Raw genomic sequence first — 144,179 nt, 5'->3', positions numbered from 1 at the left:
ACTTCACATTACTATCCCATAGCTATCCATGGAGACCACATTTTATTGAACGTTTCAGTTTTCCCTTTCTTCTTATAAATCCCTTTTTCTAGTGTCAGGCCCTGTTTTACGTACTGGAGGAATTCTCCTCTTGACGGCGGCTCTTCCCTAATCCAGTTTCTAGCTATCACCTTCCTAGCCATATACAACAATCTGGCTATAGCTATCTTTAGGTGTTTATCCACTCCAATCTCATCCACGCATCCCAACAAACAGACAACTGGGTCCCTTGGCACCGTGCATCCATACGCACCTTCCATACGACTCAAAACTACCACCCAGAAGGCAGCCAACCTCGGACATGTCCACATCATATGGAGAATGTCTGCATCCGTAGACTTAAGGTACCTTCACACATAACGATATTGTTAACGATATCGTTGCTATTTGTGACGTAGCAACGATATCGTTAATGAAATCGTTCTGTGTGACAGCGACCAACGATCAGGCCCCTGCTGGGAGATCGTTGGTCGCTGAACAAAGTCCAGAACTTTATTTCGTCGCTGGACTCCCTGCAGACATCGCTGGATCGGCGTGTGTGACACCGATCCAGCGATGTCTTCACTGGTAACCAGGGTAAACATCGGGTAACTAAGCGCAGGGCCGCGCTTAGTAACCCGATGTTTACCCTGGATACCATGCTAAAAGTTAAAAAAAACAAACACTACATACTTACCTACCGCTGTCTGTCCTCCAGCGCTGTGCTCTGCACTCCTCCTGTACTAGCTGTGAGCCGGAAAGCAGAGCGGTGACGTCACCGCTCTGCTTTCCGGCTCCCAGACAGTACAGGAGGAGAGCAGAGAAGCAGAGCACAGCACTGGAGGACAGACAGCGGTAGGTAAGTATCTAGTGTTTGTTTTTTTTAACTTTTAGCATGGTATCCAGGGTAAACATCGGGTTACTAAGCGCGGCCCTGCGCTTAGTTACCCGATGTTTACCCTGGTTACCGGCATCGTTGGTCGCTGGAGACCTGTCTGTGTGACAGCTCTCCAGCGACCAAACAGCGACGCTGCAGCGATCCGGATCGTTGTCGGTATCGCTGCAGCGTCGCTTAATGTGAAGGGGCCTTTACACCTCGGACATTCAGAGTCATTCCGCAATCCTGCCTTATATAGCACCATCGGAGACCTATAAACTCTGTGTATCACATAAAGCTGTGACAGTCTATACGGTTCACTCAGCGACAGTCTTGGGACCCATTCCAACACCGACTCCCAAGTCTCGTTATCCATTGGGCCCAAATCCCTTTCCCATTTAGCTCTCGCCATTATTGGAAACCCCAATAGGAAAGTGTGCAACAGATCCCTATACAGAATGGATATGACTCCTCCAGTCGTCCCATCATTACACACATACTCCAGTACTATATCCCTTTGAATCCTAATACCTCTGTTCCTACTCTGAGCTCCAAAGGCATGCCTCATCCGCAAATACTGATACTCCCCTGCAGTCCCAAGACCAAATTCCGCCTGCAATTGGGAAAATGATTTCAGTTCACCTTGTTCAATTATTTGATACACATACTGAATCCCTTTGCCCAACCACTCTATCAATACCCCTAATGCCTCAAATTCTTTCATATTGTTATTATGCCATAACGGCGAGTATCTAGTCAAGTCCGTGATCCCACGTACGTGCCTCAATCTACTCCACAGCTTGCGTATCAACAGCAAAGTCGGATATAGCTTCCCCAAACTCTCCAAGGATCCATCCTCCAAACATTGCACCACTGGCCTTCTTTTTGTCACCTCTTCCATCAACCGCTGTACCGCTCCAGATGACCCCTCATGCGCCCAGCCCCTTAGATGCTGACTCTGGGCTGCAAGGAAGTACAATTCAGGGTTAGGCAATGCCAGACCCCCATCATCCTTGGGTCGCTGAAGTGTCTCCAGTTTAATACGCGGATGTTGCCTCCCCCAAATCAAATTCCTAAACAGAGAGTTGATCTGTCTAAATTTCCCACGTGGTATCCAGACCGGTGCATTGTGGAGAATATACAGTATTTTCGGCATCAGAATCATTTTGATAAGATTCACCCTGCCTACCACAGACAAATGCAACTTAAGCCATGCATCCGCTTTTGCCTTGAGGGCACCCAAGATTGGAGTCAGATTCTCATGTATATAGTCAGTGACCGGCATAGATACCCATATTCCCAGGTACTTAAATTTACTCGTCACCCCCAGTCGCCCATCCTCCAATGGTTCCCCATCCACATCGTCCACCTTAAACAAGATAGACTTACTCCAGTTTATCCTAAGCCCCGACACTGATCCAAATCGTTCAATAATCCCAATGGCTCCCTCCAAAAATACAACTGGATCAGCCAGAAACAACAAAATATCGTCCGCATACAACGCCACCCTTTCTTCAATCACCCCATATTTAAATCCCGTCATCTCATCAGACCGTCGAAGCGTAGCAGCCAGCGGCTCCACTGCTAGAGCAAACAAAAGGGGGGAAAGCGGACACCCCTGCCTCGTCCCTCTAGCCAATTGTATGGTCCGTGACAACTCTCCATTTACCCTAACCCTAGCCATCGGCATCGAGTACATTAATTGAATCCAGGATATGAACTGTGGTCCAAACCCCATTCTTCGCAACACCTGCCAGAGATACCCCCACTCCACACTATCGAACGCCTTGTGAGCATCTAAAGATGCAATAACTCTCTGGCCACAGTTATCAGCTCTGAGTTGCAAGTTCACATACAGCCTTCGCAAGTTGATCGCAGTTGACCTATCAGGCATAAAGCCAGATTGATCTGAGTGTACCAGGCCAGAAATAACACTTGTCAACCTCATCGCCAACACCTTAGCCAGGAGTTTAACGTCGATAGTAAGTAAAGAAATTGGTCGGTATGAGTCCGGCTGTGTCAGGTCTTTCCCCTCCTTTGGAATCACCACTATTGTGGCCTCCCGCATAGATGCCGGCAGCCTTCCGCCAATCCTAGCCTCCTCCAAGACCACCTTCAATTTAGGGATCAACACTTCCCAAGTTTTTATAAATTTCAGCAGGAAATCCGTCTACGCCAGGCGCCTTCCCATTAGCCATCGACTGCAATGCCCGTCCCAGTTCCTCCTCCGTAATGGGAGCTTCCAAATCCTCCCTATCCCTGTCACTCAGCCTCGGGAGCTCCAACTCCTCAAGGAACGCCGCCGTGTCCTCCATTGACCTATCTACCCGAGAGGAGTATAAGTCTGCGTAAAAATCTGCAAAAGTCTCCAAAATCTCTGAAGTCTCCGAAACAGCAACACCGCTCCCAGTCACCAGAGAGTGAACAAATGAGGTATTTCTCTGGGCAGATGCCACCAGCGACAGCAAATTACCCACTGATTCACCCTCCTGATAATAGGCCAGATTCATGAATTCCCTCTTCCTTTCAGCCTTACTCAGCAAGACCGCCTCTAGCTGGTTTTGAGCTGCTTTCAACCTCCTCCCAGCCTCCAAAGTACCCATTATTACCATCTCATCCTCAGCCCATCTATCGCCAACCTCTCTACCTCTCTCGATTTCCGCTTACACCTGCTAATATCCCTAAACAACAGCCCTCTCAAGTACGCTTTCATGGCTTCCCACACAGTAAGCACATCTACACTTCCCTCATTTATCTAAAAAAATTCCACTAATTCCTTCTTAATCTTCTCCAAATCTATACTGTGTAGCCAATTAGGGTGAATTTTCCACTCCCTTCTGCTCCTGTTCCGTGTCCCCACTGGTCTAAATTCCACTTCAACTGGACTATGGTCTGAGAGAGCCCTAGGTAAATATCTCACATCCCTCACCATCGTATCTAATAATCGGTTACCCAGTGCCAGATCAATCCTAGACAGCGTACCATGAGCTGGTGAGTAGCATGAATACGCCCTTTCCCCGATATGCCTAACTCTCCATAAATCAACCATGCCCACTTCCCCGACATAAGTCCCAAATGTAGTGGTATGTCCCGCCGTCCTATTCTGGGGGTTTTTGTTCTTGTCCCAAAAGTCATCACATATATTATTAAGGTCGCCGATAATTAGTAATGGTAACGGTCCCCAGCGCTCTACCCTCTCCAGCACCTCTCTTATCTTCTTGCTTGAGTATGGGGGCGGAATATACATTGCCACTATACATATCAATACTCCATTCATTTTACATTTCACCACCACATACTGACCATCCAAATCTTCTTTTACCGCTACCTCCTCATATTGCACCCCAACAGGAATCAACACAGACACACCCCTAGAGTACGTCGAGAAAGTAGAATGATACGCTTTCGGTATCCAGCGCCTACTCAGTACGTTCACCCTCTCCCGCACTAAATGCGTCTCCAGCAGGCATATCATTGAGACCTTCTGTTCTTGAGCATACTGTAAACTTGCCGCTCGCCGTGTTTTATCCGCCAGACCTCTCACATTCCAACTCAATATTTTAATACATTCTCCCCCCCTGTGGCTCATCATTTCTCATAATATCCAATTTCCCAAGTATGAGCTGCCCCACCCCTCCCATCCCCCCTACCCCTTCCCGCCCCCCTACCTCCTCCCAACTTACCCCCCTAACCCCCCCAGTGTAACGCATTTTTCCTCTCAGCAAGAGTGGGGCTCCACTGCCCACTGCGAACACTCTCCCTCACTTAACCCTCTCCATTCGCGTCCCGCTGCCACACTAAACATAATTTCCCCTAACTTTAACTTTATTATAACTTATCATAGCACTTCTATGACATATAAGAAAAATAGCAAACCAATTTACAATATCCGTCATAGCCCTCCTCCCCCACATTTGGTAGACAGTACTGTCCCCTCCGGCCAGTCCTCAACATGGCCTAGCAGAACCCTCAGCAGTTGCTCAACTTTTTTAACCGACGCTAACAAGCGCAAAACTCTCCGCCAACAACAGAGAAACCAATTTCCAGCCAAATCTCGCCGGCATGTCAGTCGCTCACTCCTTTCAACTTTTTCTCATTGGTGTCAAGCCACTGGGTAGCGTCCTCCGGTGTCAAGAAAAAGTGGGTCTTATTAAAAGCCACCAGTCTCAGCTTGGCGGGAAACATCACTGAGTACTGCACTCCCAGCTCCCTCAGTCGCCGCTTGACTCCAGTAAACTTCATCCGCTGTTTCTGAACCGCAGCGGAATAATCCGGATAAATGGCGATTTTCTGACCTCCAGCCGTCAGATCCTCCATCTCTCTAGCCTTTCTGAGGATAATGTCTCTGTCTCTGTAATTGAGTATTTTAGCAAGCATGGTACGGGGATTTGCTCCTGGGGCAGGGGGCTGCAGCGGGACCCTATGAGCACGTTCAACAGCAAAGACTTTTGTCAACACTGTGTTCCCAATCTTCTGCAGCAGCCAGTTTTCAACAAATTCTGTGGGATTTCTCCCCTCAGTCTTTTCAGGCAGCCCCACTATACGTATGTTATTCCTTCTGGATCTATTTTCCAGATCCTCATTTTTGGCAGCGAGCTCGGCTATTGCTTGGGCAAACTTCTTTTCAGCTTTTTGTAGCTTAACTATGTGATCTTCTGCCGTGCTCACCCTCTCCTCCACCACTCCTATACGTTTGTCCATTTTCTGCAGAGCCGCATTAATCTGTGCCGTGTCCCCTTTAACTTCCTGCATCTGCTGGGCCAAGGAGTTCAGGGATTGCTGGCACGAGGAGATCAGGGTGATAACATCCCTAAGAGTCGGCTCCTCTCCCTGTGATATGGCTTCAGGTCCCCCACTAGCCCCAGCCATGCTGCCTCTCTCCTTCCCCCTCTGTACCTCATGCTGCTCGGCTGTGCTTGCTTCCTCCTCCTCCTCCTGGTCAGCTCCAGCTCCAGATCCTGGTTCTGCCTCCTCAGCAGCCTCCACTCTGGCATACTGCTGCAGCTTTGCGGCCACCTCCATGCGCCGCTGACATGCGGCGTTCTCCTTCTCGGCGTCCTCCCTAGCATCGGAGCCATCTTGGCCAGCTCCTGCATCGCTGGTGCCAGCATCTTTCTGCCGCCTCCTGGTCATCGCTGCCGACTCCGGACCCGCTGCTCCGCACCGCTGCACTCTCCGGACCTTCAGCCAGCCGGATTTAGGTGAGTTTACCCGAAAATCGGGGTTAAAGCAGGATTTTTGTCCTTCTGGCAGCAGGAGCACTCTTCCCTGCTTCCACTCACATGGCCAGCTAGGACACGCCCCCCTTGTCTGCTTCCTTAATCAGAAACATATTGTTCTGACGCAAACCTGTGAGCACCCTTTGTTCCTCCCTGTTCAAGTTGTTAGGTATCAAAGCTCGAGGCGACAAACCCAGAATGTCCTTTTTAACAAGTTCAAAGAACACCCGGATGGCAGGTACCAGAGAGAACGGGGGTGTAACAGTAGAACGGTTTCTATGAGGGAAGCGCCTCCTACCTGTATCAGACTCATTCTCCTGGAGCAATTGAATCAAATCCTGCAGAATTTGTTGGTCTGTTTGATCATGAGCATTAACCAAATGAGGCCGGTTATGTAAGACGCGGAGAACAAGATTCCTACAAAATAGATATAAGTCTTTGATTAGGGTAAATTTATCCACACATCGTACTGGTGAAAAAGTTAAACCCCTCTGTAGCACTGATAATTCAGTTGGTGACAAAACATAGTCAGACAAGTTAATGACTTGTAAGGGATTACCTGAAGCCGTATCTCCCATCAGGCCTGCCACAGACGACGTGGGAGCTAGTACTTGCGGAAATTCCGACGTTGTCTCTGCGTCGACAGCCGACGTCCCCCGAATCGGGTGGTCCGCATGGAAACCACAGCGGCGCCTGCGCCCTCTTCGGATCCGGCGTCTGGCTCGCTCTCTGCCGAAGATAAAAAATCGCTACCAGGTGTAATTCGTACCCTTCAGGCCATCCTGTGTCGTATCCCTGTTTTTTTTGTATGTTCCTTTGCAAGGGCATGGCCGATCTCTGGTTGCCTTGGTGTTTCCACTTAAAGGCATTGGAAGACTCAAAGTCGGTACGGTCCCGAAAGAATTTGGACTTTTTCTTATTCATAATGTCCCGGTCAAATTTATCAAGATTTTATTTTAGCCTAATCCTGAAGGGCTGTACCTCCTTATTCTCATCGAATTTTGACAGCTTGGCATCCAGGTCCTTAATTTTAGCCTTGGTTGCCAGCAACAGTTCTCTGTCATGCTCCAGCAGCATATTAATAATAATACTGGAGCATTTTAGTAGCCCCTGTTCCCAAGTAGTTTTGAAGGTCGGGGAAGGCTCCCAAGCCGGATAGATGGAGACCCTCAGCCCACGAGGTACGATCTTCGCTTTAATGTATTCCTCGAGACTGCGGATGTTCCACCACAGTCGTATACCAGTCCTATGGGCCGCTGTAAGCTCAGTTGACAATTTTACAAAATCCGAGTCCACAGTCAAATCCGTCTCAAGGGAGAAGATCCCGGCCGACTGTGCCTGCCATGCCGCCTCACGGGCCTCCCAATCCATACTACGTAGAAAACCCTTGGGAAGTACTAGAAAAAGAGAACCAAACCCAACAAGTAAATATACCAGAGCAAAGGCAAGATCGCCACAATAACCAAAGGTACCAATACAAGAAGTGTTCACTGCTCAGCTAGAAAAATAAACAAGATAGCTATACCTGACAAAATAAAAACCAAATATCAACCAAGTCCATAATAAGACAACTACTGATAACAAATAATCCACAATAGGACGTGTGCAGCTCAAAGGAAAACCCGATACATAGAAAGGGCAAAAACCAGAGCAGGCAGCAATGAAAAAAGAGCGCACTACCAATAAAAAATAAATAATAATGGAACTCGGGGTGCAAAAAAAGCGACCAAAACAATGGAGCTAAACTAGGAGAAAAGAGGCCACTTTATACAGATGCACACCACGTACAAATAAAGAAACAATAATCAAAAAGTAGAAAAACAGAAACTTTATTACCAGACAATAACTTCAAGAAAAAAGGCATAAAACATAATTAAAAACAATAATACATAGGAAGCCTGGTCCGTATACATGTAAAATGCACAGTATATACATACATATAAGTTAAACCTGCACACTCCTACTTATAGAAATGGACCAACCCTCTGGCTCATGGGACTATATATACCCCTGGAAAATGTAAGAACCTATCAGACACACCTGCCATATATTGGCCAAAAACATGTGCCAAAACACAAGATACTGCCGTGGTCAGAGAAAACAGGCCCCTATAGCCATGAAAAAAGACCACTAATCAAAACATTGAAAGGCAGAGTAATATCTGGAGAGGCAGCGCAGACAGGCTCTATAACCTGGTTAGAGCAAATACCAGACAGAAGGCCCATAGTACGGCCAAGATACCTAAAAAGCATATACCCACATGAGAGAGGAGAGGAGGAAGTACCGTCCCCGTGTGCAGCACTACGGACCAAGCAACGCAGCCCCACGCGTATCGCCCTCCACAGAGGGCTTCGTCAGGGAAAGGTAAAGTCTGGACACATACCTCTGTCACTATATAGCAGGTATAACTAACCTGATGCAGAGCAGGTGGACAGGAAGAAGGCGAAAGCAGAAGCGCAGCGCCAGAATCAATGCGCAGGCGCTCATAACAAATAAGGAGCGAACTCATCTCCTTGGAAACAAGAGCACCGCTGAATACCAGTGCGCAAGCGCAGACGAGCAGACCCAATGGCCAGGAAAGCATGCATTTGCCGAGTGCACATGCGTCTGCACTAAAACACAGCAGTGTATGTCCCAACAACGGGACCCATAAAAATGTGAGAACGGAGAGCAAATACCTCATCGGCCAAATGTCTGTAGGAACACAGCAACCGCGGCATATCCAATGCACACCACCCTACCACAATGGGCGTACAGCAGCAAAAGCAGGGAAAATGCGGGGGCGGTAAAAGAGGAGGGGGGGGGGGGGTTAACAGCGATAAGCCCTCAGCAGACCGCAGAGTGTATAAAGCGAAGCCCCCCTACCGCAATGGGCATACAGCACCAGAAGCAGGGACAATGCGGGGGCGGTGGAAAGGGGGGGGGGGGGAAGCAGCGATAAGCACTCAGCAGGCTGCAGAGTGCATAAAGCGAAACCCCCACTATATAGGTACTTAGGCAGGCGAATAGCAGGACACATGTAAAGGACAAGAATCACCAAACACCATACATATATGGACGCATACCACATTCAACCCCCGGGGGCACAGACCATACGACCACATCATCCAAGACGAGCCACATCAATCAAACTCAAAAATATATATGTATCATAAACCATAATCAATAAAAAAAATAGAGAAGAGGACAAACGATTAAACATCAATAATTTTATTAGATATCATATATATAAATAATCGTAATGACCCATATATTGGGCCCCTCCCTTATCATAATAATTGCACAACACCCATTATTTGGCCATTGATCAATCAATCGAAAAAAGAGCTCATAATCCATAGTCTTGGAGAGGGAAAAGCCAAATGGTATAATCCCCGTGGGTTTTAGTGCAGACGCATGTGCACTCGGCAAATGCATGCTTTCCTGGCCATTGGGTCTGCTCGTCTGCGCACTAGTATTCAGCGGTGCTCTTGTTTCCAAGGAGATGAGTTCGCTCCTTATTTGTTATGAGCGCCTGCACATTGATTCTGGCGCTGCGCTTCCGCTTTCGCCTTCTTCCTGTCCACCTGCTCTGCATCAGGTTAGTTATACCTGCTATATAGTGACAGAGGTATGTGTCCAGACTTTACCTTCCCCTGACGAAGCCCTCTGTGGAGGGCGATACGCGTGGGGCTGCGTTGCTTGGTCCGTAGTGCTGCACACGGGGACGGTACTTCCTCCTCTCCTCTCTCATGTGGGTATATGCTTTTTAGGTATCTTGGCCGTACTATGGGCCTTCTGTCTGGTATTTGCTCTAACCAGGTTATAGAGCCTGTCTGCGCTGCCTCTCCAGATATTACTCTGCCTTTCAATATTTTGATTAGTGGTCTTTTTTCATGGCTATAGGGGCCTGTTTTCTCTGACCACGGCAGTATCTTGTGTTTGGCACATGTTTTTGGCCAATATATGGCAGGTGTGTCTGATAGGTTCTTACATTTTCCAGGGGTATATATAGTCCCATGAGCCAGAGGGTTGGTCCATTTCTATAAGTAGGAGTGTGCAGGTTTAAGTTATATGTATGTATATACTGTGCATTTTACATGTATACGAACCAGGCTTCCTATGTATTATTGTTTTTAATTATGTTTTATGCCTTTTTTCTTGAAGTTATTGTCTGGTAATAAAGTTTCTGTTTTTCTACTTTTTGATTATTGTTTCTTTATTTGTACGTGGTGTGCATCTGTATAAAGTGGCCTCTTTTCTCCTAGTTTAGCTCCATTGTTTTGGTCGCTTTTTTTGCACCCCGAGTTCCATTATTATTTATTTTTTATTGGTAGTGCGCTCTTTTTTCATTGCTGCCTGGCAGTAGTATGGGCACTCAAAAAGTTGCAACCATATTGTATGGATGACAGTTTTCCCTCCTAACGGACCACAATCCCCTAGTCTGGCTTAATCGGGTCTCCGGAGACAACGCCAGATTGCTGCGGTGGAGTTTAGCTCTGCAACCTCTGGACTTCACCATCCACTACAGACCCGGCAAACAAAACGGTAACGCCGATGGACTAAGTCGATAAATGGAACTTGTACCAACCCCATAAACTTCGGTCATCCCCAAACCGATCCGTTAAGGATCAGACTGTATGCCGATCGCGTCGCTGAAAAGGGGAGCCGTGTTACGGAACCACTCAGCACCCAGAATATGTTGTGCAGTTATATGTATGTATAATGGGTTCCATCTGAGATGCATGTCCCTAATGCATCAGCCCACAGGCTGAGCCCCTGGGCAGAGGGGACATGATGTTCCCCTTTTGTCCGCCCCCCCACCTTTGTAATTCCCACAGTAAATATCGGCAGGCTCCGGCCACCTGCGGCTATTGTAATGCATGTCTGGCCTGCCGCTTTTCTATTGGCCTGCCCTCTGTATCTGTGTTATATATTCTGTGTCCTGTGAGTAAAGTGTTGTCAGACTGGAAATACGTGGAGAAGCAGTGATCTTTTATATGCGCCCATGTAACCAAGGAATTCCAGCCAGCGTCCTTCATTCAGACTCCAGCCAAAGCAGAGTGGACCTCCAGAAACACGGGGTGGTACTGAAAGAGGTACCCCAGCTTGGTAGACCCCGTTACAGCATCCATTGGCAGTCTCATTGCTGTCTACATTTGCAGACTTTCCCATATATCTTCCATAGTTTCTATTAAGGTTTGATATGCAATTTTTATTTTTGTTACTGTAATATTTATTAGCTCTCCTGTCTCTGTGCGCCCTTTGTGCAGTCAGTCATGCATTTGTGCAATGGATTTTGCCTTATGGCACACGTTTTCCCCACCTGTGTTGTGCACTTTTCCTAATAAAGTTTATATATTTTTCTAACAATCTGTGGCCTTAATGGTCGTTTTTTTTTTGTATTTATACCTCCCCTTTCCTCTTGGTCAGCGACTAGTCCATATTTATGTCAGCATATATTAAGTTTATATCTATATTGATAGACACTGGTATTTAATATGCTGATTCCTTTCATGAGCATCTTTTTTCATATTTTTTACAAGAAGAGAATGATTTTCCAAGCTTCCAAAGTCTGTTCTTAAAAATGTTTTCATTATGTGGCTGCATTTAGGTTATTTCACTTGACATCTGATTCCACATCCATGTTTTATAGATCTACATCCCCATCATACATGTACAAATAGACTACATGGGAGCAATATTTGTAAATATGTCACATTTTATTACAAAAAATTGTTATACTTGCCAGTACCAATAATTCTAGAAAAGTGAATATGTATTGAATCCCCTGTATAGAAATGGAAAGTTTACAAAGGCATTCAGAAGCAGTGGGACCCCTGTGATCATGATCATGGCTATGTACCCTAAAGGTATGGGGATGGTTGAGATGTCATTTCCTTTCTTGCTGGCCTCCATATCCACTTTTGACATAAATCCAGTAAGAAAATATAAACCCTGTTTTGCTGCATAAATGAATCCTATTGTGCATAACAGATTAACATAATCTATATACAGATATATATATATAATATGTACATTCAGGAGGTATTTACACATAACAGTAGAGTCGGACCTCCGAAAAAGTATAATTGAAAGATTGACACCTGCTCTGTGTTTTGTAGACACTCCTGGTTTCTGCATATAAGTACTGATGCAAAAATACTGATATGTGAATGAGGTTTAAGTGTGTTCTTGTCTTTTATTGGCTTTACAGGAGCGAGCTAGAAGACAAAAAGGTAGGAAACAGCACTGAACTGCTCGGTAATGACGGATGCACCGAGTGCTTGCTTTGAACGGTCTTTTTATGCTGACATATTCTAAGGACGTCTTCAGATGAGCGTATGAAAACTCGTCCACGTTTCATCCAGAAAACTCGTCCGCATTTTATTTGGAAAACTCGTCCGTGTTTTATTCAGAAAACTCGTCCGCGTTTAATCAGGAAAACTCGTCCGCGTTTCATCTGGAAACTCATCCGTGTTTCATCCAGAAAACTCGTCCGCACTTCATCCAGAAAACTCAGACAGTTTTTTCTAATTTTTATCCATGTGCCATCGGTTTTGATACAACTACATTAACAAATGTACATGATCACATTCAGTTTCCTATATTTCTATTATAAAGCTAGCTGTACAGATCGGATGCCGCTCTGATGGTCTTTGTGTGGTCCATTTTTTTTTTTTTTTGTCGCACCCATAGACTTGAATGTGTATGTCTCGTCTGAGATTCGGATGATAGTACTGCATGCTGCAATTTGAGTCTCACAGACACACGGTTGTAGGAAAAAAAAATTCATCTGAACAGCCCTATTGACTAACATGGATCAGCGATTAAAAATCTGATAGCTCAAGTTGGACTTATACGCTCGTCTGCATGAGCCCAAAGGCTCCGTACAAGCTTCAAGTTGTCCATAGCTGTAACATGTCACCCATAGACATCTGCAAGCACTCTGTATGCCTTCATCCAGACTCTGCTCATATACAGTATTTATGGTACAGTATTTATGGGACCTGATTTCTGTTGGACAAGCTTTTTTCTTTTATTTAACATTAATGGGGATTTCCTAACTTTCCAACGCCTGTAGAAGTTGGGAAGAAGGAAGCATTGGCCATGTTGGATTTCAAAATATCTTAAGTAAAAAAAAAAAAAAAAATTTGCTTTTTCCTATGAGAACAGTTGCACGCTCAGCCAATAATATTTTTAACTACTGAAAAAAAAAAAAAAAAAAAAATCACAACTCTTAAAAGATTTTTTTTTTTATACGATGCAATTTATGTAAAAACATCGAATGGAGCGGGTATATTTACAGAGGTCGTCCTCATTCAGAGGAAAAATATGTCACCCCATTTGACCAAATACAAAAGGGACACAATTATAGGGAATACAGATTGGGAGCCCCAATGGGGACAGTGATGATAATGGGCTGCAGAATATGATGGTGATATATAAATGAGAAAATAAGATGTAAAATTGATCCCTTATAGACCTAACGTTGGGGCTGAACACAATTATAAGAAAAAGGTGAAATTCATCAAATTTACTACAGTGCTAGAAGGCGTCGTAACCTTCCATACTAAAATGACATTTTCAGGTTGGTCTTTTTAAGGATATTGAGGATGGAATGTCTAAGGTGCATTTCGATGACCTGTTTTAATCTGTATTTCATCTTTCTGTCCAAAAATTGAAGCTGATTGAAGAAAAAGCATTTCCCAAACTCTATGGATCTACCATGACTGGAGACACTTGGGATTGCGCCCTTAGGCCGGTTTCACACGTCAGTGGCTCCGGTACATGTGGTGACAGTTTCCTCACGTACCGGAGACACTGACTCACGTAGACACATTAAAATAAATGTGTCTCTGCACATGTCAGCGTGTTTTCACGGACCATGTGTCCATTTGCAAAACACGGAGACATGTCAGTGTTCGTGGGAGCGCACGGATCACACGGACCCATTAAAGTCAATGGGTCCGTGTAAACACGTACCACACATGGATGCTGTCCGTGTGCCATCTGTGCGCTGTCCGTGTGCATTTTTCCTGTCATAGGGTTAAAATTGTAAAAATTGTTGCAATACACGGACACACGTACAGCACACAGATGGACCCTAAAAACGTACTCACGGACATCACACGGATCGCCTACGTGAGCACACGGACACGGATAACTCCGATACCGTTTTCTCCGGTACCGTAATTATCTGGACGTGTGAGACTGGCCTTAGGCTGCTGTCACACTAGCAGTATTCGGTCAGTATTTTACACCAGTATTTAGAAGCCAAAACCAAGAGTGGAACAAATAGAGGAAAAGTATAATAGAAACATATTCACCACTTCTGCATTTATCACCCAATCCTGGTTTTGGCTACAAATACTGATGTAAAATACTGACCAAATACTGCTAGTGTGACGGCAGCCTTAAGGCTAGGTTCACATTGCGTTAGTGGGTGTCCACTAACGGACTCCGTTACATGGCGCAATTGTCGCAAATAACGCTATGTAACGGATCCATTAGCGCACCCATTGACTGCAATGTGCTAACGGATCTCTAACGCATCGCTAACGTATGCCTTTTTCGGCATGCGTCTGCGATGTACCGTTTCGGACGGACCTCGAACGCTGCTTGCAGCATTCAGGGTCCGTTCCTCGTTAGCGCAGATCGGGCATCTGCGCTAGCAGGATTGCCGAACGCAATCACTTTTTGGACATTGCGTTAGCGCAATCCGTTAGCGTATCCGCTAAACGGATTGCACTAACGCAATGTGAACCTAGCCTTACTTTGTACATTGGGCACCATGCCGTTTGCAGTAGACTCCGGTGTGTATTGAGATCAGTCACAATGTTCTTCCCTGGTGATGCTGAACTCCGGCATACTTTTGCTTCTTGCTCGCCCAGCAGTTACCAGCTCGCTCTCCGTATCGGAGTTATGTGTGTCTTCCAGTTGGAAAGGATTGACACGTAGGCGAGGGGGCTTAAAGCTGAACGTGGCCAGGCTTTTGGCTCTTCGGCGCTTCTCCCATCGACTTTCCTGAGTTTTTCGTTGTTCCTCTTCTTGACTCAAAAAATCCTGAAGAACTGACCGAAAGAGCCTTGGGATCTCCGTACCCTCGGGCTCAAACTCCAACATCAGCCTACGAAACCTGGACAGGATGATAAAATGCCACTCACTATTACATTCGATCATTTCCATAACTTACACGATACCCGATCATGCGAAAATACAAGTAACGAACAATGCGGTTGAGCCCAAACTAAAGTTTCAAAAAGGATAAATTACAAGTATTTTTTTTTTTTTACCCGAGTCACTATTTAAAAATAACCTTTCAGTTCGGTCATATTATAGATTTGTACATTTTGTGTTCGTAAAAAGTTTTTTGTGTTCTCTAAAAGTTTTGGCATTGGTGAGCTACCTTATCCATGAACTTTACAAATCCACTTTTAGTAATATTGTAAAAGATCCTTTCTTTCTGGATACAATTGACCCTTCTTGAAAAAATCAAAATGATTTAACAAGAGGGTGTCCAGCCATTCCTCCCCAACTTCTACATTGTCAAAGTTGGATGCAGACGCTTAAAACTGGAATTTCTTTACCCTACGATATACATACGAATACATACGAATCCTTGATGGACCCCAGAGATAATTATGATGTTTATTCCCCCCCCTTGTAGGGTAAGGGGATGAAGCCTACTGCCGCAATATTAAAGAAATACTCTATGTTACATCTATCTAAAAATCCAGGTGGATCAATGACCAGATTTATGCTGTCCAATCGAAGGTCACAAGTCTTTGGAGTGTAGGAGGAAGCCGGAGAACCCACAGAAAACCCACCAAACACAGGGAGAACATACAAACTCCGTGCAGGCACCTTATTCTTTCCAGTAACCCAATATATACATTACCTGAGTATGACAGGACCACATTGAGAAGGACTTATTTTGGAACAGATGTCTCTGAGCTCCAGCTGGTCCCCTGGGCTGACTTCGAAGCCTTGGCGTGGTACAGATGCTAGCCACGTGTAGTCTACTCCATTCTTCACTCGTCGGTATTCGATGAGGCGCTCTCTCTGCTGCTTTTCAGCTCGTTTTAGGTGGGATCCCAGCTCTAACATTAGAGTCTCTGTAACCAGCTCTGCACTGCTCCTGGGAGCCAACTTCACCGTAGACCCATCTGGGTCATTCCAGCCAAAAAGCGATGCCAGGAACATTCTTGATACCTGGTAAAAACACATACAATAAAACTATGTAAGTGCTTTGATTTTCCCCAAAAAGAGACAACCTCCTATTTATTGTCCCCCAATGCCTGCAGTTGGTGGAAAGAAAGACCAGACAGAATATGAATCAATTTTCACCTGGCCAAACTGCAAAGTCGAAACTAAAAGACTCTCCAGCTAGAACAGATCTCATCACTTCTCGATGCCTTATATACAGAATTAAACTATGTTCACGTTTCCATTTTTCTTTTTTTTTTTTTTTTTTTTTACAATTTATGTTTGTTCTACAACTGATGAAACTATCAAAGTAAAACTCTGGATAGGGATTGATTTATAAAAAAGTACACACACAAAAAAAAAACCAAAACATAAATGTGAACCTGACTGCACTAGGTTTAATACTAGGTTTAGATACTGCACCACATATATACATATATACTAGATGGTGGCCCGATTCTAAGGCATCGGAATATATATATATATATATATATATATATATATATATATATATATATATATATATATATATATATACATACACACACACTTTTTGGAAAAAAGTCATAAACAGTCTTTTACAATGAACCTTCCTCAATTTAAGGCTGCCGTCTCACTAGCAGTATTTGGTCAGTATTTGACATCAGTATTTGTAGCCAAAACCAGAAGTGGGTGATAAATACAGAAGTGGTGCATATGTTTCTATTATACTTTTCCTCTATTTGTTCCACTCCTGGTTTTGGCTTGCACATACTGATGTAAAATACTGACCAAATACTGATAGTGTGACGGCAGACTAACTATTTGACAGTTTTGCATATTTTCATAATTGCAGGTTATTAATCTAAATTATCAAAATAGTGTACTCCGAGTGTCTTTTTTTTGCTAAATGCACGACAATGCTATGAATTAAGAAAACTCCAATGTCTTCCACCAATTCTCAGTTCTTTAAGATAACCTTCAAATTTAGATGGAAAAACATGACAGTGAGATGAGACATCAAGTCTTAGAAATGTCCTGTAGTTATATTTCACCCACTCAGTTCCTATGGGGGGCATGTTATAGAGCAGGAGAAACTCGCGAGATTGATATTTGGTGTGGTGGAAATATGGCTAGGATTTATAGTCGGGACATTTTTAAGACTTGATGTCTGACTTTTTTCCCTCCTTTCTCCTTAGCTTTCCTAGATACCTCTTATTTTCCACTTTCTTCTTCACTGCCCTTTCATATTTGAGACATATAGACATAATCTAGATTCTTCTCTGCTTTATGATGGTTAATAATGATGAGTGAGCTTGCTGGGATAAGGTGTTATCTGAGCATGCTCGGGTGCTAACCGAGTGACTTCGGCGTGCTCGAATACTATGTTCGAGTCCCCGCGGCTGCATGTCTCCCGACTCTTCGACAGCCTCAACACATGCAGGGATTCCCTGTTTGGTACTTGATAAACGAAAAATTCACATCTATTCTTCAAGACTGGCAAGAGAAATTCCATGATGTGTGGCCATGTTGGATCTCATATACGCAGTTGTTTTCTTGAGTTTTTTACCAGCTACAGTTGCCCATCTGGTGGATCTCAACTTCCCTTCTCTCCCTCTTTATTTTCGGTCTTTCTTTCCTTGTTTTATCTCATTACCTCAACTGGAGCTCAGCCGGCCGAACCAAGGTTTCATTTACTATTACAATTTATCCGGTCCCATGTCTCTCCATGTCCAACAATTTACTTTCATAATTTGTACAGCTATTGCAATTTTCTTATCCATGTGAAAAGTAATAAAAAAAATTCTCTTTAATAATCTCGCTTTATTTTTTTATATATATAGCGCCAACATATTCCGCAGCGCTTTACAGTTTGCACACATTATCATCGCTGTCCCCATTGGGGCTCACAATCTAAATTCCCTATCAGTATGCCTTTGGAATGTGGGAGGAAACCGGAGAACCCGGAGGAAACCCACACAAACACGGGGAGAACATACAGACTCCTTGCAGATGTTGTCCTTGGTGGGATTTGAACCCAGAGCCCCAGCGCTGCAATGCTAACCACTGAGCCACCGTGCTGCCCTCAAATTAAATAAATAAAATCTGGAGGAAGTCTTAAAAGTAAATGACCTACGTAAGGTTAGCATCACATGAATGATTTTCTCTCATCTGAGAAAATCAGGACCATTATGCTAATCACGTTCTCATCAGAGTTTGATCTGATTTTCTGGGATGTGGAGAATAAAAAAAAAATAAAAAAAAAAATTTTTTTTCCATTCTATCAGTTCATGAGGATTGAACCGCACTCAGATGTCATCCGAGCGCAGTCCAATTTTTTACTACGGAACCGTAGGCATAAATGGCCAATAATTAGATAAAACACTTACATACTGCGCTTTTATCCTCGCTCCGAGTAAAAAAAATGGACATGTGTACGGCTCATAGTATGAAATTGGGATGAGTGCTATTCATCAAAACGACAGATTGTGCTCTTCCGATTTTTACCCCTGTCTCCAAGAGCCCTTACATTGACACTATACAATGAAGACGTAGACAGGTCACTACCTGAAATGTGCCGCAGCCGAGTTCTCCTCCTCCTGGTGCCTTCTCTCTTCTTCGGGTGTTATGGCTCCTTATTTTTTAATCTTCAGGTTCTATTCCGGGTAGATCCAGGTGTTCTATTGTCCCACTTTTTTCTCTGTCTCCTGCTTACGGTCTTCTGTTCCCGGTAATCTCTGGTCCCCCTCCTCCTCTTCTGTCTCCCACACTAGTGTCTTTTCACCAGCTCTACTTTTAAAGCTTCATTTAATACTTTGTAATCTGAGGATTCCACCCAGTCAGCATAATCTGCCCCGCGAGACACTGAACCTGTTATATAACCAACACACACCGGCGCACGTATCCCAATAGTGGTCACCTCTCCACTGCTTCTACATTTGGGACATATTTGCACAATTTATGACATTATAACAAAAAAAAATTAGTGACTTTATGTTTCATTTATGATCGTTACATTTAAAGGGAAGCTGATAACAGGATTTACTCCCATATAGTGATATGGGCGCCGTATCCGCTTCCTAATGACGTTTGTAACTATGTGTTTATATAACTTAAAGTGATCCTGTTAAACTATTAATCTGTAGATATAGGGTTAATCTGCAGGTAAATATTGTTCCAATTCTGTCTGGGCGCCTTACTGAAAGAATAGCTATTTGGAGGAAATGATCTTTACTTCTCCTGTGAGCCGCCGGCTTTCAGTCATAGAGATGCAGCTACAGTCACCGCTCACAGCACGTGGTTGTAAGCACGTCCGGCACTTGCATTCTGCAGAGGTGTGTTGCCGAGCAAGCTGTCAATGAAACACCGGGGTGTGCTTACAGCCACTGCTCACTGTGTACTGATTGGTGACTGTGTGACTGAAAGCCGGCGGCTCGTGGGAGGAATAAAGATCATTTTCGTCCAGTAGCTGCACTTTCAGTAAGGTGATCAGGCAGCATTGTAACGCTATTATCCTGCAGTTTAATCCTATATCTGCAGGTTTTTTAGAACATAAATTCCCTTTAAATTTATTATTGGGGCTCCTGTATCCAACTAGTCTGGAAGTGCTGTCACTCATCTCTGCATTTCGCTGGCAGAGCGAGCAGGGAGAATTAGTGGATGGATGACTTGTTCTCATCCTCCCTGTTTTTTCTCCAGGATGGTACAAAAAATGAAGAGTATTACAGATCCGGCAAAGTGTGAGGGATTTATGTCTCATGCCCATTGTGCAATTTTTAGACCTGCTTCGTGTCAGTTTCTCTTATGGTAACAAATATGAGGTTTATTTACAGACTTTCCACATTGAAAGAGATGCAGAAAATCCACAGATAAAAAAAATGCATATACACGAAAAAATGCATGCAGAAAAAAAAGCAGCAAAAACACATTAATGAAAAATATAACTAAAACCACAATAAAAGATGCAACTAATCCCAAATAATTAGTGCAGGAAATCTACAGTATCAAAAACGCACCAAATACTCTTCATAGGAACTCAGCCTTGCACAGAACTGCCAAACAGTTTTAGAGACTAACGTTAAAAAAATGAATAAAAAGTGACCCCATTTTGTAAACTACATCCCCCCACAGCGATTTCCGACAAATTAATGCCCAGACATGGTGCACAGTGAAGATTACAATTTATTCACAGATATGCCATTTAAAACGCTCAGTATCTTGTGCCCACCTTCTGCCACTGGAGACCCACACCATAAACTGCACCCTAAAACACATTAAAAATTAAAATTATATATATATATATATATATATATATATATATATATATATATATATATATATATATATATATATATATATATATATATATATATATATATATATATATATTTGGGCGCTACTATATTCTTAAAGCCACAACTTTTTTTTTGCAAAAATATGTAACAGCTTGTTTGTTTGTTTTTGTAGGTTTTGCCTTTTTTTTTTTTTTTTGGGGGGGGGGGGGGGGGGGGGGAATTTGTTTCTTCCATTTTTGTGTCTGTTTGTCTATTTTTACCATCAAGTTGCCATCCATTTTTCTTGTAAGTAAAAAAAAAAGTTTTGGAGCTTTCTCCTATTATGCAGTTAAAAAAAAACAAAGGAAGCACTCGGATGACCCATGGATGACATCAGAGTGCAGCTAGTTTGTTTTTTTTACTTGAATGGGTGAGCTTAATCACTTTGATCTTCAGTGGCGAGAACAGACGTGTGAACTGTGCATAGATTGTAATGGGTATGTATGATGTCCATAAAAAGACGCAGAACACATACATGAATGGGTGGGATGAATAACATGATAACTTTTTTTTTTATAATGACATTTCCATTTTTTGAACCTTGAACATTTGATCTCCACCGGTATAATACAAAGTAAGACTTTTGTGCATATGTCCCACCTGACTAAGGATCTCCCAACCCGAATTTGCAGCACCATATGTGCTTATGACTCTAAGGCCGGGATCACACATACGCGAGATACGGCCGAGTCTCGCAGGTGAAAACCCAGCGCTGGCGCCGGCACTCCAGAGCGGAGCGTGCAGCCGCACAGCAATACATGGAGCCGCACGCTCCGCTCCAGAGTTCCGGCGCCAGAGCTGGGTTTTCACCTGCTGACTCGGCCGTATCTCGCGCATGTGTGATCCCGGCCTAAGTTTGGATCAGGAGACCCGCACTTATTCCAAGCACTGTGGTCTCTATATGGACGGTGAAATATGGCAGTCTGTATCCGGCCTTAAAGGGGTTGTCCAGCCTTAGGGTACAAGCCTGCATTTACTCTATGTGATTGCAGACTTGTGACTCCTCACCATGCACGCTGTCAGGATTCCCCGATGCTGGGAGCGGGCAGTCTCGTGACCACAAGTATACGATTTGCATTCTTCTGGATACACTCCGACTAGACGTGTCAGGTTTCGCTCAATTTACTTGTGTTGTACACGTCTAGTCGGCACGTGACCACATGATGCAAACCACATACTTGCAGTCACGCGTCCCCCAGCGGAGAATTCACAACCACATAGAGTGACTGCAGACTTCTAGCCAAAGGCCGGACAATTTCTTTAAACTGACAGACAGGAAATACAGGATACAAGGGACCGACAAAAAAAAAGACCAGGTAGTATCAAACTATAACTGGTACTACTGGGGGTTTAGATATGGCTCTAACACAACCAGTTAATAATTGAGCAACCAGATTGAAAATATCAGTGTGAAATCTAACAAATAATAGCGATATTGTGTTATTTCAAAGTCCACAGTGCTGACTGCTGAGCCAAGTGACTATTACATGACCCCAGTGATGCGATTTGCCAAGTGTCTATTGACTGACAGTCATATGGATCAGTCATGTAATCCCCAGTGTCATTGGTGCACAATCATGTCTGCAGCTGCCAAGAGCTCACACCGAACACCTGAGTGTAACATGTGTTACCTGCGCCACGGGTTATAAAACGCTCATGTGATGGTCACATAGTCAGTCTATGGTCACAATGATCAGCCGCACGCCCGTGTACTGCACAGCAACTGTCACTTAGATTGTAGGAAATTAATTTATAGGAATTATTAATTGTTACACAGTAATTTTAAATAATAAATTTTAAATAAAGGAATTAATTATTGTTAATTATTCCTAACTAAAGACCCAACGGAATGCCAGGACCAAAGCCAAATTTGTGATTGTTTAACAAACTTTGGGGAGCTGTTTCATGCAAAAAAACAATGCGACTGTAAGGGGTATACCGGAACCATGCAATACTCCACTCCCTTCTTTGGTGTTAATATTCCCATTGCCTATATTTGTATAATAGTTCTGACATAGGGAAAGTGCAGCACCCATGTAGTCCACAAGATGGAGTGCTGATAGACTCTAGCTAGTTCATACAATGCACATCGTTTAATATAGGAGGGGTCAGCTGCAGTAAAGGGAGGGAGGACTTCCTCTAGGAGTCAGTCGGCCAGGGTGCCCAAACTGTCTGGATGGGCTATAGAGCCTGGGATTGAAGCAGTGATCACGTAACGTTCTAAGTTGGAGCCCAGCCATCCAGTACCAATAGGACAGAAGAGCAGCAGTACAGCAGTAGTGAGAACTGGAGCTGAAAGGAACATCATGGCAGTACAGACGAGCAGGTCGCTCACCATGTGGCAACTTATAGCATGGGCAGATGCCCTCAGATCCGATGCGAAACGGCTGAGGGAACCAAAGCAAAGTAAGTCTGGACAGGGAGGACGCTGAGGAACCGTATGATATGGTCCGACCCGGGCACGTGCCGTATGACAGAGAAAGGAGTACAGGGAAAGAGAAAGAAGTGTGCTTAATGGAATCTGTTGATGATGCTGTAATGAATATGGATGTGTTGTGTAAGGAAGCCAGTAAAGTTGTTCATTTGAAAGTTGAAGTGGACTGTGTCTTGATTTCTGCAAACTCATCTAGAGGGAGTCTACAAAAAAGCAGAGGAGACCATGACTGTGCCAAATATGAAGCCACAGGTATGCAGAGCAATGAGTACTGTTTTCATGTGATGGATGACCCGGGCACAACTACATAGCTGGCCTCGGTCATGACTATGACCCTGTCTCTGCCTCTCACACGACCAAATGTAATGGCCGAGCAGTTTTGCTGGAAAAACAGTTGATCCCTGGAAAATCATGTAATTGTTTAATAAGCAACTTAATTGGATATGGTTTTTAGATGCACAGACGTGAATTACGGTCTAATCTGGGACCGCATTACACGGACTGGCCGTGGTTCTCCCGACTTGAGCCTGACTGATTCATAAAATTATATGGCACTGTGATGCTCCGGTGATCTGTCGTATTGATTGATATCACTCATCCCCATGTTATTCTATGGAGCTGTGCCCATGTCCAATTTTATTATTGTACTGAGTCGATTGGAGGAAAAAATGCAGCACCCATTCGTGTCTATGGGTTCGTGGAAAAAAAAAAAAAACTGCACTCGGATGACATCAGAATGTGTTCCGATTGTCATGGAATGACAGAATGGAGAAATTGTTTTTTTTTTTCTCCATATCTGAGAAAACTTGATCACACGCTGATCAGAATGTGGTTAGTGTAATCGGACCGATTTTCTCAAATAAGAAAAAAAAAAAAAAAATCGGTCATGTGACCTCCGCCTTATGTTCACTTTGTAGGTGCTGTTTTGGGTGCATTCTGCCTTAAAAAGACGCTGTGTGCACAAATATTTTTTAAATCCGTTTCAAAGAATATTCAAAGGGTAAGTTCACATCAATTTATTTTTATGCTGATTTTGAAGACGATTTGCTCCAAAATTCACAAAAACAAAACTCTGCGTGAACTTATTGGAACTTTTCTCAACTATTCGGACATCTGAAGGTGCTGATATAATCAATAATCGCTGTATTACTCAGGTATCATCACGGGCAAGTCAAAAGTTTGCAAAAACAAGAAATAAATGCAACCTAATAAAATGTATAAAGGATAGTAATGTTACATAAAAGAAGATCGCTCTATTAGGGAATACAATAATATAGTCACAGATACAACACATAGCAAATAAGGGGAACGGCAGGAGATCTCACTCTGGATTGTTACTTAGCATGACCTCAGGGACCTGTGGAGAACCGCATTAATCTGCTAATGAAGTGATAGAAGACAAGGATTTTCTATCATCATGGCGATTAAGGGGTATAATCCGTTCTGGTGAGCAGCTCCAGTGAGAAGGAGGGCAGCTCCTCATCCTATTATACAGGAAATTAAATGAACAGGTAGAAGCCAAGCGTCAGGGATATGCACTTAATTAGATCTGTCTCCCATAAATAACCTTCCTAACCTATGTGATTTGGAGTAAATGGAAATATTTTATGAAGGCGCTTAGTTAATGCGGTTGTCCAGCTCCTATTGAAGTTAATGGGAGCTGAGCTGCAGTACTTGAGAAGGCCACTACACAGTATATGGCGCTGTGGTGGGGCAGGCCCGTATATATGAACATCAGATGCCAACGAGGCCTGATACCTGCAGATTGGTGGACACACACTACTATATATATATATATATATATATATATATATATATACACACACATACACAGTGGGGCAAAAAAGTATTTAGTCAGTCAGCAATAGTGCAAGTTCCACCACTTAAAAAGATGAGAGGCGTCTGTAATTTACATCATAGGTAGACCTCAACTATGGGAGACAAACTGAGAAAAAAAAATCCAGAAAATCACATTGTCTGTTTTTTTAACAATTTATTTGCATATTATGGTGGAAAATAAGTATTTGGTCAGAAACAAAATTTCATCTCAATACTTTGTAATCTATCCTTTGTTGGCAATGACAGAGGTCAAACGTTTTCTGTAAGTCTTCACAAGGTTGCCACACACTGTTGTTGGTATGTTGGCCCATTCCTCCATGCAGATCTCCTCTAAAGCAGTGATGTTTTTGGCTTGTCGCTTGGCAACACGGACTTTCAACTCTCTCCAAAGGTTTTCTATAGGGTTGAGATCTGGAGACTGGCTAGGCCACTCCAGGACCTTGAAATGCTTCTTACGAAGCCACTCCTTCGTTGCCCTGGCGGTGTGCTTTGGATCATTGTCATGCTGAAAGACCCATCCACGTTTCATCTTCAATGCCCTTGCTAATGGAAGGAGGTTTGCACTCAAAATCTCACGATACATGGCCCCATTCATTCTTTCATGTACCCGGATCAGTCGTCCTGGCCCCTTTGTAGAGAAACAGCCCCAAAGCATGATGTTTCCACCACCATGCTTTACAGTAGGTATGGTGTTTGATGGATGCAACTCAGTATTCTTTTTCCTACAAACACGACAAGTTGTGTTTCTACCAAACAGTTCCAGTTTGGTTTCATCAGACCATAGGACATTCTCCCAAAACTCCTCTGGATCATCCAAATGCTCTCTAGCAAACTTCAGACGGGCCCGGACATGTACTGGCTTAAGCAGTGGGACACGTCTGGCACTGCAGGATCTGAGTCCATGGTGGCGTAGTGTGTTACTTATGGTAGGCCTTGTTACATTGGTCCCAGCTCTCTGCAGTTCATTCACTAGGTCCCCCTGCGTGGTTCTGGGATTTTTGATTTTGCTCACCGTTCTTGTGATCATTCTGACCCCACGGGGTGGGATTTTGCGTGGAGCCCCAGATCGAGGGAGATTATCAGTGGTCTTGTATGTCTTCCATTTTCTAATTATTGCTCCCACTGTTGATTTCTTCACTCCAAGCTGGTTGGCTATTGCAGATTCAGTCTTCCCAGCCTGGTGCAGGGCTACAATTTTGTTTCTGGTGTCCTTTGACAGCTCTTTGGTCTTCACCATAGTGGAGTTTGGAGTCAGACTGTTTGAGGGTGTGCACAGGTGTCTTTTTATACCAATAACAAGTTTAAACAGGTGCCATTACTACAGGTAATGAGTGGAGGAAAGAGGAGACTCTTAAAGAAGAAGTTACAGGCCTGTGAGAGCCAGAAATCTTGATTGTTTGTTTCTGACCAAATACTTATTTTCCACCATAATATGCAAATAAAATGTTACAAAAACAGACAATGTGATTTTCTGGATTTTTTTTTCTCAGTTTGTCTCCCATAGTTGAGGTCTACCTATGATGTAAATTACAGACGCCTCTCATCTTTTTAAGTGGTGGAACTTGCACTATTGCTGACTGACTAAATACTTTCTTGCCCCACTGTATGTATGTATGTATGTATGTATGTATGTATGTATGTATGTATGTATGTATATATATATATATATATATATATATATATACACACATATACACACACACGGATCTCCTCATACCTTTCCAACCCCTACTCTTCTCAATCTATACACTTGGCCCGAGACAATTCATAAAGTCCCACGGATTCCAGTACCACCTTTATGCTGATGACACTCAGATCTACCTCTCTGGCCCAGATGTCACCGCTCTGCTGTCCAGAATCCCGGAGTGTCTATCAGCCATATCCTCCTTCTTCTCTCGCTTCCTCAATGTGGACAAATCTGAGCTCATCATCTTTCCTCCATCTCATAGATCTTCCTTACCTGACCTATCTATCACAATCAATGACATCATGCTTTCCTCCTTACTGGAAGTCCGCTGCCTGGGAGTAACCCTGGACTCTGCCCTGTCCTTCAAACTGCACATCCAAGCTCTGTCCACCTGCTGTCGCCTCCAGCTCAAAAATATCTCCAGAATCCGTCCTTTCCTCAACCCTCAATCTACTAAAATGCTTGTGCATGCCCTCATCATCTCCCGCCTTGACTACTGCAACATCCTTTTCTGTGGCCTCCCTGCTAACACCCTTGCACCTATCTAGTCCATCCTTAACTCTGCTGCCCGACTAATTCATCTCTCTCCTCGCTACTCCTCCGCTTCCCCCCTCTGCAAATCTCTTCACTGGCTCCAACAACTAACGGACAAGTGTAAAAAATTTAGGTTAAAAACATAAAAAGGAGAAAATAATAAAAATGAGTGAATTTAGCAATGCCTGTGTTTCTTTCCTCCCAGCTCAGGTTATGAGTAATGCATTTGGATTTTAATGAATTTTATGATGCCTAAAGGGGAATTTCAGTTTCTGAAAGCCCCTGTCATCCGGCTGTAGTTTGTTTAAAAAAACAAAACAAAAACAAAAAAAACAGCAACAACTGTGCTTTACTCGCCCTCCTTGGGTAGTTTTATTGATACTGATACCATTGGGGTAAATGAGTTTTTTTTTAAATCATTTTTATTGTATTTTTTTGTGGAGGCACCAATATTAGCATTTTATATTTACTTTACAGGTTAAATAATGTTATATTTGAACGGATCAGACTTTATTTTAATTTCTTTATTTTTAAAAGGAGAAAAGGAGGGTTGATTCACTTTTTTTAAACATTTATTTTACTTTTCACATTAGTTTTTAGTCCCTACAGAGGTTTTGGATCTGCAAATGTTTGATTTCTTGTACTAGATATTGCAATGGTAAGTGAAAATCAGTTTCTCCTAAGGAGCCATGTGAGAAGGAAGGGTTAAAGGGGTTGCCCATGGTGTTATCATTGATGGATTATCATTAAGATAAGTCATCAATGTCTGATTAGCTGGACTGTGACACCCTGCACCCATGCAAATCAGCCATTCCCGGTGTCAGAGGCAGCCAAAACTGCTCAGCTACAGAACTACACAGCTCCATCGACTGAATAGTGGCCGCAGCCGGGTACTGCACATCTGCCACGCACTCAAATCAATAGGGGGCGGATGTGCAGTACCCAGCTGCGGCCACTATTCAGTCGATGGAGCTGTGCAGTTCTGTAACGGAGCTGTTTTGGCCGCCCCAGCACTAGAACAGCTGATTGGCATGGGGTGTTGGGTGTCAAATAATGCAGGTACTGAATATCAGGCCAAACTCATTTTTTTCGCAAATTAAACGGAGGTGAGAGAAACATTAATTTAATTTGAGTCTAATTTCCCAGCAAAGACACTTTTAAAGGGAACCTTTAATCCAGCAGGATTGTGCACAGTAACCTACAAACAGTGTCAGGTCAGCGCCATAATACTAATTAAAATGACGGGGAATGCATTATACTGTATAGAGGACTATGGGGAGGGCAGTATACTGTATGGAGGACTATGGGGAGTGCAGTATACTGTATAGAGGACTATGGGGGTGCAGTATACTGTATAGAGGACTATGGGGAGGGCAGTATACTGTATAGAGGACTATGGGGAGGGCAGTATACTGTATAGAGGACTATGGGGAGGGCAGTATACTGTATGGAGGACTATGGGGAGGGCAGTATACTGTATAGAGGACTATGGGGAGGGCAGTATACTGTATAGAGGACTATGGGGGTGCAGTATACTGTATGGAGGACTATGGGGGTGCAGTATACTGTATAGAGGACTATGGGGAGGGCAGTATACTGTATGGAGGACTATGGGGAGGGCAGTATACTGTATGGAGGACTATGGGGGTGCAGTTTACTGTATGGAGGACTATGGGGGTGCAGTATACTGTATGGAGGACTATGGGGAGTGCAGTATACTGTATGGAGGACTATGCGGAGAGCAGTATACTGTATGGAGGACTATGGGGAGTGTAGTATACTGTATGGAGGACTGTGGGGTGTGCATTATACTGTATGGAGGAACTATGGGGAGTGCAGTATATTATATGGAGGACTATGAGGACGGCAGTATACTTTATGGAGGACTATGGGAAGTGCATAATATTATATGGAAGATTATGGGTAGTGCAGTATACTGTATGGAGGACTATGAGGACGGCAGTATACTTTATGGAGGACTATGGGGAGTGCAGTATACTATATTCAGGACTATGGGAAGTGCATTTTACTGTTTGCAGAACTATACAGTGTGAAGGTTTGTGTGGGGTCCATCATACTGTGTGGAGGGCTGTGTGGAAGCCATTATACTGTTTGAAGGGCTAGAGGTGGCCGTTATACAGTGTGGTGAGGTGTGGGGCTATTATACTTTATGTAGTCCCATTATACTTCATGGAAAGGCTATGTGGATGTCACAGCTGGGGAATCAAACTGTTTTGGCGTCTGTAGCGGAAGACATTGTGGGGGTACCATACCTTGTTTGTGTGGCACTGTTGTTGGCATCATACTTAATGGCTGCAAAGAAAGGGTCATCTAGGGCTTCAGTAGGAGGAAAATTACACTGTAAGGCTATGTGCACACGTTGCGGAATTTCCGCAGTAATTCCGCAACTCCCTGCTGCGGGTAAAATGCATGCGGAATTGGGATGCGTATTCCCGCTAAACAGCGATCTGTAGCATTGCTTGGAAAACTGATTGACAGGTTGGTCACACTTGTCAAACATAGTAACATAGTTAGTAAGGCCGAAAAAAGACATTTGTCCATCCAGTTCAGCCTATATTCCATCATAATAAATCCCCAGATCTACGTCCTTCTACAGAACCTAATAATTGTATGATACAATATTGTTCTGCTCCAGGAAGACATCCAGGCCTCTCTTGAACCCCTCGACTGAGTTCGCCATCACCACCTCCTCAGGCAATCAATTCCAGATTCTCACTGCCCTAACAGTAAAGAATCCTCTTCTATGTTGGTGGAAAAACCTTCTGTCCTCCAGACGCAAAGAATGCCCCCTTGTGCCCGTCACCTTCCTTGGTATAAACAGATCCTCAGCGAGATATTTGTATTGTCCCCTTATATACTTATACATGGTTATTAGATCGCCCCTCAGTCGTCTTTTTTCTAGACTAAATAATCCTAATTTCGCTAATCTATCTGGGTATTGTAGTTCTCCCATCCCCTTTATTAATTTTGTTGCCCTCCTTTGTACTCTCTCTAGTTCCATTATATCCTTCCTGAGCACCGGTGCCCAAAACTGGACACAGTACTCCATGTGCGGCTAACTAGGGATTTGTACAGAGGCAGTATAATGCTCTCATCATGTGTATCCAGACCTCTTTTAATGCACCCCATGATCCTGTTTGCCTTGGCAGCTGCTGCCTGGCACTGGCTGCTCCAGGTAAGTTTATCATTAACTAGGATCCCCAAGTCCTTCTCCCTGTCAGATTTACCCAGTGGTTTCCCGTTCAGTGTGTAATGGTGATATTGATTCCTTCTTCCCATGTGTATAACCTTACATTTATCATTGTTAAACCTCATCTGCCACCTTTCAGCCCAAGTTTCCAACTTATCCAGATCCATCTGTAGCAGAATACTATCTTCTCTTGTATTAACTGCTTTACATAGTTTTGTATCACCTGCAAATATCGATATTTTACTGTGTAAACCTTCTACCAGATCATTAATGAATATGTTGAAGAGAACAGGTCCCAATACTGACCCCTGCGGTACCCCACTGGTCACAGCGACCCAGTTAGAGACTATACCATTTATAACCACCCTCTGCTTTCTATCACTAAGCCAGTTACTAACCCATTTACACACATTTTCCCCCAGACCAAGCATTCTCATTTTGTGTACCAACCTCTTGTGCGGCACGGTATCAAACGCTTTGGAAAAATCGAGATATACCACGTCCAATGACTCACCGTGGTCCAGCCTATAGCTTACCTCTTCATAAAAACTGATTAGATTGGTTTGACAGGAGCGATTTCTCATAAACCCATGCTGATATGGAGTTAAACAGTTATTCTCATTGAGATAATCCAGAATAACATCCCTCAGAAACCCTTCAAATATTTTACCAACAATAGAGGTTAGACTTACTGGCCTATAATTTCCAGGTTCACTTTTAGAGCCCTTTTTGAATATTGGCACCACATTTGCTATGCGCCAGTCCTGCGGAACAGACCCTGTCGCTATAGAGTCCCTAAAAATAAGAAATAATGGTTTATTACATTACTTAGTTCTCTTAGTACTCGTGGGTGTATGCCATCCGGACCTGGAGATTTATCTATTTTAATCTTATTTAGCCGGTTTCGCACCTCTTCTTGGGTTAGATTGGTGACCCTTAATATAGGGTTTTCATTGTTTCTTGGGATTTCACCTAGCATTTCATTTTCCACCGTGAATACCGTGGAGAAGAAGGTGTTTAATATGTTAGCTTTTTCCTCGTCATCTACAACCATTCTTTCCTATTTTTTAAGTGTTTTTAGTGTTTGACAAGTGTGGTGTTTGACAAGTGTGACCAACTTTTTACTATTGAAGCTGCCTATGCAGCATTAACAGTAAAAAGATCTAATGTTAAAAATAATAAAAACAATAAAAAATTGTGATATTCTCACCTTCTGGCGTCCTTCGCAGCCTTCCCGCTCCTCGCGATGCTCCCGTTCCCAGTGATGCCTTGCGAGTTGTGACAATGACCCCAGATGATGTAGCATCACGTGAGACCACTATGTCATCACAGGTTATTGTCGCAAAGCATCACTGGGAACGGGAGTATCGCGAGGAGCGGGAAGGCTGCGAAGGACGCCACAAGGTGAGACTATCGCAATTTTTTATTTTAATTCTTTTTTTTTTTTTTACAGGTATATGGTTCCCAGGGCCTGGAGGAGAGTCTCCTCTCCTCCACCCTGGGTACCATCCGCACATGATCAGCTTACTTTGCGCATGGTGGGCATAGCCCCATGCAGGAAGTAAGCGGATCAATGCATTCCTATGTGTGCGGAATCCCCGCGATTCCACACAAAGAATGAGCATGCTGCGTATTTTTCCGCAATGCGATTCCGCCGGGGAAAAATAAGCAGCATTAGCACAGCATTGCGGAATCCCATTGAATTCAATGGGCGGTGTTGTGCATGCGTTTTCGCTGCAAAAACGTATAAAATCCGCAACGTGTGCACATAGCCTTCGAGAACTTATATTACAACAATCCACAGTCAGACAGATAGGATAAAAATTGAGGAAATTCAACATTACTGTTACACCTCCCAGGAGTGGTCAACCAATATAAATCACTCCAAAAGCAAGGCATAGAATAGTCTGTGAGGTTACAAAGGAATCCAAGGTAACTTCTAAGCATCTAAAGGCCTTTCTTTCATTTGCTGTTAATGTTAATAAATCCACCACCAGGACTATGAATAACAATTGTGTGAAATGCAGGATTGATATTAGAAAGCCACTGCCCCCTAAAAAGAATAGTGTTGACCTTCTGCAGTTTGCTAATGATCACCTGGACAAGCCAGAAGGCAATTGGAACAATGTTTTCTAGACGGATCAGAACAATACAGAGCTTTTCAGTTTAAAAGTTTGCTGTTATATTCGCAGAATGAAAAACACTGCATTACACTATTAAAAACCTCATACCATCTGTGAAACATGGTGGTGGTAGTATCATGGTTTGGCCTGTTTTTCTACGCCTGGGCCAGGACGGCTGTCATCATTGATGATGCAATGAATTCTAAATTATGCCAGGAAATTTTAAAAGAAAATGTCAGGACGTCTGTCCATGAAATAAGTCTCAACAGAACGTGATTCATGCAGCAAGGCAAAGACCCAAAGCCAAAAGTCATTCTGCAAAAGAATGGTTAGAGGGGTTGTCCGCACTGGGACAACCCCTTCTTGAACTAAATGCTTGGCCCCAATATATATAAAAACCTATATTCACCTCCCGTGCTGACACCATTCCAGTCCTGGAGCTCTCGTGCGGTGTTGTTACATGTGCTGCCCGGCGCCCACTCAGCGCTGGCGTCACTGACCCCGCCTTCGAACAGATTGAACATGAAGAGGAAATCCGGGCTGTGGCTGAACCCTGGCTTCATCTTCATGTTTAATCCCAACAAAGGTGGAGATAATGACGCCAGCGCTGATTGGGCACCAGGCATCACGTGTCGCAACACCACGCGGGAGCCCTGGGACCGCTGACACGGCTGGAATGGCGCCAGCACGGGAGAAGAGTATATTTTATCGGAGCCAAACATTTAGTTCAAGAAGGGGTTGTCCTAGTAGTGGAAACTTTTTTGTAGGGAGAAATAGGCTAAAATGTCTCCATTCGGCGTGCACAATTATTCATCAATTACCAGAAACATCTAGATTCAGTTATTGCTGCACAAAGGAAAACGCCAGGTCCTGACACCAAAGGTTCACATACTTTTGTCACTTACAGGCATTTGATATTGCATGAATTTGATCATTTAAAAAAAGGACAAAAAAACAATATTTTTTTTTACTAATTTATTTCACTTGATTCTTGAGGGGGAGGAGGTGAGCTGTGATATGACCTAAAGTGATTGGTGGATCCTGCATTATTAGCTGTGTAGATAAGTGTTACCCGTCATTGTAATCCTGTCTCTGATGATAAGGAGCCTGCTGAAAACTCTTCCTGGAAGAGCAGTCTACAATTACGCCCGAGTGGCCAGTGGGAACATTTTTTATGACATATTCCCTTTAAATTTCAAATAATGGAGTCAGAACTTGATGCCATCTTAACACACACTGCTCAGAGGGCGCTGCTTTGGCCCCAAGCACCCTACTCTAAATGAGCTAAGAAGCCAGATAAACTTTTGGCCTAAAGGCTTAAGGGAGAAACAAACCCTTAATCATATTCACTCTCTTCAGCTTAAGCCAGAACATGACGCTTCCAATCCAGGTTTAATAATGAGAGGGCTGAATTCTACTGCAAACTACACTCCACAATGGGACGGTCTCAGAAAAAGACTTGTAATAATGACAATGAGTTGTGCTGCCCCTGTGTTCGGCTTTAGGGTGCGGTCAGACGGCAGTATAAATTGGCGCGAGATTGGAACACAATGCACGGACTGGCCAGATCATGACAGCTCCATGTATTTCTATGTGGCTCTCAGGCTTGGGTGAGGAGAGCTGCCGGCCAGTCCGTGCATTGCCTTCCAATCTTGTGCCAATTAGACCCTATTAATGGCAGTAAATCCTCCCGAAGGATAATGTGCCCTGCCACCAGGGGCATAGCTACAATGGGTGACAGTGTTACAATCGTGCCCGGGCCCTGGAGCCTAAGGGGGCTCAAAAAGTCAACATGAAAAGATCAGTGTTATAAAAAGACTTTCAACAATTAGAGTTTTTTGCATTAGGGTCCATGAGCTTCAAGTTAAGGTACCTTCACACTAAACGATATCGCTAGCGATCCGTGACGTTGCAGCGTCCTCGCTAAGCGATATCGTTCAGTTTGACACGCAGCAGCAATCAGAATCCTGCTGTGATGTGGTTGGTCGGGGCTAGAGGGCCAGCACTTTCTTTGGTTGCTGGCTCTCCCGCTGACATCGCTGAATCGGCGTGTGTGACACCGATTCAGCGAGGTCTTCGCTGGTAACCAGGGTAAACATCGGGTTACTAAGCGCAGGGCCGCGCTTAGTAACCCGATGTTTACCCTGGTTACCATCGTTAAAGTAAAAAAAACAACCACTACATACTTACCTACCGCTGTCTGTCCCGGGCGCTGTGCTTTCCTGCACTGACTGAGCGCCGGGCAGCCGGAAAGCAGAGCGGTGACTTCACCGCTGTGCTTTCCGGCCGCTGTGCTTACACAGGGCAGAGAAGCAGAGCGCCGGGGACAGACAGCGGAAGGCAAGTATGTAGTGGTTGTTTTTTTTTACTTTTAGTATGGTAACTAGGGTAAACATCGGGTTACTAAGTGCAGCCCTGGTTACCGGCATCGTTGGTCGCTGGAGAGCTGTGTGTGACAGCTCTCCAGTGACCAAACAGCGACGCTGCAGCGATCCGGATCGTTGTCGGTATCGCTGCAGCGTCGCTTAATGTGAAGGGGCCTTTACACCATTGCCTGCCACACTACAAAATGTTCAGAAAGTGTTCAAGGTGTTATCTTGACTTCCATGTGCCACAGATGGCAATTTTTGATTAAAGGGCTTGTCCGACACCGCTCACTTCCTTCATCAGGAGTTAGCACGCATTGCATCAACAGCAGACTGATGGGTATCTGCAGGTCTTCACTAACAAGAATCGCGCACGTGTCTCGTAGATCCGATGGGCAACGCTTACCTCCCCGAGGAAATAGGAGGCACTGGATAACCCCTTTAAATTTTGTGTGGGAAAAACAATTCTGGTCCAGGATTTACCCTACTCACGGGATGAAATAAATCATGTGCCTGTCCTTTGTGCTGACTAGTAGTGATGAGTGAACGTGCTGGGATAAGGTGTTATCTGAGCATGCTCGGGTGCTTACACAGCGTCTTCGGCGTGCTCAAATAATATGTTCCAGTCCCAGTGGCTGCGTGTCTCATGAATGTTCGACAGCCGCAACACCTGCAGGGATTGAATAATGGATCAGTTTAAAAAAAAAAAAATGCTTAAAACACAGATGGAAGTGGGAAGTACAAAGGAGGACCACTGGAAGTTGCCTAAAGCATCTTTCTATAGCAAAAATAATGCGGGTACATCAGTTTCTGTAAAAAAATCACAGGTGTGAACCTGGTAAGTAAAACCTATGACTGGTAGCTAGAAGACGCTGCTTGGGGTTTAAGTAGGGAGTAATCCTACCCAAAGCTCACACAGGAGAGGGGATTACTACAGATCATAGCACCATGCTACAAAGATACTCGGTCTTGGTGGAACTACTCGTCCCAGCCAGGCTAATGTGACGCAGGTCCGCGCCTCCATCCCCCAACACTGTAGCTGCCAATCACAAGGCTCAGTCGTGATTCCGATGTAGACAGCAAGACACTGCTAAGTCTGGTGATTGGCTGCAGCGGTGTGACCCCCATGAAACTACACACCTGTCCTGAGAACGCCCCCTTAAATGGGTTATGTGGCACTGCTGTCGTCTGTGAGCAGAGGTGTATCTAGGGTTTCTGGCACCCGGGGCAAGAAATCATTTTGGCGCCCCCCCCCCCAGGACATAAGGACATATGCGATTTGCACACTTAGTCATGTAACGACGAGCTCCTCTCCCTAATGCTCTCAATATTCAGTGAAAAACAGAAAACCTCGATGTCACAGAACCATAAGTATGAAAGTCGCATGTGAGTGAAGTGTCCAATGAGGAGTACTGGAACCTGCAGAGCTGAATCCTGACATCGCAGCTTCTGAATTCTCACAACTGCACACTATTAGGATTCCCCCTTGCCGGTGGACAGTCATGTCAGCACAAGTATGCGATTTGTTTACTTCTGACCACATTCCGAATAGACGTGCCCGGACTCTCTAATAAGTTCATTTTCATTGACAGAGGTCACACATGTCTAGTCAGCACGTGACCGCACGTATGTAAAATCGCCAGCACGAGAGAATCCTGACAGCGTGCAGGGCGCACTGTGAGAATTCAGAAATCTGCAGTCACAAAGAATGACTGCAGACTCATTACAAACCTGGACATCCCCTTTAATGCTCCTAACATAAATAAAAACATGAGTTAGTTAGGATCACAAATAACATTTACATCCAGGTACCTTATAGATGACGTCGTCTCTGGAGTTGTTCTCCTTTTCTTCATCTTGTCCAAATCCCATGATGAGTTTTCTCATCCACAGCTCGTCTCTGCAGACTTCCATCTTCTCCGCTCTTTTGCAGAAAATCTCCACATGACGCCCTTAAAGATAGAAGTGTCATTATAATGCTCCTGAATAAAAAAATTGCCCCTCACTATATTGTCTGCACAAAATATGACCCCCACATTGTCCCTCTTATGGTACATGGACCTCTCCTTTCCATACCGGCCCCCTCTTCACACTGTCCTCTCACACTGTGTCCCCCCTATAGGGCCCAGTATTTATACTGTACTCTATCATCAAACTCCCCCCTCCTTGGTATACTGTCCCCTCCTGGCTGTGCCCTTACACTGTCCCCCCATGCTACGAACCCACTACTCAGTTTCTATTCTGTGCCCACTCACTTATCTCCCCCATACTGTCTCCTCACACTATTCCCCTCCCTCCTCATACTGTCTCCTCTCACATCCCTCCTGTTCACCATACTGTCTCCTCATATATTTACCCCTCACTTTCTATACTGCCTGCTCACCTGACTCCCTATACTGTGTCTGCACACATCCCATCACCCTCACTCTCCGTACTGTCCACATACATTTTTCACATCGCTACTCATACTGTGTCTGCATACATTCCCCCATTCGCTCCTCATACTGTCTGCACCAATCCCCCCTACTGTTTCCTCAGATATGCCCCCCATTCTCCTGTACTGTTTCCTCATATATGCCCATTATTTTACTCTACCCCACCCCATCATTGCTCTCTTCACCACCTCCATCTTTGCCTTCTCCACCACCACTATCATTGCTTTCTCCCCTACCAGCCCATAATTTCCCATTCCATCACCTCCACCATTTCCTCTTCCCCCACCATCCCCATCTTTGCCTTTTCCACCACCATCATCATTGTCCTTTCCGCCACCATCACCATACTTGCTCATTCCACCACCTCCATCATTTTCTCCCCCTCCAATATCATCAGTGTGCTTTCCACCACCACCATCCTTGTCCATTCTACCACCTCATCATTTCTTCCCCCCCCCCCTTATTATTGCTCTTTCCACCACCTCCATGATTTCCTCCTCCCCACCATCATCATTGCCCATTCCAATTTCCACCTCCATCATTGCCCATTCCATCACATCCATCATTTCCTCCTCCCCCTCCATCACAATTATTGCCCCCTCCCCGTCAGCCCCATCATTGCCCTCGCCTCTCCTCCCCGTACACACACACACAACCATTTACGTCTCTGCACATTCACCCGCAGCGCTACACATGCACGCACACATATTGCGTACAGTATAATGGCCACACCTAGTTACTCCTACACACGCAGCTGAGCTCCGTACACCTTGCACACCCGGCTCTGCTCCGTACACCTCGTACACATGCGGCTCCACTCCGTACAGCTTGTACACACGCGGCTCGGCTCCGTACACCTCGTACACATGCGGCTCTGCTCCGTACACCTTGTACACATGCGGCTCCGCTCCGTACACCTCAGACACATGCATGTAGAAAAGCCGCGGAGACACCATCACGTGTTTCTCAACGCAAGCAATAAATAGCCAGGTCTTTTACCGGGAAGGAACAACCACGGGAAGGGCAGCATCCAAAAAGGAAAACCACCTATGCCAAAACATGGTATCCATCCACAGACAGCTGTTTCGGGGTATTTGCCCCTCATCAGTGTGGAGTAGGAAACTGGCTATTAGGAGCAGTGCCTAGTAAAAGGACTATAAACATAAGGATGAATGACCTCAGGGAGATCAAAACATCCAACACCGCGTTGAGAAACACGTGATGGTGTCTCCGCGGTGTTGGATGTTTTCACCTCATAGACACACACAACTCCGCTTCATACACCTTGCACACACGGCTCCACTCCGTACACCTTGTACGCACACGGCTCCGCTCTGTACACCTCGTACGCACACGGCTCCGCTCTGTACACCTCGTACACACACGGCTCCGCTCCGTACACCTCGTACACACACAGCTCCGCTCCGTACACCTCGTACACACACAGCTCCGCTCCTTACACCTTGTACACACATGGCTCTGCTACATCCACACAAACCACTCCTGACCCCACACAAAAGCTTACCCTAGTCCAAAAACATATATATATATATATATATATATATATATATATATATATATATATATATCTGCTATATACTGCGTGGGCAGTACTATATACTACATGGCTGCTATATACTGCGTGGGCAGTACTATATACTACATGGCTGCTATATACTGCGTGGGCAGTACTATATACTACATGGCTGCTATATACTACGTGGGCAGTACTATATACTACATGGCTGCTATATACTACGTGGGCAGTGTTATATACTACATGGCTGCTATATACTGCGTGGGCAGAACTATATACTACATGGCTGCTATATACTACGTGGCCTGTGTTAGATACTGCGTGGGCTGCGTTATATACATTGCATCGGGTATTCTACAATATGTATATAGCAGCCACATACTATATAGCACAGGCCACGTACTATTTGTATGCTATATACTACATGGTTCCTATATACTACGTGGCCTGTGCTATAGAACCAAAAAGCATCAGGATCCGGTGAATTTAAAAAAAAAAAAGGGATCCATTGCAAATAGTGAAAAACTGATGCAACTGATCCATTTTTTGAGAGAGAACGGAAAATGTGCATGATTTCAATGGAAAAATGCATGAAAAACCGGATTCGGAGGCCGGATTCAACATTTCACATTTCAGTTTCACACGTTTTCCGCCGGATCAGTCGCTGGACGTTTTTTTGCCAGACAGAAAAAACGTTCTCCTGTACGTTTTCTCCATCCGCCGGAAACCGCTTTTCTGACGGATCCAGCAAAAAACAGATGAAAAGTGAGGCCATCTGGCGCTAATACAACTCTATGAGAAAAACGGATCTGGCGGGAAAAAAACACAGATCCTTTTTTCAAAACGAGCCGGATTGTGCCTGACGGCAAAAACCTGATGTGTGAAAGTAGCCAGATAGATATATCTATCCATATATCTATGTATCTACAGATATAACTATCTGTCTATAAATATATCTATAGATAGATATAGCCATAGTCATCCACCTATAGATATCTATACATATATCCATAGATATCCATGTATATTGTAAGATTGCTCTAAGTGTATTGGGGGACACTCGCTTGGCACGGGATTAACGTAGTCAGGCACGATTTTTGAACACAAAACAGTCCATGCGGTTTATTAAAGTGTCAAACCGGGTTATGCACAGTCCATATTATACTTTCATCAAACACAATAGGCACCAACTGGTGATATTAACTTGCAGCCTTGACTTAACACTTAATTTACGGCTTTAACTCACGTTTACGGCTTTGTCTCACAGACACTAAACATGCTGGACCTCTCACTTCGCCCAGTTACCATGGGTGTCTGTATGCCGTACACTTCACCAATGTCCCAAGTCACATACAGCGCATATGACACTGGGTCGCGGTCTCTAAACACGCCGTACCTCACTCCGTTCAGTCACCGTGGGAGACAACACAGTTCATGGAACATCACAAGCACCAACAGTCTGTAAGGTACCTGACGGGAGCTCCTGCTCCACCTGCTGACTCCTCATCATTCCACTCCTCCGGGAAAGCTGCCTCACAGGGATCACTAACTTGCCTGGCGGCATATCTTAGTCAGTCCAGACCCACCGAAGGACGGTAGCTTCCCCACATGAACCGCACATGTGACCTGTCCAGGTGCTATTCAGGACCTCGTCCAACACCCCAGGCCACCCGCAAGTCCAAAGCCCCACCATGTGCTATTCAGAACTCCTACTCATAGGAAATTCCACACAGGTTGTTCAGTGTGCTATTCAGGACTCCTACTCCCAGGAAAATCCAACACACCAGGCTCACCAGGTCCAAAGCCCCACCATGTGCTATTCAGGACTCCTACTCCCAGGAAAATCCAACACACCAGGCTCACCAGGTCCAAAGCCCCACCATGTGCTATTCAGAACTCCTACTCCCAGGAAATTCAACACAGGTGGTTCAGTGTGCTATTCAGGGATCCGGTCCTACTCCCAGGACCTCCCAACACACAGGCTCTCCAGGACCTTCCACTGGAACCACACGGGAACATGTGACCCACACCCTGGTCACATTATATACCCTTAACCACTCCCCTGGATGGGAGTGTGGATGTGTGGCTAGTTTGTCCCACCCATCTCACACAACTAGCCTAGTAAGTCTCCCTTACAGCTACACCATACATATACCCACTTGAGGGACTACAGGTCCCAGAACAACAACATTGCATCAGACTTACTACGCAGACTCCCTCTGCGACACATATCGACCATTCACAACACAGCCAATCACTGTTTCACCACGATTATCACAATAGATATGCCTCCATGCACATCCCAAAGATCACTCACAGCGCCCCCTAGCTGTCACAGGGGTCACTGCATCACAATAGATATATAGATTTATCTATGGATATATCTATAGATATATCCATAGATATATAAGAGCAAGGCCTATGTTTCTTAATGAATGTTTAACCCCTCTCTGACCTTAGAAGTACTATCCCGTCAAGGTGCCCTGGGCCTATCTGACACTCGACGGGATAGTACGTCCAGCGCGATCGGCGGCGCTCACGGGGGGAGCACGGCCGATCGCGGCCGGGTGTCAGCTGCCTATTGCAGCTGACATCCGGCACTATGTGCCAGGAGCGGTCACGGACCGCCCCCGGCACATTAACCCCTGGCACACCGCGATCAAACATGATCGCGATGTGCCGGCGGTGAAGGTAAGCGTCGTGTAGGGAGGGGGCTCCCTTCGGGCTTCCCTGAGACCCCCGCAGCAACGCGATGTGATCACGTTGCTGCGGGGGGCTCCTACCTCCTTCCTCGCTGCAGGCCCCGGATCCAAGATGGCCGCGGCATCCGGGTCCTGCAGGGAGGGAGGTGGCTTCACAGAGCCTGCTCAGAGCAGGCACTGTGAAGCCTGCAGTTCTGTAAGTCAGATCGGTGATCTGACAGAGTGCTATGCAAACTGTCAGATCACCGATCTGTGATGTCCCCCCTGGGACAAAGTAAAAAGTTTAAAAATGTTTTTCCAAATGTGTAAAAAAAAATAAAGTAATAAAATTCCTAAATAATGAAAAAAAAAATATTATTCCCATAAATACATTTCTTTATCTAAATAAAAAAAAAAACAATAAAAGTACACATATTTAGTATCGCCGCGTCCGTAACGACCCAACCTATAAAACTGGCCCACTAGTTAACCCCTTCAGTAAACACCGTAAGAAGAAAAAAAAAACCGAGACAAAAAACGCTTTATTATCATACCGCCGAACAAAAAGTGGAATAACACGCGATCAAAAGGACAGATATAAATAACCATGGTACCGCTGAAAACGTCATCTTCTCCCGCAAAAAACGAGCCGCCATACAGCATCATCAGCAAAAAAATAAAAAAGTTATAGTCCTCAGAATAAAGCGATGCCAAAATAATTATTTTTTCTATAGTTTTTATCGTATAAAAGCGCCAAAACATAAAAAAATAATATAAATGAGGTGTCGCTGTAATTGTACTGACCCGAAGAATAAAACTGCTTTATCCATTTTACCAAAAGCGGAACGGTATAAACGCCCCCCCAAAAGAAATTCATGAATAGCTGGTTTTTGATCATTCTGCCTCACAAAAATCAGAATAAAAAGCGATCAAAAAATGCCCGAAAATGTTACCAATAAAAACATCAAATCGTCCTAGAAAAAACAAGACCTCACATGACTCTGTGGACTCAAATATGGAAAAATTATAGCTCTCAAAATGTGGTAACGCAAAAAATATTTTTTGCAATAAAAAGCGTCTTTCAGTGTGTGACGGCTGCCAATCATAAAAATCCGCTAAAAAACTCACTATAAAAGTAAATCAAACCCCCCTTCATTACCCCCTTAGTTAGGGAAAAATTAAAAAAATGTATTTATTTCCATTTTCCCATTAGGGCTAGGGTTAGGGCTAGGGCTGGGGCTAGGGTTAGGGTTAAGGCTACAGTTAGGGTTAAGGCTACAGTTAGGGTTGGGGCTAAAGTTAGGGTTAGGATTACATTTACGGTTGGGAATAGGGTTGGGATTAGGGTTAGGGGTGTGTCTGGGTTAGAGGTGTCGTTAGGGTTACTGTTGGGATTAGGGTTAGGGGTGCGTTTGGATTAGGGTTTCATTTATAATTGGGGGTTTCCACTGTATAGGCACATCAGGGGCTCTCCAAACGCGACATGGCGTCCGATCTCAATTCCAGCCAATTCTGCGTTGAAAAAGTAAGACAGTGCTCCTTCCCTTCCGAGCTCTCCCAAGCGCCCAAACAGGGGTTTACCCCAACATATCGGGTATCAGCGTACTCAGGACAAATTGGACAACAAATTTTGGGGTCCAATTTCTCCTGTTACCCTTGGGAAAATACAAAACTGGGGGCTTAAATATAATTTTTGTGGGAAAAAAAAGGATTTTTTATTTTCACGGCTCTGTGTTATAAACTGTAGTGAAACACTTGGGGGTTCAAAGTTCTCACAACACATCTAGATAAGTTCCCTGAGGGGTCTAGTTTCCAATATGGGGTCACTTGTGGGTGGTTTCTACTGTTTAGGTACATTAGGGGCTCTGCAAACGCAATGTGACGCCTGCAGACCAATCCATCTAAGTCTGCATTCTAAATGATGCTCCTTCCCTTCCGAGCCCTCCCATGCGCCCAAACGGTGGTTCTCCCCCACATATCGGGTATCCGCGTACTCAGGACAAATTGGACAACAACATTTAGGGTCCAATTTCTCCTGTTACCCTTGGAAAAATACAAAACTGGGGGCTAAAATATAATTTTTGTGGATAAAAAAATATTTTTTATTTGCACGGCTCTGCGTTATAAACTAGTGAAATACTTGGGGGTTCAAATCTCTCACAACACATCTATATGAGTTCCTTAGGGGGTCTGCTTTCCAAAATGGTGTCACTTGTGGGGGGTTTCAATGTTTAGGCACATCTGTGGCTCTCCAAACGCAACATGGCGTCCCATCTCACTTCCTGACAATTTTGCATTGAAAAGTCAAATGGCGCCCCTTCCCTTCCGAGCTCTGCCATGTGCCCAAACAGTGGTTTACCCCCACATATGGGGTATCAGCGTACTCAGGACAAATTGTACAACAACTTTTGGGGTCCAATTTCTTCTCTTACCCTTCGGAAAATAAAAAATTGGGGTGAAAAGATAATTTTTGTGAAAAAATATGATTTTTTATTTTTACGGTTCTGCATTATAAACTTCTGTGAAGCACTTGGTGGGTCAAAGTGCTCAGCACACCTCTAGATATGTTCCTTAGGGGGTCTACTTTCCAAAATGGTGTCACTTGTGGGGGGGTTTCAATATTTAGGCACATCAGTGGCTCTCCAAACGCAACATGGCGTCCCATCTCAATTCCTGTCAATTTTGCATTGAAAAGTCAAATTGCCCTCCTTCGCTTCCGAGTTCTGTCATGTGCCCAAACAGTGGTTTACCCCCACATATAGGGTATCGGCGCACTCAGGACAAATTGTGCAACAACTTTTGGGGTCCATTTTCTCCTGTTACCCTTGGTAAAATAAAACAAATTGGAGCTGAAGTAAATTGTTTGTGAAAAAAAGTTAAATGTTCATTTTTATTTAAACATTCCAAAAATTCCTGTGAAACACCTGAAGGGTTAATAAACTTCTTGAATGTGGTTTTGAGCACCTTGAGGGGTGCAGTTTTTAGAATGGTGTCACACTTGGTTATTTTCTATCATATAGACCCTTCAAAATGACTTCAAATGAGATGTGGTCCCTAAAAAAAAAAATGGTGTAAAAACGAGAAATTGCTGGTCAACTTTTAACCCTTATAACTCCCTAACAAAAAAAAATGTTGGTTACAAAATTGTGCTGATGTAAAGTAGACATGTGGGAAATGTTACTTATTCAGTATTTTGTGTGACATATCTGTAATTTAATTGCATAAAAATTCAAAGTTGGAAAACTGCGAAATTTTCAAAATTTTCGCCAAATTTCCGCTTTTTTCACAAATAAACGCAGGTATTATCAAAGAAATTTTACCACTGTCATGAAGTACAATATGTCACGAGAAAACAGTGTCAGAATCACCAGGATCCGTTGAAGCGTTCCAGAGTTATAACCTCATAAAGGGACAGTGGTCAGAATTGTAAAAATTGGCCTGGTCATTGACGTGCAAACCACCCTTGGGGGTAAAGGGGTTAATTTAAAAAAAAAAAAAAACGGAAAAAAATGGCATGGGCTCCCACGCAAGTGTCTGTGCCAGAGGGGGAAAGCCGACAGCCAATATTTGTAGCCTGGGAAGGAGTTAATACCCATGCACCTTCCCAGGATATGAATATCAGCCCGCAGCTGTCTGCGTAGCCTTTACTGGCTATTAAATTAGGGGGTCCCCCTATATTTTTTAGCCAGAAAGGCTACGCAGACAGCTGATATTCATATCCTAGAGAGGGGCCATGGATATTTGCCCCCCCCCCCGCTACAAATACCAGCCCCCCTGAAATTGCGCATCAATTCCAGAACTTAGCCTCTCTCTTCCTCTTCCCACTCTCGAGTGGCGGTGGGATATGGGGCAATAAGGGGTTAATGTCACCTTGCTAATGTAAGGTGACATTAAGCCCGGTTAATAACGGAGAGGCGTCAATTTCACCATACTCGATCACCTGCAAAAAATTAAAAATAATAAACCAACTGTATACTACCTGTCCGCCGTAGTCCAATTAATAACAAGTGTCCCATGACGATCTCCCCTATAGAACAGTGACATCGGGTGATGTTACTGCTCTATAGACCTTCAGTGACACCGTGACAGGAGACAACGGCTCCTGCAGTGCATCACTGAAGAGGTTACCCGAGTTCAGGGTCTCGCTTTATGGCATTGCTGCGTGGGAACTTTCTCACACAGCAGTGCAACAAGTGAGACTAGGGACTATTTTTTTTACAGTGGCGGAGGAATACAGTGAGGAAGGATACCTTCCGTCATTATATTCCTGGAGCCCCTGGAGAGCGGTCGCATCAGCTAATGCTGCTGCTCTCCACGGGAGCTCGTCGTGGGACAATCGTTTTAATTGGATTTCTGCGGATCAGTGAGTATATTGTTTGTTTATTTTAATATTCTTTACAGGTTAGGGTACCGTCACACTATACGATTTACCTACGATCACGACCAGCGATACGACCTGGCCGTGATTGTAGGTAAATCGTAGTGTGGTCGTTGGAGAGCTGCCACACAGACAGCTCTCCAGCAACCAACGATGCAGAGGTCCCTGCGTAACCAGGGTAAACATCGGGTTACTAAGCGCAGGACCGCGCTTAGTAACCCGATGTTTACCCTGGTTACAAGCGTAAAACTAAAAAAAAAAAAAAACAGCACATACTTACATTCTGGTGTCCGTTAGGTCCCTTGCCGTCTGCTTCCCGCACTCACTGACTGCCGGCCGTAAAGTGAAAGCACAGCCGCTGTGCTCTGCTTTCACTTTACGGCCGGCAGTCACAGTGCGGGAAGCAGACGGCAAGGGACCTGACGGACACCAGAATGTAAGTATGTGCTGTTTGTTTTTTTTTTAGTTTTACGCTTGTAACCAGGGTAAACATCGGGTTACTAAGCGCGGTCCTGCGCTTAGTAACCCGATGTTTACCCTGGTTACAAGCGAACGCATCGATGGATCGCATCGCTAGATCGGTGTCACACACACCGATCAAGCGATGACAGCGGGAGATCCAGCGATGAAACAAAGTTCTAAACGATCTGCTACCACGTACGATTCTCAGCAGGATCCCTGATCGCTGCTGCGTGTCAGACACAGCGATATCGTAACGATATCGCTGGAACGTCACGAATCGTACCGTCGTAGCGATCGAAATGGTATAGTGTGACGGTACCCTTACACTGGCTTCGGGGATCAAAGTGACAAGTGATGGTATGTACTCTGCTATATGTATGTACTGTATGTAATATATGAATGTACTGTATGTATTGTATGTTATTTTCTGTTATATGTTGTATGTACTGTTCTATGTTATATGTTGTTATATGTTGTATGTTATATCTTGTATGTTCTTTTATATTTGTATGTTATATCTTGTATGCTGTTATATGTTGTATGCTGTTATATGTGGTATGCTTATGTTTTTGTTTTTTTTACATTCAACACATTAGCCGAATGATAGGACCACTACTGTCCCATCATTGGCTAATGTGTCAATCACTGTCATTGTAGCAGGAATAGCCCGATGGGACTTGTAGTCCCATCGGACGTTGCCTGCACATACACACAAAGACCCCCAGCAGCCCGCACAGACCCCCCCGAGAGGCCCGCACAGACCCACGAGAGGTCCGCACAGAACCCCGGCAGCCCCCCGCACAGAACCCCGAGAGGTTCGCACAGAACCCCGGCAGCCCCCCTCCTCCCCCCCCCCGAGAGGTCCGCACAGACCCCCAGCAGCCCTCCTTCCCCCGAGAGGTCCGCACAGAACCCCGGCAGCCCCCCTCCCCCCGAGAGGTCCGCACAGAACCCCGGCAGCCCCCCTCCCCCCCCCGAGAGGTCCGCACAGAACCCCAGCAGCCCCCCTCCCCCCCGAGAGGTCCGCACAGAACCCCGGCAGCCCCCCTCCCCCCGAGAGGTCCGCACAGAACCCCGGCAGCCCCCCTCCCCCCCCCCCCGAGAGGTCCGCACAGAACCCCGGCAGCCCCCCTCCCCCCCCCCCCGAGAGGTCCGCACAGAACCCCAGCAGCCCCCCTCCCCCCCGAGAGGTCCGCACAGAACCCCGGCAGCCCCCCTCCCCCCGAGAGGTCCGCACAGAACCCCGGCAGCCCCCCTCCCCCGAGAGGTCCGCACAGAACCCCGGCAGCCCCCCTCCCCCCGAGAGGTCCGCACAGAACCCCGGCAGCCCCCCTCCCCCCGAGAGGTCCGCACAGAACCCCGGCAGCCCCCCTCCCCCCCGAGAGGTCCGCACAGAACCCCGGCAGCCCCCCTCCCCCCGAGAGGTCCGCACAGAACCCCGGCAGCCCCCCTCCCCCCCCCCGAGAGGTCCGCACAGAACCCCAGCAGCCCCCCTCCCCCCCGAGAGGTCCGCACAGAACCCCGGCAGCCCCCCTCCCCCCCCCCCGAGAGGTCCGCACAGAACCCCAGCAGCCCCCCTCCCCCCCGAGAGGTCCGCACAGAACCCCGGCAGCCCCCCTCCCCCCCCCGAGAGGTCCGCACAGAACCCCAGCAGCCCCCCTCCCCCCGAGAGGTCCGCACAGAACCCCGGCAGCCCCCCTCCCCCCGAGAGGTCCGCACAGAACCCCAGCAGCCCCCCGCACAGAACCCCGAGAGGTTCGCACAGAACCCCGGCAGCCCCCCTCCTCCCCCCCCCCCCCGAGAGGTCCGCACAGACCCCCAGCAGCCCTCCTTCCCCCGAGAGGTCCGCACAGAACCCCGGCAGCCCCCCTCCCCCCGAGAGGTCCGCACAGAACCCCGGCAGCCCCCCTCCCCCCCCCGAGAGGTCCGCACAGAACCCCAGCAGCCCCCCTCCCCCCCGAGAGGTCCGCACAGAACCCCGGCAGCCCCCCTCCCCCCGAGAGGTCCGCACAGAACCCCGGCAGCCCCCCTCCCCCCCCCCGAGAGGTCCGCACAGAACCCCAGCAGCCCCCCTCCCCCCCGAGAGGTCCGCACAGAACCCCGGCAGCCCCCCTCCCCCCGAGAGGTCCGCACAGAACCCCGGCAGCCCCCCTCCCCCCCCCGAGAGGTCCGCACAGAACCCCGGCAGCCCCCCTCCCCCCGAGAGGTCCGCACAGAACCCCGGCAGCCCCCCTCCCCCCGAGAGGTCCGCACAGAACCCCGGCAGCCCCCCTCCCCCCCGAGAGGTCCGCACAGAACCCCGGCAGCCCCCCTCCCCCCGAGAGGTCCGCACAGAACCCCGGCAGCCCCCCTCCCCCCCCCCCGAGAGGTCCGCACAGAACCCCAGCAGCCCCCCTCCCCCCCGAGAGGTCCGCACAGAACCCCGGCAGCCCCCCTCCCCCCCCCGAGAGGTCCGCACAGAACCCCAGCAGCCCCCCTCCCCCCCGAGAGGTCCGCACAGAACCCCGGCAGCCCCCCTCCCCCCCCCCGAGAGGTCCGCACAGAACCCCAGCAGCCCCCCTCCCCCCGAGAGGTCCGCACAGAACCCCGGCAGCCCCCCTCCCCCCGAGAGGTCCGCACAGAACCCCAGCAGCCCCCCTCCCCCCCGAGAGGTCCGCACAGAACCCCGGCAGCCCCCCTCCCCCCCCCCGAGAGGTCCGCACAGAACCCCGGCAGCCCCCCTCCCCCCGAGAGGTCCGCACAGAACCCCGGCAGCCCCCCTCCCCCCGAGAGGTCCGCACAGAACCCCGGCAGCCCCCCTCCCCCCCGAGAGGTCCGCACAGAACCCCGGCAGCCCCCCTCCCCCCGAGAGGTCCGCACAGAACCCCGGCAGCCCCCCTCCCCCCCCCCCGAGAGGTCCGCACAGAACCCCGGCAGCCCCCCTCCCCCCCGAGAGGTCCGCACAGAACCCCGGCAGCCCCCCTCCCCCCCCTCGAGAGGTCCGCACAGAACCCCGGCAGCCCCCCTCCCCCCCGAGAGGTCCGCACAGAACCCCGGCAGCCCCCCTCCCCCCCGAGAGGTCCGCACAGAACCCCGGCAGCCCCCCTCCCCCCGAGAGGTCCGCACAGACCCCCTGCAGCCCCCCTCCCCCCGAGAGGTCCGCACAGAACCCCGGCAGCCCCCCTCCCCCCGAGAGGTCCGCACAGAACCCCGGCAGCCCCCTTCCCCCGAGAGGTCCGCACAGAACCCCGGCAGCCCCCCTCCCCCCCGAGAGGTCCGCACAGAACCCCGGCAGCCCCCCTCCCCCCGAGAGGTCCGCACAGAACCCCGGCAGCCCCCCTCCCCCCGAGAGGTCCGCACAGAACCCCGGCAGCCCCCCTCCCCCCGAGAGGTCCGCACAGAACCCCGGCAGCCCCCCTCCCCCCCGAGAGGTCCGCACAGAACCCCGGCAGCCCCCCTCCCCCCCGAGAGGTCCGCACAGAACCCCGGCAGCCCCCCTCCCCCCGAGAGGTCCGCACAGACCCCCTGCAGCCCCCCTCCCCCCGAGAGGTCCGCACAGAACCCCGGCAGCCCCCCTCCCCCCAAGAGGTCCGCACAGAACCCCGGCAGCCCCCTTCCCCCGAGAGGTCCGCACAGAACCCCGGCAGCCCCCCTCCCCCCCGAGAGGTCCGCACAGAACCCCGGCAGCCCCCCTCCCCCCCGAGAGGTCCGCACAGAACCCCGGCAGCCCCCCTCCCCCCCGAGAGGTCCGCACAGACCCCCGGCAGCCCCCCTCCCCCCGAGAGGTCCGCACAGAACCCCGGCAGCCCCCCTCCCCCCGAGAGGTCCGCACAGAACCCCGGCAGCCCCCCTCCCCCCGAGAGGTCCGCACAGAACCCCGGCAGCCCCCCTCCCCCCGAGAGGTCCGCACAGAACCCCGGCAGCCCCCCTCCCCCCCGAGAGGTCCGCACAGACCTCAGCACCGTTGAGTCTAACATGCCCGCTACACCCCCTAGTCCCGCAACACAGCCGAGCCTGCCTCTCAATGCCGACTGTCCGCCTCAGCCAAGAGGAGCCCACCGCAAACCCCCTGAGCTCCCTGCGCTAAGCGGCGCTTGGTTCAGTCCACCCCTCCCGTGCACAGACCATGTGACCACCCTGCTGCACCTCCCGCACACGCCTGCGCTTTGCGTCACTTCCGGTGCGGAGACGGCCTTGTTGCTACGGTGAATCGTGGAGAGCCGGAGGCGGACTCCTTCTAGGCGGAAGTGACGAGAGGTCGGAGCCTGAGTTCGAGCGAGCTAGACATGGCGGATGGCGGCCGGTCCTATATTGGTAAGTTTATTAGACGCGAGTTCTGTGCGCCGGACTGAGGTGACTCCTCTGGAGATTAATATCGGCCGTTGTACGAGCCGGAGCAGCGGCTTATTTCATAGAGTGTGTGGGCGCGCATGTGCGGGGCTTCCCGGGACGTCACTTGAGCTTCGATATATGGCGGGAGCAGGGGCTCCATATTTGTGGTATCATGGGGAGGTGCCTGTAGGGCTGCTGGCTTATAGAGGGGGCAGGAGGACACGAGGGGTTGAAGCGGGTACACAGGGCATGTTGAGGGGGCTCCTCACACATAACACATGACCCCACCCATCACCTAGACCCTTAAAGGGACTGTTTTCTCTCCTTTCATTCACCCCTTCCTTTCCCGCTGGCCGCAATATGGTCTTGAATTTGATTTGGTTTCCTCCGTAGTACACGCTTGCGCAATGCAATCTTGCCTTGTGCACGCGCAGTATGCTTTGCCCAACTGCGGGCAAAGCCGAAAAGCATTAGTGCACATGCGTCGGCGCACTGTGTCCCGGAAGTATTTCGCTGTGTTCGGGACATAGTGCGCCGGCGCATGCGCACTAATGCTTTTCGGCTTTGCCCGCAGTTGGGCAAAGCATACTGCGCGTTCGCAAGGCAAAATTGCATTGCGCAAGCGTGTACTACGGAGGAAACCAAATCAAATTCAAGACCATATTGCGGCCAGCGGGAAAGGAAGGGGTGGATGAAAGGAGAGAAAACACCGCCCATCGGACCATAAACAAAGCCCGCCAAATTCAGGCGACAGGTTCTCTTTAAAGGGTAATCACCATTTAAAAGGGGTGTCCACTAATAGACAATCCTTCTTACAAGCTCCAGTCTGCTGTACAAAATAGAATAAGAATCTGCGCACTTACCCCCGAGACCAGCACTGATCTCACCACTGCGTCTTAAAGCAATTATAAACAATGTAATTCCAGGAAAACGATCTTTTGATACCAGGCTATATCGGGTCACCTAATGTGGGCGGCGAGCATCCCCTCCTTTTCAATGTGTTTTCTTGCTGCTCTGCCCAAATATTGTGTGGTTTTGACAGTATTTTGGCTGTTTCCACCTGCAACTGTCATCATGCTGTTATCAGCAGTAGCTGAAGAAATCATCGAATCTGAAAGGAAGAGTAAGGAAGCAAAATTATCTAACACAGAAAATGTAAAAATGAGTCACACGTGAACAATTTGACCTTGAAAATTTAAATGACAATTACCCTTTGATACTGGTTTGTCATGGACACTGTGGACTATTATAACAGGGCGCAGAGGCAGTCAGTACGAGACAATGGTTGCCCTGCAAGAATTGTCTCATAAACAATGTGTATCACCTTCCCAGAGAATAAATGTATAATCACCAGGAACATGTTGGTGGAACCACCAACAATCAAGGTCCCCTGCGGGAATTGGACAGCTTCATTCACACATATTTTATAACTCTTGATGTCCCAGTGGTTTAATCCTTAAAGGGAATCTGACACCCTCCAATACGTATATGACCTATTAAAGGGAACCTGTCACCCCCAAAATCGAAGCTGAGCCAAGCCCACCGGCATCAGGGGCTTATCTACAGCATTCTGGAATGCTGTAGATAAACCCCCGATGTATCCTGAAAGATGAGAAAAAGAAGTTAGATTATACTCACCCAGGGGCGGTCCCGCTGTGGTCCGGGTCCGATGGGTGTCACGGTCCGGGGGCCTCCCATCTTCTTACGATGACGTCCTCTTCTTGCATTCACGCCGCGGCTCCTGTGCTGCCCTGATGAGGGCAGAGCAAAGTACTGCAGTGCGCAGGTGCCGGGTCTCTCTGACCTTTCCCGACACCCATTGGACCCAGACGGCCTTGGGACCGCCCCTGGGTGAGTATAATATAACCTCTTTTTCTCATCTTTCAGGATGCAGCGAGGGCTTATCTACAGCATTCCAGAATGCTGTAGATAAGCCCCTGATGCCGGTGGGCTTAGCTCACCTTCGATTTTGGGGGTGACAGGTTCCCTTTAATATGGGCTTACAGGTAATAGAAATGTTACACTAGTCCTACCTGTCTGTCTCATATTAATGGTCTTTTTGTGGAGAAATGTTATATTCTGTCTTTATGCTAATGATTCCTTCTAGGCTCCGGGGCATGCGGGGTCTTAAAGAAATCCCTGGTTCCTCTCCTCATTACAATACTGCCCCCTTCCATCAGCTTCAGTTCTGGCCCCGGATTCCCACGCCCTGCACTCCCTCAGACATACATACCTTATCCTCCCTTCTGTGGGCGCTGCATTCAGGGACTTCTTGTGCGCGCCGATAAGATGCTTGCCCCACTTCCTCCCTGCATAGTCATCACTAGGAACCATGTGTACATAGCGATGACTATGCAGGGAGGAAATGGGGAGAGCATCTTATCGGAGCGCACATCGGAGGGCACTCTTGCTGAAGTCACCTGCACAGAAAATCCCTGAATGCGGCGCCCGTAGAAGGGAGGATGAGGTTTGTATTTCTGAGGAGGGCCGCAGGATTCCGGGGCCATAACTGATGTGTTTGGGAGGGTGTAGTATTGGAATGCTGAGAGGAGGCAGGGATTTTTTCAATACCCCGCAGTCTGGAAGAAATAATTAGCATTAAGATAGAATTTAACATTTCTCCACTACAATACCATTAATATAGAGATAGAAATGTTACACTAGTCATATTACCTGTATGCCCAAATTAATAGGTCATATACATCCTGGGGGGTGACATTCCCTTTAAGGATCATGATTGACAGTAGTTTCTGGGACAGCTCCCATCACTTTCAGCTATGACCATTAGTTATGCATATTGAATGAATGTTATGAGCAGCTGCATAGACTTTACATTAAGGTTCTGCTATCTCTGGTGTCATGGCTTATGAACGCTACATAGAATCCATTTTCCAACAAATAGTCGTAAATCCTATTGATTTATGTTGGCGTCTGCTGGACCCAATATGTTTCACTGCAAGAATATTGCAGCCCACTGTACTTTTCTTCTTGTCACCCTTGGATTAGGCCTAACTATCTTCCCGTAAGTTATGAGTCTTTTTTGCACAGCGTTTGTAGACAGGCTGGGGCTTGTATGGGACTGCTGCAAATAATTAAATATGAGGTCAGTAAAGTGGGGCTGCTTTTTGTAATGAGACAGATAATTTCAGTTTTTAGAATAAATTATGCAGCAGTTACTGCACTTGATTAGCTCCACTGGGAATATATTATGCAAGTCCTGAATTGGCACCTGGGGTACAGTATTTCTTATGGGTCCCTTAATCTATGGGGACAGTGTTGTTTACTTAGTACTGGACTGAATAGATAATGATACAGTAACATAAAACAAGGGTGTTATGGTGGTTTGATAGTTTCCAGAATACCTATTTCTACATTTTTATCTGTTTTGAAGTAAACTTAAGAGAGTCTATATTGGGATAAAATCGTGGTTTACGTGCTCTAACTTCTGATCATGATTTTGAATATTACTTTGGACCTTTCTTCATTAGTGGCAATGTGAAAACGTTGGAGAGAAACCTATTCCTTGCTGGTAGTAAAAAGCAATAGTGCATATAAATAGCATAGAGTCGTCTGCAAACACTGTTTCTCCTTACCCCATCACAGCACCATGGAGAGAGGGGATCTCTCCCTCTCATCAGTTAGTTCCCCATCAGGGACAGGAAACCATCAGTATGGCGTACCTGAAGAAAAGACGGTGTCCAAGCCTGGCCAGACCGGTACAGGCAACGGGCATCCCCTGCTACGGCTGGTGCGGTGTCCTGAAGTTGCCACCACTGGGACCAAGGGGGTCTTTCAGGGTGTGTGTGGGGGGGAGCGCAGGTACTGCTTATAAGTATTATGGTTAAAATTAGGGTTGAGCGACTTTTGTTTTTATAGGATCGGGTCGGATTTCACGAAACCCGACTTTTTCAAAAGTCGGGTCGAGTGAAATCGGCCGATCCTATAGAAAAGCCGGAGTCGGGGTCGGCCGAAACACGAAACCCAATGCAGTGCATTGGGTTTCTAATGGTTCCCAGGGTCTGAAGGAGAGGAAACTCTCCTTCAGGCCCTGCGATCCATATTAATGTGTAAAATAAAGAATAAAAATAAAAAATATTGCTATACTCACCCTCGGACGTGCCCTGGTTGTAACCGGGAGCCTTCCTAAGAATCAGCGCTTGTAGGACGTCACGGCTTCTGATTGGTCGCGTGAGCGGTCACATGGGCGTCACGCGACCAATCAGAAGCCGTGACGTCATCGAAAGGTCCTTCAAGCGCTGACTCTTAGGAAGGAAGGCTGCGGGTTACAACCAGGGCGCGTCCGAGGGTGAGTATATACCTATTAGGAATATACTCCCCCTCGGACGCGCCCTGGTTGTAACCCGCAGCCTTCCTTCCTAAGAATCAGCGTTTGAAGGACCTTTCGATGACGTCACGGCTTCTGATTGGTCGCGTGAGCGGTCACATGGGCGTCACGAGACCAATCAGAAGCCGTGACGTCATCGAAAGGTCCTTCAAGCGCTGACTCTTAGGAAGGAAGGCTCCCGGTTACAACCAGGGCGCGTCCGAGGGTGAGTATAGCAATATTTTCCCGTCTCCCATGACAGCACACCTGAGAGAGAGGGATCCGCCCAGTCAGGACAGGAAACCTATTGAAACAAAAGGGCGGTACCTCTCCCTCGCTTCAGTTGGGTTTCCTGTCCTGATGGGAACCCTTGTGCTGAATCACGGCGGTACTTTTTTATTTTTATCGTGCTTGATTGAAGATCCTCTTACCCACTCCCGTCCCGGCACTTGAAGCGCAGGCAGAACGCCTGTGTGTCGGCCTTCGGGTTGCTGGTAGCGCCGTCCGCAGATCCCTCGGGCTCTTACGTACGCGCGGGCGTTGGTCCAGCGCAGTCCGGATCTCTGGAGCCATTCTGCGGCTGCCACGCCGCTCTCTCCCCCTCTGCTGGGCGACTTCCGGTGCGCGGCTGGCGTGCGGCAACAGGGCACGCTGGGAATGGGCGTGCCTGCTTGACGTCAGAGAGGCGCGCCGGATCCAAGATGGCGGCGCCCATGGAGTAAGACGCCGGTGATAATGCAAACTTTCCGGCGGTGTTTTTTTTAGGGGGAGAGGAGCGACAATAGTTACCGGAAGAGGCGGGGAGCGCTGTGGAAAGACCCCTTATTAAGGGGGTGGCTGCACTAGATCGCTGCTCATTTCCATACAGTTTCCAGAGATGGAGGGTATGGAGCAGCAGCAGCTATTACAGCAGCAGCAGCAAGAGCCCTTATCGGGCGATACATCTGCTCATCATCATGTGAAAAAAAATAGCCGTTCAAGTGGAAGGAGCAGCAATCGTCCTAGTCGGACATCTCAGGACTCTTCAGCATCCAGGAGGAATGTTCCCCGTGCTCCCAGTCCGCCTCGGAATCCGGTACCCTTTATGGTCAGCGGGTGGTGAGTGATCTACGTGAATGTCACCCTGGTGGTAATGGGCTACATTTTCTGTTTGCTTGGCAGGCGCCGAGGAAGGCTAGCTCCAAGACAAAGAATAAAGAATGTGCCCTTTGTAAAGTCCCATTGGCAGTTCAATGGCAGAAAAGTCTTTGTATAGATTGTATTCAAAAGACTATCCAGGAAGAGACCCCTGACTTTGCCTCTAGTCTTAGAGCAATAATCAGAGCCGAAGTACAAGACTCTGTTAAAGAAGCCCTTAAAAAAAAGGGTAGTAAACACCCTGAACCAGTTTCGGTTTCTGAAGTGTCTCCTTCTGATGAGGAAGGTCAGGTGGAACCGTTATCTCCCTGCTCCTCTTCTCCTAAGTCCTCTGACTTCTCTTCTGATAGTGATGTGGGAGGCCGTCCGTGCTTTCTTACTGAGAACACGGACAAGTTAGTAAAAGCCGTTAGAGCTTCAATGGGCCTTAAGGATGAGAAAGCGGCCAAGTCCCTGGAGGACATAATGTTTGGTGGTTTAGAGGAAAAGAGGAAACGTACCTTTCCCGTCAATTCTAGAATAAAAGCCCTTATAGAAAAAGAGTGGAAGAAACCAGAAAAATCGGGTAACCTTCCCTCGGCTTCTAAAAGACGTTACCCCTTTGAGGATAAGGATTCAGAGACTTGGGATAAGGTTCCAAAAATCGATGGTGCGGTTGCTAGATCATCTAAAAAGTTATCCCTTCCCTTAGAAGATTCTGGTGTATTAAGGGATCCCTTAGATAAAAAAGCAGATGGGTTCCTAAGACACACCTGGGAAGCAACTGCAGGAGGCTTGAAACCAGCAATCGCGGGAACCTGTGTCTCTCGCTCCCTTATTGTCTGGTTGCAGCAGATAGAGGAGCAACTGAAGTCGAAGGCCCCGAGAGATGAAATTCTAACAAATGTAACTTTGGCTAAAGGGGCAGCTGCCTTCGTAGCGGATTCCTCAGCAGACTCTGTAAGACTGGCAGCTAGGGCCGCAAGTTTATCTAATGCGGCTAGACGTGCTCTCTGGTTGAAGGGATGCCCGGGGGATTTACCTTCAAAAAATAGACTTTGCTCTATACCATGTGATGGCCATTTTCTCTTCGGTCAAAAGTTGGAAGACATTTTAGAGAAAGCTGGAGATAGAAAAAAGGGATTCCCTCGTTTTCCTGTGGACTTTAGAAGACCTTATTTTCGGAGGGGCAAATTTAGCAGGGGCCGCCCCCCGGGAGATAGAAGGAATTGGGACTCTCGAGACAGAAGGGGGTCTGGATATATGTTTAAAGGTCCCTCAACATCGGCAAAAAAGCCCTCCCAATGACGCCAGGCCAGAGGTGGGGGGAAGGCTTTCATCTTTTCTCCCAGCCTGGGTAGATATCTCCCCCAGTCGTTGGGCTCTAAAGGTCTTCGAACACGGCTTAAGAATAGATTTTGTTTTTCCACCGCAACAAACTTTTGTTTTAACGCCCCAAAGAAAAACCCCGGAGGAGCAGCTAGCCTTGGAGGCAGAGGTACTGGAGCTCGTATCAAAACGGGTTCTAGTGGAGGTCCTGGGGGAAGAGCAGGGAAAAGGTTTTTACTCTCCTCTTTTTCTCATACGAAAACCAGATGGGTCCCTGAGAACTATTATCAATTTAAAGAATCTAAATCGGTCAATAGTAAACTGCTCCTTCAAAATGGAGTCGGTGAATACGGCCATAAAACTCTTGTTCCCAGGTTGCTTCATGGCGGCCATAGACCTAAAGGACGCCTATTGCCACGTCCCAATTCATCAAGACCACCAAAAATTCCTAAGACTGGCGGTTTATATACAAGGTTGTCTCAGGCACTATCAATATGCTGCCCTACCATTCGGCCTATCAATAGCACCGAGAATTTTCACAAAATTAGTGTCAGAGGTCATGTCCTTCCTCCGTTCCCAGAATGTAGTTATAGTTCCGTATCTGGACAACTTCCTTGTAATAGGGAACTCATCAACACATTGCCAGACACAAATAGAACAAGTCTTATCAACGCTACAGCGATTGGGGTGGAAAATAAATCTTGCCAAGTCAAGGTTGACGCCGGAGCTAGTGCAATCTTTTCTGGGTTTAGTCCTGGATTCCAGGCGTCAGCTTTGTCTTTTGCCAGAAAACAAACTGGTCAAAATTCAAAATCTTGTAGAGTCAGCGATTCATCTCCCTGTAATGACATTGAGAAGGGCAATGTCCCTGTTGGGTTCTCTGACTTCATGTATACCGGCAGTAAGATGGGCACAGTTCCATTTAAGACAGTTACAATGGGAGGTCCTGTCAGCGCAGAGGTGGTTAAAAGGGCATTTAGAGGGGAAACTACGCCTTTCATTAGAGGTAACAGATTCCCTAAAATGGTGGGCGGTAAGAGACCATTTGATATCAGGGGTCCAGTGGATAACTCCGATAGATAAAATCATAACCACAGATGCAAGCGGTTCAGGATGGGGAGCTCATTTGGGGACTCTCTCAGTTCAGGGATCTTGGTCCCAATCAGAATCACAACAAGCGTCAAACCTAAGAGAGTTATGGGCAATAGAAAAAGCTGTGAAACATTTCCTACCCATCCTCCAGGGTCATCACACCAGGGTCATGTCAGACAATCGCGCTGTAGTCGCATATATCAACCACCAAGGGGGGACGAGATCCCCTTCCCTGATGAAGTCAGCATCTGTCCTCCTACAACTAGCGGAGCGCCACCTACTCTCCCTCTCGGCTCTCCATATAAAGGGAGTCGAGAATACGAAAGCAGACTTCCTAAGTCGCAAAACACTGAAACAAGGAGAGTGGTCTTTGAATCCCCGAGTGTTTCAACAGATAGTGCAGGCTTGGGGCCTACCCGTGATAGACTTGTTTGCCACCCTAAACAACAGGAAGGTAGAGAACTTCTGTTCACTAGACCCAAGAGAAAAACCCTTTGCAGTAGATGCCCTCCACATACAATGGAATTTCAGTCTCGCATATGTGTTTCCACCAATAGCGATGATTCCGACGGTAGTGAGAAAAATCAGAATGGAGCAGGCGAGAGTAATTTTGATTGCTCCATTCTGGCCAAAAAGACCTTGGTTCTCCCTCCTGAGGCAAATGTCAGTGACCGATCCATGGATCCTGCCAGAAATTCCGGACCTGCTTACTCAGGGTCCAATATGCCACTCTCAAGTGAAGGGCTTCCATCTTGCAGCCTGGAATTTGAGAGGGCATTACTGAGTAGGCAGGGGTTTTCACCAGGGCTTGTCTCCACCTTGTTGAAAAGTAGAAAACCAGTTACATCAAGGATATATGGCAGGACATGGAAAAAGTTTCTAGATTTTTCAGGGCAACCTTTGGGGGACAAGGCTCCTGTGGGTACTATTTTAGAATTTTTACAGGCGGGGTTGCAGTTGGGATTAGCAACTAATACGCTCAAGGTACAAGTGTCGGCATTAGGAGCCTTGTATAACTGTAATCTGGCCTCCAATAGATGGGTGTCCCGCTTTATTAAATCGTGTAGTAGGTCTAGACCAGTGATAATTCAGAGGGTTCCTCCATGGGATTTAAATCTGGTGTTAGAAGCTCTGACTAGTGTTCCGTTTGAACCCTTGCAGGAATCATCAATAAAAATACTTACACTTAAGACAGTACTTCTGGTAGCGTTGACATCGTAGGGTGAGTGACTTGCAAGCCCTGTCCATCTCCCCTCCTTACACACAGATATTTGATGACAGAGTAGTGCTCAGACCGGATCCGGCATTTCTGCCGAAAGTAGTTCTTAAATTCCATAGGAGTCAAGAAATTGTGTTGCCCTCTTTCTGTAATAATCCTAAGAACCCAGGGGAAGAGAAATTTCATACGCTTGACGTAAGAAGAGCTATTTTACAGTATATATCTCTGACTAGTCAGTGGAGGAAGGATCAATCACTATTTATAGCTTTCCAGGGTAGCAGGAAGGGATATGGGGTATCCAAGGGTACTATTGCTAGGTGGATTAGGGAGGCCATTTCCTTATCCTATGCTTCTCGTGGTGCCCCGATCCCTGAAGGCATCAAGGCTCACTCCACCAGAGCCGTGGCTACTTCCTGGGCAGAAAAAGCAGAGGTATCGATTGATCAAATCTGTAAGGCCGCTACCTGGTCCTCACCGTCTACCTTCTTTAGACACTACCGGCTAGATCTATCCTCCTCAACTGACCTTACCTTTGGTAGAAGGGTGCTGCAAGCGGTGGTCCCTCCCTAAGGTGTTTCTTTCTCCAAAAATCTCTCAGGTGTGCTGTCATGGGAGACGGGAAAACACCAAGGTTACTTACTGGTGGCCGGTTTTTCCGGAGCCCATGACAGCACCTGTATATTCCCTCCCTTCTTTTGTCACCCTTTGGTGCGCACTTTTAGTTGGGTGTTTTTTGTTATTATTATAATGTGGTGATGGATTACCATGTGTACTAACCAAGGAGGCCTCTCATGCTCTGAAAACCAACTGAAGCGAGGGAGAGGTACCGCCCTTTTGTTTCGGTAGGTTTCCTGTCCCGACTGGGCGGATCCCTCTCTCTCAGGTGTGCTGTCATGGGCTCCGGAAAAACCGGCTACCAGTAAGTAACCTTGGTGTTTTTTATTTTTATTCTTTATTTTACACTTAAATCTGAATTCCGATACCAATTCCCGATATCTTAAACATATCGGGCATCGGTATCGGAATTCCGATTCCAGATTCAGAAGATCGCCGACTTCATGGCCGACCCCACACAGGGGTCGGGTCGGGTTTCATGAAACCCGACTTTGCCAAAAGTCGGCGACTTCTGAAAATGGCCGACCCGTTTCGCTCAACCCTAGTTAAAATGTTTATTTTTTGGCAATAACCTGGAGGTCCACCTATGCTCTATAAACCAACTGATGTGAGGGAGAGGTACCGCCCTTTTTATCTGTAGGTTTCCTGTCCCTGAAGGGCAAATTCCCCCCCCTCTCCGTGGTGCTGTCATGGGTCCTGAGAAATCCCATTACCGGTAGCTCTTTTTGATTACAAAAAAAAACTTAAAAGCCATACCACCAATGCCAAAGTGCCCAGTTAGGATGGTCCTAAGGTCTAGTAATCAAATTTGTGGCAATGTGTTTTGCGGCTTTGAGTCATGGCTTAAATGAGTTGGCCAGTCCAAATCGATAAGTCTGCGGTCACTCTGTGTGACTGCAGATTTATGAATCCCCACAAATGCATGCACAGTGCACTACTGGGATTTGTCGGTTTCTGACCCAAGACTGGAGGGAATATATGAGTTATACATACTCCTGGTCAGTGGTCAGGGCCATCCAGTGGGCATGGCTGACTAGAGGGTGCAGCCTCGCTCCATACAAATGTATGACCCTATCCACTTGCTGGGTGTATGTATAATTCATACATACGCTCTGGTCCCGGCCCAGAAAGTGGCGCACAGTGCCTGCATGGGGGGGATTCATAGTCACACAGAGTGACTGACTGCAGACTCATCGATTTGGGTCGGACAACCCCTTAAGACCTAAATACACATTAAACCATAGTCAGCCAGCAGTGTAATATATATGCGCTTCCCGACTCTCTTCCCTGACAGATGATGATGGGGGAGAGAAGAATCTGGCACATTGGATTTCCATTTGATGATTTATTTATTTTTTATTTTTTTAAGAGGTGAACTTTTTCCAAAGGAGTCTTGCAGTCTCGCTCTCGTAGAGAGCACAGGAGCACTTGGCCGAGCCGCTTCTTGTGTGTTTGGGCAGATGGGAGAGATGACTGTCCTGAACCATCTTTTGGCCATCAACTATCTTATACGTTTGGTGGCATACAGGCAGTGTATCACTGACAGTTTATTAATGGTGCTTGCTGTTGGCCCGAGCAACCAAGTGTTTGGGGTGGCAGCTAATGGCATAGTTGCTACAGAACTTTCTCGGAACCGAAGACCTGTCTCCTGACCTGCGTTAACTGATTCAAATGTATATCTGCAGCAGTTTGCTCAAGCCAGGAGACCCAGTGGTCAGGCTGGGGTTTCCGATCCGATCATGATACTTGTTTCACAAACATATGAAACCAGCGTTTAAGGGGTTGTCCAGGCTTGAGACCAAAGTTTGCAGTGACTCTGTGACTACAGTCTGCTGAATCAAAAACAACCTGCGCTGCGCTCCCTGTCATCATTCCTCAGTATTGACGGTGTGAGCAGGAGATAATGTGAATGCATGGATGCGATTTGCATACTTGCAGTTACTTGCCAAAGAGCCTCATCCAGCTTCTCTCAATTCACTTCTATTGAGAGAAGTCAAATGTGTCTAGTTGGCGAGTGACTGCAAGTATGCAAATCGCATGCATGCGTTCACTTCAGGTCTGTGGAGTCAGAGTTGGAGTCTATAAAATGGACAGAGTGGATGAATAATCCTTTTGAACATACGCCAGCCTCATCAGGTCTAACCGATTTGTACTGAGAAATGTGCTGATAAATCCGCTTGAAAAAGTTGACTTTACTGTTCTCTATAGGGACGACAGGACATGCCTGTGCAATGCCAATACAATTATACTGTGTAGGCAGATGTAAGCTGTAGTCATCCTAGAAACATGACACCCATTATTAGTGTACTCTGGTCATATAATGATGGGTCTGTTAGAATTTGCATAAGAAAACTGTTCAATCTGGCCTGACCGTGGCAGGGTGAGAAGCCGGCTAGTCCACAAGTGATTTAATTTGTGCCAGCATACAGATGCTCGTGTATATAACCTGCTGTGCGCATTATAAGTATTTGTAAACCCGTTTATGTAACGCAGCCTACTTACCGATATAGCCCGGAAGCTGAGTCATTACACCTAGCTGCACATTACTGGTTCTAGATCGTCCACCCCATCCATCCATGACTCAACCATAATGAGACGCTTGTGATTGTAGATGTTTCTTATCTAAATATCTACCGATTCACAAGAACTTTTTACCATTGTAGTGATTTCAGATTTAGATATCTGCGACTTCAGTCCTTTCAAAGGGTGCCCATACAACTAAAGGTCTCAGACTTCAGTTTTTCTTTTTCTCGTACTTGGATATCGGTCCATATTCTTTAAGTTACTAGATGAGATTAACATCAATTTTGGGTCAGAATTCTGACATAAATTGCTTTGAAAAAAATGACACTTTTTTTTCAACTTGGGGTTGTGCAAAATTTTGCAACATATGGATAGTTTCTCCCAGTTCTACTAAGGGTATGTTAGCTACAGTCAGTAAACTCTCTGGGTTGGACGCTGTGTACATCCGCAGCTTCCAGATGTTACAGCATAGTGGATGGGATTTTAAAAAATTCCACGTCCACTATGCGGAGCCGAACATGTGGCATATCTTTACAGACCGCAGCAGGTCCAATTATCTTGCGGAGACGCGAGTTTCTGCAAGATAGATTTGACCCGTCCAATGTATTGGACGCTGTGATTCCGCACGGTGCAATGAACACGTGGAGTCGCCTCCTTTCAATAGTCGGCAGCGTTTTGGACGTAGTGGACATGTGCTGCGTCCAAAGCGCTGCCTAATACTGAATGTCTGCACATACTCTAAAATGAGCAGAGCGGGGGGTGTTGCTACAATCGGTCTAATACATGACGAGCTATGGCGTTACCTATGCCTGAATTCTCATTCCAGTTGGGGACTGCAGTAAGATTTCTGTCTGGGGGTACGTCGCAGCGCCTGACTCGTGAATCTGCAAAAAAATATAATGAATGGAATCAGACTATAATGGGTACAAGTTTGAATGATTCTTTAGTCTGCACATGTTTTCAGTGGGGAGTGGAATGGAATAACATGTTGTCAGCAGCTTCTCTCCCCCAGGAACAAAGAACATCTGACATCAGTGGAGAGTTGGGGAAACCACTATACAAATTAGATATTTGTTAGGTTTCGCCAAACTCTGCAGGTTTGTCTGTGTATGAGCTTCCTAAAGCCATATTCACACATTGTAGGCATTTTTTGTTTTTTTGCTCAAAATCTGCAGTATTTGAGGTTAAGCAAAATGGATGTGATGTTATGAAAACTCACTGTTTAAAAACACTGTTGAAATTGCTTTTTTCCCTTTATGCTTTTGAGTTGACTTAAAATATGCATAAAAAGCACAATTGGTGTGCTTTAAACACAGAATCTGTTACTGTGCTAAATAATTAACGAACACTGTCAAATATGCCCCAAAAACATTGTATAAAGGAACCTGTCACCCCCCAGGGCGTTTTTAAGTAAAAAAGTCACCTTCAGCAGCACTAAGGCTGCGTTCTGTGAAGGTGGCTCTTATGTTTAGTATCCCTAGGATGCTGAAATATTCACTTTTATAAATTGCGCGCCATACCTCTATTGTGTCCCAGAGGTATGTCTTCTCCCCCGGTGTCAACCGCCTCAGAGCCATCAATGATCTCCCTCTTGCGTCTGTGTTCCTGTTACATGCCTGGCGCCTGCGCTCTGCCAACATTTCTCGGGCATGCGCCATGCACGCTGCCCGTGAACTTGCATCAGGCAGGAAATATTGGCAGAGCGCAGGCGCCAGGTATGTAACAGAAACGCAGGAGGCGATGCACAGACGCAAGAGGGAGATGATTGATGGCTCTGAGGCGGTTGACATCGGGGGAGAAGACATACCTCCTGGACGCAATAGAGGTATGGCGGGCAATTTATAAAAGTGAATATTTCAGCATTCCTAGGGATACTAAGCATAAGAGCCACCTTCACAGAATGCAGCCTTAGTGCTGCTGAAGGTGACTCTTTTACTTAAAAACGCCCTGGGGGGGTGACAGGGTTCCGTTTAACCTTTTAGACTTCTTGACTGACCGTAAAGGAAACCTGTCTCAAAAGAAGAAATATAGCTTTTATTATACTCACCTGGGGGTGGTCCGGTCCAATGGGTGTCGCAGGTCCTGGTCCGGCGCCTCCCATCTTCTTGCGATGCCGTCCTCCTGCTTGCTTCACAGGCTCCCCGGCATCACGCTTTTGCTCAGGCATACTTATCGGGCAGAGCAAATTCATGCAGTGCGCAGGCGCTGGGCCTCTCTGACCTTTCCTGGCGCCTCCGCACTGCAGCGTTTTTTTAACATGTTAAGTGCCCTTAACTGCCGCCATTAAAAGGCGTATCGGCGGTCGTTAACCCCTTCCCGACCTGTGACACAGCGTATGCGTCATGAAAGTCGGTGCCAATCCGACCTGTGACGCATATGCTGTGTCACAGAAAGATCGCGTCCCTGCAGGCCGGGTAAAAGGGTTAACTCCAATTTCACCCAATCTGCAGGGACAGGGGGAGTGGTAGTTTAGCCCAGGGGGGGTGGCTTCACCCCCCCGTGGCTACGATCGCTCTGATTGGCTGTTGAAAGTGAAACTGCCAATCAGAGCGATTTGTAATATTTCACCTAAAAAACTGGTGAAATATTACAATCCATCCATGGCCGATGCTGCAATATCATCGGCCATGGCTGGAAACACTTATGTGCACCCACCCCACCCCACCGATCGCCCCCCCAGCCCCCCGATCTGTGGTCCGCTCCCCTCCGTCCTGTGCTCCGCTCCCCTGTCCTCCTGTCCGCTCCCCCCGTGCTCCAATCACACCCCCCGTGCTCCAATCAAACCCCCCCGCACTCCGATCACCCCCCCGCACAGCGATCCCCCCGTGCTCCGATTCCCCCCCCCGTGCTCCGATCCACCCCCCTGCACAGCGATCCCCCACCCCGTGCTCCAATCCACCCCCCCCCCCCGTGTTCCGATCCACCCCCCCATGCTCCGATCCACCCCACCCCGTGCTCCGACGCTCCCCCCGTGCCCTGATCTCCCCCCCCCCCCCCCCCCTTATACTTACCTCCCGGGATCCGTCCGTCTTCTTTCCTGGGCGCCGCCATCTTCCAAAATGGCGGGCGCATGTGCAGATTCGTTCCAAAGTGAGTTTTGATCACTGAGATATAACCTATCTCAGTGATCAAAATAAAAAAAAATAGTAAATGACCCCCCCCCCCCCCTTTGTCACCCCCATAGGTAGGGACAATAAAAAAATAAAGAATTGTGTTTTTTTTTACACTAAGGTTAGAATAGGGTTAGGGGTAGGGGTAGGGGTAGGGTTTCGGTATGTGCACACGTATTCTGTTCCTCTGCGGATTTTTCCGCTGCGGATTTGATAAATCCGCAGTGCTAAACCGCTGTGGATTTATCGCGGATTTACCGCGGTTTTTCTGCGCATTTCACTGCGGTTTTACAACTGCGATTTTCTATTGGAGCAGTTGTAAAACCGCTGCGGAATCCGCAGAAAGAAGTGACATGCTGTGGAATGTAAACCGCTGCGTTTCCGTGCAGTTTTTCCGCAGCATGTGCACAGCGATTTTTGTTTCCCATAGGTTTACATTGAACTGTAAACTCATGGGAAACTGCTGCGGATCTGCAGCATTTTCCGCAGCGTGTGCACATACCTTTAGAATTAGGCTATGTGCACACAGTGCGGATTTTGCTGCGGATCCGCAGCAGTGTTCCATCAGGTTTGCAGTTCCATGTAAACATATGGAAAACCAAATCCGCTGTGCCCATGGTGCGGAAAATACCACGCGGAAATGCTGCGTTGTATTTTCCGCAGCATGTCAATTCTTTGTGCGGATTCCGCAGCGTTTTACACCTGTTCCTCAATAGGAATCCACAGGTGAAATCCGCACAAAAAACACTGGAAATCCACGGTAAATCCGCAGGTAAAACGCAGTGCCCTTTACCCGCGGATTTTTCAAAAATGATGCTGAAAAATCTCACACGAATCCGCAACGTGGGCACATAGCCTTAGGGTTAGGGTTGGAATTAGGGTTGTGGTTAGGGGTGTGATTAGGGTTATGGCTACAGTTGGGATTAGGGTTAGGGGTGTGTTGGGGTTAGTGTTGGAGTTAGAATTGAGGGGTTTCCACTGTTTAGGCACATCAGGGGTCTCCAAACGCAACATGGCGCCACCATTGATTCCAGCCAATCTTGTATTCATAAAGTCAAATGGTGCTCCCTCAATTCCGAGCCCCGACGTGCGCCCAAACAGTGGTTTACCCCCACATATGGGGTACCAGCATACTCAGGACAAACTGCGCAACAATTATTGGGGTCCAATTTCTCCTGTTACCCTTGTGAAAATAAAAAAATGCTTGCTAAAACATCATTTTTGAGGAAAGAAAAATTATTTTTTATTTTCACGGCTCTGCGTTGTAAACGTCTGTGAAACACTTGGGAGTTCAAAGTGCTCACCACATATCTAGATAAGTTCCTTGCGGGGTCTAGTTTCTAAAATGGGGTCACTTGTGGGGGGTTTCTACTGTTTAGGCACACCAGGGGCTCTGCAAACGCAACGTGACGTCCGCAGACCATTCCATCAAAGTCTGCATTTCAAAAGTCACTACTTCCCTTCTGAGCCCCGACGTGTGCCCAAACAGTGGTTTACCCCCACACATGGGGTATCAGCGTACTCAGGACAAACTGGACAACAACTTTTGTGGTCCAATTTCTCCTGTAACCCTTGGGAAAATAAAAAATTCTGGGCTAAAAAATTATTTTTGAGGAAAGAAAACGTATTTATTATTTTCACGGCTCTGTGTTATAAACCTCTGTAAAGCACTTGGGGGTTGAAAGTGCTCACCTCACATCTAGATAAGTTCCTTTCGGTGTCTAGTTTCCAAAATGGGGTCACTTGTGGGGGGTTTCTACTGTTTAGCCACATCAGGGGCTCTGCAAACGCAACGTGACGCCCGCAGAACATTCCATCAAAGTCTGCATTTCAAAACGTCACTACTTCACTTCCGAGCCCCAGCATGTGCCTAAACAGTGGTTTACCCCCACATATGGGGTATCAGCGTACTCAGGAGAAACTGGACAACAACTTTTGGGGTCAAATTTCTCCTGTTACCCTTGGGAAAATAAAAAATAGCGGGCTAAAAAATCATTTTTGAGAAAAGAATTTATTTTTTTAATTTTCATGGCTCTGCGTTATAAACTTCTGTGAAGCACTTGAGGGTTCAAAGTGCTCACCACACATCTAGATTAGTTCCTTTGGGGGTCTAGTTTCCAAAATGGGGTCATTTGTGGGGGATCTCCAATGTTAAGGCACACAGGGGCTCTCCAAACGCGACATGGTGTCCGCTAATGATTGGAGCTAATTTTCCATTTAAAAAGCCAAATGGCGTGCCTTCCCTTCTGAGCCCTGCCGTGCGCCCAAACAGTGGTTTACCCCCACATATGGGGTATCTGCGTACTCAGGACAAACTGGACAACAACATTTGTGGTCCAAATTCTCCTATTACCATTGGCAAAATAGGAAATTCCAGGCTAAAAAATCATTTTTGAGAAAAGAAAAATTATTTTTTATTTTCATGGCTCTGCATTATAAACTTCTGTGAAGCACCTGGGGGTTTAAAGTGCTCAGTATGCATCTAGATAAGTTCCTTGGGGGGTCTAGTTTCCAAAATGGGGTCACTTGTGGGGGAGCTCCAATGCATAGGCACACAGGGGCTCTCCAAACGCGACATGGTGTCCGCTAACAATTGGAGCTAATTTTCCATTCAAAAAGTCAAAAGGCGCGCCTTCCCTTCCGAGCCCTGCCATGTGCCCAAACAGTGGTTTACGCCCACATATGAGGTATCGGCGTACTCGGGAGAAATTGCTCAACAAATTTTAGGATCCATTTTATCCTATTGCCCATGTGAAAATGAAAAAATTGAGGCGAAAATAAATTTTTTGTGAAAAAAAAAGTACTTTTTCATTTTTACGGATCAATTTGTGAAGCACCTGAGGGTTTAAAGTGCTCACTAGGCATCTAGATAAGTTCTTTGGGGGGTCCAGTTTCCAAAATGGGGTCACTTGTGGGGGAGCTCCAATGCTTAGGCACACAGGGTCTCTCCAAATGCGACATGGTGTCCACTAACGATGGAGATAATTTTTCATTCAAAAAGTCAAATGGCGCTCCTTCCCTTCCGAGCCTTACCATGTGCCCAAACAGTGGTTTACCTCCACATGTGAGGTATCAATGTACTCAGGAGAAATTGCCCAACAAATTTTAGGATCCATTTTATCCTGTTGTCCATGTGAAAATGAAAAAATTGAGGCTAAAAGAATTTTTTTGTGAAAAAAAAGTACTTTTTCATTTTTACGGATCAATTTGTGAAGCACCTGGGGGTTTAAAGGGCTCACTATGCATGTAGATAAGTTCCTTGGGGCGTCTAGTTTCCAAAATGGGGTCACTTGTGGGGGAGCTCCAATTTTTAGGCACACGGGGGCTCTCCAAACGTGACATGGTGTCCGCTAAAGAGTGCAGCCAATTTTTCATTCAAAAAGTCAAATGGCGCTCCTTCCCTTCCAAGCCCTGCCGTGCGCCCAAACAGTGGTTTACCCCCACATATGAGTTATCAGCGTACTCAGGACAAATTGGACAACAACGTTCGTGGTTCAGTTTCTCCTTTTACCATTGGGAAAATAAAAAAATTGTTGCTGAAAAATCATTTTTGTGACTAAAAAGTTAAATGTTCATTTTTTCCTTCCATGTTGCTTCTGCTGCTGTGAAGCACCTGAAGGGTTAATAAACTTCTTGAATGTGGTTTTGAGTACCTTGAGGGGTGCAGTTTTTAGAATGGTGTCACTTTTGGGTATTTTCAGCCATATAGACCCCTCAAACTGACTTCAAATGTGAGGTGGTCCCTAAAAAAAATGGTTTTGGAAATTTCGTTGTGAAAATGAGAAATCGCTGGTCAAATTTTAACCCTTATAACTTCCTAGCAAAAAAAAAATGTTGTTTCCAAAATTGTGCTGATGTAAAGTAGACATGTGGGAAATGTTATTTATTAACTATTTTGTGTCACATAACTCTCTGGTTTAACAGAATAAAAATTCAAAATGTGAAAATTGCGAAATTTTCAAAATTTTCGCCAAATTTCCGTTTTTATCACAAATAAACACAGAATTTATTGACCTAAATTTACCACTAACATGAAGCCCAATATGTCACGAAAAAACAATCTCAGAACCGCTAGGATCCATTGAAGCGTTCCTGAGTTATTACCTCATAAAGGGACACTGGTCAGAATTGCAAAAAACGGCAACGTCTTTAAGGTCAAAATAGGCTGGGTCATGAAGGGGTTAAGGGGTTAAAAAATGTATTAATCGGGTCCAGCAGACATTGGCCTAATGTGTATGGGGGCAGTATGTCAGTTCTGGAAAATACTGTCGACAATAAATAGACTGCATTTATTTCCTATAATTGGACTCTGCACTCATTTGGTAAATGCTGCGGAGGTCCTGGTAATCTGCCTCTCCATTGTGTTTAGTTGCTATAGTGATGAGTGGAAGGAAGCCATGGAGATACAGGTAGCAAGGGATAGTGAGATGAAATGTTTAGCTTGTTCACTGTGTGCTTTTGTTGTGTTTAAAAAAAAAAAACTCCACAGTTGGGCACAATTGTGAAGTGTCTGTTTCTGAATCTGTAGATGCAGCCGACATATGCACTATAGTTATAAAGCTTGCACGTGTGACACTTTTAGCAGGGAAGAAACCCCTGGACAGCTATCCTTTTGGAAAATATCTGCAGATTTGTGCATTTATACAAGCTGTAGTGTGTATGACATCTTGGCGTTTAGAAATCACATTATATAAACTAGCGTTTGGGTTGTGTTCACACGTGTTTTTTTTTTTTTGTTTTTTTTTGTATAACCTCACCAAATGCCAGGCAGGAAACCATTTATTTTTATTTTACTCACTTATATAGCTCCATCATATTCTGCAGCAGTTTACAGACATGATCACTGTCCCCATTGGGGCTCACAATCTAAATTCCCTATCATTATGTCTTATTGCAGACTTTTTAGTCTGTACATTAGATTTAGTCCTTTCAGACGAGCACATCAAGACTGCCACTTGCTTGTGTAGACAGTACAACAAAAATAATCGCAGAACGATGGATAATATGCTTATTCTATGCCCTTAATATCATTGTTCTCGGCAGCACATCACCTTTTTTGCACAGGTCAATATGCTGCCAAGAACAATTATTTTAATGGTGGCATGAATGATCCAATCGCCCAAACAAAAAGCTGTTTGCTCCTTTATTAGATGATATCCAGCATGTTTACCCAAGACGACCATCAGCAAATAAACATTCTGTGAATCTTGTGGAAATTAGACTGCATTCAGTTGTCATCCAAGTGCAGTTTGATTTCCACCCACCCGTAGACTTGAATGGGTGCGGGCAACATGCTGCAATTTTTTCCACTGATTTTTGGGTAGCATGCGTCCAATGTATATGCTCGTTTGTGTGAGCCCTTGAAAGGGTTTTCTGAAATGAAAGCTGGACCAAATCCATTTTGTGCAGCACTTGGGCCGCAGACTACAGGTTTTATTGTCTCCTGCTCTGTCCTGTGCAGGATATGAGCGAGGAGTCTGCTGATGATCACCTTCCTAGTTATGTATGTATGTTATTCGATGAAGCAAAGCAGGAGAGGCTATTAGTGTGTTTGTCCTTACGCTTCTCTAACAAAATAATTGTGCGTGCAGATGTTGCTATATATCGGCGCCAATTTATTCCTTGACCTTTGAAACGTTAGATGCTCTGCTGTGTACACGGTCTGTGATTAATATTTGCAAGGTAAACTTTGGAACAGCTGCTGATGCTTTCCTGGATGCTGCCAATGATGTGGGTGCGTGTGTTGGGAGGTATAATCATCGATAACAGCAAGTGGAGAGTGAAAAACATATATTCAGCCTCCTGCCATACAGTGAATTAAAATGGTAGTATAACCCATTAGAGGCCATCACGCTCCTTACATTCTTGAGAATGGTTTTACTTTTAGGGTCTTTCACATGATGATTCTTTTTTTGCTTAGACAGAATATGTTGTGTATGAATCGTCCTCTGGCTATTTGACATTTCGGGGGTGTTGTACATTTTGTACTCTGTAGGACTTATTATTACAGATTGGATGCCAAGCTTATTTAGCCAGCAGAGATCTGTTTTTTTCCTCTTCCAAGCTGTGACTTTCCTATGTCTGTCAGGTCTATGGTTAAGTTACACTTTGTTTAACCAAACTAGAGCCAATTCTGCTCTGACAGGGGTTTGTTGACCTAAGTGCTTTGGTTTATTTCAAGTTTGTTTAGTTACACATGCAAACACAGTTTTCAAATTTTTTTTTCCAAGCAGTCCCATGTAAAGGCTGTTCGTTTCCCAACCGTGACTAAAGAAAATAATGCAATTTGTAAATGAACGAACAGTCGGTGTATCGTCTCTGCTCTACATTGGCAGAATTTGGGTTGCCATAATGTACTAATGACCAGTTTCTATAAAGTGTGTGTTTTTTGTATAATGAAAGTTAATTAAATGGGGCAGCATTCAGTCTGGGAGTTGCACATTACAGGGAAAATGCTTTGCTCTTGTGATTACTATGTGGAGGGGCCCTGTTTTCAGACCCCCACTGATGGCGCATAGCTAAGCCGCCATGCCATCAATTTCAGTTGCCAAGATTAGAAGACCCTTGCATTTTAAAGGGCATTTGTCATCACTCCCCCTCCCTCCCCAAAAATAGCTAGTTAAACCACTTTTATAGGTTTGTAGGGGACTTGATTTGTATTAAAATCATACCTGTAGTATTATAAAATTGGAAAAATAAGAGCAGCATTAGCAACCACCAGTCGGGTGCAGAACCTCCAAAGTAACCACCAAGCCTTAATTAGATATCCAGCGATTGGAGGCAGCACACCAATACCTGTATTACAGATTTTTAGTTTTGTATGCAAATAAGAGGTCTTTGGTACACCCTTGGCATGACCAAAGTCTCAGAGCACTTTTTACTCCCCCCCCTCAATTTGAGATCTGTCAATCAAGAATATAGCAAAGTGCTCAGTATGCATAGCGTCTCCGTACCTCCACATGGGCACTGCAAGAGCCCAACCGTGTGCAGTGTCATATGATTTCTTTAGGTGCTAAGTCCCCTATATACTTGTAAGTTTTTTGGGTAACGGACTCCCTTCTATTTTAGTATTTTTCGAATAAATGATAAGATTGTTTGGGTCTGGCAAAACCAACCCCCACTGATCATTTGTAACATGCGTTGCATTTGCGTTTTGCGACGCATGCGTCGCTGCAGCGCATGCATCAGGGCGCAGGGAACGCAGCATGATGCAGTTTTTCCTGCGCCCAAAACCATGCAAAAAGCGACGCATGCGTCTGAAAACGCAGCGTTTGTGCATGCGTTCATATTTGCGTTGTGCGTTGCGCCGCCGACGCAGCGCCGCACAACGCAAATGTGAACGTAGCCTAAGCAGCCATGCCGTAAACTGAGCGTGTGAATTCTGGTGGAAGAGGTAACCCTGGGAAAGCAGGTCTGACAAACTAGGAACATCTGTGGGGGGGCGGGGGGACATTACCAGATTTTTCTGGGCCAACCTGGATGTGGGCTGCGGAGTAAGCTGGGAAGTTGAGTTTGGACTAAACCAGGATGCCGGATACTTTTTTGACAAGACTGCCCTGCTCAGTCTTCTGCCCTGGTGATTGATGTAAGCCATGGCTCTGCCTAGGTAAATGATTCTAATATTCAGATGATTTATAGAGAGTATTCCTGGTGTTTCCAGTAGCCCTCGGGCGCGAGCTCCTGAAAGACTGCTCCACAACCCAGAAGGCTTGACTTTTGTCACGACCTTCCACTGTTCGGCAGGATGGGAGTTTGTTACAGAAGGTGGGTTGGGTGGGATAGATTTCTCCCAGCCAGGAATTCATTACCCGAGTGGGGGTTAACTATGGGCCGATCTAGGAATGTCCTGTCCACTTATGAAGGAAGAGTCAGCAGAAGAGAACGAGTGTGGACTGAGCAAATTGAACTGCTTCCAATGCTGCCACCATTTGTCCCATACACTCAAGCAGAGCTGAATGGGGCAAGGGAGATGGTCACCTGAGTGACTTGGATGTTGATGAGAAGGGCCGAGACGTTTGGCTGGGATCATGGACAACCGTAATCTGATGATCCAGCTGCAATGAGACCAATTATTAAGAATAAGATGACTCAGCAGGCTTGGTAAGAGGGGCCCTTATAGGAATGTTGTCCCAGTAATGAATCCTTTTGGTATGGGGTACAGTCAAGACTAAGTCGACAACTTTAGTAAAAAACCCTGTGAGTGGTGGGTCATCCAGAACTGATAGTGGGAGTCGTGAACATAGAACCGGAAAGATCTCTGAAGACTCACGAGATAGGAATTTGAAGGCAAGCATCCTGGATGTCTACCGAGCAGTGGACCGCCTTGGGTTCCATGGAAGCATCACATAGTGGAGAGAATCCGCCTTTTCCATGGGACCTGTACTGAAAGCGGAGACTTCATCCGAAAGGACGTGGAGTCACCCATGTCATAGACTTGCGTTTTAGAGTGAAACGAGCTGTACTCTACTTCCGTGATGAGAAAGGGGAGAATACAAAACCTCTGGAAATGGTAAATTGCCGACTGGCTGCATCTTAGTACTTGCTTGAGAAGGAGCTTTCATCTCTTAAACAAAGGTTCTCTTTGGCGAATGGAGAGAAACTGAAAAAAAGACATTGACTGTTTGCTAGAAGGTCGACTGGCTTAGCCTGTGGAATCAGGTGCTTTCCTGTACAGGCGCCTGGTAACCTTTAGCCCAACTTGGTCCAAGAAAGGCGACTGCCCTGAACAGGAAGGAAAAACATTTGTATTCTCTGCATTCGGGACCTGTGTATCCAGAGCTGAGCCACCACACAACAGATTATCCCGATGTGGTTGGGAGCTGCTGGCCGATGTAAGGTGAGAAAAGTAGAGCTACTGACTCTTGTGGGCAATTCTTTGCTAGATCTGACAACTTTGTTGTAGTAGCCCCAGAGGGAAACCTGGCGCACTGGGCAGATAGACAGCCCTGTCAACCCAAGAACTGTGAAACTGGGCACGTTGGCTGATCCTGTAACCTACAAGTGCATAGTTAGCTAGCAGTTTCGCACATGGACTGACTGGATAGTGTACCAGACCCAATGAAGATCACTGAAGAAATTATACAAAAACTTGACAAAAGAGAGGGATCAGGTACCTGTTCACTGCCTCGTACCATGTCTGTAACTTGTTGAAGATTCAAGGCTATCCGTTTGCTGTGGGGAAACAAAAAGATACCGTATATACTTGAGTATAAGCTGAGATTTTCAGCCCATTTTTGGGGGCTGAAAGTCCCCCTCTCGGCTTATACTCGAGTCATACCCACGGGTCGACAGGGGAGGGGGAGCGGGGGCTGTCTAAGTATACTCACCTGCTCCTGGCGCGGTCCCAGCGCGTCTTTTCCCCGGCGCCGGCAGCTTCTTCCTGTACTGAGCGGTCACATGATACCGCTCATTACAGTAATGAATATGCTGCTCCACCTCCCATAGGGGTGGAGCCGCATATTCATTACTGTAATGAGCGATATTGGTGACCGCTCAGTACAGGAAGAAGCTGTGGCGCCGGGGAAGCATGGACTGCACAGCGCCAGGAGCAGGTGAGTATAACGGGGAGGGGAGCGCTGCACGATATTCACCTGCTCCCCGCAGCAACAACAAATGGGGCAAGTGTCTGTATGGGGCCATAACATTTGTGCAGCACTGTATGGGGCCATAATCAACGTTTGTGCAGCACTATATGGGGCAAGTGTCTGTATGGGGCACCTTATGGTGCCATAATCAACGTTTGTGCAGCACTATATGAGGCAAGTGTCTGTATAGGGCCATAATCCACGTTTGTGCAGCACTATATGGGGCAAGTGTCTGTATGGAGCATCATATGGTGCCATAATCAACGTTTTTGCAGTACTATATGGGGCAAGTGTCTGTATGGAGCATCTTATGGGGCCATAATCAACGTGTGCAGCACTATATGGGGCAAGTGTCTGTATGGAGCATCTTATTGGGCCATAATTAACGTTTGTGCAGCATTATATGGGGCAAATATCTTTATGGGGCATCTTATGGGGCCATAATAAACATTTGTGCAGCATTACATTGGGCAAATGTGTCTATGGAGCATCTTATGGGGCCATTATTAACCTTTATGCAGGCTTATAAGGGGCATATTTTAATATGGAGCATCTTATGGGGCCATCATAAACTGTATGGAGCATTATATGGGGCTCCTGATTCAATATGGATATTCAAAAACACTTACGGTAACCTACTGATGTCTCAATTAAGTTTACTTTTATTGGTATCTATTTTTACTTTTGACATTTACCGGTAGCTGCTGCATTTCCCACCCTAGGCTTATACTCGAGTCATTAAGTTTTCCCATTTTTGTGTGGCAAAATTAGGGGGGTCGGCTTATACTCGGGTCGGCTTATACTCGAGTCGGCTTATACTCGAGTATATACGGTAAGTACTAGTGATGAGCGAGCATACTTGCTGCTCAGGTTTTCCCGAGCACGCTCGGGTGACCTCTGAGTATTTATGACTGCTCGGAGATTTAGTTTTCATCGCGATAGCGGAATGATTTACAGCTTCTATCCAGGCTGAGTATATGTGGGGGTTGCTTGGTTGCTAGGGAATCCCCACATGTAATCAAGCAGGCTAGTAGCTGTAAATCATTCAGCTCCCACGATGAAAAGTAAATCTCCGAGCAGTCATAAATACTCGGAGGTCAACCGAGTGTGCTTGGGAAAACCCGAGCAATGTGTACACTCGCTCATCACTAGTAAGTACCGACGAACAGACATAAACAAATTGCTTAAAGCACCTTGATCTCCTATCAACCGTGTTGGATTATGGGAGTTATCGGGTCTTACTGTGGAGAGTGGACCAAGTATAAGGTAGTATTCGGCATAGGTGACTGCTCCATAATTGTGGTCATTAGTGATGAGCGAGTATACTCGTTGCTCGGGTTTTCCCGAGCACGCTCAGGTGGTCTCCTAGTATTTGACTGCTCTGAGATATAGTTTTCCTTGCCGCAGCTGGATGATTTGCGGCTACTAGACAGCTTGATTACACATGGGGATTCCGTAGCAACCAGGCAACCCCCACATGTACTGAGGCTTGCAAGCAGCCATAAATCATCCAGCTGCGGCAAGGAAAACTATATCTCCGAGCAGTCATAAATACTCGGAGGTCACCCGAGCAATGAGTACACTCGTCATCACTAGTGGTCATGGAAGCTGGTGGGTCTGACTCGCTGGATAAGTGAGCCGAGTACCAGGTGGTAGTCTGCATACGTAAACATTCCATAACTGTGGTCATGAAAACTGGTGTGACTAACTCACTGTGATAGTGGGCAGAGTACTAAGCAGTTGTAGGTTAGCACTTCATTGCTGGACTTGGATGCCATAGATGGGTCAGAGACCGGTAGGACAGAGTAGCGACCCTCGACGGAAGTGGATGCACTTCAGTGTAGGAGGCTCCTGAGCCAAGGCAGGTGAGCTGGGGTGTAGGAGCAAGGCCATATTAACATGTAAATTCCCTGGTATCCTGGAGTTGACCGGTCACAGAAAAAAAGACAACCTATTTGACTTTTTGCATGATTCATCGCTTCTAACACCTGTAGGAGTACTAACTGGGTATATAACACTCATGACGGTACTGCTGTGGCTGGGTTACAGCACAGCTCTGTGTGGAGCTGTGGTCTACTTCATGGGGAGAGGGAGTGTGGCTCTTGTATTCTCTCAAACAGGAGCATTGTTGCCGGAGATCTATCTGACTGAAGACCCGGGATTCAGGAGATATCTGCGTCAGCAAGCAGCAGTTATTCGATAAGAAATCGGTGCCAAGGGGAATCGGAAGGGGCGGGCTCAGACCTAGCGCTGAAAGACAAACCATGTTTGCCAAGGGTGGGAATGATGGCGCCAAAAAGAAGAGTAAGGGAGGGCATTAGAAAGAGTGCGCTGAGTTCCTGCTCATGTAAATGAACAGAACGCCTTGATAGGCTGAGAGCAGTGGGCGGACTGGCGGGAGACAGCTGGTGCATGCATTTGGCTGAGCTGCTGGGGACGTGGCTTGGCCATTGTAGGGGACCCAGGCAAAAGCCGGGGGCTAAGTTTAATGAATGAAACCAGGGCGGTGCAGAAGCAGCAGCTGGTTTAGTGGCAATGTGTGAGGTCTGCAGGGACCCGGACTGGACTGTTTTATGGGGCCCCTGATACACAAGCACTCCAGGGCAACAGCAGGGTTAGACTGAAGGGCAATTACGATGGCCTCTTCACTCCCTGCACAGTCAGGCTCTGGGGGTGAGTATGCAGGGGAATGGTGGCAAAGACCTACCGTCGGGGAGCCCCAAACACTTGCCTCAAGGGTCCTGCCTCATAGACCAGAGAGGATACAGTATTGACACCCACATTGTGCTCTCAGTGGGAGATCAGAGTGACCAGTTAGGGTACCGTCACACTATAACATTTTGATCGCTACGACGGTACGATTCGTGACGTTCCAGCGATATCGTTACGATATCGCTGTGTCTGACACGCAGCAGCGATCAGGGATCCTGCTGAGAATCGTACGTCGTAGCAGATCGTATGGAACTTTCTTTCATCGCTGGATCTCCCGCTGTCATCGCTAGATCGGTGTGTGTGACACCGATCTAGCGATGCGATCCAGCGATGCGTTCGCTTGTAACCAGGGTAAACATCGGGTAACTAAGCGCAGGACCGCGCTTAGTTACCCGATGTTTACCCTGGTTACAAGCGTTAAACTAAAAAAAAACAAACAGCACATACTTACATTCTGGTGTCCGTCAGGTCCCTTGCCGTCTCTGCTTCCCGCACTGTGACTGCCGGCCGTAAAGTGAAAGTGAAAGCACAGCGGCTGTGCTTTCACTTTCACTTTACGGCCGGCAGTCACTGAGTGCGGGAAGCAGACTGCAAGGGACCTGACGGACACCAGAATGTAAGTATGTGCTGTTTTTTTTTTTTTAGTTTAACGCTTGTAACCAGGGTAAACATCGGGTAACTAAGCGCGGTCCTGCGCTTAGTTACCCGATGTTTACCCTGGTTACCCAGGGACCTCGGCATAGTTGGTCGCTGGAGAGCGGTCTGTGTGACAGCTCCCCAGCGACCACACTACGATTTACCTACGATCACGGCCAGGTCATATCGCTGGTCGTGATCGTAGGTAAATCGTATAGTGTGACGGTACCCTTACACTGTCACCTGTAGCCACAATCTGTATCTGAAAGATAAATGGAAATGATTGATAAAACGCAATAAAAAGGTAGAGATGTCTGCCTCCTTTGGACGCTATGCTAAAACTGATTAGCTCCTTGCAGGTTGGTGGTGTAGCCTGCTGGGGAGGAGTTGGCCTTTTTTTCTGCCTAGTGGCCACCCATGGTTTTCTGTGTCCCCCAATGAAGTCATAGAGAAATGGTGTAACCTGAATGAGGCTGCATTTGTAATTATTGACTTGACCCCCCTGCTCATTGTGGTCTTAGGAGTCCAGTGGGTGGTCTCACTCAAATTGATAGCTTCCTTGTATGAGCATGCATATGGAGACAGCTATAGTAAGATCGTCACAATGAGCAGGGATTTCGATCAGTAAGTTAGAATGGATGTTTTCCTTCCAAAAAACTGTCGATCAATTCAGATCTTCTAGCTCCATACAGATCAGAGAGCTTGTTCAATGCTACAGTGCCTATAATACAAGCCAACGCCAGGTTATAATACTATGTCTATCCATGTTCTGTCTTGTGGTTTTTGCTAACCTTGTTTTTCTTTTTTCCCCTCCAGACCATGATGACCGGTTTAGCAGAGGTCATTTCATGAAGAAGAGGAAAGGGCGTGGCCCTTTTCGGGCCAAAATGTACAGCGAAGGTCCTCCGAAGTATCAGAATCGTGGTAATTACCCACCAAATCCTCGCTCCAGATTGGACGACGATGGAGATATTGCTATGAGTGACGCCCATGAAACTGTCCGCGCAAGATTGTGAGTATGCAAACAGTAGCTAAGTGAGACTATGACAATGGATTTATTTGCTAGAGACCAGATAAGTTATCATATGGTATCTAAGGTAGCAAAAAGCAACTAAGAAACCGATCATTACTGAACAAAATCACAATCCTACCTTAGGCCATATAGCAATTGATAATTAAAGCAGCTTATTTCCCTTACAATTGAAATCACATGTATGTTCGGCAGAGCATGTATGCGGGAGTTGGGAAGAATAGTATGTGACAGAGTAATAGGAGTGATCGAAGAATACAGTTTACTCCTAGTTTTGTGTTTGGTGTAAAAATGGCACATCCCATGGATAAACCAAAATCCTAACGCTGCGTCCAATGTATTGTGTGATCACGATGGTAAAATACTTGTCTTGCTATGGGTGTTCCCCAGCTAAATCAGCTGTGTGCTGGAAATGGAACCTGTATCTTACTGGATTGTGAAGTGGTGTCAAAATCCAAAGCAAATTGTTCAGTTGTTCCCAGTAAAGATGAAGATCCATGAGGTTAAAATATGTGTATATGCTGTAATTTTAATGCGTCTCCCCCATTTTATTGCACCTCCAGCAATCCTTACAGTCGTGGAGGGAGAAAAAGGGATGACAGACAAGTAAGAGACCGAGGAGGCATGCATGGGAACACTTCTAGGGACGTTCCCCATTATCAAAGAAATGATGATAGAGATGAAAAAAGCTGGCACAAGATCACGGTGAGACAGATTCAGTATGGAGAATGAGCGTCATGCGCAGAATACACTTGGGGGATCCACTTACAGCCTTGCCTGCTATCATTGAGGTTCTTATTGGTCATCTGAGGAATGTTTGGCCTCTCTGAATGCACGTGGGCAAGTCCTGTGCAGTTGCCGACTCATGACATCCCAGATATGATCAATGGGAGACAAGTCTTGGGATGCTGCAGGCCATTGTAGCACGGTTAGGCCAGGAGCAACATGCGCTGGGAGTTATCGTCTTTTGTAAACTGATCCTGGATAAGTTTTACGTTCCATTTTCATGGCGTTGCCCTCATGGTCTGCCAGCAGCAGATCTTGATGATTTGTCCAAGTGTATTAACCACGGCAGAACAGTACGCAGACGACCACAAATTACTTCACTGAGTGCAGCCAAGGCATAGCAGTGCGGTTGTTCCTGCACGTGGCGCTCATGCTCAATACTGAATATATTAAAATGTGTTGAAAATGTTTCTCTTTTTTAGCATGTGCATATGAAGGTCATTGCTTAGGCTACTTTCACACTTGCATCGGTACGGGTCCGTCGCTAAGCGTCGGGCCGACGTACCGACACACGTTGTGAACTTTGTACACGACGTGGGCAGCGGATGCAGTTTTTCAACGCATCCGCTGCCCATTCTGAAGTCCGGGGAGGAGGCGGTAGAAAATGGCGGACGCGACGTACGAAAAATCGTTCCCTTGAACGTTTTTTCCGTGATGACGGTCCGCCAAAACACGACGGATCCGTTGCACGACGGACGCGACATGTGGCCATCCGTCGCGATCCATCGCTAATACAAGTCTATGGGAAAAACCGCATCTTGCGAGCACATTTGCAGGATCCGTTTTTTTTCCCAAAACGACGGATTGCGACGGATGCCAAATGACGCAAGTGTGAAAGAAGCCTTAGTGTTTAATAGTGGAATATATTATTTTTAGTTAATGGAATGGATAAACGTATGTTTTCTCATTGTGCACTACCACTAACTTTTTTTTTTTGCCTATCTAGATTCCTCATGGGAAAAAATATGATAAGAGTTGGTTACTAGGTCTCATGCAAAGTGCCTGCTCACTACCGTTCACTCCTGTAGGGGTAAGTTGTCATTTGTTTTTAACAGATTGAGGCAAGAAAAGGTCTTTCGTCTTTCACTTCTCTCTTTTTTTTTTTTTTTGTGATGTTTTTATAAACCGTATTTTTCTGACTATAAGAAGCACTTTTTTTTCCCCCTCCAATTTGAGAGGCAAGTGGGAGTGCATCTTATAGTCCGAATGTACTTAGCTTACTGTTGCGTCTGGAGAGGCGGCGGTGGAGTGGGATCACAGGAGGCACCAGCAGGGTCGCTGCTGCAGGAAGTCGGCGGGGGTAGAAGCAGTGAAATTCTCATTAAAGGGAAATTAATATTCCCTACCCTCTGTGCCAATAATCCCGCCCACCTCTTGGCAGTGGAGTCAGTGATAGTAAAAAAAAAAAATATTCCGCAATGAAACTCTGCACTCAAAAGGATATGTTGCAAAACCAGGTGAATTTATTTACAGTCCTTGGATCAACAGCTAGTGGATAACGTTTCAGTCCGCATGGACCTTCATCAGATAAATGCTAATGAAGAGGTATGTCTGCGCCACCATACCTCTTACCACCTTCAGTCCATTTATAGTGTCATCCCCATGAGTATTGACTACTCTCCTTCCACTTCAACAACACAGCATTTATGTCATGAAGGTCCATGCAGACCAAAATGTTATCCACCACATCTATTCCCTCTGGAAAGCCGTTTATGATTTTTCTAGTACGAAATCTTCTGTCATTTGCGATCACTGATGCCAGCGCCGAGAGATATATATCTATCTAGATCTATTTTTTTTCTCTTTCAAGTATTATTATGATCATTCCCGGGCTCACTTCTTTGTGGAGGATTCTGCAGTTGCAAAAGCATTAAAACAGATATCGCGGACGTTTACGGACCGAGAAAACTTCAAGGTATTAATAATATCAAAAACAGCTAACAGAGAAAAATTCAAAAAAAACCCATACCATAAGATATGACCTTCCCAAAACCTGCTGCATCCTTCTAGATGTGCTTTTGTCATCAGACAGGGTTTTGGGAAGGCCGTATCTTATGGTATGTTTTTTTAAGGTATTAATAATGTAATAAACCCATACAATATGGATACACTTGTGGGTGGTGGGGGGGGGGGGGGATGTGTTTTCGAGTGAGATGGATAAAAGGATAGATGGCTTTGACATCTAGTAGGCCTGATGATGGCTTTCAAGACACCATAGGTATCTATACGTAATTTCTAGTCCAGTATACCCTGGAGCTCATGGGACTTACTTTTGAATATAGAGACATGACCCTTTCCATGACCCTTTCCTGCTAGTCCTCAACTATTCTAGTAAGTCTCCTGTTATTTTTTATTTATTTTGCTCGCCTCTACAGCGCCATTAATTCCGCAGCACTTTACCATCATTATCATCACTGTCCCCTTTGGGACCCACCATCTCTAGATTCCCTACCAGTATATCTTTGGAGTGTGCGAGGAAACCCACACAAACATGGGGAGAACATACAAACATCTTGCAGATGTGGTCCTTGGTGGCATTTAAACCCAGGACTCCAGTGCTGCTATTTATTTAGGACTTTCCCAACATATCGTCAGATGGGTTATCTTATCTCGTGTGCTAGGGTTGATTCCCTCACTTATTGAAAATGTGACATTTAATGTATAATATACACTTAAATATTTTATCAGGGTGTCTTTCTATTTCAGGTTACCATTCTTGCAAATCGATGTCCGACCCCAGATGTGCCAAAGGACATGACAGAAGAAGAAGTTGCACATTTAAAGGTATTTTGCGTTTTTGGTATCATTACGTATTAGCTGAACTGTGCAGACAAAGGCTATAAGGACGTTCGGCTGACTGTGGCCATATGAGGTTTACCAGGTTTAATTTTTTTTTTTTTTTACTCTGTAGACCTGTATGCAGAAACGATATGATGGAGCTCAACAATCTCTTAACATGAGGTCCATACGTACTGATCCAGGTAAAAATACAAACCTTTTTTTTTTTTCTTTTTTTTTTCCATTTTTCAATTTTGTTCAAACATTTTGAAGTCTTCCCCTTTGTCTTGGTTTAGATCTAATTGAAAAGAAGATAGACATGATTCCGAACCGGAAGTCTTGTATGAGTGCTATGCTACAAATTATAGAAGAGAACGTACCAGAGGTGAGTACCGTTATAAACTGCAAAAGTGGCAGAATTGCTGTGGGTTTTTTTTTTGTTTGGTCACTGTATCCCCCCCTCCCCCCCCCCCACTTAAAAGTGTAATAAAAAGATATTCTATTTGTATGGACCCAAAAATTATGGTAATGAGAGAAAAAAAAAAACAGCTTGTCCCGTACCTAACTAGGTCTCTTTCAGCTCAATCAACTTAACAATAGAAAGGTTATGGCTCTCACAATATGGCAAGAAAAGGCCAAGGTTTGTTTTTTTAAGTGGTTAAAAATATAAATATATATACATTTGCAATTTTAATAACTACTAGTGTTGAGCATTCCGATACCGCAAGTATCGGGTATCGGCAGATACTTGCGGTATCGGAATTCCGATACCGAGTTCCGATACTTTTGTGGTATCGGGAATCGGTATCGGATCCATATTAATGTGTAAAATAAAGAATTAAAATAAAAAATATTGATATACTTACTTCTCCGGAGGCCCCTGGACATCACCGCTGGTAACCGCCAGCCTTCTTTGCTTAAAATGAGCGCGTTTAGGGCCTTCCATGACGTCACGGCTTCTGATTGGTCGCGTGCCGCTCATGTGACCGCCACGCGACCAATCACAAGCCGCGACGTCATTCTCAGGCCCTAAACTCCTCATTCAAGGAATTTAGGACCTGAGAATGACGTCGCGGCTTGTGATTGGTCGCGTGGCGGTCACATGAGCGGCACGCGACCAATCAGAAGCCGTGACGTCATGGAAGGCCCTAAACGCGCTCATTTTAAGCAAAGAAGGCTGGCGGTTACCAGCGGTGATGTCCAGGGGCCTCCGGAGAGGTAAGTATATCAATATTTTTTATTTTAATTCTTTATTTTACACATTAATATGGATCCCAGGGCCTGAAGGAGAGGAAACTCTGGGAACCATCAGGATACCTGCCGATACTTGGTGTCCCATTGACTTGTATTGGTATCGGTATCGGCGATATCCGATACTTTTCGGGTATCGGCCGATACTATCCGATACCGATACTTTCAAGTATCGGACGGTATCGCTCAACACTAATAACTACTCATAGAGCAAAGTTAACAGGTCATTAAGTCAAAGTGAACATTGTAGAAGCAAAACCCTAAAACAATGGTGGAAGTTGTATTTCTCCTTCGCCTCATTGGGGGACACAGCCCGTGGGTGTATGCTGCTGCCACCAGGAGGCTGACACTAAGTTAACACAAAAAAGTTAGCTCCTCCCCTGCAGTATACACCCTTGTGCTGGCTCCAGGAGAACCAGTTCTTGCTTAACTCCTTCATGACCTTGGGATTTTCCATTTTTTTATTGATCGGGCGATTCTGAACGCGGCGATACCAAATATGTGTAGGTTGGATTTTTTTATTATTATTATTTTATTTTGAATGGGGCGAAAGGGGGGTGATTTAAACTTTTATATTTTTTTTCACATTTTTTTAACTTTTTTTTTTTTTTGTTTACTTTTGCCATGCTTCAATAGCCTCCATGGGAGGCTAGAAGCTGGCACAACTCGATTGGCTCAGCTGCATAGCAGCGATCATCAAATCGCTGCTATGTAGCTGAATTGCAGGTGTGCTATGAGCGCCGACGACAGGGTGGCGCTCACAGCTAGCCGGGATGAGTAACCATAGAGGTCTCAAGGACCTCTATGGTTACCATTCTGATGCATCGCTGACCCCCGATCATGTGACGGGGGTCAAAAATGCGCTCATTTCCGTCCGAAAGCGCCAGTTAAATGCCGCCGTCAGCGTTTGACAGCGGCATTTAACTAGTTAATAGCGGCGGGTGAAGTGCGATTTCACCCGCCGCTATTGCGGGCACATGTCAGCTGTTCAAAACAGCTGACATGTCCCGGCTTTGATGCGGGCTCACCGCCAGAGCCCTGCATCAAAGCGGGGGATCTGACCTCGGACGTACTATCCCGTCCGAGGTCAGAAAGGGGTTAATGTCCGTAGGCGGTGCACAGGTCTGGTCTTCAGACCGAAAGCTCCTTATATTATTTTTACCTTTTTTTACCAATTTTTACATTTTTCCAAGTGGAATGAAGGGGCGACGGATCCTTTCAAGGCTCCGATCTCCCCGAACCATCAACAGGCGATCAACGGGGAGTGTCGCCTCCCCGTATCCTCTCCTTCAACGTGGGATGCCGTGCCTGGGCTGATTTTTGGGGGGCAACAGGTCCTTTCAAGGGCACCGATCTCCCCATAACCTTAACGGATGAGCGCATGGAGTGTCGCCTCCATGTATCCTCTTCGCAGCCAAGCTTAATGCTGGACATTCAGCCCTGTCCCATTCTAGGGGATGTAACTCCTTGGATGTACAGTGGCCCCTTTTTTGGCGTCCAAGCAGCCTCCACTGCACCACCACTGTTAAAGCAGATGGTACAATAAGGCGGACGGTTCCTCTCCACCTCCCTATTAAAGGGATGGCAGATTGAGGGTTACCCTTTATCCCTGCACCGTCCAAGACCAGCAGCAGTGGCAGGAGGACCTGCTTATATCGCTGGCTTACCTGCCACCCGGGCTGGGTTGGCCCTTTCCTAAGCCTCAACCCCAATCCCCACCCACGCGATGACTCGCTGCGGAAACTCCGCCCACCTTTCCTGGCGCTTCTCGCAGAGAACAAGAACCACCTCTGATATTCTCGGCGGCCATCTTCCTCCCCCCATGACTGCATCAGGACACCCAGACTGCCATCAGGATCTTTGCAGCAGGTGTTCACAGCGTAGGGGCTACGCAGCTGGAGTGCCACGCAGGAGGACCGGGGGACACAGATCTGGGTAAGGGAGCGCTGCTATATACATCCTCCTCCATGCTATAACCCTTATCAGGAGTGACGCTTTTTAGCAGTCCCCATTATCATAGGGCCACATAGAAGGGTACATCATGTCCCAGCCTACAGCATCTAAAAAGTCTAACAAGACTATGGCTATATTCTTTACTTCATGCTGCTCCTGCCAGTCTGCATTTTCCTAAGGCTCAGAGTTTGCCGCTCTGCAGTGCCTGTGACCCCAACTGCGCTTAGGAGCCCTCCGCTGCCACCGAGCCCAGTGTACCTTGTCCCTGAGTGGGCTTCATCACTCTCAATCCATGGCTTCTCTGGCCAAAGCGATTGAGTCCCTCCGTGATCCTTTGGCGGACCAGAGCGTTCGCAGGACTGATGTACATGGATCTTCCCCAAGGCGGGAGCAGTCGGTTAGCAGGAGACGAAAGCACTCTAGAATTCTACAGGTGTCTAGAAAACGGACACGTAGCACGTCTCCTGAGCAGACACCGTGCCTTGTCGCCTCAGAGCTCTGTTTCTTGCTCTCCCTCTCCAGAGGTCAGTGGCGAGCGCAAATCTGATTGTGAATCTGATGGTTCCTTTGATCCGGATTCGCAAGATTTTCAGAAAACTGTGGATTCGCTGATTGATGCTGTCAACAAGCCTTTAAAGGTTGATGGAAGATTCCAGCTCTGCTCCGGATCAAACAGTGTCCTTTAAGAGGACTAAACACTCTCATAGGGCATTTGCTATTCACCCTGAGTTTCGGGCCATAGTTAATCGGCACAGGGAACGACCGGATAAACGCTTCACAGGACAAACGTCTCTTGAAGCAAAGTATCCTTTCTCAGCTTATCTGAAGAAAGATTGGGCTGACACTCCAGTAGTAGATCCCCCAGTATCCCGCCTAGTATCCAAAACCCTTCTGTTCGTGCCAGATGGCTCATCCATCAAAAATCCCACAGACCGTCAGAAAATTTGGCTTGCTCGGTCTTTGAGGCCTCAGGGTTGGCTCTCTATCCATCCTTCGCCGCAGCATGGGTAGCTAAGGCAATGGTCTTATGGTCGGAGACCTTGGCTAATTCACTTCGGAGCAGTAATCTTCCCCCAGAGGCGGCGCACCATGCCAGCCAAATTTCTCGGGCAGGCGATTACATCAGAGTGGCCGCTTATTTGGAGACAAGCTGGATCAGCTTATTTCTCTGATGAGGAGAGAGCAAATTACTTCCCCAACAGAGACTTAGGCGTCCTTTTCAGAGACAGCAACAAATCCGTTTCCATTCCTTTCGCTCCAATCCAGGCTGGTCCACTACCACTACTTCTTCCAGCTCAGGGCGTTCTTCACGCAGAGATGGAGGAGCTCAGGTCTCATACAGACCTAACCAGCATTGGAAATCTTGACCCCCAACAGTCGAGACATAAAGGACCTAGATCTCAGAGATTTTCCTCTCGCTGATTACTGCCACTATCGTCCCAGCAGGGTAGGCAGCCACCTACTTCTGTTTCGTCAGGTCTGGCTTTCCGTCGTCTCCGACGAGTGGGTCAGAGACCTGGTGTCATCTGGATACAAGATCGATTTTTGTTACCGCCGGATGAAAACAAGAGTGCCTAGGCTCGTCCGAGCACTCAATGTCAGTTATGGAATCTACATGAGGCCAGGCCAAGTGAAGAGAAAGTAGAAAAGATAGGTGGAGAGAAAAGGAAGAGAACAAGAGGAGGGAGAGAAGAAAAAGAGGAGAGAGAGAAGAAAGAGAAAAAAAAGGGGGGGGGGGGGGGGATGAGGAGAGGTGAGGAGGAGGAGGGGTGGGTGAGGTAAGGGTAGGAAGAATCTGGTCTTCAGTCCCAGCTAAGTTGAGACTATTATTCTTTAATGCTAAGGTATGGCTGTTACTGTATTATTTACTGTCCAATGGAGTATTGATTATGGGTCGCAAGGGGACCAATAGGCTCAATCAGTGTAGCCAAGTGTTCAGTTCCTCAGATTCTCTAAAAGCAATCCAGGGAGACCAAGTGTTAAACACTTTGTCTGCAGTTCTAGTATCCTGGCTAACCAATTGCTCCATCCTGTAAATACGGTTTAGTTCGACCACAAAGTCAGCACGTGAGGGGGATATTGACTGTTTCCAGAAACGAGGGATCACGTTACGTGCGGCTGTTAGGAAATGTCGTAGTAGAGCTTTCTTGAATTTGGCGATGGAGAGGTCACATACAGACAACAAGGCCAGTTCCATGGTGGGTTGGACTCTATGGAGAGATAATTTGTTATAAAGTGCAAAGATGCCCACCCAGAAGTCGTGAATAGGCGGGCAGGACCACCAGATGTGGGGGTAGGTACCTCTGTCGCTCCAGCACCTCCAGCAAGTATCGGGGGTGGTGGGGAACATAAGGTGAATATTAGACGGACATCTGGCCAGGAGTTTATAACTTCTTTCTTGGTAATCTGAACAAAGTGAAGATCTGAAGGTAAATGGCAGACTCTTGAGGCGTTCCTCCGGAGTCAGTTGCGTGGTTAATTCGTTGTCCCATTTCAAGAAGAATGTAGGAGGATCAAGTGAAGATGGTTGACAGCCCTGGAACATTCTATACAGTAGTGATATTGTGTGGGACAAAGGGCCCCCACCCAGGCACACGGACTCAAAGGAAGTTAACGGTCTAAAGATGTCAGCCCGCCTAGATAACACATTGAGATAGCTTTTGATTTGCTCATAGAAGAACCACGGACCCTGCGGCGGCTCTCAGTCAGCAAAGATGGCCCCCAAGGTCTTAATTGAGGTTTGGTCTACGTAGTCATGGACCACCAGACAACTGTCTCTATGTTTGTGGGGGAACATGATCCTGTCCTGACCTGCTGGAAAGTCTGCATTTTCAAAAATTGGTGTCAGGGGGCCTGGTATAGAGGAAAAGTTAAATTTTTGGATGCCATGCTTAACGAACTGGGTTAGATGTCTAGTAATGAAAGGCTGGTCATCTCCTCGGATTCCCCCAGTCCCCTCTCTCCAGAAGTGCGTCGCCGAGCCATGTCCCGAGAGCGTCATCTCTAGGCCTACCCATCTCTTACTTGACTTGTGATGGAACAGATCGAGAACGCAAGTTCCAAGAGAGGCATAGCTATAGAGCAAGAAATCCGGGAGGCCCAGTCCTCCGGACTCTTTATTCCTGCACAGGAGGTGATATGCCAGCCGTGGACGTTTACCGGACCACACAAATCTTATTATCGCTGATTTGAGCCTGGAGAAGAGCACAAATGTTAGATTTTAAAGGAGGTAAACCTTTATAGCATAACTGAATGCATTTATCATCTCTGAATAGATTGGCACCAAATACAAGGTAAACAACCTATAACCACATGGGTAACCTCAACCAAAGGATATGGGGACGTGAATATCAACACTGTTAATATTCAATATACATACATCTAGCGTCCCATATGGGGGAGTGGGTACAATACTCCATTCATACATTACCCATGTGAGTTGTACAGAAAGGTTGTCTACATGACCAAAAATCTGCCTGCAGAAAGATGGATACAGGACTGAACCAGCTCGTGAGAGCACGACGCATATCGCTAGACTGTTATACATGGCTCGGAAGGTCATAGCAAGAAATTGGATGAAAGAGGAGCCTCCCTCAAGGGGAGAATTCGTCAAATATGAAATAGAAAAGGGAGTATATCAGAAAAGAGGGAAAATGGCCTTGTATGACAAATTATGGACGCCGTGGTTGGAATTGGGTTGGAAGGAGATTAAGGAAAATAGGCCTGAGGAGGTTTCACCTATAAAATAATGGTCTATAGATTCATAGTGAAGGACATAATATTATACTAAAGTATACACTGCTATAAGGCATGTTAAAAGAAGGACGTGAGCTGTCTAAGTGGGAAAGGGGGGAGGGATGGGGATGAAGGGGGGAGGTATGGGTAAAGGGGGGTTAATGCTGGGGGGGAATTGAAAAACACATGTATTATTGTTAAATGTTTTATTACATTTTATAATCAACAAAAACTATTTGAATTAAAAAAAAAATCTTCCCCTCATTCCATCTGGTTTGCCATGAGGGTACAGGGAAAGATGGTGGCCGCATTGGAAGCGGTCCCTTTTGCGCAACTGCACCTTCCTCCCCTGCAGCATGCTCTCCTGGCAGCTTGAGACAGGAACCCATTCTCCCTCGACTGCAGGTGCCAGTTATCCATGAAGGTCAGGCAGGATCTCAGATGGTGGACGTTGAACTCTTCCCTCAACTAGGGGAAGTCTTTTCTCCCTGTTCAGTGGCTTGTAGTGACTACCGATGCCAGTCTTTCGGGCTGGGGAGCAGTCTTCCGCCACCACACTGCTCAGGGCGGCTGGTCAATTCGAGAATCGAGGCTACAGATCAATGTTCTGGAGATCCGTGCTATTCGGCTGGCCCTGCAACAGTTCCATTATTCTATAGCGGGTCACCCCATCTGTATTCAATTGGACAACTCCACGGTGGTGGCATACATCAGTCATCAAGGGGGTACCCGCAGCAGGCAGCCATTTCCGAGGTAACTCACATCCTCCAATGGGCAGAGAACAACCACTCATTAATCTCAGCTGTCCCCATCCAGGTGTAAAAAACTGGACGGCAAACTTTCTCAGCCGTCAGGGGCTTGCCTCGGAGGGAGTGGGAGCTTCATCCAGAAGTCTTCAACCAGATCTGTCTTCGCTGGGGGGATCCCAGATGTGGGTCTGATGGCATCCAGACTGAATGCCAAAGTTCCCCAGTTTATAGCACGGTCTCGAGATCCAGGAACAATCGGAGTGGATGCTCTGGTTCTTTCGTGGTGCCAATTCTGTCTTCCATACATTTTTCCCCTGCTACCGTTTACTCCCGAGAGTAATCGGGAAGATCAAGGCGGAAGGAGTACCAGTGATCCTGGTCGTTCCCAAATGGCCACGCCGCATGTGGTTCGCAGAGTTGGGGCCCTGTGTTTAACGACGTGGCCGTTGGATCCTAGGTTTTGACCCAGGCTGGGTCTTCTCAACGGGTCGCTTCCATTATGGTTAGTGCCCGTCAACCCACATCGGTACGCATTTATCACCGTACCTGGAAGACATTTTTTGCTTGGTGCAGGGATATGTGGTCTTTCCCTTCTTGTTTTCTCAGTTCCCACCATTTTAGAGTTCCTACAGGCCAGTCTGGACTCCGGTCTGGCACTCGGCTCTCTCAAGGGCCAAATCTCCGCTCTATCGGTCTTATTTCAAAGACGGATCGTGTCAAAACTTCAGGTTAAGACCTTTCTACAAGAGGTGTTCACAGGGTAGAAAGAGCTCTCCACACTCTGGACCTAGTCAGAGCTCTAAGAAGGATGGCATCCTTCAGAAAGACGGCTGCTCTGTTCGTTCTCCCGGAAGGTCAGAGGAAAGGTCTTGCCGCTTAAAAGGCCTCGATAGCCAGGTGGATTTGTTCCACCATCCAGGTGTCGTACAGAGTCAGAAGTCTACACATCCCAGCGGGGATCAGAGCACACTCCACTCGAGGTGTGGGCTTCTTGGGCCATTCGGCATCAGGCGACGGCAGAGCAGGTCTGTAAGGCTGCGACTTGGTTCAGTTTATATACCTTCGCAAAGCACTATAATATTCACTCTCAGGCTTCAGCGGATGCGAGTCTGGGCAGAAGTATTCTGCAGGCAGCGGTGACGCACATCTAGGCAGTTGTTACATGAAGCCTAATCCTTTGCTTTGTTTTCCCCCCAGGAACTGCTTTGGGACGTCACATTGTCTGTGTCCCCCCAATGAGACGAAGGAGAAACAGGGATTTTTGTGTACTCATCATAAAATCCTTTTCTCCCAGCCTCTCATTGGGTGACGCAGCACCCACCCTGTTCACCTAATGGCTTACATGGCTTATGCTTGTTCTTTAAGTTTGTCATGTTATACTCTTCTATGTTGTTAATGTTTTTTCCTACTGCTTTTGCACCAAACTGGTTCTCCTGGAGCCAGCACGAGGGTGTATACTGCAGAGGAGGCGCTAACTTTTTTGTGCTAACTTAGTATCAGCCTCATGGTGGCAGCAGCATAACACCCATGGTCCCCCAATGAGTGGCTCGGAGAAAAGGATTTTTACGGTGAGTACACAAAAATCCCTGTTTTGGAGGGTTTTTCTGCAACATATTTGAGTACATTAGTGTCTGTCAAAAGTTTAAATTGCACAAAAAAAGCCAGGGATATAGTTGTTTTTCTGGAAATCAAAATTTATTGTACAAAGAAGAAAAAAGAAAACTTGACTGATGTACCATAAATGTTTTAATTCAAATATTTGATTTTTATAAAGCATACAATATAATTGTCATTATCCGAAAATGGTATGTCTGTTCTCATTGGGTTTTTTCCCCTATATCTATACAGCTGCTGTCTTTGGACCTTAGTAACAACAAACTCTATAAAGGAGACCATTTGTCAGAAATTCATCTTAAAGCTCCCAATCTGAAGATTCTTAACTTGTCTGAAAACTTGGTGAGTGCTTTAATATAGCTTTAATACTGTACTGCAATATCGCACTCCGGCATCACTGGACCGGGTGTGCGGCTTCATGTATTTCTAGCAGCTGAACGCGGTCCCAAGTTCCGGGTATTGATTCAAGAGACTAACACAAGTTTCTCGCATTGCACTCGTAAGTGTGACCCTGGCCTTAAAGTGTTGCTCATCACCCCCCCCCCCCCCCCCCATCAAGGGTTCTTTAATACGTCCGCGATCATTAGTCCGATCTCTGATCTGATAGCAGTGCACGGACTGGCTGCATGTCTCCCGAGTGAGCCTGAAATATATGAAGCTGACAAGCTGAAGTCAGGATACGTGCGGATAGTTTGTGCATTTTGATTAAACATTGTTAGCTGTGTATGCCTATTAAGGTATCTCAGCAAGCTGTTTTCAAGAAAGCATTTGCCTAGCGCCAATGCAAAATTTACGTGTCTTTTTTTTTTTTGTCTTCTATGTTCAGATGAAGTCGGAAAAGGATCTGGATAATATTAAAGGACTTAAACTGGAAATGCTCTGGCTAGCTGGGAATCCGCTGTGCAAATTCTTCAAAAACCAAACTGCATACATCAGGTCAGTCTGGAACTTTTGCCCCGACCTTGATGTTAGTTAAATCTATTCTGGGCAAAAAGTTTTTATATAATACTTGTGCTGCTGATTGGTGGGCGTTCAGGTCCGGAGACACCCCACCCCACCCCACCCCACCAACCCATTGCTGAAAGCACAGTTTTGAAGTGCGAAGCTCCTGCAACAGTGTACGGCCTCATTAGAAACTCTATTGGTTAGTACACTGTTATTTCTGAGACTCCTAGACATATTGTTGAGCCCATACACCGCCCCCTGTGCATGCTCCTGCAGCAGCTGCGCATTTATGAGCACTTTTTTGGGTGTGAGGACCTGGACCCCTATTCATCAGTTTTCAGGCCTTTAAAATAAAAACATTTTGTAAATGATAAGCAGAATTGAGCGTTGGATTGTGCGCCAAAACCGCTTGTGCAGAAAGTAGAAAAACAATGCTTTACAGGGCAAGTACTTACAGACATTGTATGTGCTCACTATACAAGTTGGAGCTCTGAGCACAACACCCATTATTGTGTGTCATCGCACTACAATGGGCAGCTGATCGCCTGTACGGCACAGTGATAAGCATTACGAAAGGCAGAAATGGGCAGAATTGCGCTTGTCAAACTTTTTATTCATTTTCTCACTATAGCCCATGTCACTGCTTTTTTATATATTTTATTTTAGTCTAGCTGGTTCACTCCGGATTAGGTGAGCCGATTAAGAAAATCAAAAATCTCTCTATAAAATATCTTCTAACACTGATTTAGAATGACACGCCGGTATTTAACAAGCACCTTTTTATATCCCGGTATCTATATTGTGAAGAAAATGAGCTGCTTAATACAACGCTAAAATGTCAGCTTTCTAAAACACATAAAAGCTACTGTGGCTTCATACTGATGAGACTCCGGCAGAGGGACGCACTCTTACCGACAGGCATTATTCCCGCACGTTTGGCCTCTAGGGCTGTGGTGTAATTATTCTCTTGAGGCATAACAGTAAATTCCCACATCTCCATCATTGGTTCTATATAAAGAACTGATCAATTAGTAGCCCTATCTAGTAGTTGTGATGAAGCAAGTTAAGAGCTGCCCAATAATTTTCTATTTAGCAGTATACATAAATTGTACATTTCCATACACACTTGCAACACTCATTTGTATCGTGTTTTTTCCTTCTTTAATTTTCTTTGTTATCCTTATTGTATTGATCTTTCTCCTTTACCACGTTAATTTTACCTTGCATTTTCTTACCTTTATTCCATGCCGCATTTCATTCCTTACTCGTTCCATGCGATAAGGCCTATGTCAGTGCATCTATGATTCCTTGCCGTCTGCTCTCCAGATCTTCCTCCGGCTCCTCCTGATGCTTTGGGTTTGGAGGACTCAATTATTGCCTTTCGATCAACATCACGTGTCGCCATTTCCGTGCTTGAACACGCCTCCCTCTTTTATTTTTTTTTGTGTCGCATTGTGGTTGTTTGGTCTATGACGGGTAAGTTTCCCCAGGCGGGAGCAACCTAAGGCAGACCTCGCAACAGCCACGAGAAGATGAAGACAGAGGGAGGCGGCCGAAACGTTATGTCTAAAGCATTGCCCATCCGTGTAACCATCGAGTGTCTGGAGCCCTCCTTGCCAGGAGGGTGGGCTGTGTGCCCTTAAGGTCTACGAATGAGCCTCTTAGCCCAGGCAGTAGCGCTCCCATGGTGAGGAGTGGTTAAATGAGTGCGATAACCCGGCCTGGACCCTGCCTATAAACGTGAAGCAATGAGGATTTATTGTGGAGGAGTTAGAGGTTGATGGACATCAGATGTGGCATATGGTTATTCAGTGCTGTCATAGGCTTGTACCCATGGTCATCATTACTTCCTATTCTCTTCTGGTGACTTTGCCATGTTTGTTTCCCCTCTGCTTACCATACCTTGCCATACAATGCCACATGCCCCTACATCATCATTCATTGTCATCTTTTCTACTGCTTTTTCCTTTAATTTCTCATCACATTATTTTGGTTTTATTTTATCACTCACTGACCATATAGGTTGCCTCAAGGGTATTTTAACAATAATAATAATTCAGACTTCTTTCTGGTAGCTCACTATAACCAGTGTCCATAAATGACCCTATAAGAAGGATTAGTATGGTACAGTAACTCCCACTCACCCAGCCAGCCAGTGCATGTAGTCTTAGCTTTGCTCGGTATTTATGCACCATCTCTGTCTTGTACTCATCATATGACCACACCGAGAAAGAAGCCTTGATCTGATGTCATGGCTGAGCCTGATGTGAGCTGACCTTCTTAGCATTCTAAAGAGTAGTCATTTCTTTGCAAATTGTCACTTTAGTCTGTTGCTATTTGTGACCTTACCATGCATCCGACGACTAAAGCAACCTTTAGAATTCAGGTCTTGTCTCTAAACGGACCAGTTTTCATTCTCCAGTGCATGTAAGTCTATTCCTCTGCAGACATAAGGCAGAGTGCAAGGCGGCAGCTCCTCATCCCCCTTTAGCAGACACCAGTGCTTCACCAGTTCCTGCCATCAGGGTATTGTAGAAGCTCGGCCATGGCGGGTCTGGACTTATTATTTTGCCGGAACTAATATTCTCTGTGTTCCTGTTTATTTGTCCGTCGAACCTGCGGATCTTGCCCTGGATGACAGTGCCATGCGAGAACGCTTTCCCAAACTCCTGCAGCTGGTGAGATCACAGTGTGTTGTCTGTGTCGGCGCTTGGTTGGTGGATGATTTGTGAGTGGCATCTAATTGAGTAAAATTAATATCATCTTCTTTATCCATTCTTGACTCCTCTATTCTTCAACTACAATTTTCCTCTCTATATACTTTCTATTCCTCTTTTTTTTTTTTTTCTTCTTCTGCCTTTTCCACTTTACAATGCTTTAATAGGATGGACATGACCTTCCTCCACCCATTTCATTTGATGTAGAGACCCCCACGACGCTCCCGCCTTCCAAGGTAAAATTCTGTCTTACATTTTTTTTTCCTTTCCTGGACCTATTGCTTTATGATCAGTGTCCAATTATTGCTTTTTTTCTCTTTTAGGGCAGTTATCTTGCAGGAGATGATATTAAAGCACTGATTTTACGATTTCTTCAACAGTAAGTAGATCTAGACCTCCTTTTTTAACATGTCTCCATAGGATAGATCGTCAATATATGATTGGTCGAGGCATCACCTCCAGCAATGGCCGGACGTAAACAGTCTATGGAGTGTAATACCGCCACGGCAACTTGCACTGTTTAGTAGTCACCGTCTGGTACTGCTGATGTGACACAAAAAGTCAGTGCAATATGTGGGTTGACTGCTGTGGTGAAATGTGTGTGTATGTGTGTGTGTGTATATATATATATATATATATATATATATATATATATATATTTATGTGTGTATGTATATATGTGTATGTATATATATATATATATATATATATGTATATATATGTATATATATATATATATATATATATATATATATATATATATATATATATATATATATATATATATATATATATATATATATATATATATATATGCATATATATGCAGTGACCTATGTATAGGTATTGTGTGACTAGTAACATCTGTCCTGAGGGCTGTATGTCTCACCCGGGTGTTAATATGTATTTTCCTGAGACAAGCAGACTTCTGTCTCCAAATCTCACCAGGGGGTCTAGCTAGGACCAAGAAGAAAGGGTAACACTTGACACCTCCTAGCTCTTGGAAGAGAGATGTCAATTACGGCCTGATATTATCTCTGTGAGAACTTTAACACAAAGGGTCTCGGGAGAAAATAATATATTCATTGGTAGCACGGCAGTGGTCCAATCAAAAAACAAGCAATTATGATATTGACCTCAGTGGCTGGTCTAGAAATCTGACCTCCAGACCAAAGCTATACATTAGACCTGTATACCTAGAATCGTGTTCACATGTGAGGGCAGCCTGAGAAGCTGATGTGTTCCACCAACTCTATATTCACCCCCTCAGGGAGCAGAAAGCAGACTACCAAGTTAGATGATTTCTGTAAGTTTTCTCCTGTTTCTGTTACACTGTTTTGCATAAGTTGTATATCTTTTTATTATATTTGTATACCTTTTTTCTTACTGTAAGCACTGAACCTTTTTGTATCAAAGTATAAACTTTAACAAGTTGAACCTTGAATGTTCTAATGAATCCATAGCTTAAGGTGTGTGAGCCTTATGAGTGGTAGACAATATTATTATTAATATTTCCGGGACTCATCGCCCGTGTATTCGATGAGTGGTGGCAGCGCGTATGAGCGGGTGTGTGGCGTGGGTCGGTGTGTGATTTATGCTCCCATTACAGCATAGGACAGAGGTTGAATGCTGGACTGAGAGTGGGGAGATAGATTAACCCTTGCAGGCACAACCCCAAGTCACGTGCTGAGAGCGAATACGTGACGAATTAGTGACACCACGGAGTGGGGATCCGTGACAACTGCGATAGGAAGAGGAAGCAAATCTACAGCGCATTGCAGGAAACGATACAAAGATCAATTTTCATTTTTGGATAGGATGGTCAATAAGCTGTTCCATTTTCTTCTTGTAATCGTCTGTGGCTTATGCTGTACCTTTTCCAGATACTATGCATGTTACGATAGCGAAGATCGTCAAGGCCTTCTCAATGTCTACCACGATGAGGCTTGCTGTTCGCTGAGCATCCCTAGTCAGATAGGACAGAATCCCTCCAGGTCAGTCATTCTCCTTCCTCCATTTCTCCCTCTCTAATTTTTGTCTTCTCTCTAATGTAGCTTTTCTCTCTCTATATAGGAGTAGTCTCGGGGACTATTTCAACTACAGCAGAAATATAAAAAGATTACGTGATCCAAGTAAGAATAGGGTTTTCTACTTTTAATGTGTGCAATAAAAAATGTCAAAACAATTCTAGTGTAAAGCAGAGTTAATTTATTTTATTTTTATTTTTTTAGCACACCGCTTTAAACTGCTGAAATACAAGCGCCTTAATGTTGTCAGCCTTCTGAACGAGCTCCCCCGCACGCAACATGACCTCAATTCTTTTGTAGTAGATGTCACTGCCCAGTCTGTGAGTATGCCGGCATCTCAGGGTTGTATTTTTTTCTTATTAATACAATGATCTGTGTCATTGATAACCTAGGTAATATTATCTACTGCCATATTTTTTTTTCTCTAGCCTATAGTATTTCACTTTCTTTTTAATTTAAATAGATTTTTATTAACAATATAAAAAAAAGGAGAACAACAGAATGCCATTTACATTGCATTATATCAGATACACATTTTCTTACTTTAATAAACCCCAACATTACCCCAACTACCCCCCTCCCCCATAAGACAGCTCAGTCTCAATCTCCACCCCACCGAGGCATTATCTGCCTCTTGTAATTTATCCTCTTCCAGGTCTTAGGAAACACGACGCCTATACTCCTCAATCCAAATCAAGCCAAGGAGACCATATTTTATTAAAGAGTTCTATTTTCCCCCTTTTACTGTACACCCCCTTTTCCAATTTTAGACCATGTTGAACATATTGGAGAAATTCCCTTCTCACAGGTGGTTCCGCGTTTATCCAGTTTCGTGCTATTACTTTCCTGGCCATGTAAAGTAGCCTAGCGATTGCAATCTTCCAAGTATTGTCAACTCCAATTTCTTCCACATATCCCAGCACACATACTATCGGGTCTCTAACAACTCTGCACTTATATGCTGCTTCAACCCGGCTCAAAACCACCACCCAAAAGGCAGCCAGTCTCGGACACGTCCACATCATGTGATATATTCCTGCCTTCTCACTCGCACACCTCGGACACCCAGAATTGGCACGCAATCCCGCTTTGTATAACACTTCCGGAGATTTATATACCCTATGCAAAATGTATAGCTGCGAGAGCCTATACGGTTCACTCAAGGATAGCCGCGGAACCCACTCCATCACCGATTCCCAGGTTTCATTTTCCATCGGCCCCACTTCTCTCTCCCACTTAGCTCTCGCCTTTATATGGAAATCTAGCAGAAATGTGTGCATAAGGTCCTTATACAGAGTGGAAATAACTCCCCTTGTAGTCCCGTCACCACACACATACTCCAACACTATATCATCTTGAACCCTGATATCAGCCTTCTTATTCTGAGCTCTAAAGGCATGTCTCATCTGCGCATACTGATATTCCCCTGTGGATCGCAGCCCAAATTCTTCCTGCAATTGGGAAAAGGACTTCAGCTCCTGCTGCTGGATTATCTGGTGAACAAAGCAAATTCCCTTATTCTGCCATTCCATCAATCCTCCCAGGGCCTCAAAATCCTTTAAGTTGTGGTTAGACCATATCGGTGTGAATTTAGTCAACCCTGTAACCCCACGAATCTGCCTTAGTCTATTCCATAATTTACGAATCAGGAACAGGGTTGGGTATATTTTCCCCAGCGCGCCCAATGAGCCATCCTCCAAACACCTGGCCATCGGTCGTCGGTCCGTCACCTCTTCCAATAGCTGTTGTACTGCACTGGATGACGCCCCTCGCGCCCAGCCCTTCAAATGCTGGCTCTGGGCCGCAAGGAAGTATATTTCCGGGTTGGGCAAAGCCAAACCACCATCTTCCTTGGGTCGTTGAAGCGTCTCCAAGCTAATACGTGGATATTGTCTACCCCATATCAAACTTCTAAAGAGGGCATTAATCTGCCTGAACTTCCCCCGAGGGATCCAAATTGGTGCGTTATGCAGAACATAAAGAATTTTGGGCATAAGGACCATTTTAATAAGGTTTACCCTACCGACGACCGATAGATGTAGTTTATTCCAGGCATCTACCTTCGCCTTGAGTACCCCCATAACAGGAGTCAAATTTCTTTGCAGAAACTCCGCCACCGGCACCGAAATCCATATTCCAAGATATTTAAATTGGGAAACCACCTTCAGCCTCTCATCCCCAACATCCTCACTCACATTCTCTCCTACGTCATCCACTCTAAAAAGAACCGTCTTATCCCAATTAATTGTTAGTCCCGACACAGTACCAAATCTCTCAACAATTTCAACGGCCCCTCTTAGTGAATTGTCTGGATCCTCCAGGAACAGCAAAACATCATCCGCATATAACGCTATTTTTTCCTCTACTTTGCCATACCTAAACCCAGGGACCCCATCCGACTGCCGAATCTTAGCAGCAAGAGGTTCTACAGCCAACGCGAACAGGAGGGGTGACAGCGGGCATCCCTGCCTAGTACCCCTAGCCAGCCCTATAGGACGAGATAGCTCCCCATTTACTCTAATTCTGGCGGATGGTAATGAGTACAACAGCTGTATCCAGGCCACAAACTGCGGGCCAAACCCCATACATTCCAGCACCTGCCAGAGGTACCCCCATTCGACGCTGTCAAACGCCTTGTGTGCATCTAGCGATACAATCACTCTTCGACCACAGTTATCAGACTCTACCTGCAAATTTACATATAACCTCCGCAAATTGATCGCCGTTGATCTATCCGGCATAAAGCCAGATTGGTCCGAATGCACCAGACTCGCAATAACACTAGAGAGGCGGAGAGCCAACACCTTGGCCAGAAGCTTGACATCAATTGTTAGTAAAGAAATTGGGCGGTACGACTCCGGTTTCCCCAAGTCCTTATCCTCCTTTGGAATGACCACTATTATGGCCTCTCTCATAGAGGCTGGCAAGCGCCCACAAGACCTAGCTTCCTCCAATACCATTTTTAATCTAGGAATCAACACTTCTGCCAACCCTTTATAGATCTCAGCGGGTAACCCATCGACCCCAGGCGCCTTCCCATTGGCCATAGACATCAATGCCCGACTCAATTCCTCCTCAGTGATAGGGGCCTCAAGGCTCTCCCTATCTGCCTCACTCAGTCTCGGCAAATCCAGACCTTCCAAGAAAGTCAGTGCATCCTCGACCGATTCACCAACCCGAGAGGAATACAAATCTGCATAGAAGTCCGCAAAGGCTCTCAAAATTTCAGGTGTTTCCGTTATTTTACCTCCACTAGCAGAATCCAAAGAGTGTATATATGAAGAACCTCTCTGAGCAGCAGCCACTACCGACAGCATATGTCCCACTGTTTCTCCCTCCTGATAGAACAATACCCTTTGGAAATCTCGTTTCCTCTCAGCTTTGCCTAGCAGAATTTTTTCCAAATGATTTTGTGCGTTTTTCATTCTTCTCTCTGCCTCAGGGGTTCCCAGTGTGGCCATCCCATCCTCTGCTTCCTTCAACTCCTCAACTGCCGCTTTTTCTACCTCTCTCGTCCTCCGCTTACACCTACTAATGTCCCTAAACAGTAGTCCCCTCAGGTACGCCTTCATTGCATCCCAAACTGTAAGAGCGTCGGCGCTTCCATCATTTAAGAGAAAAAATTCCGCCACCTCCCGTCCTATACTTTCCAACTCAATACTCTGTAACCAATTAGGATGAATCTTCCATTCTCTCCCACTTAGCGAGCGAGCCCCCTCCAATCTAACCTCTACTTCAATTGGACTATGGTCCGACAAGGCCCTTGGCAGATATCTCACCTCCCCAACCAGTGTGTCCAAGATCCTGTTACCCAGAGCCATATCGATTCTAGAGAGTGTGGCATGTGCCGGTGAATAACATGAGTACCCTCTCTCCCCAATATGTCTAACCCTCCACAGATCAATCAAACCTATCTCCTGTATATAGGTGCCAAATGTTGTTATGTGTCCCTCCGACCTATTCTGAGTATTTTTATTTTTATCCCAATATTCATCACAGATGTTATTTAGATCTCCGATAATTATTAACGGAGTATTTCACTTTCTATTAAGCAGCTTGTGCACCCTTCTTCTGGGTTACTGATAACCCTGGAAATATCCCATTATACCTCAGTAATGATGGTTTTTCTTACAGAACACACTACTGTGCTTTGTTGTGAACGGTGTATTTAAAGGTGCGTATCTTCTGTTTCTTTAGCTTTTCTTTTTTTGTTATGTGCAGTTAGTAGTGGAGGAGTTATAAATGGGGCTGACCACAGAGGGATTATCCAATGCTAATTTCTGCAACCGACTGCACAGTGCCGATGACGTTGCGACCCCCACGCTCTACATCGTCCGATATATTGCCGGTGTCCTGCTCCTCATTAAAGGATCTTTGGGTGATAGCTGCCGATCATGCACACTTCTCAGCAGGTTTGTGGGGTCGTAACATCATGCGGAAGTGAGCGGTGCCGGATATCCCTTTATAACAAGTGAGTTTTAAAGATAATTATATACAATTTACCGCTATATATATTTTTATGTTGTGTCTCGCTTTTTCTTTCAGTAAGACACCTCCTAATCATCTGACAGCCTTTATCCTGTCCATAAAATGGCAACAGATGGAGGAGGATGTGACCATTTGTCATTCACTCTACTTTACGGTGCAGGCACTGTATAGTCGCATCTGTAGTCATTGTTATAGATGGGTTTTGCTGTGCAGCTAGGGTAAAGGCTGGCCAAACAAGGCTCCGCTAATAAAGACTGGACATAACATTAAAAAATGAGTATATCGGCAAGTTGAAAAATGGCATCTTTAAAACCGACATTAGCAATCAGGTATCCAAAGTGCACATCCAATAGCAAATCCAATTGGTAGCAGTGTCTTATGTAGCAGAGGCCACTTTAACAATGCATAGGAAGCGATATGAATGCCTGATGAGCAAGTTTCCCTGCTGACTGACCATCAGTTTTCATTTGCCAGCCATGATTTTCTTGCCACTCTCGTGACTGATTTGTCCAACCCTGTAATTTAATGTGTTTGTGCCAATAAGGAAGCACCATAAATGACGAAGGTGAAAAACTGGCTCCGTCAGTTCTCTCTTGTGAAAATGTAATTGCTCTAATTCATCAGGGGTTCCCCTTCTAAAATGTGTACTGATCACTTTACTTTTACTCCTTTTAGTTGAGGGGCAGTCGAATGACCCTGTACGTGCTTTCACTCGGGTATTCATCGCTGTGCCAGGCTCTGATGGAGGGTAAGTCAGAATCACATTTTAGACCAAAAGCACATCAAAAGCAAAATTTCAGACTAATTAGAACTTCCCTGATGGATATACAGGGGCTTGGGCTACATTCACACATCAGTGTGTTAGCCTGAGTAGAGACTAGTTTTCAGTCTCCAGACTTGAACTTGACATCCTTATAAATACCTATTAGGCTGTTGAGTTTGGGCCAGGAGACCCCCAGCCAGTCCGTGAGTTGGTTCGCGACATACAGATGTCTGAATTTAGCCGAAATGTCATTAGCTTGTATAGTTTTCACTAAAGGAGGGAGGTTAATATTTGATTGCCTGGTTGTCTAGGATAATGTCCCACAGTGGTCTATGGTGGAAAATGGGATGGAAAAGGACAAATGGTTGAAAAGGATCCAGTCTAACCAAGTGATAAGAAAGGAAATGGGATATAGGTACATCCATAGCGTGTGATGCAGACTGCCATAAAAGAGAAAGTGTTTCCCTCCTGAGTGCAGAGTGTTGATTGACTGGATCAACATTCAGAACAAAAAATTAATATTTTATTTCCTGGTAGTCCAATGTAAAAGGGTCCAGAATTGTGACCTGGTTCAGGATCCAGCATTGGGAACTGATGGGTATCTGATGATAATATACACATCACCTTTCCTTGCTACTAATACAATGGTAATATAGAGCTGTGCTGATCCGAGGCAGAACGGTCACTGAGTTAAGGTACCGTCACATTTAGCGACGCTGCAGCAATATAGACAACGATGCCGATTGCTGCAGCGTCGCTGTTTAGGTCGTTGTGTGGTCGCTGGAGAGCTGTCACACAGACAGCTCTCCAGCAACCAACGATGCCGAAGTCCCGGGTAACCAGGGTAAACATCGGGTTACTAAGCGCAGGGCCGCGCTTAGTAACCCGATGTTTACCCTGGTTACCATTGTAAAAGTTAAAAAAAAAAAAAAAACAGTACATACTGACATTCTGGTGTCTGTCACGTCCCCCGGCGTCAGCTTCCCTGCACTGTGTCAGCTCCGGCCGTAAAGCAGAGCATAGCGGTGACGTCACCGCTGTGCTCTGCTTTACTGCCGGCCGGCGCTGACACAGTCAGTGCGGGAAGTTGACGCCGGGGGACGTGACAGACACCGGAATGTGAGTATGTACTGTTTGTTTTTTTTTAACTTTTACAATGGTAACCAGGGTAAACATCGGGTTACTAAGCGCGGCCCTGCGCTTAGTAACCCGATGTTTACCCTGGTTACCAGTGAACACATCGCTGGATCGGCGTCACACGCCGATTCAGCGATGACAGTGGGTGATCAGCGACCAAAAAAAAATCTCCTGATCATTCCCAGCGACCAACGATCTCCCAGCAGGGGCCTGTTCGCTGGTCGCTGTCACGCATAACGATTTCATTAACGATATCGTTGCTACGTCACAAAAAGCAACGATATCGTTAACGAAATCGTTATGTGTGAAGGTACCTTTAGATATGTTTCCAATCGGGCAGATCGATTTATGAATTGTCTACTCTTATTCCACGATATAAGGCTGACACTTTTTAGCAAGCTTGTTATTGTGTGTATGCTTTGTTGAGATTTCTTTTAAATATTGTATGAAAATAAAATGTTTGTACCCCTCAGGCTCCTTTTAGTGAATGACGAACAGTTCATAAGGAATGCCACGACAGAGGAGATTCGGAAAGCCTTTGCCACTCCAGCTCCTACCCCTTCCAGCAGCCCAGTACCGGTCCTTGCAACAGTGCCGCAAGATTTGGTGCAAGCATTCTCACTGTTTTCTTCAATGAATTCTGAATGGTCTCAAAAGTAAGAACTTAACTTTTCAAGAATTACAAAAAATGATTGCTTCTAAAACGTGATGCCCCTCAAATACAGTAAAGGCGGACCTCATAAAGGCTCCCAGACATGTTAGCACATCAGCTTTCCTATGTCCAGACCCTTTATCCCTGGGACATAAGCCGCTGCTGAGGAGTCCGGCAGCGTCCTCTTTAAAAAAAAAATACCCCAGGAGCATTCGGCGGAGTCCAGCAGCCTCATGTGTATGGAGTCAGGATGGCACTGACTACTGTACAATTGTTCAGCCTGGATCTGTATACTGTAGCCTCAGAACAGGATTAAACTCTGCCAGAGCAAAGCAGGGATATCCTTTCAAAACGAAACCTTTTGGGGGAATCCAGCTTCTTGTCTTGGCACAAAATAGTTAGCGCCCGTAAAGAGCCATGTTTCAGCTGTGTGTGCCCTATAGTTTGGGTCACTATAACTGTACAACTTTCCCCCGCAGGTGTCTTCAGGACAATGGTTGGGACTTCGAACAGGCAGCTCAGATTTTTATGAAACTCAAGGTAAGGACAGATTGATTGAGGCTGAATTGTATTTTCTTTTAGTTTAGTTTTGATTACATGGTAAACTCTTAGTCATCATGAGTATAAATTAAATTCCAACTCATTTTCATGACTTTTACTGCCCACTATGATTTAAACATGGACTACAGCTGAAATCCGAAAGGAAATGTTTTCTCACTAAGAGTAAGTGCACACAGCATCTTTTTCCACCTGACAGTGATTCAAAGAATGCAGTTTAACCCCATAATAGCTTTAAAAAACATGACACGTTCCCTTTAAGCGTCTATCCTGTATAATTCCTTTAAAGGGGTACCTCCAAGATAGAATGCTATTATGTTATGCCATAAAATTCTGATTTTTGAGGGCCTGGTCACTGAGGGCACTCGGGCAGGAATTGTAAGACTGTTCCATTAAAGTGAACAATGTGATAGTGCAGTTTCCTGTGGGTACAATCGTGCGGAGAGACTCGGAGACGACGCAGGCCCTCCATTGTTCAGATTGTATCAGGTCACATTGTTAAAGGTCTGATATCCTGGAACTTCTCAGACAATACCCGGTGTAAGGCTACGTTCACATTTGCGTTGTCGGGCGCAGTGTCGTCGACGCATACCGACGCATGCATCATGCACCCCTATCTTTAACATGGGGGGGGGGGGGCGCATGGACATGCGCCGGTATGCGTTGTATTGCGTTTTACAACGCATGCATCAATTTGACGCACCAGACAGGGCGCGGACAACCCTACTTGTAGCGTTTTCCCTGCGGCAAAATTCATGAACATTACTATTTTATGTCAACGCATGCGTCAAAAAATGCAGCGTTGTGTATATGCGTTGTGGGTTGCGTCGACGACGCTGCGCCCAACAACGCAAATGTGAACGTAGCCTAATTGTGGCTACATCTGCTTGTGATTCTGTAGCAATGCTTGTGGCCAGCTCTCCATTGAAATAAGTGCAACAAATGGACACCTCCTAATTGTTAGAAGTGGACAAGGGGCCATTCCATTTGTCAATCCCCGTCCGGCTTTTCCTTAGGGGACGAAGGCAAGGCAGGCTCTTCCATGCCTGTTTCAGGTTGTTGGCCTTGGACGTTACGGGATGAACCATTAAAATTTGTTACTGCTGTTCTCATGCTGCTCCCACAGTCTGTGGCCCTCTGGCCCCAAATATCTGGTAACATCTGCACTATCTAAAACTATATAATCCTTTCCCTTATATTTACCCGTGCCCCTCCCAAACTGGGGCCGTTCCTATCTGCATTAACTATTACCCTTCCATTCTTATCTATTTCCTGATCCTACTGTGCCCTCCACTACACTTTCCCGTTCCTAACTATATCATTTTATCCTACTCCAAAACTCAAATCCTAACTTTACACTGTCCCCATCTTATTGCAATACCACATTATAATATCATTAAAACACATTCACCTCTTTGTTAGCAAAATACACACGTGATCCACATATAAACTATCTATAAAACCGTTCCTACTCTGTCAATTACATTACTTATAAACTCCTCACTTAGTGCTCATAAAGTTCTATGCAGTTTAAAGTACACAAAACATATACCTGACTTAGCAGTGAGGAGAGAAGAGCACATTTGTCCCGGACTTACTCTTACACCAGCATGCAGTGACCCAAGTGACATGATCCAGATGTTCTATATTCTTTCCAAAATACAGTATTGCTGGATGCACGCTTTTACGTGCTGCTGGTGGGAGGGAGGAAAAACAGCGCAAAACCTTGGAGCGAGGGCGACATCCTGCTGATAAATGCTGCCGATAAATGAAATAAATTTGAACTGCGAATTAATAAATCTTGAGTTTTCATAAATGTCACTCTGGATTAATAGGTTCTCACAACTTTTCAACATCTTATATGTTGGTACTAGATCTACTTGACCACCAAAGAATGCTTTGTCATTTACCAGCAATCCGTTACCTTCCCAGTTGATGGATTGTTGTGGGAATTGTTCCATATAGTCTTTTTTTTGTTACTTTATTAGTAGGTACTGTTCCGGAGTGCTGAGAATTGCAGGCAGCTTTGAAGCTTGGTTATGGCATGGTTTGTCATTTTTACTTGGCAATGTTGCGGACTCTGTTACCAGGCATATGAAGGGCTGTTACTACAAATGTTTTATGCTAAGGCTGCTGTAAGATGGAATTAGACATTCACTTCCAAAGCCCTATGGTGGCTAATATCTCTCTTGACCGCTAATTTCTGTGCCAAAAGCCATATGCAAGCCTTTGATAATCCTGACTGCAAGAGCAATTGGTTCCAGGGCCAGAACCCGAAACCTTTTATTCAATTCGTTAGTCACTGATTGAAATGCTTGTAGTGAAGAACTGACTATAGTGATGGCTCCAGGAGCAACAAATTCTGGTTTGTGGTTAGTGAATGGCTTGCTCTGGCCTTAAGGATCCAAACATAAGCATTAGTAATAAGCAGATGAATGTTTGATGCTGCCTTGTATCAGACAGTGCATTGAGATTGTTTAATGTTTAGCATGCAATGACATACAATTATTATTGTCCTGTATGAATCACCATAAGCAGTAGACATACACTGCATTTCTGCATGGCCACATACGGACGGCATTTCTTTGTTCCACTACTTGCTAAATGCACTTTGTATGTGCATGAAACATACCTTTTGATTTAGAGACATTATTTCTTAAGTCCGAAAAGCCTTGCTGAAATAATAATAATAATAATAAAAAAAAAAACAGTATTGCTATAAAAGGCCGCACTAATCAGTATATGGAAATCTTTATCTTCACCCTCAGGTCTCTGAAGATTATATTTCATGGTACTTTACTTCCATCAATAAAAAAGAGCGTTATATTCATTCTGAAAAAGATACACACTGATTCTCTAGTTTACCTTTGTCTATTGCAATATATCAAATCTTTAAGTCTTTTTTTTTTTTTCTCTTTTTCCTTGCAGGCGGAGGGTAAAATCCCAGAAATTGCATTCATTAACTGACGTCCACATTAATCTTTCCTACATTTGCTATTTTTAAAGACTCTGTATACTCAACCATACAGGTACTTGTGGATACAAGGACCCTCTGTGTAATATCCACTTCACTGGGCACTATGAATATCCTGTTTTATCACTCAAACACATCCGACTAGAGGACGGTCTACAAGTTCGGTTAAAAAAAAAAGCTTGTAGGTTGTTTTCCTGGAAAGCCTGGGTGGCCTGCCTACTTGCGAGACTCCTTTATCCGTTCTACGGATCAGATGAAGCATACAAACTCTCCTTTTTTTTCGTCCGCGTGAGTGATTGTCTCATACGGATTCCAAGATCTTTCCTTCATCTTCGCGGCTACATAATGGACGTTTCCGGTCTACAAAGTACTTTTACGTTTGTGATGAATGCCAGGGTGGGGAAAAAAGCACAAGGTGACAAGTGGAGGATGAAATTGCAAGTCAAAGAAAACGCCACATTTCTCTCCAGTCCAGCACCCTCACTTTTGGCTCGATAAAACCTAAATGTAAAATGAAACATGCATTTTTTTTTTTTACTATATTAAAAAAGGGGCCTGGCTATTACAGCCATCACAGAACATTGGCATTATGATATATTCATAGTCCACTTTTACTGACCTGTGATATCATGTCAGTAGAGCTCTCTAATTAATGCCGATCGAAGAGGAAGCCTAAGTAGTATTAAACCTTGTGCCGGTGGGTCAGGACATAATTGGCAAAACTAGTGCACAGGAAAAAGAGCGGCGGCAGCACATCAGATTGCAGCTGACCCCTGTGGAAGTTGCAGGCTGATCTCTGCGCAGATCTCGTTTTCTTTGCACCAGCTTTGACCACTTGTGATTTCCCTGCTGATTTAACGACCTTTTCTAACAGCAGAATGATCCAAGGCCGGGAAGACTTGAAATCTCCCCTGTGTATAGTCACACGACGAGCAGTGCTGTACAGCGTTCTGCAAACACAATTCCATAGAGATTTTAATTTAGGGTGGTTGTTTTTTTGTTTTTTTTTTGTTTTTGTTTTTTTAAATTTACAATAAACTGTTTATTTATGTTGAGAAAAGTATCTTAAAATGTATTTAATATCTGATTATTGAATTTAAGCCTTTACTAGTACCGACACGTCCGTAGACGTCATTGCAGTGATGTTCTGCCTCTAGCCTTGCTTTATAGTTTTTTTTCTTATACCAGTACTTATGCGTTCCAGTTTTATTACATGTTAATTAGTTTTTTTTTTTTTAGTGGCATGTTTTTTATTTTTATTTTATTGTCACAAGTAGCTTAGCGTAAGAATAGTAAAAGATGTTTCTCAGTGTGTTATGATTCACCCAACATTGTGTCTCTTGATGTGAAAATGACAATCCTGAGATTGAGGTGTGAGTGGGGGGTTTGTATCGTGTGTGGGGGTGTGCGTGTGGGGGTGGTAACGCATGGGTGAGTTTGTGTGTGTATGTGCGCTCATTGAAGAGACTTAATCTCTTTTGGTTCGTGTGTTTGTGCATAAATCTACATTTCTTATGTTTGCACACGTTCACACTATCAGTATTTGGTCAGTATTTTACATCAGTGTTTATAAGGCAAAATCAGGAGTGAAACAATCATAGGAACCCGTCACCACTTCTGTATTTATCACCCACTCCTGGTTTTGGCTTTCAAATACTGATATAAAATACTGACCAAATACTGCTAGTGTGAACGTGGCCTTAGAGTAAGGGCTCATCCAAATTTCATCAGTGATTTTTCATCACTGTCATCAATTTTTCACAAAGGAGGGAAAAAATAAAAAGTTTCTTCACCTTCTCCTATCGATCAGTCCGTTATGTCATCTGTGTTTTATCAGATTTTCTCAGAGACCGTACATTGCTTACATTTCTGAGTTTGATCCGACACTCGGATCAACATCAGACACATTTCCGCAAATTTGCACTGATCAATGCAACAAATTAGACATGTGAATAACCCCACAGGCCATTATATACACTAGCGCTAAAACACAGAACTTATACGTGAAAAACTGAAGTGTGAATGAGCCCTAAAGATGTTTGTCTCTTCCTCTCTTTCAATTAATAGGGAAGTATGAGACTGGGTTTACATGTATTTCTTCTACCTATAATCTGCAAAAAAAAAAAATTTATCTGGCGTAAAAAAAAAAAAATGTGTAATTCTGTTAATTGATCAGAAATAGTAATTTGTAGATCTACATAGTAAACAAGATCCCCATAGAATGGGAGCAAATGTAGATGATTTTGGCCAGGTCCCGGCACTTGTTGGGATAATCTTCTGACATGGACCATAATCTGATGATCCGTACGTGTAAACCCAGTCCAAAGGCCCCCATGTACATTACACAGTGGTCAGATATTCAACGTGTCGGGTCATTCTCTTCTTCAACGTTATGTCAGGGGGAGAGTTCTGAGACCCCCATACACCGGTATCGGCGGGTTCAGCCCATTTTAGTGTAATGTATATAGGGGCCTTACATGTGAATGCGGATGTTCTATACAAGATCCTTGGATTATAGGGGAGTCGGGGATCAACAAAAGTCATTGCAAATGCATGCAATTTACCTGTTATTGCTAAAATCCCCTGTAAATTCTTTTTCAGAAGGGTAAAATTGGGATGTAATGGTTGTGTTCTGCAGATTTGGCATGGCTGGTGTGAGTGGGCTGGGCATAGTAGGGTTTGGGTGGGTATAGGGTGTGTTTGCATGAATGAGTGGTATGGGGGAGGTTGTATGGTGGCCGGGCGGGTACAGACATGACAATATATTTTGTAGGGTTGTATTTGTGTGACTGTGTGTCTGATGAAGGTATTGGTTTCATGCTTGTCATTCCAGGCCCTTTGTGTCACTAGAGAGATTATAGATCCACTATATTATATATTGGTTTACATAGGACTGAACATGACATTTTACTAAATGAAGGCTGTAAATAGGGTGTCTGGGCAATCATTCCAGTGACGGGCGACATCTTATTTGCATCATTTGAAGCTTTGACTCCAAACTCAACTTCAGAGTCGGGTCGGCCTGTTCTGAGGATATTCTGCTGTGCCGGTAGCACGGCCGACTGGCTACCGGTCACTGTGGCTTGTACCATTTTTACAGACTGTGTATTTGCATGCTATATATAGATGACAAAAAAAAAACTAGTATTGTTAACCATAGTAATGTTTTATTTATTTTCAGTTTCAGTGTGTAATGATGAGTTTTACTTTGGGTACATTTGGCAATATATGTTAGATGAATGTCAGCCAAAGTTAACAATTTTATTTTATTTTTTTGTCTGGACCTGACAAGCATCTAATGTGTAAGGCAGTATCCCAACTATTCTTCCGTTGAGTATTGCCATGGGGCGGATTGATCGGGCATGTTGGATTTCAGCATGTCTGATCTTACTTGTTTTTGATGGATATAAACATCTGCAAGACGTTAGGCCTCAACTTTGAGCACACAAGCATGTTGGGCCAAGCTTAACATACATGTGTATGATGGGGCAATCGGGATGAATATCTGCCGGCCAAGTGAGGGATCAGCCCTACTCTCTCTAGGATAGGGCTCAGCAACCCGTGGCACTCTATGGCCACCCGTGAGAGCGGCTGTCGGGCCACGCTGGGTGTTGTAGTTTCACAGCAGCTGGAGCGCCGCAGGTTGCTGACCCCCTGATCTAGAGTTTATCACTAGCTAAGGAATTGTATCCTTTTGTATAGCAAAACTTTTGTTGACTAGTTGTTATCAGATTATTATGTATTGATCTCACTAATGGAAATGTTCATTAATTTACTGCAAACGGTGGAATGGTTTACACCAGATCTGCCGTCTGTCAGTCCTCATCACATAGTAGCAATCCTCATTATTTGTATTTCTTTATTGACCTGTACAATGTAACTCGCTCACTGTGAAAAAGTTCAATAAATGTTTTTTTCCTTTGGTAAATCGTGTCTCTTTTTAAATACCAACTGAAACACAGCTAAAATTTGGAAAAGTTTTTTTTTATTATCTTTGTATGAAATAAAGAAAATTAATCCTCTGGATAGGTCAAAATATTTATTACTGCACAGTAAAATAATTGGTCCAAAAAATGTTCAAAAATAGCATTTTGATGACAAAAACATTCTTAAAGGTGAGTTTTTATGAAAAGTAGAGCTGTCCTCAATAATAGATGAATTCTGTTTCTCTGGGAGATGCACAGGGGCAGTCATAACATTGATGCAACCTGCGGCCCAAGAGGTAAGGGGACGACTGCCACCTCCAAAGTAGGTGGAATTGTGCATTATCAGGAGATATTTGACTGCAAAGGGCCCATATATTTTTCTTGTAATGAAGCCTCTTCTGTCCATGTCCACCAGTGGAGATGCGTAAAATGGTCTACTTTTAAGGCTGAGGGTCACATTGGTGTATAGAATCTAATGCAAGAGACACTCGGGTCAAACTGTGCTGCGAACATGAGCCGAGTGTCAGTGCACTGTGCTCCGATCCTTTCGCATGGGATTATTGGATCACAGGTGAGGAGAAAAATAAAAATTGCTGAATGCTGCAATTGGCAGCGTATCTCGCACCCATTCAAATCAATGGGTGTGTGAAAACCATCAGACTGCACTCAGATGTCATCAGAGTGCAGTTGAATATATGCCAAGACAGGCGATGGAGAGATTAATCTCTCCTTTTATTTTATCACGCCTAATCTGCATGTGAAAAAAAGTTGCACATCTGCTGTAATTCATTGAATAACACTGGTCCGAGTGCAATGCAAGATTTTCTGGTATTACACTCCTCTCTAATTTACGCCAGTGTGAGCGAGCTGGATTTCATAGAACTGCGTTAGCCAAAACCAGCATGCGATAGCCAATACCATTACATGCTAACACCATGGGCTACAGTGTGGGCAAGGTTTCAGATGTAGTGCAAAACCCAGCATTAGGACTTGCTGTTTTTACGTCATTTATGTGATTTATTTATGATTTATCAGAATCTCGCTTTATTTTTTCTTTTCTATAGTAGTTGAAGTTTATATATATTTTTCACATTTATTTATTTTTTGTATTTTGGAATATTATTCCATATCGCAATCTCTTAAAATATATTATTTAGAAATCTCACAATTTTTACATCTGTTTTTTTTATATTCTAATTTCTAGTTATTTCTGCAAACATACATTAGCTACAAAGGTCCGACTCTGACCCTACGTTTTTATATTGAGGCATCTAATAATTGTGCAAAGGTCAATTGTGAAGGCAGTGGGCAAACTGTGACATAGCCTATTAGTCCTGTTATCAGTTGTCTATAGAGATGTTACCTGTCATTGTAATCTGCCTCTGATGATAATGAGTTTGGTGAAAGCTCTACCTAAAAGGACAGTAAGTATGCAGAGAACATAAAACATTAAAAGAGAACATAAAAAGTTTTAACTGTCCAGTATTAATCCCCATCAGTTATTGAAAAGCCTTCATGCTCCTGCCTGTGCAGACCATAAGGTCACCAAAAAAGGAGGGCAATGTTTTGAAGTCTTTTCCCCCAGGTTTTCTGTCTCTTCTCCGGGGCAGACGGGTCGTATACAAAATTCCGCTGCATTTTGTGTATTTTGGAATGGTAATGTCACATCAAATCTCAGCCCACAGCGTGAGCTCAAGAGCTTGTGGTCATCGATGTCTGGGTTCAGCTGCTGCTTGTCGGAGCCATGAGGGTTAAGAACGATGATTTGGCAAAATAGGAAACCGGAATCCACCATCACAAAAGCCATTTCAAGTTTTTCGTTATCCTGGCACTGTTGCGTTAAGAACCAGCAATAATGTTCGGAACCTGCCATGGAAAACCCAAGAAATGTGATTAGTTACAGTGTGTATGGCCATTACCATTATTTCTGCAAATATTTGACTAATTCTTAATCGCTAGGTGAGTAGTCAAGAGTACTGGGATGACTGTAACTATTTGAACCCTGCAGGTGGAGGCGGGCGGTGAAACTCAGTGATCACTAGAGCCAACCCCTGATTAAGCCTGGACAAGTACTGAAAATTGGCCTAAGGCAGCAATCGCATATTTCTCCTTCGCCTCATTGGGGGACACAGCCCGTGGGTGTATGCTGCTGCCACTAGGAGGCTGACACTAAGTGATACAAAGACAGTTCTCTCCTCCCCTGTAGTATACATCCTCCTGCCGGCTCTCAGCTCCTCCCCTGCAGTATACACCCTCCTGCTGGCTCTCGGCTCCACCCCTGCAGTGTACACCCTCCTGCTGGCTCTCGGCTCCTCCCCTGCAGTGTACACCCTCCTGATGGCTCTCGGCTCCTCCCCTGCAGTATACACCCTCCTGCTGGCTCTCGGCGCCTCCCCTGCAGTATACACCCTCCTGCTGGCTCTCAGCTCCTCTCCTGCAGTATACACCCTCCTGCTGGCTCTCAGCTCCTCCCCTGCAGTATACACCCTCCTGCTGGCTCTCAGCTCCTCCCCTGCAGTATACACCCTCCTGCTGGCTCTCAGCTCCTCCCCTGCAGTATACACCCTCCTGCTGGCTCTCAGCTAACCAGTTCTTGCTTAGTGTCTGTACGAGGCACACGGGTCTGTTTCAGACCCCAACTGTCACGATATGGTATGAAATATAAGTAGTTCTCTTGCTAGCCTGCGTGGGCTAAGCCCCCCTTCTTGGAGTGATACTGCAACAGTTTGTAGCTGCAAATTCCTGGCTTTCCTTCTCAGAGAGTGTGGGGGTTAGGAGAGCCAAAGGTATTTACGACCGGCATTTCCTGTGTAAGCTCTTGTTCAGCTATAAGTGAAGTAGAAACTTCGAGGATCCATGAAAGATTCTTTGTTTAGTTTTTGTTAGATATTAGGCAAACGATTTAAGCTAGAAATACGAAAATATATATTCTTATTCTCACTCGGTGTATCTACCCATCCCGCGAAACACGGGCTTCTAACTCCATCTGGTAAAGAAGTAGGGATTTCTCTGTAAATATGTATCCCAGATAGGACATATTTGATCTCATTAGAATGCTCACGTTAATCCGAGATGAATGATGGATTTGTTAGGACTATAACATGTTTTGTAGCGGAGTTATCGAAATTAGATATAGATTAGAAAAAAATGAGTTAACTGAAGAGGTAGGAGGGACGAGGTGATCCAACCCCTTTCTGGGATGTTACAGGCTTAAGCTATAACTGTCTGCACACATCCCCAGCTTCCTTCTTGTCCTATTTTCCTGGAAGAGCGGAGTACATCCCATGAGCTGGGACGTATGGAAACTGCCCTAGCCTGGGTGCCTGCCATGCTTTGAACATGTGAGTGTTATCTTTTCTCCTTTATTCCCTTTATGTTATAATTACCCGTGTACATATTTGCAATTGTCTCATTTGTAACATCTTTATAAAATATTTTTGATAAAGCACTGCCTAATTTTTATGGAATATAATATTTAATATTAGTTCGTTCTCCTGTTCTAAACCGTACCCTAAGTCTTCTGAAGGGAAATACGCTACTGTTACTGTTGTGTTGGGTTAGCTTCGGACCCGTTTAATCGAAGCTGGTGGCGGCGATACCGTGTGCTGACTGTTGAGTGATGCTGTAGCGACTGCGGCGTTGATAACTACTCCCACTCAGGCAGGAACAATAATTATCGCGTCGCTGCAGCGTGCCCAATAGCCAGTACATAGCAGGCAGCCTTTCTGGCGACTAATTACCCAGGGTGCAGTACCTAATCTGACCTGAGAGTAAGGGGGGCGCCAGAGAGCTGCAAGTGTTAAGTGGAACTGTAAGCGGGATATACATAAATCCCTGCAGTTCGTGGTATATAGAAAAGCAGTGGGATACCTAAAGTAAGCCCCTGCTGTAAACTAAGAGGTCAATAGCCTTGTGTGTGGTTTTTCATCACATTGTGGAGTGGAGGGATAACTAAGATAAGCCCCCCTGCACATGTGATAGCCGTCTGCTGGCCTAAAGTCACCTCAATCCGTGACGTAGGGGTGACGGTCACGGTGTGAATCCTGACCAATTGGTGACAGCGGTCAGGGGAATCGTGACACCAACATTTTTATTTTACTTTTCACTTTTCTGTAAATTATTTTTTAATTAACAGAGTGAAGGGGGCGACAGATCCTTTCAAGGTTCCGATCTCCCCTGAACCATCAACAGACGAGCACGCGGCGTATACCTCCCCGTACCCGCTCCTGCGACGTGGGAAGCCATGCCTGAGCTCACTTCAGGGGTGATGGTTCCTTCACTGTCCCGATCTCCTCACACCAGCAGCAGGCGACCACATGGAGTGTCGCCTCCATGTATCCTCTCCTGGAGCCAGGCCTAATGCCGGACAACTGGCCCTGTCCACCCGGACTGAACTCCGTGGCTGTACAGAGGCCCCTCTCTATGGCGTCCGAGCAGCCCCCACTGTCTCACCACTGTGAAAGCGGATGGCACAAGGAGGCGGACGGTTCCTCTCCACCTCCCTAACAAACGGATGATGGATTGAGGCTTATCCCTGCACCGTCCACGCTGCACAGAACAGCGCTGAAACCCACATCCGCGGCGGCTCCATGCCGGGACGCGCATCAATGGTGAGTGGATCCATCTTCAGAGGGATATCCACATGCTGACAGGGAGCCTCAGCCACTTCCCTGTGGCCCACCTCTCTGAGGTAACATAGTAACATAGTAACATAGTTAGTAAGGCCGAAAAAAGACATTTGTCCATCCAGTTCAGCCTATATTCCATCATAATAAATCCCCAGATCTACGTCCTTCTACAGAACCTAATAATTGTATGATACAATATTGTTCTGCTCCAGGAAGACATCCAGGCCTCTCTTGAACCCCTCGACTGAGTTCGCCATCACCACCTCCTCAGGCAAGCAATTCCAGATTCTCACTGCCCTAACAGTAAAGAATCCTCTTCTATGTTGGTGGAAAAACCTTCTCTCCTCCAGACGCAAAGAATGCCCCCTTGTGCCCGTCACCTTCCTTGGTATAAACAGATCCTCAGCGAGATATTTGTATTGTCCCCTTATATACTTATACATGGTTATTAGATCGCCCCTCAGTCGTCTTTTTTCTAGACTAAATAATCCTAATTTCGCTAATCTATCTGGGTATTGTAGTTCTCCCATCCCCTTTATTAATTTTGTTGCCCTCCTTTGTACTCTCTCTAGTTCCATTATATCCTTCCTGAGCACCGGTGCCCAAAACTGGACACAGTACTCCATGTGCGGTCTAACTAGGGATTTGTACAGAGGCAGTATAATGCTCTCATCATGTGTATCCAGACCTCTTTTAATGCACCCCATGATCCTGTTTGCCTTGGCAGCTGCTGCCTGGCACTGGCTGCTCCAGGTAAGTTTATCATTAACTAGGATCCCCAAGTCCTTCTCCCTGTCAGATTTACCCAGTGGTTTCCCGTTCAGTGTGTAATGGTGATATTGATTCCCTCTTCCCATGTGTATAACCTTACATTTATCATTGTTAAACCTCATCTGCCACCTTTCAGACCAAGTTTCCAACTTATCCAGATCCATCTGTAGCAGAATACTATCTTCTCTTGTATTAACTGCTTTACATAGTTTTGTATCATCTGCAAATATCGATATTTTACTGTGTAAACCTTCTACCAGATCATTAATGAATATGTTGAAGAGAACAGGTCCCAATACTGACCCCTGCGGTACCCCACTGGTCACAGCGACCCAGTTAGAGACTATACCATTTATAACCACCCTCTGCTTTCTATCACTAAGCCAGTTACTAACCCATTTACACACATTTTCCCCCAGACCAAGCATTCTCATTTTGTGTACCAACCTCTTGTGCGGCACGGTATCAAACGCTTTGGAAAAATCGAGATATACCACGTCCAATGACTCACCGTGGTCCAGTCTATAGCTTACCTCTTCATAAAAACTGATTAGATTGGTTTGACAGGAGCGATTTCTCATAAACCCATGCTGATATGGAGTTAAACAGTTATTCTCATTGAGATAATCCAGAATAACATCCCTCAGAAACCCTTCAAATATTTTACCAACAATAGAGGTTAGACTTACTGGCCTATAATTTCCAGGTTCACTTTTAGAGCCCTTTTTGAATATTGGCACCACATTTGCTATGCGCCAGTCCTGCGGAACAGACCCTGTCGCTATAGAGTCCCTAAAAATAAGAAATAATGGTTTATCTATTACATTACTTAGTTCTCTTAGTACTCGTGGGTGTATGCCATCCGGACCTGGAGATTTATCTATTTTAATCTTATTTAGCCGGTTTCGCACCTCTTCTTGGGTTAGATTGGTGACTCTTAATATAGGGTTTTCATTGTTTCTTGGGATTTCACCTAGCATTTCTTTTTCCACCGTGAATACTGTGGAGAAGAAGGTGTTTAATATGTTAGCTTTTTCCTCGTCATCTACAACCATTCTTTCCTCACTATTTTTTAAGGGGCCTACATTTTCAGTTTTTATTCTTTTACTATTGATATAGTTGAAGAACAGTTTGGGATTAGTTTTACTCTCCTTAGCAATGTGCTTCTCTGTTTCCTTTTTGGCAGCTTTAATTAGTTTTTTAGATAAAGTATTTTTCTCCCTATAGTTTTTTAGAGCTTCAGTGGTGCCATCCTGCTTTAGTAGTGCAAATGCTTTCTTTTTACTGTTAATTGCCTGCCTTACTTCTTTGTTTAGCCACATTGGGTTTTTCCTATTTCTAGTCCTTTTATTCCCACAAGGTATAAACCGCTTACACTGCCTATTTAGGATGTTCTTAAACATTTCCCATTTATTATCTGTATTCTCATTTCTGAGGATATTGTCCCAGTCTACCAGATTAAGGGCATCTCTAAGCTGTTCAAACTTTGCCTTCCTAAAGTTCAATGTTTTTGTGACTCCCTGACAAGTCCCCCTAGTGAAAGACAGGTGAAACTGCACAATATTGTGGTCGCTATTTCCTAAATGCCCAACCACCTGCAGATTTGTTATTCTGTCAGGTCTATTAGATAGTATTAGGTCTAAAAGTGCTGCTCCTCTGGTTGGATTCTGCACCAATTGTGAAAGATAATTTTTCTTGGTTATTAGCAGAAACCTGTTGCCTTTATGGGTTTCACAGGTTTCTGTTTCCCAGTTAATATCCGGGTAGTTAAAGTCCCCCATAACCAGGACCTCATTATGGGTTGCAGCTTCATCTATCTGCTTTAGAAGTAGACTTTCCATGGTTTCTGTTATATTTGGGGGTTTGTAACAGACCCCAATGAGAATTTTGTTACCATTTTTCCCTCCATGAATTTCAACCCATATGGACTCGACATCCTCATTCCCTTCGCTAATATCCTCCCTTAAAGTGGACTTTAGACAAGACTTTACATAGAGACAAACCCCTCCTCCTCTCCGATTTTTACGATCCTTTCTAAACAGACTGTAACCCTGTAAGTTGACTGCCCAGTCATAGCTTTCATCTAACCATGTCTCGGTTATTCCCACTATGTCAAAGGTACCTGTAGATATTTCTGCTTCTAGTTCTTCCATCTTGTTTGTCAGGCTTCTGGCGTTTGCGAGCATGCAGTTTAGAGGATTTTGTTTTGTTCCAATCTCCTCACTGTGGATTGTTTTAGAAATGTTCTTACCTCCCTTCTGAGTATGTTTTCCTGGGTCGTCTTTGTTCGAGTCTAATGTTTTTCTTCCCGTCCCCTCTTCTTCTAGTTTAACGCCCTCCTGATGAGTGTAGCGAGTCTTCTGGCGAATGTGTGTTTCCCAGGTTTGTTGAGGTGTAGTCCGTCTCTGGCGAGGAGTCCATCGTACAAGTAATTCACACCGTGGTCCAGGAATCCGAATCCTTGTTGTCTGCACCATCGTCTTAGCCAGTTGTTTGCATCAAGGATCCTGTTCCATCTCCTGGTGCCATGCCCATCTACTGGAAGGATAGAAGAAAAAACTACCTGTGCATCCAGTTCCTTTACTTTCTTCCCCAACTCTTCAAAGTCCTTGCAGATTGTCGGTAGGTCCTTCCTTGCCGTGTCATTGGTGCCAACATGTATCAGAAGAAATGGGTGGACGTCCTTGGAGCTGAAGAGCTTTGGTATCCTATCGGTCACATCCTTGATCATCGCACCTGGAAGGCAGCATACTTCTCTTGCAGTTATGTCCGGTCTGCAGATGGCTGCTTCTGTGCCTCTCAGTAGTGAGTCTCCCACCACCACCACTCTTCGTTGCTTCTTGGCTGTACTTTTTGCTGTCACTTGTTGCTGTGTGCCCTTTTCTTTTTTGCTTGCTGGTATTGCTTCATTCTTAGGTGTGCCATCTTCGTCCTCTACAAAGATTTGATATCGGTTCTTCAGTTGTGTGGTTGGTGATTTCTCCATGGTCTTCTTGCTTCTTTTGGTCACATGCTTCCACTCATCTGCTTTTGGAGGTTCTCTGACACTTTTTGCACCTTCTGTGACCAGTAGAGATGCTTCTGTTCTGTCTAGAAAGTCTTCATTCTCTTTGATGAGTTTCAAAGTTGCTATTCTTTCTTCCAGACCCCGCACCTTTTCTTCTAAAAGGGCCACTAGTCTACACTTCTGACAGGTGAAATTGGATTCTTCTTCTGGTCGATCTGTGAACATGTAGCACATGCTGCAGCTCACCATGTAGGTTGTCACATCTGCCATGTTGCTCCTAGATCCTGCTGACTTGCTGTGTGTTTTCCTTCTTGTGTAATCTACTCAGCCAAGCTCTCTTGCAATAATGTCCTACAGGCAAAAATACGCTCCGGCCTGCTGCAAAAATTTTGCCCCCGGCTTCGGCCGATGTGTAGGCCGCATCCCGGAAGCCTCGCCTGCACTATGGCGCCCTAAGGCGGCTCCGCCTGCTTTTCTGGCGCTTCTCGCCTGGAACGCCCCTCACTTTTACCGCTGGTGTCACCTGCCGGCTACAGAAATTTAGGCCCCGGCTTGGGCCTATTCAACATCGTGTCCGTGGCTCTGCCCCCCGAATTGCCGCTTCTTGCTCTCTGCGAGATTCTATCAACTCTGCAACTCCCGGTGGCCATCTTGGTCCATCCGGCCGGCTCACGCTGGGATGACGGTTTCTGCATTAAAGGGGCACATCGACTCTACATCAGTACCTGACCAGTCCCTCGACAAGTATAAAGGCACAATGACCAGTATTCCCTGGTCTAAAAAGCACACGACCAGTATTCCCTGGTCTTAAAGGCGCATGACCAGTATTCTCTGGTCTTAACCCCTTAGTGACAGAGCCAATTTGGTACTTAATGACCGGGCCAATTTTTGCAATTCTGACCACTGTCACTTTATGAGGTTATAACTCTGGAACGCTTCAATGGATCTCACTGATTCTGAGATTGTTTTTTTCGTGACATATTGTACTTCATGTTAGTGGTAACATTTCTTCGATATTACTTGCGATTATTTATGAAAAAAACGGAAATATGGCGAAAATTTTTAAAATTTTGCAATTTTCAAACTTTGTATTTTTATGCCCTTAAATCAGAGAGATATGTCACGAAAAATAGTTAATAAATAACATTTCCCACATGTCTACTTTACATCAGGACAATTTTGGAAACAAAATATTTTCAAACTTTGTATTTTTATGCCCTTAAATCAGAGAGATATGTCACGAAAAATAGTTAATAAATAACATTTCCCACATGTCTACTTTACATCAGGACAATTTTGGAAACAAAATTTTTTTTTGTTAGGGAGTTATAAGGGTTAAAAGTTGACCAGCAATTTCTCATTTTTACAACACCATTTTTTTTAGGGACCACATCACATTTGAAGTCATTTTGAGGGGTCTATATGATAGAAAATAATGAAATGTGACACCATTCTAAAAACTACACCCCTCAAGGTTCTCAAAACCACATTCAAGAAGTTTATTAACCCTTTACGTGCTTCACAGGAACTGAAACAATGTGTTTTTTTGCAAACATCTTAATTCAGAACCATTTTTTTTATTTTCACAAGTGTAAAAACAGAAATGTAACCATAAATTTTGTTATGCAATTTCTCCTGAATACGCCAATACCCCATATGTGGGGGTAAACCACTTTTTGGGCGCACCGCAGAACTTAGAAGTGAAGGAGCGCCGTTTGACTTTTTCAATGCAGAATTGGCTGGAATTGAGATCGGACGCCATGTCGCGTTTGGAGAGCCCCTGATGTGCCTAAACAGTGGAAACCCCCCACAAGTGACACCATTTTGGAAACTAGACCCCTTAAGGAACTTATCTAGATGTGTGGTGAGCACTTTGAACCCCCAAGTGCTTCACAGAAGTTTATAACGTAGAGCCGTGAAAATAAAAAATCGCTTTTGTTTACACAAAAATGATCTTTTCGCCCACAAATTCTTATTTTCACAAGGGTAACAGGAGAAATTAGACCGCAAAAGTTGTTGTGCAATTTCTCCTGAGTACGCTGATACCCAATATGTGGGGGTAAACCACTGTTTGGGCGCACCGCAGAGCTTGGAAGAGAAGGAGTGCCGTCTTACTTTTTCAATGTAGAATTGGCTGGAATTGAGATTGGACGCCATGTCGCGTTTGGAGAGCCCCTGATGTATCTAAACAGTAGTAACCCCCCACAAGTGACCCCATTTTGGAAACTAGACCCCCCATGGAACTTATCTAGATGTGTGGTGAGAACTTTGAATGCCCAAGTGCTTCACAGAAGTTTATAATGCAGAGTCGTGAAAATAAGAAATAATTTTTTTTCCACAAAAAGGATTTTGTAGCCCCCAAGTTTTTATTTTCACAAGGGTAACAAGAGAAATTGGACCCCAGAAGTTGTTGTCCAATTTATCCCGAGTATGCTGATGCCAAATATGTGGGGGTAACCCACTGTTTGGGCGCACGGCAGAGCTCAGAAGGGAGGGAGCACCATTTGACATTTTGAGCGCAAAATTGGCTGTCGTGTTTGGAGACCCCCTGATGTACCTAAACAGTGGAAACCCCCCAATTCTAGCTCCAACTCAACTCCAACACACCCCTAACCCTAATCCCAACCCGATCCATAATCCTAATCACTAACCCTAACGATAATCCCAACCCTTACCCCAAAACAACCCTAACCATAACCCTAATCAAAACCCTAAATCCAACACACCCCTAATCCTAATCTCAACACTAACCTCAAACCTAACCCTAATCCCAATACACCCCTAATCACAACCCTAACCTTAACCCTAATCCCAAACCTAACCCTAATCCCAAGCGTAACCCTAATGCCAACCCTAATCCAAACCCTAACCCTAATCCCAACTCTAACCCTAACTTTAGCCCCAACCCTAACCCTAGCCCTAAGGCTACTTTCACACTTGCGTCGTTTGGCATCCGTCGCAATCCGTCATTTTGGACAAGAAAAGGATCCTGCAAATGTGCCCGCAGGATGCGTTTTTTGCCCATAGACTTGTATTGCCGACGGATCGTGACGGATGGCCACACGTCGCGTCCGTAGTGCACTGGATCAGTGTTTTGGCGGACCGTCAGCACAAAAAAAGTTCAATGTAATGTTTTTTTTGTACGTCGCATCCGCCATTTCTGACCGCGCATGCGTGGCCGTAACTCCGCCCCCTCCTCCCCAGGACATAGATTGGGCAGCGGATGCGTTGAAAAACAACATCCGCTGCCCACGTTGTGCACAATTTTCACATCGTGCGTCGGTATGTCGGGCCGATGCATTGCGACGGCCCCGTACCGACGTAAGTGTGAAAGAAGCCTAACCCTAAATTTAGCGCCAACCCTAACTCTAAATTTAGCCCCAACCCTAACCCTAAATTTAGCCCTAACCCTAGCCCTAACCCTACCCCTACCCCTACCCCTAGCCCTAGCCCTAACCCTACCCCTAACCCTAGCCCTAACCCTACCCCTAGCCCTAACCCTACCCCTAACCCTAATTTTAGCCCCAACTGCTCTTCTCCTGCCGGCCGGCAGATGGAGACAGATGGCGGGCGCACTTCACATGCGCCCGCCATTTTCTTTTGCCCAGAAGATGCCGGCGGCCAGGAGGAGCAGCAGGAGGATCCAGGGACACAGGTGAGTATGATAGGGTCCCCGAATCCCCCTATTTCTCTGTCCTCTGATGTGCGATCACATCAGAGGACAGAGAATTACACTTTGCTTTTTTTTTTTTTTTTTGCGGTCGCCGGTAAACAGTTAATTACCGGCGATCGCAAAACAGGGGTCGCTAAAACCGACCCCCGATCATGCTCTTTGGGGTCTCGGCTACCCCCGGCAGCCGAGACCCCAAAGATTCTCGCGGGGCTGGCCGGCGGGCGCACTGCGCATGCGCCCGCCATTTTCAAGATGGCGGCGCCCACCGGGAGCCACGAGGAGCATCGGGGGAGATAGGTAAGTATTGGGGGGCTACCTGGGACCCCTTTTCTCTATCCTCCGATGTGCGATCACATCGGAGGATAGAGAAATTAAAAAGAGATCGCGTTTTTTTTTTTTTTTTTGCGATCGCCGGTAAACGGTTAATTACCGGCGATCGCAAATGCAGGGTGGGTTAAAACCCCCCCGAATCATGTTCTCTGGGGTCTCGGCTACCCCCGGCAGCCGAGACCCCGGAGAAAATCCGACTCTGGGGGGCGCTATTTACTTTTTCCACAGCGCCGTTAATTAACGGCGCTGTGGTTTAAGTATCCTTAGCGGCCGCCGTTAAAAGGCGTATCGGCGGTCGCTAAGGGGTTAAAGGCGTATGACCAGTATTCCTTGGACTTAAAGGTGCATGTCCAGTATCCCCTGGTCTTATAGCCGCATGACCAGTATTCTCTGTTCTTATTAAAGGGACTCTGTCACCTGAATTTGGAGGGAACAATCTTCAGCCATAAGGGCGGGGTTTTCGGGTGTTTGATTCACCCTTTCCTTACCCGCTGGCTGCATGCTGGCTGCAATATTGGATTGAAGTTCATTCTCTGTCCTCCGTAGTACATGCCTGCACAAGGCAATCTTGCCTTGCGCAGGTGTGTACTATAGAGCAGAGGTCCCCAACTCCAGTCCTCAAGGCCCACCAACATGTCATGTTTTCAGGATTTCCTTAGTTTTGCCCAGGTAATAATTGCATCACCTGTGCAATGCAAAGGAAATCCTGAAAACATGACCTGTTGGTGGGCCTTGAGGACTGGAGTTGGGGACCTCTGCTATAGAGGACAGAGAATGAACTTCAATCCAATATTGCAGCCAGCATGCAGCCAGCGGGTAAGGAAAGGGTGAATCAAACACCCGAAAACCCCGCCCTTATGGCTGAAGATTGTTCCCTCCAAATTCAGGTGACAGAGTCCCTTTAAAGCCGCATGACCAGTATTCCCTGGTCTTAAAGGCATATGACCAGTATTCCATGGTCTTAAAGGTGCATGTCCAGTATTCTCTGGTATTAAAGGCGCATGACCAGTATTCTCTGGTATTAAAGGCGCATGACCAGTATTCCCTGGTATTAAAGGCGAATGACCAGTATCCTCTGGTCTTAAAACCGCATGACCAGTATTTTCTGTTCTTAAAGGCACATAACCAATATTCCCTGGTCTTAAAGCTGCATGACCAGTATTCTCTGTTCTTAAAGGCGCATGACCAGTATTCCCTGGTCTTAAAGGGCATGACCAGTATTCCCTGGTCTTAAAGGGCATGACCAGTATTCCCTGGTCTTAAAGGCGCATGACCAGTATCCTCTGGTCTTAAAACCGCATGACCAGTATCCTCTGGTCTTAAAACCGCATGACCAGTATTCTCTGTTCTTAAAGGCACATGACCAGTATTCCCTGGTCTTAAAGCTGCATGACCAGTATTCTCTGTTCTTAAAGGCGAATGACCAGTATTCCCTGGTCTTAAAGGCAAATAACCAGTATCCCCTGGTCTTAAGGCCGCATGACCAGTATTCTCTGTTCTTAAAGGCGCATGACCAGTATTCCCTGGTCTTAAAGCTGAATGACCAGTTTTCCCTGGTCTTAAAGGCGCATGACCAGTATTCCCTGGTCTTAAAGGCGCATGACCAGTATTCCCTGGTCTTAAAGGCGCATGACCAGTATTCCCTGGTCTTAAAGGCGCATGACCAGTATTCCCTGGTATTAAGGGCGCATGATCAATCCGAGGAGCCCTCCGCCGCCGACCCCAGCTTATCCCAGAGTACCTAGTTCCCCTCAGTGGACTTCGTCACTGACCATAATCCATGGTTCTCTGACCAAGAGATTGAATCCCTCCGTGTACACTGTGTGGCTCGGGGTGCTCACAGGACCGATGTACATGGTCCCTATCCTACATGGGAGCCGTCGGCTAGCAGGGGCCGCAAGTATTCTAGAAACGTACAGGCGTCTAGAAACATACAGACATCTAGAAAACGGAAGTTTTCGTTTCCTGCTCCCTCACCAATGATTTGATGACAAGGCTCTGAATATGGATCAGATATTGACTGAACTTGCCAGAGCTTCAGAGAAGAGTAACCAATCTCGGTACATTGACGAAGACTCTGGCTCTGCTCTAAACTACACAGTGTCCCTCATAAGGTGACTAAACTCCCTCATAGAGCATTTGCCATTCGGTCCAGATAAGCGATTCACTGGACAGAAGACTCTACGTGGGATGCCATGCCTGGCCTGATTTTTAAGGGCGACGGGTCCTTTAAAGGGCACCGATCTCCCCACACTATCAACAGACGAGCACACGGAGTGTCGTCTCCATATTTCCTCTCTGCACCCAGGCCTAACGCCAGACAACCTGTCCTGTCCACCCGGAGACCTGAACTCTGTGGATTTATAAAGGCACCCTTTTTGGCGTACGACCACCCCCTCTGCATCACTACTATTTAGCGGATGATGCAAGAAGCCGGACAATTCCTCTCCACTTCCCTGGTAAGAGGTTGATGGATCGAGGGTTCCTAATTTTTATCTCTGCACTGTCAAAAGAGAGCAGCGATGGCAAGAGACTATGACCTGCTGGATGCAGCCACGCATTCTGCCACTGGGCAGATTAACCGGGTAGAATCTCCTGTGGTATACCTATCAGTATACCCGCCCGATGTATCATCAGTTAAAAATACAACGGACTGTCAGATAGCAAATCTGATTCGTTCCGTCTTGCAGCTTCGGGTTCAGCGCTCTATCCTCCCTAGCCGCCGCATGGATTGCTAGAGCAATGGTCTCCTGGCTGGAAACCTTAACTACCTTGATTCACACCAGTAACAACTGGCCACTCAAATCCTTTGAGCGGGAGACTGACAAGATCTAAGCGATATTGGTTCCAAGAAGGGGAACGAAAAGTAACACCGACCCTGGACCTCAAACTTCTAACAACCTTTGACATGGTCCTCCTTCTTCGGATGGAGTTCCTCCGCTCAGCCATTACTTCAACAGAAAAAGGTGCACTTTTCAGCATCCATCGACATTCGGGATGCTTACCCTCTTCAAAAATTCCTTCGCTTTACCATTCGTGAACAGCATTTTCAAGTCACAACCTTGTCCTTCGGCCTTGCTTCCGCACCCAGAGTGTTCGCAAGGGTCATGGCGGATGTCATGTTTCTCTTGCATCCTTGAGGCGTGCTCGTCCTGCCCTGTTTGGTCGACTGTCTAGCCGCCCTTCCAGGACTACGCTGAGTCGTCTATATCACTTGCGATACCCTCCCACCTGGGCTGGCAGTTAAACTTAGGGTACCGTCACACTATAACATTTCGATCGCTACGACGGTACGATTCGTGACGTTCCAGCGATATCGTTACGATATCGCTGTGTCTGACACGCAGCAGCGATCAGGGATCCTGCTGAGAATCGTACGTCGTAGCAGATCGTTTAGAACCTTCTTTCATCGCTGGATCTCCCGCTGTCATCGCTAGATCGGTGTGTGTGACACCGATCTAGCGATCTAGCGATGCGATCCAGCGATGCGTTCGCTTGTAACCAGGGTAAACATCGGGTAACTAAGCGCAGGACCGCGCTTAGTTACCCGATGTTTACCCTGGTTACAAGCGTTAAACTAAAAAAAAACAAACAGCACATACTTACATTCTGGTGTCCGTCAGGTCCCTTGCAGTCTGCTTCCAGCACTGTGACTGCCGGCCGTAAAGTGAAAGCAGAGCATAGCGGCTGTGCTTTCACTTTCACTTTACGGCCGGCAGTCACAGTGCGGGAAGCAGAGACTGCAAGGGACCTGACGGACACCAGAATGTAAGTATGTGCTGTTTGTTTTTTTTTAGTTTAACGCTTGTAACCAGGGTAAACATCGGGTAACTAAGCGCGGTCCTGCGCTTAGTTACCCGATGTTTACCCTGGTTACCCAGGGACTTCGGCATCTTGGTCGCTGGAGAGCGGTCTGTGTGACAGCTCCCCAGCGACCACACTACGATTTACCTACGATCACGGCCAGGTCATATCGCTGGTCGTGATCGTAGGTAAATCGTATAGTGTGACGGTACCCTTAGACAAGTTCTCCTCATTTCCAGCCCAGCATATATTCTTTATGAGGATGATCCTGCACACTTCCAGAAGGATGGTAATTCCCCCTCGTGACAAGGTCACGGCCCTTCAACAGGGAGCTCGCACACTTGATTAATCATCCCCTCTTTTCATTCGATTTGCTAGAAGGTTCTGAGGAAAAATGGTGACAACAATGGAAGCGGTTTCCTTCGCTCTGCTCGTGTTCAGCAAGTCTGACAGACTTTCAGACGATAGTCTCTGAGCTCCTTCTTCATCCAGAGCCTTTCTCCCAGTTCAATGGTTATTAGTAACTACCAATGCCAGTCTTCTTCTCCTTATCATTGCTCTGGACATCCGAACAGTAGTCCTACAGCAGGTCCACTGCCTTCTGGCGGGTCATCGTATCCAGTTGGATAATGATGCCACGGCGGTGCCATACGTCAATCATCTAGCAGGTACTCACGGTCAGGCTCCTTGACCGAGATACCTCACATTCTCTGATGAGCCGAGACGTATCATTCGGTGATCTCCGCAGTATATATCCCAGGAGTAGAACTCTGGACGGCAAACAAATTCAGCCGTCAGGGTTCCGCCTCAAGTCAGTGGGAACTTCATCCCGAGGTCTTCTATCAGATCTGCCTTCACCGGAGCTCTCCAGTTGTAGATTAGACGGCGTCCAGACTGAATGCCAATGTACTCGAGTTCGTGGTTCGGCCTCGAGATCCAAGAGCCATCGCACTGCATGCTCTGGTTCTGACTTGATACCAGTTTCCATAACTCCCCTTCCACTACTTCCGAGAGCCTTTTGGAAGCAGAAAGGGCCCCAGTGATCCTCCGAGATCCGCACTGACCACGTCAGTTTTTGCTTGCGGAGCTAGTATCTTCCCGCCTTATTGCAGCAAAACTGCAAGTAGGGACTTTCTTACAGAGAGTGTTCACATGTAGTTCTTCCCTATCGCATACCGTTAGATCATTGGGACCTTAATGGTCCTAGGAGTCTTACAGTAGACTCCTTTTCATCCGGGCAGACTTTACTATCAGGGAAGTTCGCCCCTTTTTTCTCTGCGATATCCTCACTCTGACGAGTCTTTGGAGCTAGCTCCCTGCTCTTTCAGACTTTTTTCCCTTATTACCTTCAAGGCAAGGTTGTCCTCAGGCCATCCCCATCCCTTGTTACCAAGGTGACATTGTATTACCACTGTTTTGAGGGCATAGTTCTTCCCTCATCTCTTTCGGCACCAGTCCACAAAATGGAATGAGTTCCCCATATTCTGGACGAAGTGAGTGCCCTGAGTAGGTACGTCTCAAGGACGGCGTCCTTCCAAAGGTTGGACTCTTTATTTGGGCTTCCTGACGGTAAGAAGGCGGCTTCCTGACGTTTTCAGGAAGGGTTTAGCCGTTTCATCGGCCAAGATAGCATGGTGGATTCCTTTCACCATCCAGGAGTCCTTCCGTGCTAGATGTCAGCCTGTCTCCAAGGGTTCTAGGCACCAGGCGTCGGCTAGGCACGCCTGCAAGCTTGTGGATTCGTCCAGTCCGCATGCATTCTTGAAGCACTATAATTCCCACACTTCCACAGATGTGAGTCTGGGCAGGCGGACTCTGCAGGCCGCAGTGGCGCACTTGTAAGTAGCGGTTACACAGGGCCTGATCTGATGTTGTCCCCACCCAGGGACTGCTTTGGGACGTCCCACGGTCTGTGTCCCCCAATGAGGCGAAGGAGAAATAGGGATTTTTGTGTACTCACCGTAAAATCCTTTTCTCCGAGCCATTCATTGGGGGACACAGCTCCACCCTGATATTAGCTTATGCTTGTTTTTATAATCTGATATGCTATACTCTCATATATAATATGACATTCCATAAGCTCAATCTGATATGCTCTATTCTCATATATAATATGACATGCTTATGTTGTTATTGATCTCCTACTGCTTTTGCACCGAACTGGTTAGCTGAGAGCCAGCAGGAGGGTGTGTACTGCAGGGGAGGAGCTAACTTTTTTGTATCACTTAGTGTCAGCCTCCTAGTGGCAGCGCAGCATATACCCACGGTCTGTGTCTTCCAATGAATAGCTAGAAGAAAAGGATTTTACGGTGAGTACACAAAAATCCCTATTTTAACCCCTTAGTGACAGGCCAAATTTTAAAAATCTGACCAGTGTCGCTTTGTGATGACTAGCTGAAGAGCCCGGCATTGCCTGGGCATAGTAACTAACTGTGGTTAGTTATAACAAATTATAATGATTATATTGCACATAAAAACATTTCACATCATATACTCAACACTACAGTTTTGCAACACAAATTAACTAAACGATTACCCAAGTATTGATATTATTATTTATTGTTATAGCGCCATTAATTCCATGGCGCTGTACATGTAAGGAGGGGTATACATAATAAAAACAAGTACAATAATCTTAAACAATACAAGTTATAACTGGTACAGGAGGAGTGAGGACCCTGCCCGCGAAGGCTCACAATCTACTTTATTTTCAATTTATTCATGAGCCTTTTGATAAACATTTTTGGCTTTTCCTTCCAGTGCAAAGATGAACAGATTTTTGGCAGTTCCAACTCTTGAACAGGCCACGTAAAGTTGACCATGAGAAAAGCATGGAGATTGCAAATCGATCCCTACTACTTTCAAGGACTGTCCCTGAGCCTTGTTAATGGACAGTCAAAGTGGAAACTGAAGGCGTTTAAAATCAAAAGGCAAATCAGATGGAATGAGTGGAATTCTTGGAATGCAAAGGTCCTCTCCTTTGGCACATCCTGTTACTGAGCTGTGTATCTAATCCTATCCTGTGTGTTACTGTCTGCTGAGCTGTGTATCTAATCCTATCCTGTGATACTGTCTGTTGAGCTGTATATCTAATCCTATCATGTGTGATAGTCTGCAGAGCCGTGTCTCTAATTCTATAATGTGTGATACTGTCTGCTGAGCCGTGAATCTAATCCTATCCTGTGTGATACTGTCTGCTGAGCCGTGAATCTAATCCTATCCTGTGTGATACTGTCTGCTGAGCCGTGAATCTAATCCTATCCTGTGTGATACAGGAAGGCAAATTTCCATTGGATGAGAGATGATCTTGGTGCAATTAACCCCTTAATCCCATATGACATCTATGACTATCCAGTCGATGTGACCTGGGACTTAATTCCTGGGGAGGGATAGTACATCAGGCAATCAGCCTCGGGGGGAGCGCGGCTCATCGCCGCCGGGTGTCAGCTGATTATCACAGCTGACATCTGGCACTATGTGCCAGGAGCTGTCATGGACCGCTCCCAGCACATTGACCCCTGGAACACAGCGATCAAACATGATAGCAGCGTTCCAGCAGCATAGGGAAGCATCGCGCAGAGAGGGGGCTCCCTGCGTGCTTCCCTGAGACCCTCGGAACAACACGATGTGATCGCGTTGTTCAGAGGGTCTCCTATGTCCTCCCTGCAGGCCCTGGATCCAAAATGGTGTGGGGCTCCTTCCGGGTCCTGCAGGGAGGTGGCTTGCAAGCGCCTGCACAGAGCAGGCCTGGCAAGCCTGCAGCGCTGCCTGTCAGATCGCTGATCTGACACAGTACTGTGCAAAGTGTCAGATCAGCGATCTGACACTATAACATGATGTCCCACACTGGGACAAAGTAAAAAAATATATATATATTGTTCCAATAAATACATTTCTTTATCGAAATAAAAAAACAATAAAAGTACACATATTTAGTATCGCCGCGTCCGTAACGACCCAAACTATACAACTGTCCCACTAGTTAACCCCTTCAGTGAACACCGTAAAAAAAAGAGGTAAAAAACGCTTTATCATACCGCCGAACAAAAAGTGGAATGACGCGATCAAAAAGACGGATATAAATAATCATGGTACCGCTGAAAACGTCATCTTGTCCCGCCAAAAAAACAAACCGCGATACAGCATAATCAGCGAAAAAATAAAAAAGTTATAGTCTTCAGAATAAAGCGATGCAAAAATAATTATTTTTTACATAAAATAGTTTTTATTGTTTAAAAGCGCCAAAACATAAAAAAATAAATGAGGTATCGCTATAATCTTACTGACCCAAAGAATAAAACTGCTTTATCCATTATACCAAACGTGGAATGGTATAAACGACCCCCCAAAATAAATGTATAAATAGCTGGTTTTTGGTCATTCTGCCTCACAAAAATCTGAATAAAAAGCGATCAAACAATGTCACCTGCCCGAAAATGTTACCAATAAAAACGTCAACTCATCACGCAAAAAACAAGACCTCACATGACTCTGTGGACCAAAATCTGGAAAAATTATAGCTCTCAAAATGTGAAGAGGCAAAAACTATTTTTTGCAATAAAAAGCGTCTTAGACTGTGTGACAGCTGCCAATCATAAAAATCCGCTAAAAAACCTCTATAAAAGTAAATCAAACCCCCCTTCATAACCCCTTTAGTTAGGGAAAAATAATAAAATTAAAAACATTTATTTATTTCCATTTTCCCATTAGGGTTGGGGCTACAGTTAGGGTTGGGGCTAAAGTTAGGGTTTGGATTACATTTACTGTTGGGATTAGGGATAGGGGTCTGTCAGGGTTAGGGGTGTGGTTAGGGATATGGTTGGGATTAGGGTTAGGGGTGTGGTTAGGGTTAGGAGTGTGTCTGGGTTAGGGTTTCAGTTAGAATTAGGGGTTTCCACTGTTTAGGCACATCAGGGGCTCTCCAAACGCGACATGGCGTTCGATCTCAATTCCAGCTAATTCTGCGTTGAAAAAGTAAAACAGTGCTTCTTCCCTTCCGAGCTCTCACGTGCACCAAAACAGGGGTTTACCCCAACATATGGGGTATCAGCGTACTCAGGACAAATTGGACAACAGGTTTTGGGGTCCAATTTCTCCTGTTACCCTTGGGAAAATATAAAACTGGGGGCTAAAAAATAATTTTTGTGGAAAAAAAAAATTATTTTCACGGATCTGCGTTATAAACTGTATTGAAACACTTGGGGGTTCAAAGTTCTCACAACACATCTAGATAAGTTCCTTGGGGGTTCTAGTTTCTAATTTGGGGTCACTTGTGGGGGGTTTCTACTGTTTAGGTACATCAGGGGTTCTGCAAAAGCAATGTGACATCAGCAGACCATTCCATCAAAGTCTGCATTCCAAAACGCCACTTCTTCTCTTCCGAGCCCCGATGTGTGCCCAAACAACAGGATTTTTGGTTGCTTACCGTAAAATCTGTTTCTTGGAGCCTTCATTGGGGGACACAGGAACCATGGGTGTATGCTGCTGCCACTAGGAGGCTGACACTATGCACAAAAAAGTTAGCTTCTCCTCTGCAGTGTACACCCCACCGACTGGCATTATGAACTTCAGTTAGTGAGAAAGCAGTAGGAGAAAAAAACAATAAGGTTGAAATAACAACCACAAACATGAGAACTGTAAACATGAGAACAGTCATAGAACACCGATCCACAGAAACTGAATAATATGGGAGGGTGCTGTGTCCCCCAATGAAGACTCCGAGAAACAGATTTTACGGTAAGCAACCAAAAATCCTGTTTTCTCTATCTCCTCATTGGAGGACAGAGACGTCCCAAGCAGTCCCTGGGGTGGGAAAACAGACTTCCATCAGGTCAGAGGACTCACCACTGCCGCCTGCAATATCCTTCTGCCTAAGCTGGCATCCGCCAAAGCGTAGGTATGGACCTTGTAAAAAATTTGGCGAATGTGTGGATGGAAGACCAGATTGCAGCTTTACAAAGCTGTAGGGCGGAAGCCCTATGGTGCACCGCCCAGGAGGCGCCGACTGCTCGGGTAGAGTGAGCCTTAATCCCGAGGTGGATCTTCCAGTCCTAGACCTGGAGGATCTACCTTGGGAGTAGCGGGAACACCAGAAAGGAGTGGGTCTAAAGGATACTGTCTTCTCGATGTGCGCAGAGCTGTGAAAATAAAAATTCTTTTTTTTTCCACAAGAATTATTTTTTAGCCCCAGTTTTGTATTTTTCCAAGGGTAACAGGAGAAATTGGACCCCAAAAGTTGTTGTGCAATTTGTCCTGAGTACACCGATACCCCATATGTGGGGGGTAACCACAGTTTGGGCGCATGGCAGAGCTCGGAAGGGAAGGAGCGCCATTTGGAATGCAGGCTTAGGTGGAATGGTCTGCAGGCGTCATATTGCATTTGCAGACCCCTTAATGTACCTAAACAGTAGAAACCCCCCACAAGTGACCCAATATTGGAAACTAGACCCCCCAAGGAACTTATCTAAATGTGTTGTGAGGACTTTGAACCCCCAAGTGTTTCACTACAGTTAATAACGCAGAGCCGTGAAAATAAAAAATCTTTTTTTTCCACAAAAATTATCTTTAACACCCAGTTTTGTATTTTCCCAAGGGTAACAGGAGAAATTAGTCCCCAAAAGTTGTTGTCCAATTTGTCCTGAGTACGCTGATACCCCATATATAGGGGGGAACCACCGTTTGGGCGCATGGCAGAGCTCGGGAGGGAAAGAGCGCCATTTGGAATGCAGACTTAGATGGATTGGTCTGCAGTCATCACGTTGCATTTGCAGAGCCCCTCATGCACCTAAACAGTAGAAACCCCCCACAGGTGACCCCATATTTGAAACTAAATCCCCCAAGGAACTTATCTAGATGTGTTGTGAGAACTTTGAACCCCCAAGTGTTTCTTTACAGTTAATAACGCAGAGCCGTGAAAATAAAAAAAATCATTTTTGTCCAACAAAAATTTTTTTTAGCCCCCCAAATTTTTATTTTCCCAAGGGTAACGAGAAATTGGACTTCGGAAGTTGTTGTCCAATTCGTCCTGAGTACGCTGATACCCCATATGTTGGGGTAAACCCCTGTTTGGGCGCACAGTAGAGCTCGGAAGGGAAGGAGCACTGTTTTACTTTTTCAACGCAGAATTGGCTGGAATTGAGATCGGACGCCATGTTGCGTTTGGAGAGCCCTGGTGTGCCTAAACAGTGGAAACCCCTCAATTCTAATTGAAACCCTAACCCACACACCCCTAATCCCAACCACACCCACAATCCTAACCACACCCCCGACACACCCCTAACCCTAATCCCAACCGTAAATGTCATCCTAACCCTAGCCCCAACCCTAGTCCTAACCCCAACCCTAGCCCCAACCCTAATGGGAAAATGTAAATAAATACATTTTTAAAAAATGTTTATTTTTCCCTAACTAAGGGGGTGATGAAGGGGGGTTTGATTTATTTTTATAGCGGGTTTTTTAGCGGATTTTTATGATAGGCAGCTGTCACACACTAAAAGACGCTTTTTATTGCAAAAAAAGATTTTTTTGCGTTACCACATTTTGAGAGCTATAATTTTTCCATATTTTGGTCCACAGAGTCATGTGAGGTCTTGTTTTTTTGCGGAACGAGTTGATGTTTTTATTGGTAACATTTTCAGGCACGTGACATTTTTTGATCGTTTTTTATTACGATTTTTGTGAGGCAGTATGACCAAAAACCAGCTATTCATGAATTTCTTTTGGAGGAGGCGTTTATACTGTTCCACGTTTGATAAAATGGATAAAACGGTTTTATTCTTCGGGTCAGTACGATTACAGCGATACCTCATTTAGATTTTTTTATGTTTTGGCGCTTTTATACGATAAAAACTATTGTATAGAAAAAATAATTATTTTTGCATCGCTTTATTCTGAGGACTACAACTTTTTTATTTTTTCACTGATGATGCTGTATGGCAGCTCATTTTTTGTGGGACAAGATGACGTTTTCAGTGGTACCATGGTTATTTATATCTGTCTGTTTGATCGCGTGCTATTCCACTTTTTGTTCGGCGGTATGATTATAAAGGGTTGTTTTTTGCCTCGTTTTTTTTTTTTTTTTTTTTTTACGGTGTTCACTGAAGTGGTTAACTAGTGGGACAGTTTTATAGGTCGAGTCATTACGGACACGGCGATACTAAATATGTGTACTTTTATTGTTTTTTTTTATTTAGATAAAGGAATGTATTTACGGGAACTATATATATAGAACAATATATATATATATATTTTTTTTTTTTTTTTTTTTTTTTGTTACTGAGGATTTTTTTTTTTTTTACACATGTGAATATTTTTTTTTTTTACTTTATAACATTGCCCCAGGGGCATCATGTTATAGGGTCAGATCGCTGATCTGACACTTTGCAGAGCACTGTGTCAGATCAGCGATATGACAAGCAGGGCTGAAGGCTTACCAGCGCTTGCTCTGAGCAGGCGCTTGTAAGCCGCCACCTCCCTGCAGGACCCGGATGCAGCCCCCCGACCATTTTGGATCCAGAGCCTGCAGGGAGGAGACGCTCGGTACAAGGTGAGCACATCGCCTTGTACCGAGGGTCTCGGGAAAGCCCGTAGGGAGCCCCCTCCCTGCGCGATGCTTCCCTATGCCCCCGGAACACTGCAATCATGTTTGATCACAGTGTGCCGGGGGTTAATGTGCCAGGGTTGGTCCGTGACCACTCCTGGCACATAGTGCCGGATGTCAGCTGCGATAGTCAGCTGACACCCGGCCGCGATTGGCCGCGCTCCCCCCCGTGAGCGCAGCTGATGGCGCTGAACGTACTATCCCATCACTGGGAATTAAGTCCCAGGTCACCTTGACTGAGTGGCCTAATTCACATAGGACAAACACCTGGGCGAGATATATCTGCCTCCAACTACCACACCAGCATGAGTCTTACATATCCCCCCCCCTTGCTCAGACCACTCCGGTCGAGCAAGAACACTTTTGAAACAGTGCACTCGGGATAGGGCATCGGCGTTCCCCATCTGCACCCCAGGTCGGTGCTCCACCGTAAAAGAGTAAGCCTGCAGGGCAAGGAACCACCGGGTTACCCGACTATTACGGTCCTTGTGGAGGTGCATCCACTTGAGAGGGGCATGGTCTGTGACCAGCCTAAACTTCCTACCAGCCAGGTAATACTTGAGGGAGTCGAGAGCCCATTTAATGGCTAGGCACTCTTTTTCAACCACCGCATACCTCTGCTCATGTACATTCAGTTTCCGACTGAGATAGAGGACCGGGTGTTCGACTCCGTCCCTCACCTGGGAAAGTACAGCTCCGACACCAGTATCAGAGGCATCAGTTTGTACCACAAACTCGCTGCTGAAATCAGGAGTCACTAGTACGGGCTGAGAGCACAAAGCCCGTTTCAGGCTGTGGAAGGCCTCTTCAGCAGCTGAGGTCCATTTTACCATGACGGAACCCTTCCCCTTGGTAAGATCCGTCAAGGGAGTAGCCATGGCTGCAAAATTGGGTATGAACCGGCGATAATAGCCGGCAATCCCCAGGAAAACCTGCACTTGTTTCTTGTTCACTGGTTGTGGCCAGCCCTGAATTGCCTGTATTTTGTCGATCTGGGGTTTAACCACTCCTCGGCCAATCACGTAGCCCAAGTATCGGGCTTCTTCAAGCCCGATGTGGCATTTCTTGGGGTTTGCCGTTAAACCTGCATCTCGCAGGTCATCAATCACCGCTTGTACCTTCTGGAGATGAGTTTCCCAGTCCATGCTGTAAATTACGATGTCATCCAGGTAGGCAGAAGCGTACTGTCTGTGAGGCCTCAAGACTCGATCCATCAATCTCTGGAACGTTGCGGGAGCTCTGTGAAGTCCAAACGGCATATAGACATACTGGAACAGACATTCCGGTGTAGCAAATGCCGTCTTCTCTCTGGCCACCTCGGCCAGAGGAATCTGCCAGTACCCCTTTGTTAAATCCAGGGTCGTAATGTATCGGGCTTTACCAAGCCGGTCGATCAACTCATCGACCCGGGGCATAGGGTACGCATCAAATTTAGAAACTGCATTCAGTTTCCTAAAGTCATTACAAAACCGGATGGAGCCATCCGGTTTAGGTATCAACACAATTGGACTGGACCAGGCGCTGTGTGACTCCTCAATGACTCCTAAGTCCAACATTGCCATCACTTCCCGGGAGACGGCTTCACGGCGGGCTTCCGGAATCCGGTAGGGCTTTACATGAACAGTGACGCCAGGCTCTGTGACAATCTCATGTTTCACCAACTTAGTCCGGCCAGGTTTTTCGGAGAAAAACTGTCGGTTCTGTAACAAAAATTGCTTAACCTCAGATTTTTGTCGTTCTGAGAGAGTCTCAGCAACCTGCACCTCTGGTACAGTAGGTGAACACACCGGACGGGGCAGATCCGCCGTTAGGACAGAGCGGTCTTTCCAGGATTTTATCAGATTCACATGATAAATCTGTTCCGGTTTTCTCTTACCCGGCTGGTACACTTTATAGTTCACTTCACCAACTCTATCTCGGACCTCAAATGGGCCCTGCCATTTCGCCAGGAATTTACTATCCACCGTAGGGATTAGGACCAACACCCTATCGCCGGGTGCAAATGTACGGACCTTAGCGCCTCTATCATAACTTTGCCTCTGGGCTCCCTGGGCCTGTAACATATGGTCCCTAACAATGGGCATGACAGCGGCAATACGATCCTGCATTTGTGTTACATGGTCGATCACCGTTTTAAAGGGAGTGACTTGACCTTCCCAGGTTTCTTTTGCGACGTCCAGCAGTCCCCGGGGACGACGGGCGTACAACAGTTCGAAAGGCGAAAACCCTGTGGAAGACTGGGGAACTTCCCTAATGGCAAACAGCAAATAGGGTAACAAGTAATCCCAGTTCTTCCCATCTTTGTCTATCGCCTTCCGGAGCATCTGTTTTAAGGTTTTGTTGAAGCGCTCAACCAGGCCATCTGCTTGAGGGTGATAGACAGACGTACGCAACGGGTCTATTTGTAAGAGCCTGCAGAGCTCCTTCATTACCCTCGACATAAAGGGAGTCCCCTGGTCGGTGAGTATCTGTTTTGGAATTCCCACCCGACTAAACACTTGTACCAATTCCTTGGCGATCGTCTTGGTAGCTGTGTTACGCAAAGGGACGGCTTCCGGGTAACGAGTGGCATAGTCCATGATGACGAGGATATGTTGGTGCCCACGTGCGGATCGGGGAAGGGGCCCAACCAATTCCATCCCAATTCTCTCAAAAGGGACCCCGATGATAGGAAGGGGTACCAAAGGGCTACGGAACTGAGATTTAGGGGCCGCGATTTGGCACTCTGGACAGGACTCACAATAGTTACGCACATCACAATGTATTCCAGGCCACACAAAACAATGCAATATCCTTTCTGTGGTTTTCTGTACCCCCAGATGTCCCCCCATTATATGTCCGTGGGCCAAATCCAGTACCTTCCGACGATAAGGTTTGGGTACCACTAACCGTTGCACTGTGTCTTCCCCTTTTTTCTCTACCTGGTAGAGCAAATCATTTTCAAGAACCATATACGGGTACGCTAGCCTAGTGTCAGGTTCTACGGGTACCCCATCTATCATTTTTACATTTTTCCTAGCCGGAGTTAGGGTAGGATCTTTCATTTGCTCGCTGTGGAAGTCATCCACCTGGACTCCCAAATCTGGCAGGCAGGGTGCCGGATGGCTGTCTGCCTCCGCCTCTCGCTGAGGTTCCTCAGTTTCCTCTGTTTCCCCCGCCATGACGGAGAAGGGGTACTGAAGGTTAGATTCACCAACCTCCCCAGCAACATCTTCCTGTGAGGTCTCCTCTAGGGACTCGGGACCTCCAGATGGCATGGGAGAAGATTCACGGGTACAGCTACCGTGAAGGAGCAACTGATTCTCCCACAACTGCCAGAAATAGGGAAAATCCCTGCCCAGGATTACATCATGTAACAATGCGGGAACGAGTCCCACTTTGTGCTGCACTGACCCATAGGGAGTAGAAATCCATATGACCGCTGTTAAGTACGAGCAGATGTCACCATGCACACACGTTACAGAAAACTTGTCAGACGGACCAGATGGAAGTGCCACCAGACTAGCTTTCACCAGAGTCACCACACTTCCAGAGTCTAGTAATGCCACAACATTTTTCCCATCAACAGATAATTCACACAGGTGTTTCACTGTATCATTTTGACCCGCATTCACACTCACTAGCTGTGTAACCAAAGACATGCGTTTTCTAGAGTCTATAACGTCGCACTGCATGGGTTCAGCGGTAACAGGACAGTTCGCAGAAACATGACCCTTCTCATGGCAGCGGAAACACCTAACAGGTCCCCTACTGAGACCACTGTCCAATACTCTTGGTCTCGGAGTACGAGCAGTCCCGGACTCCTCCCCCACAGTTTTAAGCGATTTTCCTTCACCCGTGGTCCCTGGAACAGTCTTACCGGTTCCACAAGGAGGAGGCACAGTCCGGGGTTTGGCGGTGTCGTCGGGAAGTCATTCTGCCACGGAATAACGCTCGACCAACTCCACAAGTTGATCCGCTGTCGTGGGATTTCCTTGGCTTACCCACCTTTTCAGCGCTGGGGGGTAGTACTCTCAGGTACTTGTCCAGGACAACCCGCTGGATTATTTCGGGTATTGTCAGTACCTCGGGTTGCAGCCATTTCTTTGTCAAGTAGATCAGGTCGAACATCTGAGACCGCGCCGGTTTATCTTGCTGGTATGTCCACTGATGTACCCTCTGTGCACGGACAGCCGTCGTCACACCCAGCCGGGCCAGGATCTCAGCTTTCAGCTTCTCAAAGTCCTGAGCGACCTCCGGGTCCAAATCATGGTAAGCTTTTTGGGCCTCGCCGGAGAGAAACGGGGCAATCAAATCGGCCCATCGTGCCTTCGGCCACTTCTCTCTCAATGCCGTCCGCTCAAACGTTGTCAGGTATGCCTCGACGTCATCTTCTGCAGTCAGCTTTTGCCAGTATCGACTCACATGGATCCTTCTGGACTCTGCTTCCGGGTCAGCGTCAGGCATGCTCACCAGGCGCTGCGCCACCTGTTGGAGAAGTTGGCGGTCTGCAACCGTCATGTCCACTAACTCCTTCAGCTGTGCGGCCATCAAGCGATTAGCTTCGTGCTGTGCGGCAGTGGCCTGCTGCTGTACGGCAGTGGACTGTACTAAGGCTTTCACCACGTCTTCCATGCTGTCGCCTGTGCCACGGTATGCCCGCATTCTCCACCACAATGTGACAAAACACTCTGGGATCGCCTTTGCTGGGGTCAAAGGACACGTGGTTTGTGCATTGAATCTGAGGCGTACAGCAGGTTTCTGAGCAGGCTGACCTCAGGTCAGATTTATTAACGTGAAAGCAACACAAAAAACAAAACATGAAAATAAATCCTTGACTGTCCGGCACTAACTAAACAAATACGTTGCTATCTCAACAACTGGGGGGGCTTCTCCCACCCAGCTAACATCACACAGATCTTGAGCAGAGCTCTTCACTCACGTTTGTCTCACACAGGCAGGCAATCTGTGTGCCCCAGGCAGACACTGGAAACACCCAGCTGGTCATCTTTTATTCCTGCAACCATTAACCCATTAGCACCCTGAAGATACCGAGTGGCCTAATTCACATAGGACAAACACCTGGGCGAGATATATCTGCCTCCAACTACCACACCAGCATGAGTCTTACAGGGGTTAAACAGAATGAACAAAAACCAGCAATTCATGAATTTCTTTTGGGGGGCGTTTATACTGTTCCGCATTTGGTAAAATTGATAAAGCAGTTTTATTCTTCGGGTCAGTACAATTACAGCGATACCTCATTTTTTTTTTTTTTTATGTTTTGGCGCTTTTATACAGTAAAAACTTTTATATAAAAAATAATTTTTGCATCGCTTTATTCTGAGGGCTATAACTTTTTTAATTTTTCGCTGATGACGCTGTATGGAGGCTCCTTTTTTGTGGGACAAGATGACGTTTTCATTTACATCCTTCTTTTTGATCGCATGTTATTCCACTTTTTGTTCGGCGGTATGATAAAGTATTGTTTTTTGCCTCGTTTTTTATTTTATTTTTTTACAGTGTTCACTGAAGGGGTTAACTAAGTGGGACAGTTTTATAGGTCGGGCGATACTAAATATGTGCACTTTTATTGTTTTTTTTTTTATTTACATGAAGAAATGTATTTATTGGAACAATATTTATTTGTTTTCTTTATTTAGGATTTTTTTTTAAATATTTTTACACGTTATTTTTTTTTTTACATTGTCCCAGGGTGGGACATCGCTATATAGCGATCTGACACTTTGCAGAGCACTGTGTCAGGTCAGAGATCTGACAGGTAGTGCAGGAGGCTTGCCGGCGCCTGCTCTCAGCAGGCGCTGACAACCCACCTCCCTGCAGGACCCGGAAGGATCCCGCGGCCATCTTGGATCCAGAGCCTGCTGGGAGGTGAACGGAGTAGACCCTTGGAACAACGCGATCACATCACGTTGTTCTGAGGGTGTCAGGGAAGCACGCAGGGAGCCCCCTCCCTGCGCGATGCTTCCTTATGCCACTGGATCGCTGTGATCTTGTTTGATTGCAGTTTTCCGGGGGTTAAAGTGCCGGGATCAGTCCGTGACTGGTCCTGGCACATAGTGCCGGATGTCAGCTGTGATAATCAGCTGACACCTGGCCGAGATCGGCCGCCCTCCCCCCGTGAGCGTGGCTGATGGCGTTGGACATACTTTTCCGTCCATGGGAATTAGGGCCTGGGTCATATGGACAGAATAGTAAGTCCCATGGTAGAAAGGAGTTAAATAAAGCAAAGACATATCTGCATCTTACAGGTATGTCCCTGTCATCACAAATTGAGATGCTTCACCCCAGGGGTCACTGCTGGACGCAGATAGTAATGGGCCCCCTGTGCAAGAACAATATATGGCTACTTTGAGGTCCAATAGCTCATCAGAATGCACAATTCCACCTGATTTGGAGTTGGACCCTGGT

The 144,179-nt window shown here is 45.9% G+C and overlaps 2 protein-coding genes across 2 annotated transcripts; one reads left to right on the top strand and one right to left on the bottom strand.

Moving 5' to 3' along the window:
* Positions 1–14,870: 14,870 nt before the first annotated feature.
* On the bottom strand, positions 14,871–37,274 carry LOC138648912 (protein RD3-like). Its single transcript, XM_069738892.1, has 3 exons — positions 36,622–37,274; positions 15,995–16,308; positions 14,871–15,232 (listed from the first exon to the last, which is right to left on the bottom strand). Exons 1-3 carry the CDS (start codon positions 36,721–36,723, stop codon positions 14,923–14,925), a joined length of 726 nt encoding a protein of 241 aa, XP_069594993.1. The 5' UTR covers positions 36,724–37,274; the 3' UTR covers positions 14,871–14,922.
* Positions 37,275–50,493: 13,219 nt separating this feature from the next.
* NXF1 (nuclear RNA export factor 1) lies at positions 50,494–112,958 on the top strand. Its single transcript, XM_069738455.1, has 21 exons — positions 50,494–50,595; positions 79,690–79,885; positions 80,467–80,608; positions 81,636–81,719; positions 82,500–82,604; positions 83,396–83,473; positions 83,601–83,670; positions 83,764–83,852; positions 93,004–93,111; positions 93,596–93,705; positions 96,356–96,392; positions 96,599–96,667; positions 96,755–96,810; positions 98,315–98,425; positions 98,505–98,563; positions 98,663–98,778; positions 102,593–102,632; positions 103,622–103,694; positions 105,320–105,502; positions 105,978–106,038; positions 108,985–112,958. Exons 1-21 carry the CDS (start codon positions 50,568–50,570, stop codon positions 109,021–109,023), a joined length of 1,854 nt encoding a protein of 617 aa, XP_069594556.1. The 5' UTR covers positions 50,494–50,567; the 3' UTR covers positions 109,024–112,958.
* Positions 112,959–144,179: the final 31,221 nt, after the last annotated feature.

The sequence above is a fragment of the Ranitomeya imitator genome, chromosome 9 (genome assembly GCF_032444005.1).
Source record: "Ranitomeya imitator isolate aRanImi1 chromosome 9, aRanImi1.pri, whole genome shotgun sequence".
NCBI classification, from domain to species: domain Eukaryota; kingdom Metazoa; phylum Chordata; class Amphibia; order Anura; family Dendrobatidae; genus Ranitomeya; species Ranitomeya imitator.
Note: the sequence above shows the minus strand (reverse complement) of the source record. Positions and strands in the feature narration are given on the sequence as shown.

Excerpts from the sequence above, each read along its gene's own strand:
- LOC138648912 (XM_069738892.1), bottom strand. The coding sequence starts at position 36,723 with ATGGAAGTCTGCAGAGACGAGCTGTGGATGAGAAAACTCATCATGGGA. Across the intron at positions 16,309-36,621 it reads GAGACGACGTCATCTATAAG|GTATCAAGAATGTTCCTGGC; the intron begins GTACCTGGATGT and ends TGTTTTTACCAG. Across the intron at positions 15,233-15,994 it reads TGTGGTCCTGTCATACTCAG|GTTTCGTAGGCTGATGTTGG; the intron begins GTAATGTATATA and ends CATCCTGTCCAG.
- NXF1 (XM_069738455.1), top strand. The coding sequence starts at position 50,568 with ATGGCGGATGGCGGCCGGTCCTATATTG. Across the intron at positions 102,633-103,621 it reads TGTGAACGGTGTATTTAAAG|TTGAGGGGCAGTCGAATGAC; the intron begins GTGCGTATCTTC and ends TACTCCTTTTAG. Across the intron at positions 103,695-105,319 it reads GTGCCAGGCTCTGATGGAGG|GCTCCTTTTAGTGAATGACG; the intron begins GTAAGTCAGAAT and ends TGTACCCCTCAG.